This window comes from Erinaceus europaeus, chromosome 17, assembly GCF_950295315.1.
Source record: "Erinaceus europaeus chromosome 17, mEriEur2.1, whole genome shotgun sequence".
In the NCBI taxonomy this organism is placed as follows: domain Eukaryota; kingdom Metazoa; phylum Chordata; class Mammalia; order Eulipotyphla; family Erinaceidae; genus Erinaceus; species Erinaceus europaeus.
In genome coordinates, this window is record NC_080178.1 from 39,481,156 (window position 1) to 39,624,769 (window position 143,614).

The window sequence follows — 143,614 nt, forward strand, 5'->3', positions numbered from 1 at the left end:
ACCTGCAGGAGGAAAGCTCCACAAGTGGTGAAGCAGTGCTCCAGGTATCTATCTCCCCACCCCTCTTTTTTTAAATTCTAATTTTATTTATTTGTTATTGGATAGAGATAGAGAGAAATTGAGAAGGGAGGGGGAGATAATGAGGGAAAGAAACAGAAAGACACCTGCAGCTCAATTTCAACGCTTATGAAGCTTTCCCCGCTGTAGATGAGGACCAGGGGCTTCGACCCCGGTCCTTGAGCACTGTAATGTGTGCACTTAATGAGGTGCACCACTGCCTGGCTCCCTCCCCACCCCTCTAGATTTATCTCTGTCTCTACTGAAATAAATGAAATGCTAAAATAAGAACATACTAGTTTAAAAAGTCTTTTCTGAAAAGGGGTTAGGCAGTGGTGAATCTGCTAGAGTGCACATTATTATACCATGCACAAGGACCTTGGTTCAAGCCCCCTGTCCCCACCTACAGGAAAAATCTTCACTTGTGGTGGATCAGTGCTTTCTCCCAATTACCTCTCAATTTCTCTCTGTCTCTACCCAAACTAAATAAAGAATATTTAAAAATCAAGTGCATTTATTTAAAAAATGATTTTTATTTCACATATAGAGAGACAGACAGAGTGAAGAACACTGCTCCCAGTATACATATGAGCTATATATCTTCTGGTCCCGGTCCTCTGGACTCTGCAAAGTGCCTGAATATTTCACAACCAAGTGAGGGGATTCTGCCAATGTGCTCAGTGCAAGCATTCTTATTGTTCAGAATTCAGAGACTGAAGAGGCCCAGAGAGAAATAGGGCTGAGGGTGAGGGGGAGAGGGCACAGCAGACTGCCTGGCTTAACTTGCCCTGCCACACAGGAAGGAATCAAACTGTCAGAGTTCTGAAGCAGCAGTCTAGGAAAAGAGGACTCACTGGTATTTGGATCACTTGTTTTCTAACACCTCCTCTTCCTCCCTCTCCCTGCCCCACCCTTCCCCAGGACAGCCCTGCCTAGTGGGGCGATACTTCAGGAGCTGAGGGGTGGGATTCTTAGCACTTCTCAGGACTGCAGAGAGACAACAGAGACAAAAGAGAACGGGATGGTTTCACATGAAAACATAGTGACAATGAGGCTGAGGTGAAGCAGCTGAGAGAAGTGGGAACTGAGGCTCTGAGCCAAATCCAGGTGAACCCCCTTCTTTCCCCACCATTCCTGCTCTCACTTTGGGCCACTGTCACCTGGGTCACAGGCATCTTTGAAGGCTGTTTACTCCTATGTGGGGATGTGGGGTGGGGGTGGGGCTTTCCTTCAGTGGTGTCAGGACACAGGAGGTCCACATCTGCCCCTCTTCCCTGATGCCCCGCTGAGGGGATGAGCCCACAGCCTTCCTCCACAGAGACAGGGCTTCCTGAGAAACAAACTCCTGCAGCCAGAAAGGCCACCCCTAAGCACAGGGGGTGCAAAGGGAGGCATCTCAGGCACTGAGGCAGGGGGAGGGGAGTGCCCTGTTTTCTGAGGGAGGGGCTTAACTCTGATCTCCAGGCCATGCCCCCCACTCCCAACAGCATAGGCACCTGAACTCCCTTTGGGGGCACAAGGAGGCTGGAGGAGGAGGAGGCACAGTACCCTTCTCTGTGGTTACACTCCAGAGCAAGGGGACTATCCCCATGCATGAGAGCCAAGGGAACTGTCCCCAGGTGTGAGAGCTGTGTCTGGGCAGTGGCCTGCAAGGAGCAGGAGAGCAGGCCAGGGGGTGTCCTTCTCAGAGTTTCCAGGATACCAGGACACTTGGGTATATGATCTGGAGAGAACATTCCAGCACCTCTGAGGCCAGAGCTGCAGGAGGCCCCACCTGCCAGGCTTCTTGCCTGGGTCCCAGACCACTACCAACTCCCAGAAGGAAGGGGTGCAGGCTGGGGGTACCCTGCCCCTAGAAGACCAGTCTGTGGAAGTCACCGCCATTGCCACCACCTGGAGTGCAGCCTCCTGAAGAGCCTTCATCCTCATCCTTGTCTTCGTCAAAGCCCCTCCCCCAGTTGAGAGAGGAGGGCAGGGCAGAGATGTAGGTTGACTGGCTACGGGCCTCCTTCTCCTGCTCCTGAGGACACACAAGGGGTGGGGGGCAAAGAGGGACTTCAAACTCAAGCCAGAGCCTTCCTGGCTCTCTCCATCCCAGACTCCTGGGATACCTAGGCCAGGCAGGGGAGCACAGCTTCCACCCTGGTGGCCATCCAGCTCAGAGGAGGCACAGCTGCTGGGGCGTCCCCACACTCTAAACACAGACTTCAGAATGGGGGTATCCTGAGGATCACTCCTGGCAGAAGGAGCCCCCATTCTCTGGTAAGTACAGGTACTCACACTGTACCCCATGGAGCCCAGGCCCAGAAAGAGAGAGAGAGAGAGAGTATTTTAAGGGAGAGAGGATTAAAAGATAGCTTTGTGTTTACCCTTCTTATCAGGCATGCACCCCTCCTCCTTGTTTGAAGGAAACTGGGTTTTATCTCCAAAGCTCAGAAGGGGTGCCCTTTCCCCAGGGACTTAGGACAGTAAGGAGACACCCAGGCCTGGCAAACAGCTCACTTCAACCTGCACCTGCTTCACTAGGCAGGTGTCAACCAGGCTCCAGCCCACAGCAGTGTCAGGATTATTATTGGTCTCTGTCTCTGTCTCTCTCTCATTTTATTTATTTTTTCCTTTTTTATATTTATTTATTTGTTCCATTTTTGTTGTCCTTGTTGTTTTTAAAAGTTGTAGTTATTATTGTTGTCATTGTTGTTGGATAGGACAGAGAGAAATGGAGAGAGGAATGGAAGACAGAGAGGGGGATAGAAAGCACCTGCAGACCTGCTTCACAGCTTGTGAAGTGATGCCCCTGCAGGTGGGGAGCTGGGGGCTTGAACCAGGATCCTTACACCAGTCCTTGCACTTTGCACTACCTGCGCTTAACCTGATGCACTACCACCCAACTCCCCCTCTCTCTCTCTTCATCTGTCTCTCTCTGAAAAAAATTAGTTCAGAGCTGCAAAGCCCCATTGGAATAATTAGAAGAGCAAGCCCAGCTCTGGACTAAACAGCACACAGGCCCTCATCACCCTGTGTATGTGTGTAAGTAGGGGGGCTATGCCTACACCACATCCTCCACAAATCCACTTTTACCTCCTTCACCACACCCTGAAGAGGAGTTGCTGTTCCCCACAGAGCTTATAGCATCCTGGGGGAGGGACTCCTTCACACCAGATTCACCAACAGGACAGACAGATGTCAGGACCTTCCCAGAGACGCCCATCTGCCCTGTCCATATGGTGCTGGCTCAGAAAGGCCTCTGTTGAAAGCAGAACTTGAGAGGCCAGTCTCAGGGCTGCCTGCTCTCATGGCTTAGACTCCAGCATGGTGCCCAAGGCTCCTGGGTGCCTGCTTGGCTGTGTGTTGCCAGTGCCCCTAAGCTGCCCAGAGGCCTGGCACTCCCAGTGGCCATTTCCTTCTTTCTCTCCCCACATCTCTTTTTGACCTCCAGGGTTATCGCTGGCATTCAGTGCCAGTACTACAAATCCACTGCTCCCAGTGGATATCTTTTCTTTCCTTTTTTTCCAATTTTTTTATCAGATGGGACAGAGAGAAACTGAGAGAGAATGGGGAGATAGAGAAACAGATGGAGAGACGGATACCTGTAGACCTGCTTCACCACTTGTGAAACAGACCCCCCTGCAAGTGGGGAGCAGGCATTCAAACCTGGGTCCTTGCATGATAATATGTGCAGCCTGGGCCCCACAGCAGGCATTTCTTTCTGCAGTTTCAAAGAGTGAGCCCAGAGGTTAAACCATTCAATTCCTCCATTTCCCTGGCCTGATTTTTCATTCCTCCTTTCTTTTCTCTTTTCTCCCCCCCACCTCCATTCTCATTCTCTCTCATTCTCTCTCTCTCATTTCACCAGAGCACTGTGCTCAGCTCTGGCTTACCGTAGTGCTGGGGATTTAGCCTGCGACCTCAGAGCCTCAGGCATGAAAGTCTTTTTGCATCACCATTATGCCATCTCCCTCATCTCTTCCTTATTTCTCTAGAGGGAGAGAAAGGAGAGACACCACAGCACCACCCCATCGCCAGTGGCACGCCCCTAGTGCCATCTGTAGTGTTCCCACATGGTGCTGGACCTGGAACCCAGGACCTGATGCATGAAAAGCCTGTCTCCTACTGGGTAAGCTACCTGCAGACTCCGTTGCAGTTTTATAGACTAAGGGTCAGAGAAGGAGTGAAAGAGACCACAGCACCGAAGCTTCCTCCAGAGCAGTAGGGGCTGGGCTCTAACCTCAGCTGCACACATGGCAAAGCAGCGCACTATCCAAGTAAGATATTTCGCTCACATTTGGACACTGTTCTTCATGCTTAAGTGTGGAGTGGGAGAGTGCATCCCCACAAAATATCCTCTACCCCTGCCAAGACCCCACACTGCTCCCGGGTACTTGTCAGAGCCCCTCCTAACCGCTGGTCGTGCCGGCCTGTCCACTGGTGCATTGTCCGCACTCACCTGCAGGTAGAGCGTGTTGTCCTTGCAGATGGCCTCCATCAGCTCCCTGTGTAGGGCGGGCTTGGTCCGGGGGGGCCGGAGGGCGCCTCGCTCGGGCTGGGGCTCGGGGCGCAGGCGGTAGAGCAGCAGGTAGGCGGTGTCTGCGGGGAAGCGCGCGGTGACGCTGCTGAGCGACTCGAAGGAGGAGAGGGACACGCGCGCGTCGTTGAAGAGCAGCCAGCGGGCGGCGCCCTCGCGCGCGTAGCAGTAGTAGTGGCCGCCGTCTGGGGACGGCCCCGAGTGCACCACCGCGGCGCTCAGCTCGTACGTGAGCGCACCCCCAGCCAGCGGCAGGCGCAGCAGGCGCGGCACTGCCACGGCCTCCAGGATCTTGCGGCGCCGCCCCGCGCGCAGCTCGAAGGCAAAACGCAGCAGCGTCAGCACCAGGTAGCGCGGCCCGTGGCTCAGCTCCACCGCGCGCTCCGCCTCCTGCAGCGACGCGCACGCTGCGCAGAAGTAGCGGTTCTCCGCGGTCAGCCGCTCCGGGGACAGGAAGTAGTTGACCAGGTCCAGCACTGAGCGCGAGCCTGAGCCCTGGGAACCGGAGGTCTCCCGCGGGGTCCCTGCACCCCGGCCACCAGCTCCCTCCTTCTCCGGCCCAGCCTCTTTCTCCTCCTCCTTCTCCTCCATCTCTTTCTCTTCCTCTACCTCCTTCTCTTTCTCCACCTCCTTTTTCTCCTCTTCCTCCACCTCCTCTTTCTCCTCTTCCTCCATCTCCTTTTTCTCCTTCCCTTCCTCCACCTTCTTCTCTTCTTCCACCTTTTTTCCCACCTCCTTTTTCTCCTTCTCTTCCTCCACCTTCTCTTTCTCCTCTTCCTCCACCTTTTTCTCCTCTACCTCTACCTCCTCTTTCTTCTTCCCTTCCTTCCTCTGTTCCTCTTCCTCCTCGTCGTTGTGGCTCCTCTCTGCTTCCTCCTCCTCCTCCCGCTCCAGCTCCCTCTCCACCCCCTGTGCCCCAGGGCCCTGGGGATCCAAGCCTTTCATATCCAGCAGGCAAGGTGGGGCATCCCCTCTGATATGGTGTTTCCTCTGCCTTTGGGGACCCGGCCTGTTTGCACTCTGTACTGGGGATAGTGATGTTGGGGCATACCCCCAGGCCCCAGAGACCTCAGTGGGGCGTTCCCCAGAGCCCAGGCTTTGGCGCTCCGGGGGCGGGAAGGCCAGGGAGAGGTCAGTGAAGTCTTCCTCCCGCGAGGAGACGTTGAGGCAGCGCAGGCAGCAGATGCGGGTCACGATCTTGCCCCCAAACATGCTCTCCACGATGGTGGGTGCCGGTTGCGGGGGCTCCACGGGCGGGCCAGGAGTGCTGGACTGCCTCAGCTTCTGGTGGATGCGGATCCCGGTCTTCTCCTCCTCGTGCAGCCTAGGTCGGGCAGGCAGGCACTGCAGACACTGCCTCACCCCCCGTCATACGCAGGCAGGCAGGTGCAGGCACAAAGCAGGCCTGCAGATGCCTCCCAAGCTCCTCATGCAGACCTGTGCCCTAAAGGCGTGCCACATCCCTGATCCTGTGTCCCCAGGGCCACTGCATGGGTACATTCCTGTGTACACCGACCCCTTCCAGCCCTGCCAGCCCCCCCCCCCCAAACTCCTTCCCACCTGCACTGCACCACACAGCACCCACTTTGGCAGGGGTGAATCTGCCACCCTCTCCAGCCCTGCAATCTCCCATCACCCCCATGCCAGGCCTGGCCTCCCTCACCGATCCAGCAAGTACTTGAGGTACTCGGAGCAGTCCTGCTGGATGCCAGGGCTGAACCAGGGTGTCCAGGAGGCAGAGAGGAAGTTCTCCGGAGAGATGGCAGGCCTCTGAGGAGGGTCAGGTAGACCGCAGAGTCAGAGCTGGCTTCAGGGACTCAGGGGCTGCCTACTAATTAACCCTGGCCTTCTTCCTGGCAAGCTGCCTCCTTATTTTCCCCACCCCCACCCTCCTCCACTGCAGCAGCCCTCCCTGCCCAACAGCATGCACAGCAGGCTCTCAGAAATGAACTCTCCATAACACCCCCACACTCACTCCAGGCCCAGCTCACCTGGGGTCCCCATGATCTCCCTCCTGGTCAACCCCTCTGCTCTACACTGCCCCTGTTTCCTCTCTCCAGAGGCACATGTCCCCATTGCTCTGTGAGCCACCCCCAAGGACAGGAACAAGCCCTGGGTCCTTTTCCTGCTCCTACACAGGCCCTAATACAGGGATTCAGCCTCCATGGGGTAAAGAGTTCCAGCCCCCAGGGAACAGGCAATGTAGGAGTTCAAAAGTGACTGAAGACAAGTGCCAGGAGGTGGCTCACCCACTAGAATACATGTCTGGGGCCTAGGTTCCATCCTAGGCACCACATGGGGGCACTTTGGAAGGCATTGGGGAGCCCCATGGATGGCGGAGCAGTGCTATAGTGTTACTCCTTTCTCTCCCTCTCTCTGTCTCTCAATAAAAAATGAAGAAATTGGGTCAAGGAGCTCAATTAGTATCATGCATATGAGGCCCTGCTTTCATTTCCCAGCACTGTATATATTTTAAAAGGTGACCTGTGAGAATGTCATACATCAGAAAAGGTAACAGCAGCAAATGCTGGAGAGGGTGTGGGGTCAAAGGAACCCTCCTACACTGCTGGTGGGAATGTCAATTGGTCCAACCTCTGTGGAGAACAGTCTGGAGAACTCTCAGAAGGCTAGAAATGGACCTACCCTATGATTCTGCAATTCCTCTCCTGGGGATATATCCTAAGGAACCCAACATACCCATCCAAAAAGATCTGTGTACACATATGTTCTTGGCAGCACAATTTGTAATAGCCAAAACCTGGAAGCAACCCAGGTGTCCAACAACAGATGAGTGGCTGAGCAAGTTGTGGTATATATACATAATGGAATACTACTCAGCTGTTAAAAATGGTGACTTCACTGTTTTCAGCCGATCTTGGATGGACCCTGAAAAAATCATGTTGAGTGAAATAAGTCAGAAACAGAAGGATGAATATGGGATGATCTCACTCTCAGGCAGAAGTTGAGAAACAAGATCAGAAAAGAAAACAGAAGTAGAACCTGAAATGGAATTGGCATATCTCACCAAAGTAAAAGACTCTGGGGTGGGTGTGGGTGGGTGGGGAGAATACAGGTCAAGAAGGATTCAGAGGACCTAGTGGGGGTTGTATTGTTATATGGGAATATGGGGAATGTTATGCATGTACAAACTATTGTACTTACTGTTGAATGTAAAACATTAATTCCCCAATAAAAAAAATAGTACTAAAAAAAAAAAGTGATAGGGAAGTGCACGCACTACAGTGTGCAAGGACTAGGTTCAAGCCCCTGGTCCCCACCCGCAGGGTGGAAGCTTCATGAGTGGTGAAACAGGGCTGCAGGTGTCTCTCTGTCTCTTTATCTACTCCTCCCCTCTCAACTTCTCTGTCTCTATTCAATAATAAATAAATAAATAAAAATTTTAAATGATAGGGCCCATGGACAGTGTGCTGATTTGCTATGTGCTAGAAACAGGTTTGAGCCCAGTTCCCACTGCACTGAAGGAAACTTTGATGCTGGTGTGTGCGTGTGTGTGTAAAATATTAATTTATGTTAAAATTAGAAAAGAGTATAGTTAAAGAAAAAAGCAATAGTGAGGCCAGGCAGTGGTGCACCTGGTTAAGCACACATATTACAATGCACAAGGACCCAGGTTCAAGCCTCTGGCCCCCCCCTGCAGAGGGAAAGTTTTGTGAGTGGTGAAGCAGGGCTGCAGGTGTCTCTCTGTATCTTTCCCTCTCTACCACCCTCTTCCCTCTCAATTTCTGGCTGTCTCTATCCAGTTAATAAATAAAGATAATTTAATTAAAAAATAATAGTAATAGTCAATCCCTATCAGTGATCTTGGGAGAACTACTGCAGTTTCAAAAGGAAGAAATATGGACACAGAGCTCTGGTGGTGGGAAAGGTGAGAAATTATACCCCTATTGTCTTATAATTTTGTAAGTCAATATTAAATCACTAATAAAAAATAAAATTTATCAATGCAATGATTGCCACCTCAACATGCTTCAGCTCAGACTGTGTCCAGAGACTACAGGTGTAGAATGACAACCTTTCAGCTTCATTACTCGGGTGAGACCTTTCCTTTCATAGTATTCTCTAATTCCATCCCAGGTGGCTCACTTTCTAACAAAGTCCCAAAACCTAGATATAGACCAGGTTCTGTGAGAGAGAGCATATGTTCACCCGTATCCACAAACTAGTGCAAAATATATACCTGAAAGCAGAAGTACACTAGAGTTTGCAGTGAGTACCCCCCCCCAACACTTCCTCTCCACTATTCCAAGCTTTGGGTCCATGATTGCTCAACAATTTGTTTGGCTTTGTATGTTAACTCTCTTTTCAGCCACTAGGTTCCAGATGCCATCAGGATGCCGGCCAGGCTTCCCTGGACTGAAGACCCCACCAATGTATCCTGGAGCTCCGCTTCCCCAGAGACACACCCTACTAGGGAAAGAGAGAGGCAGACTGGGAGTATGGGCCAACCAGTCAAAGTCCATGTTCAGCAGGGAAGCAATTACAGAAGCCAGACCTTCCTCCTTCTGCAACCCATAATGACCCTGGGTCCATGCTCCCAGAGGGATAGAGAATGGGAAAGCTATCAGGGGAGGGGATGGGATATAGAGATTGGGTGGTAGGAATTGTGTGGAGTTGTACCCCTCCTACCCTATGGTTTTGTTAATTTTTCCTTTCTTAAATAAAAAATAAATTTAAAAAAAAGAAAGAGAAAAAAATAAAATAAATAAAAATAAAATTTAAAGAAAAAAAGGACCATAGACAAAGCCACGCCTAAGCAATGAGTCAGAGAAGCACAGGAGAGTGAAGGAGACACTCCCACTTACTTATGCCCACTAGGGGTGCTGCTGTCTGCTGGGCTTCTCAAGAAACCCAGGCCACCGTGGACCCAACCTCCACTAGTGCCCTTAGGGAGGCAGTTCTGGGGAAAGGAGGGGCAGTAGACAGGAGACCCCTCTCCCCAGGCCCCAGGCTTGCACTCACCTGGCTATGCTCCAGGAAGGCAAAGAGCCACTGTAGCTTGGTCATCAGGGGCTGACAGTTGTTCTCAGTCAAGCGGAGCACACAATGACGAAATCTGGGGACAGAGGAGGAACTGCAGGTAAGTCCAGGGCCCCTGGGGGCCTCCACAACCCTGACACAGGCAGCCTGTGGATGCACAGGAGGAGAATGGACACTGGAGGCATAAGGAGCTGGCAGTCCTGAATTCCTTCCAGCAGCTGATTCTAGGCTGGGGGACTGGAATGTCCAGCCATCCCAGGGAGCTAAGACTGAAAGGCTCAGTCCCCTCAAGGGTCCCTTCCAATCACCCACTTATCCTTCTCCTACTTTAGCAGGTGGCTTTGCCCTCCTAATCCCCTCTCAGAGCCCCTGGGGGAAGTGGGGAGGTGATGTGTCTAGCTGCCACTTCCCTGTGGGTTACTCTGAGTTATCCCTTCCTTGGAATCTGGGAATCAGGGGACAGTGTAAAGCTCTGGGCCAAAGGGACCCTTGTACTCCTCAGCCAGAACAAGCTGATTCCCAGGCCTCAACTTAGCTCCTACTATTTTCTATCTGGGCAGAGAGCTCAGGGCTCTGAGCAGTTTCTATCTAGGCCCAAGCCAACACTGAGCCACCCTGTAGAGCAACCACTGAGCCAGTCTAAATAGGTTATCTCAGAAGTCCAAGGAGGGAGCATTTGGATGCTTACAGAGCAGACCATTTTTCCCAGTGAGTCGTTTTATATGTGCAAATGTAAGAGAAAACCAGAAATTTTTTTTAAAAAAATCACAAGCTGTAGCACCCTGAGAAGCCCTAAAGACCAGCTCCAACCTCTTCCTGGATCCCAAAGTTCATATGCCAGAGTCAAAGGTTACTCTCATTATGACTTCTAAAAAAATGTGTAGATGGGAGTCGGGCTGTAGCGTAGCAGGTTAAGCGCAGGTGGTGCAAAGCACAAGGACCGGCATAAGGATCCCGGTTTGAACCCCGGCTCCCCACCTGCAGGGGAGTCGCTTCACAGGCGGTGAAGCAGGTCTGCAGGTGTCTATCTTTCTCTCCTCCTCTCTGTCTTCCCCTCCTCTCTCCATTTCTCTCTGTCCTATCCAACAACGACTACAACAATAAAACAACAAGGGCAACAAAAGGGAATAAATAAATACAATAAATATATTTTAAAATGTGTAGATGTAGTGCTGCTATAAGAATAAGCAGCTCAGGAGTTGGGCGGTAGCGCAGCAGGTTAAGCACATGTGGCTCAAAGTGCAAGGACTGGGTGTAAGGATCCCAGTTCAGGGCCCCGGCTCACCACCTGCAGGGGAGTCGCTTCACAAGTGTTGAAGCAGGGCTGCAGGTGTCTATCTTTCTCTCTCCCCTCTGTCTTCCCTTCCTCTCTCCATTTCTCTCTGTCCTATCCAACAACGACGACATCAATTACAACAATAAAAAAGGGCCACAAAAGGGAATAAATAAATATTAAAAATAAAAATAAGCAGCTCAATGGAAGACAAAAGAGAAAAGAGAGCCAAAAGTAGACCCCATCAGGGCCAAGAGTGTATCCCAGTGGACAGAGCACAAGACTGGCATGTGGAGGACCTCAGCTTCCATGCTCTGCACCACATATAACAGAATAGACAGGATAGATAGGTGCTCAGATATCTATCTCAGCTGCTTTCATAAAAATGGGTGAGCATTAAAAAAAGAAAAAGGTGTCCATAAATATATCAACTGATTTCTTTCTTTGTGCAACAAAGGCAATACAATGAAGCCAAGATAGGCTTGTCACCAAATCATGCTGAACAGAAGGAAATAATGCAAATAATGAAACCAGCTGTCTAGATCTTACACCACTTGTAAATAAATAAATAAATAACTCAGTATGAGTCACAGATCTAAATGCAAAACACAAAGCTATTAAAGATCCTTTAAGATAATATAAAGTGATGATGACAGAGGGAAGATGGCCTCAGGTGTGATGGTAACTTTATAAATGCAATACCATGACACAACAATATCATGACAAATGAAATAACAGGTATCAGACTCCATTGTGGTCAAAAAATTCTGCTGCTCTGAGAAAGGTAGTGGTGAAATAATTAGGAGTAAAACTGTGTAGAATTATACCTCTGTTATCTTACAGTCTTGTTAATCATTATTAAATAATGAAACAAAACAAAACAACAACAACAAAAGAAATTAGCAATAGAAAATAATTAGAAGCAGTCTACAAGGTCCTAAGTTCCATTCCTGGCAACACAAATATCAGAGTGATGCTCTGGCTTGTTCACATGTGTGTGAGTTCTCTTTCGCACTGATTAATAAATCTTTTTTTTTTAAAGAGTTAGGATACAGGCCATAATCTAGAAGAAGGAAAAAAAAAAAACTTAATCAAATAGTTTCTACTTAGACCTAGATATCCTCCTAACCTACTTCCTATTTCACTCCCCTCAATCACTCTAAGTAATTCTGTCAGATAAAGTAAGGACTAAAAAAGCTGGATATGGGCAAGAGACCAGCACAATTTAATGATGGCCCTTTCGGTCACTACCAGGCCACCCCATCATGTGGGGCCCTAGTAAGGGAATCCGTGGGTTCCCACATAGATATGATGGATCTACACCTCTAACAGATCCCTCTCTCCACCATCACTGGTCATCTCCATCAGGAACAATATCACAAACCCTTTTGTGGGCCTTTACAAGACCTTGCCCTAAATGTAGACCAACAGTGGTAGAAATTGCCCCACTTTCTGAAGAGAGGCTGGGTCAACACACTCTGCCACTCGAGGAAGAGTGGTCCTGAAATGAGTGCAGCCTAGAATGTGACCATGGAATGTAAGCTCAGACTAACAAGGATGTAGAGGTTACAAAGGCTCCTGTGCTAAATATGAATAGTCATGGGCCCTAGGTCAGGTGGATGGGGTCTACAGTTAATGGTATTTATATACTTTTCCCGTATTTTGGAGCTTCTCTCTGTCCTGATACATCTTTCTTGTCCTGTCCTCAACTCTGACACTATCTTCTCAGACAGTACTTTTAGCCCACATGCATGTTAGCTGTCAGACTCAGGCAAAAATTAATAAAGTCATGGGCCCCTTAGAATATACCTAAAATAGACTTCTTAGCTCCTTCCAACATGAAGACCCCAAATCTCATCTACTCTTACTTTTTGATTCCTTATTATTAAATAATTTGTTCTGCTTTATATCTTAATGCTTTTCAGCACCAAGTTGCAGATGCTACCATGAGGCCTTCCCTAGGCAGAGGACCTCACCAACATGTCCAGGAACCACACCTCCCCAGAGCCCTATCCCACTATGGAGAAAGAGAAATAGACTAGAAGTATGGCTTGACCTGTCAATGCTCATGTTGAGTGGGGAAGCAATTACAGAAGCCAGACCTTCCGCCTTCTACTCCCCATAAAGACCTTTGTTTCATACAGCCAGAGGGATAAAAATAGGGGAACTTCCTATGGAGGGGATAGGATATGGAACTCTGGTGGTAGGAATTGTATGGAATTGTACTCCTCTTATACCACAATCTTGTCAGTCATTATTAAATCACTAATTTAAAAAAAATCTTTTAAAAAATCAATACAATACGAGAAGAGAAGGGAAAACTTGTCCACTAATGTGAGGGTGTGAATTAAGCAAAGCCATTGTAGAGAACAGTCCAGAGACTCTTCACAACAAATGTGTGACCCCACAATCTCCAATGCCAAGACCAAGGGCCTCAGCAGTGGCATGCAGCCATCTGGGGTCTCTCCCAAGCCCTCACATATCCACATGGCCCCAGGGAATATGCCAGCTACTCAAAGCAGAACCCATCCTCCAACCCCCACCCCACCCCTGCAAGGCCCCCACAGAAGCTGATGGGGGCTCAGGAGCAGCACCTACTCAGAAGCCATGAACAAGGCCTGGAGGATGCTGTTCGCATAGCATGTGTTGCCCAGGTTGATCAAGCCAGTCTTGCCCGTGTCGGACTTGGCCATAAGCCGGGGGTAGAAACCAGCCAGATCGCTCTTTTGTGAGGTCCAGGCATCCTGTCCCAGCATGTCCTTGATGTGGTCCTCATCTGGGACATGGAGGTCCTGAAGAAGTAGCCAACAGATCATATGGTGAACACTGGGGCCTATGTTAGAAAAATGCAGTCTCTTCTGCGGAGACTTCTTGGACTATACCACCCTCAAAGCTTCTTGAGCACAGTGCCTTCACAAAGGTCTCAGCACTGTGTGTGAATGGACCCTGCCTTAAATTAAACAAAGGTTAAAAAAAAAAACATTTTACAGATGGAAAAACTGAGATGAAGAGAAAGGAATTTTCTGGGGGACATAGAGGCAGTCAGCAAAGAATCTATGTTTTGCATAATGGCTATGCAAAGAATCTCTTCTGCTTGAATTTCCAAGGTCCCAGATCCAACCCCCAGAATCACCATAAGCCAGAGTTGTGCAGTGCTCTAGTAAAATAAATAAACACAAATAAAATATATCAGGGCCAGGAAGTGGCACACTCAGTTGAACACACACATTACTATGTGCAAAAACCCAGGTTGAAGTCCCTGGTCCCCAACTGTGAGGGGGAAATCTATTGATTTATTTATCTTTTATTTTGGATAGAGGCAAAGAGAAGCTGAGAGGGAAGAGAGAGCAGAGAGAGAGAAGGAAATGGAGAGGGAAAGGGGAAAGAGAGGGAGAGGGAGAGAGAGACCTATAGCCCTGCTTCACCACTCATGAAGTTTTCCCTCTGGAATTGGAGATTGGGGGTTTGAACTCATATCCTTGCACTACCATCTGGTCACTGTTAGTAACTTCTTTTTCTTATTATGTTGGATAGTATGCCAGCTCCCCCCCCCCCCCAGGCTTCTGCTTAACCAAGCACCGGTATGCATATATAGGGATTGGTTTGATCCCATTCAAAGCGGTCTATTTAAATCACTTTTACATTTACATAAAGCACCACACTCCCTCCAGGGCATTGGTGGTTTACTGATAGAATTCTCACCTGCTCCGCCCCCTCTCCTTGTCATACCCTAATTTTCACCAGTCACTTTTCTCTCCACCCTCTCTGCATCGCATCCTGTTCCCACCCTACTGGGCTAGTATATTTATAAGGACAAGATTGTTTGTAGTAGTAGTTTAGCTTAGCTTGGTATAGATTGCGCTGCATCCTGCATGAATAAAGAGATACTGCCTACAGCTCAACCATGAGTCCCTGGTCGTCTGTTACCCGCCTGTGAAGCCAGCCCGTCGAAAACAACATTATTATCCCTTATCCAGACTCTAACACACACACACACACACACACACACACACACACACACACACACACACGTACATGAGATAAAACAACAGAATTCAATGCATGTACATGTTGCATAGATATAAGATATAAAAATATCCGCACTAAAAAAAAGTCACTTCCCCCAAAGGAAGTAACTTTATACTCTAAGGAAAATAAATCACAAACTTCTAAATCCCTCTCAAGTCCCTACTGTTACTGGAAAGTTACATACATGGCTTCCTTAGCAAGGACCATAGCTTCCTCCCCTGACCCCAATGCCAGAACCTGATATAACCTGAAAAAGACTTTCCAGAATTTATTTATAAAGGCATATCTGATCATAGCAGGATACACTCATAGAACACACAGGAAAGGAATTTCAAGAAAGGAAGAGTCCTTTCTCATAAGTCAAATGCTTGCAATGGCAAAGTGAACACTCACTCCTGAGAGTCCTGATTGGAGAAAAACTACAGGCTTGGGTTAAGTCCCCTGCTCCCATGCCAAGTGCTGTGGGGAAAGCATTCAAAAAGACCAGGTCTGCTGAATTATGTGGAGTGGCTAAGCAAATGGGACAGGGCCCTCTGTTTCTCCTATCTTTCTTATCATCCCTTCACCCCACAAAACAAGACTTGCCCCTGCCCCCACCCCCTTTTCCTGATTCCTGAAAGGGGCCTCCTCCGGCCAGCCCCTAGAACCTATATGTGCCCTAAAGAAGACCTCCCAGGGCTGGGGGGAGGGTGGAAATCTACAGATGCACCTCCTCCCAAGGATGAGGCAGAGCCCCCAGTGTGCAGAGCCTAGGGTGCCCAACCTCCATGAGAGTGGTTTGCACACTGCACATAAAACCATTCAGGGGAGGTGGTGCAGTGGATATGGAGCAGCAGCAGCTGTGTTTCTCTCCTCTCCTCTCCCAGGTCAACTAGGAATACCAAAGGAGATCATCTGAGATCACAACAAGGCAGGACTTGAACGACTTCAGAAACCCACCAAATCACCGGTGAGTGCAAATACGCGTGGCTCATGGACAGAGAGGAGCCAAGGGAGAGATTAAGTAGCTGGTAACAGTCCAGCAGTTTACTGGTTGAGGCACCTCCTCCAGTCTGTTTTACCAACAAAAAGACTGCTGAAGGGAGGAGAGGACTCCCCTAAGACTCACCAAATGCAACTGTGAGTCTCCATTGCTACTGCCCTCAGAGGCTAGAGAAGCAGGGGGAAGGCCCTGTGCTGACGCCAGGGGACAGAGAACTGATCAGAAAACTCAGGAGATCTATACCTTGGTGGCCTAGCAGTGGAGCTGTTTGGTGGGAGCTTTTCCATTTTGTTTTCCTGATGAGAACATAGTGAATAGTTGCCTCAGATCCTACATACTATAAACAGGACTTGTTTATGAACTCACAGGGCCCAGCAGTCCTGCCCAGCTTGGCAGAGAAGCTGAATTGAGCCTGGAGTTTTGGATCCTTGGGGAGTGAGAGTCTCTTTGCATAACCACTGTATTATCTCTCCCCCACCCTGCTTTCTCTCTTGGTCAGGAGTGAGGGATTAAGCTAAGAAGTATACTTATAGTTTAAAAACCCTCAGGCTCCCATAGCCTATAGGGAAGAAAAGGAACAAAAGAGGCTTTTAAAGTCAGTGTGCTTTAAAACTCCAACTCAGGGATTAAAACAATATTGAAACAACTGTCAATTTCCACAACTGTGAACCCTTTAATTACCTTACTTAGACATAAGTCAATCCAGGCAAGAGTGATCAGTAATTTGAAAAGTACTGAGAGAGGGACCTCATAACATACTATATAGAATGGTTAAACCAACAAGAAGAAATACTGGAGAAACAAACCAGGAGAAGAGTCCAGCTAAAAGCCCCCCAAAAATTGAAGCACAAAATAATAAGGTCAATGTCCAAGCACTAGTTAAAGAAATAATCACAGGAGTGAGTAAAGAGTTTGAAAGAATTGTCATCAGTAATGCAAAAACAACAAATGAGACTCTGGAAGAAAACACTAATTATCTCAAGGTTATTAGAGAGTTGAAAGCTGAAATAGCTGAGCTAATAACACAACTAGCTGAACAAGCTAAAACAGTATCAGAACAGGGTAACAAAAGAGATGAACTCCAGAAAGCAGTAGAGGGCAGAGAGAACAGAATAAATGAGGCTAAAGACAGAATTTGCAAGATTGAGGATGAATTAGAAACAACTAAAAAAAGAAGTAAGAGATCTCAAAAAGAGATTAAGAGATGCTGAAAACAACAACAGAGACCTATGGGATGACTTCAAAAGAAACAATATACGCATTATTGGCTTACCAGAGGAAGAAAGAGAGGGAGGGGAAGAAAGCATTCTTCAGTACATAATAGCTGAGAACTTCTCTAGTCTAGACAACATCAAAGACATAAAGGTTCAAGAAGCCCAGAGGGTTCTAAACAGAATTAACCCAGACTTAAAGACACCAAGACAAATCATATTTAGAATGGAAAGGAATAAGGATAAAGAAAGGATCCTGAAGAAGGCTGCAAGAGAAAAACAAAGAGTCACCTACAGAGGAAAACCTGTAAGATTAGCAGCAGACTTCTCCACACAAACACTACAGGCCAGAAGAGAATAGCAAGATATCTATCTAGTGCTCAATGAGAAAGGCTTTCAACCAAGAATACTGTATCCTGATAGACTATCATTCAGACTAGATGGAGGCATAAAAACCTTCTCAGACAAACAACAGTTAAAAGAATCAACTATCACCAAGCCTGCCCTGAAAGAAGTTCTGAAAGTTCTCCTATATACAGTCAGACCACCATAAATATGCCATATATCAAAACACTCTAAAAATCTATAAGGATGGCATTAAAATATCTTCAATCTTTGATATCAATAAATATCAATGGCCTGAATTCACCTATTAAAAGGCACAGAGTAGGAGGATGGATCAGAAAACACAACCCAACAATATGCTGTCTACAGGAAACCCACCTACCTCAACAAGGATACACTAGTTGAGAAACAAGAGAATTCACTGTCCCAAAAGTGAGACAGAGAGATGAAATCAATGGCCTGAATATTCAGTTTGTTTCTTACAATATTTACATTAAATATAAAAAAATGCAAAATTGTCATGTGATAATATGCAGATGCAATTGTTTTAGAGCAAGTTCCCTGACTATAAGAAGTTTTCCTTCATCAACCCATTTCTTACTAGAGGAATTTGAATAGAAAAAATACAGATACATGAGAAATAATGCTCTATACTCAATTAATTTTCTTTTATAAATAGTTACTTATTTTTTGTCAGATTCTAAACAAAGACCCCTAACTCCTGTTACCCAACAAAGGAACTAAAGAGACCCAAGAAGAGGTATTACACATTATATTTCCTTTGAAGGAAACCAAAATATTTCTTCACTTAACTTTCCCTGTACATTACCCCCCACACTGATGCCATTTTATCAAAACAAGCTTCCCCAAAATGAAAAAGAATGTAAAACTTATATTCACAAACAATTGACCTTTTTCTTTTTAATCAGTGGTTGTTCCTGCTGAGACTAAGCCTTATATAATACTGTTGAGTATATAAAAAATGACACATCCAAAACCTAACTCTGGTTGGGCGCAACAAATGATACTCAATGCCTAAACAACTGAGAGAAAAATCTAAGATAATCAGATAAAGGACTACAAAAGTTGGATAAGTACAAGACACTGGCCCACTTAATAATGGCCTGTTTGGTCAATATCACAACACCTGATCATCTGGGCCCCTAGTTATGGAATCCTTGAATTCCCATACACATATGATGGTCCTTGACCTCTAAAGGGTCCCTCTTTCCACTACTACTGGTCGATTCCATAAGGAACAGCCTCTTGTGGGCCCTCTCAGGACCTTGGCTCTACCATAAAGCAATGACTGTAGGGATATTCCCAGTCTTGGAAGGGAGGCTGAGGGTATCCTGCCCTGACACTCAAAAAAGACTGGTCCTGAAATGAGTGCAGCCTGCAATGTTCCTCAGATGTGACTATGAGCTATAAATTCAGACTAATAGGGACTTTCAGGTTACACAGGCTCTGGTGCTAAATATAAATATGTATTTACATATGGGTCCTGGCTAAATATAAATATGTATTTACATATGGGTCCTGGAGTGTTGGATGGAGTTAGTTAATTTTAGCCACAGGATTTTTTGTATAAGAATGTAAGCTACTCCCTACCCTAATCCAACTTTCTAGCCCTTTTCTCTACTCTTACAATATTCCCTCAAACAATATTTTCATCCAATCTCAAGCTAGCTACTACCAAACTCAAGCAAAACGACTATAGTTGTATGCCCCCAGGAACATACCTAAAATGGTTCTTCTAGCATTATTCTACCCTAAAATCCCTAATCTCATCTGCTCTGATCCTACTTTTTGGTTAATGTTCATTAACCACCTGTCTCAACTTAGATCATGCCACCTTTCAGACACCAAGTTACAAATGCTACCATGACTCCACCCTGACTTCTTTGGGCAGATGACCTCACCAATGTGTCCTGGACCCTTGCATCTCCAGAGCTCTGGTCCACTAGGGAAAGATAGAAACAGACTGGGGGTATGGATTGACCTGTCAACACACATGCTCAGCAGAGAAGCAGCTACAGAAGCCAGAACTCCTACCTTCTGCTTCCCATAAACAACCTTGATCCATACTCCCAGCAGGGGAGAAGTTATAGGATGAAGATAAGAGGACTTTGCACTCCAGTTCCATCAGCACCCAAAGAGAGAGAAGGAAAAGGAGAGGGACATATGAAGGTAGCTATGTTGTCATGAGTGGCTTAAAGGGAAAGAGAGGATTGGATCAGAAAAAAAAGGGAGGGGCAACTATGTATAAATGTGGGCAGATAGTTGTAGAGATGATAGTTGCTGATGGAATTGGAGTGCAGAGTCCTCTTATCTTCATCCTATAACTTCTCTGCGGGGAGTATGGGTTAAGGTTGTTTATGGGGAGCAGAAGGTAGGAGTTCTGGCTTCTGTAGCTGCATCTCTGTTGAGCATGGGCATTGACAGGTCAATCCATACCCCCAGCCTGTTTCTATCTTTGCAAAGAGAGAGAAGAAAAAAGAGAGAGAAATATGGAGGTAGCTACGATGTTATGAGTGGCTTAGAGGGGAAGAGAGGACAGAAAAAAAGAGGCAACTATATATAAATGTGGACAGATAGTTGTATAGAAGATGCTTGGCCCATGTCTACAACTTTAGAGGAACTGTAGTGGACTGCAGTGGGGAGAGTGAAGATTCAGAACTCTGGTGGTGGGAATGATGTGGATTCAAACCCCTTTCGACATGTAATTCTGTAATATTAAAAAAAAAAAAGGAATACATGGGTGTCACCCACCTTCTGCACCCCATAATGATCCTGGGTCCATACTACTCCCAAAGGGATGAAGAATACGAAGGCTTTCAAGGGAGGGGATGGGATATGGAATTCTGGTGGTGGTAATTTTATGGAACTGTACCCCTCTTATCCTACAATTTTGTCAATCATTATTAAATCAATAATTAAAAAAATTTAAAAAACATTCAATGCTCTCCAATAAGTGGAAGCCCTGGCCCTTCGACCCACCCACCTGTGGTTTGGAGACTCTGGAGTAAGCAAGACAGTCCCAGTACTGAGTATTGAAAAGACTCTTGGTCCTGCTGATGTGGAGAGAACAAGCAGACATGAGTAAATGCCAGTGTTGTGTCAGCTCTCACTCATGACCAGCCATGCAGTGGCTCATATTTTGCCACATTTGGATTATATGCTCATATTGAGTAAAAATTTATCATTAGGGATTGAACAGTTTCATGTCTCTTCAAGCCCCAACAGAGAGAGGTTACCACAGTTCTGGGAGAAGCTCTAGTTCCATGGTATCTCTATCTCTTTATCTGAAATAACCAGGGTTTAAAAGGCAACTCAGGAAACCACAATGGTGGGAGACACCAGGTTACTTAATGTTAGAGTCTAAGCTGAGGGATTTCACCACACCAATGCTAAACCCACAAGATATGGTACTGATTACAACCTTCCACACACAATCCAGAGCCCAGACAAAGCCAAAAAAGATCATTATTTTACTATTAGACAAAAGTCTTTTTTTTTCTTAATTTATGTGTTATCAGGAATATGGAGGTGGAGAGAGAAACCTTCTACACTGCTCATAGAAATGCAAATTGCTCCAACCTCTTGTGGAAAACAGTCTGGGGACTCAACAAAATGCTAGAAATGGACCTACCCTATGACCTTGCAATTCTTCTCCTAGGAATATATCCAAAGGAAACAAAACACACACATCCAGAGAGATCTATATACAACAATGTACATAGTAGCACAATTTGTAACAGCCCAAATTTGGTTGCTGTTACAATGACAGATGAATAACTTAGATATATGCTATATATGATGAAATACTACTAAGCTGTTAAAAATGATGAGGCTGGAGGCCGGGTGATAGTGCAGCGGGTTAAGAGCATGTAGTACAAAGTGCAAGGACCGGTGTAAGGATCCCGGTTCCAGCCTCTGCAGGGGAATCGCTTCGCTAGCACTGAAACAGGTCTGCAGGTGTCTATCTTTCTCTCTCCCCTCTGTCTTCCCCTCCCTTCTCAATTTCTTTCTGTGCTATCCGACAACAACAGCTAAAACAACAATACCAAAAACAACAAGGGCAAAAAAAAAAAAAAGGAAAATGGCAACCAGGAGCAGTGGATTTGTAATGCAGGCACCAGGCCCCAGCAATAACCCTGGAGGCAAACAAACAAACAAACTGATGAGGTTATCTCCTTGAACTCATTTACCCAAGCAAAGAACTTGTAACAGACATGAAACTGTTCGATCCCCAATGATAAATTTTACCCAGGATGAGCATATAATCCAAATGTGACAAAACTTGGGATAAACTACTCTGGGGAAGGAGGGCAGGGAAGGAGATAGTAGGGGTGGACTTTGGAGTCCTGGTACACAATGGTAGAAAAGGACTTGCATTGCGTACAAGAGTGTATTGCAGACACCTATCATGCACCTATGTATTAACACCCATGTGTTAACCTCCAAATAAACTCATTTTTTAAAAGACTTATTTATGAAAGTGTGCCAGAGCACAGTTCTGGCATATGTGATGCCAGGAATGGAACTAAGGGCTTCAAACTTGCAAGTCCAGTGCTTTATCTACTGCACAAACTCCCATGTTGCAGCAAAATCTTTTTTTGGCCATTCATCATGTGGACTTAGTTCTAACTCTCAACAGGGAGCAGGCCTTAGGCCTCACCACTTGCCCCCACTACCCCTAGAGTCTCAGTGACTGATGCTGGCCCTCTCACTCTTGCTCCCCCTTACCCAAGGCAAAGGAGCTTACTCACTATTTGTAATTCCATTCTGGCCCCTGGAGAGCCCTCTCCCTTTTTCACAAACTCAGCTATGTGCTCTGTGGAGCACATGTGTTTCATCATCATTTCTTGATATTTTGTAGTGGGATACATTTCTTTTCTTTTATGATTTTTATAGGACAGAGAGAAATTGAGAGGGCAGGGAGAGAGAAAGAGAGATACGTGTAGCACTGCTTCACTAACTTTGAGGCTTCCTCTCTGCAGATGGGGGCTAGGGACTTGAATCCAGGTCCTTGTGCATGGTAACATGTGCTCCTTACTAGATGAACCACTGCTTGGTTCCTGGTGAGACCTTTTTCACATGTCTCTCCACCATGTTTCAGAAATGGAGGTCAGATAAAGGAGGGAAAGAACCAACCCTCTCTGGTCAGGCAGCGGGGGACATTTCTCTAGTCCCAAACCTCTCTAAGTCTCCTCTCCAGTTGACACTGAAGTGACAACACTATCTGTTTCAGGTTTTGTGTGAGCATCAGATGATAAAACATTTAGGAAATGGCCAGCATGACCCCAGCACCCTGGCAGGCCCACTCAGAGGCTTTTCTTCCTTTTAGCCTTCTCCTTAAGCAGGGCCTCACCTTCCGCTGGATCCTTACTGCTCTCTAGGACTTTTATGGAGAAAAGCAGTGTCCCATAAGCTCTTAATCAGTGTGACTTGAATACAAGGCTGTCACTCCAGCAGGCTTCCAGTTTCTTGCTACAGGACTCGAGGTCCCCCTGCTGCCCGTGTCCCTAGTTCCTTACCTGGGCCCAGCCCAGAGCAGGGCATCCATGCAGACAAGGGAACAGCAGTAAATAAACCCTGATCCCTGGGTGCTCACTGCTAGAGGGTGGGGGCTGAGGGCTAGGGGACACATATACAGACATAGATGACCTATGGCAGAAGGGTGCACTGAGGCTGTGAGACCAGGGGTGAGGGTGGGGAAGGTATCAACAGTTCTCAGGGAAAGCTTCCTGAGGGAGGTGACAGTAGGAGCCCCCCAGGCAGAGCAAGAGCAGGGCACAGGCAAAGGTGGCATCATGTCCCTGAAGCACAGGACGAGACAGCTAGGGGCCACACCAAGGAGGTCTCCACTCACCTTGATAGCTTCCATGATGGGCTCATACAGGTCAGGGAAACCAGGGAAACGGAACACCATGCAGTGCACCAGCTCCGCCAGCTGCTCCAGGCAGCTGTTCCCTGCATTGGAGTCCTCCTTCAGCAGAGCGGCCACCATGGGGGGGATGTGAGGCAGGAGCTGTGGAGCAGAGCAGGGAGTGGTACAGGATGGCAGTGTGGCCAAGGACAGACCCAGTGCTCTGGGTCAGGAGCTGCCAGACCTCACAGTGGTTCTGCACTCAGCAGATGTGTAACCAGGCTGGCCTCTGCCTCCCTACCTATGCAATGGGCTCAATGGCTCCCCCTCCATGGGAGTCTGGCCCCAGCTGACCCCAGGGCTGCTCTCCTACCCACAGGGCTGTACTCCAGACACCAACTCTCACTCTCTCATCTTTGAAAAGACGTTCTCTGAGGCAACAGATTCAACAGTGAAACTGAGATTTGAGAGGCTCTATAATTTGCCAAGGATTTCACCAAAGGCTAAAACTGGTTTCCAGACTAAGTATGACTGAATCCAGAATCTAGTTCCTTGCTGGTTCTGTGTTTTTCCTACTACCATAAGTGGGAGGCCTGGTATTTCAGCCCTGATTTGGGAGGAACGTTGGGGGATAGGGACACATCACAATGGAGGTTTAATCTGAAGATCCAGAGGTTAGCAGAGAGGGAGCATGAGGGTTGAGGCCAGCAGCCTCAGGCAGCGGTGGGGACCCCTTACCAAGTGGAAGGCCTCGTGGGAGTGCTGAAAGGTCAGGAGCATGTACTTGAGGACAGACAGGGCAGCACCCCGGACAATGGGGTACAGAAGCTTGGAGAAGACCTGGGAGAGAGTCAGGACACAGAACAGCTCAGGAGCCTGGGTGTACAGATGGATGATGAAGTAGTCAGGGAGACAGCTGACTAATTGATGGAGGGGACACACAAACCCAGAGTGGCAGACCTACCTACCTGAATGATGAATGGGCCGTGAATGAGGTGTGTGTATGTGGAGCAGGGGGACCCTAAGACCTAGAGAGGGACAGTGAGTCATCCCAGTTTCCCAGGTGACCATTAGCCCAGGTAGGGGTGGGTGCCCCCAGAAAAGACAGGCCAGAAAGGGCAGGGCCGCTCACCTTCTCAATTTTGTTAAGTGACACCTCGATCAAGATGCTAAACTTTCTCACAGCAGCCAGGCCTTTGAGCAGCGCGATGATCCACTTGTCAATGTTCTTCCCCAGTGGCCAGGACACCCAATCCATCATCCTGGTGAGGGGGATCATGGTGACTCAGCGATGAGGAGGCTTATTCCCCCACTGGTGGCCCCAGGATCCATGCTGGCTCATGGTGCAGGCCAACCCTGGGTTCCATGCTGTAGACAGACACCTCTTGGAATGCGAGTAAGTATGGCATCTGGCAGAGATAGTATGCCAGCCCAGGAAGAGAGCCAGGACCCCACCTTGCAGTGGGGGAGCAGCAATACCCCCAGACCAGGAGCTCTGGGCCCAGCAAACTCTAGCCTGCAATCTGGAGCAAATCACTTGCTTCCTCTGAGACTCAGTTTCTTCCTCTATAAGATGGGGGCAGGTACAATAGGAGGGATGTTGTACAGTTTGAAAGTAGTAACAAGGAACTGAGAGATTTCTCACTCAGCAGAGCACATGCTTTCCAAGGGTGAGGCCCTGAGATTGAGCGCTGACACTACTTGGAAGGACCATGGATGGGAGAGTGGTGCTTTGGCTTTCTTTTTCTTATCTTTCTCTCTCCACCAAAAGGAAAAGAAGGGTAGGGGAGACAGCATAGGATTATGCCAAAAGGGCTTTAATGTATGAGGCTCCAAGGTCCCAGGTTCAATCCCAGCACCACCATAAGCCAGAGGTGAGCAGTGCTCTGGGAAGGGGGGGGGGGGGAAAAGCACAACTTGGGCCAGGGGTGGAGGTTGCTCAGCAGCAGTATCATGCATGCACAAGGCTCTGGATTTCTCCCAGGGGTACATAAAATGAAATTAACAGAATGAAATAACAGCAGCTAAAATACAGAATTCAGTCTGTACCAGGTCTGGTCTGATTGCTTCCCAAGGGTTAACCATTTATTCTTAAAACATAATTCCTGTGCACACAATACTGCCACCACATAGCAGGTGCTCAGAAAACTGTCACTATTAATTGGGACACTGGGGCAGGTGAAAAAGCTCACTTGGATAGAGAGTTGCTCTGCCATGTGTGCCATTGAGGTTCAAGCCTGGACCCTACTGCCCTAGAGGAAGCTTCCACGTAATGGTGTCTCTCTCCCTCTCCCTCTCCCTCGCTCTCTCTCTCTCTCTCTCTCTCTCCCTCCTTCCCTCCACCTCTCCCTCCCTCCCTTCTCTGTCTCTAAAAATATAATAGCAAATAAATTAATAAGAATAAGAAATGAGAGCATTGCTCAGCTCTGGCTTATGGTCATGGTGTCAGGGATTGAGCCTGAGATCTCAGAGCCTTAGACATGAAAGGCTTTTGCCTAACCAGCCACAATTAACTTTATACTCAGTAGACCATACTGCAAAGAAATAGAAGAATGAGGAGACAAAAAGGATAGTGATTCTAACAAGTCCAGGCTCTTTGCAAACACTGCCATGCACTAACTGAACCCTTGAATAGGTTCTATGAGATGATGCTGTTCACAGAATGGGGGAGCTGAGGGTCACCCCAATTCTGCTCATCACACTTGCCTCACCCAGAAAGCACTTGGCAGCTCTGACTTCCTTATATTACTGCACCGAAGTTTGAGAAATTATGACAGCACACTGCCCTCTGCCACTGCAGGACAACTGAAAGGTCACAGGTAGGGTTGCACAGCTGCTAGCACTGGTCACAGTGTCTTCTTCACCCAGCCCAAAGCTCCAGATAGGATGAATGAACAAGGGTTGGGAGGTAGTATACCCAGTAGCTCACACACATTACTATGTGTGAAGACTAAGGTTCAAGCCCCTGATCTCCACCTACAAGGGGGGAGCTTCACAAATGGTAAAACAGGTGCATAGGCATCTTTCTCTCCTTCTCTATTCCCCCCTCCCCTCTCAGTTTCTCTCTGTACAAATATAAGGAAATTTAAAAAATAAATAAAGCAAATAATAATAAAAAGGCCACTGGCCCAGAAACCCCACACCCACTGGAGGGGGATTCATGAAGAAGGACCTGCTGGCCTGAGCCTCCACCCACCTGCTGATGGCTGTCAGCATCTGAGCATCTGTCACGCTGTCATCGTTGCTGAGGTTCCGCACGACGCCGTCCAGAAGCTCCAGCGGCAGGTACTGGACCACACTGGCCAGGGCGCAGGATGGTGGCTCCTCATCTGGAATACGGGGCCAAGCTGAGCTGAGCAGGGCTGGTGGGCCCCTTCTCCCCACCAACGCCCTAGGCCTCAGCGGCGAGGTTTCCGCACACATCTGCCACCAGCTGGCGGCCATGCAGCATGGCAGCCTCTGACCCTGTGTGAACTCATTGTGCAGACCTCCAGGGACACTGACCAAGGCTGTCCTGCCCCAAAGGACAGCCGTGTGTGTGCAGAACCCCCGACAGCAAACAGGGCTCGCCAAAATAGGTATAAGGGCTACTGTGGACTGGAGGGGCTGGAAGGGGCGGGTGAGTTTATGGACAAACCTAATGGAACAAGACAGAGGTCTAAAGGTGAGAAAGAACGGTTCCTGATTTAAAAAAAAAAAAAAAAAAGGCTCTTCTTGAATGAAAGGATCCAAGCAACTGAAGAGCTCATCAGTGGATGACTGGATAGAGAAGCTATGGGAGGGGGTTGAGCGGTGGCACACCGGATTAAGCAAACATAGTAGGAATCACAAGGACCCACACAAGTGTCCAGGTTCAAGTCCCCCGCTCCCCACCTGTATGGAATGGGGGGGTCACTTCACAAGCCGTGAAGCGGGTGTGTAGGTGTCTTTCTCTCCCTCTCTCTATTTTCCCCATCCCCTCAATTTCTCTCTATCCTATCTCTTTAAAAATGGGGGGAAATGGCCACCAGAAAGAAGCAGTGTATTCATAGTGCTGAACCCCAGCAACAACCCCGGAGGCGGGGGTGGGGGTGGGGGGGACGAACTATGGGATAGGCGGGGGAGGCAGCATAATGGCTATGCAAAAAGGCTTGTATGCCTGAAGATTCCATAGCCCCAAGTTCAGTAACCAGCACTACTATAAGCCAAAGTTGGGCAGTGCTCTGGTTAAGTAAATAAATACTATGGGATATATACTCAATGGAATACTACTCTACCATTAAAAAGGAGGGAGAGAGAAAATGGATGGAACTGGAGGTGATGATGCTTAGGGAAGTAAGTAAGTGAAAGAACTTCCGGATGATTTCGTTTATGTGTGGAATCAAGATAAATAAAGCAAGGGAATTTGCCACCGAAAGGAGGAGTAAGAGGAGGAGGAGAAGAAAGAAAGAACCAAACTGTGAGAACTACAGTGGTTATCAGGAGAGTGGGGGCACAGAACTTTGGTGATGGTGCATTGTGAAACTATACTATATAGTCAGCCACGATTAATCACTTTTTGAAAAATTACTTTAAAAATGCTACCTCTGGCTTAGGACCTGCGGGCTCCAAGACTAATAGTCGGGCTATCTGCTGCCCAGCTCTCAAGACCACAAAATGTGCGCACCCCCACGATGTCCTTTCTCCAGTCCCCACTCGTAGAGATCCCGCACCGCGCCGCCAGGAGATCCCCGCACGTACCTGCGGCCGAGATGACTGCGAAGAGCTCCCGGAGGCAGGGCAGGACGGCGGTGGGCTGCAAGCGCCACATCTGCGCCAGGAGCGCGCTCACCTGCTGGGCCTGCTCCAGGAACTCAACGGCGCCCTCGTCGCCAGCGGCCGGGCAGCGGAAGCGGCCGAGGCAGCGCACCAGCTGCTGGCAGAAGAGCAGGCGGTGCGCACCGTCCGGGACGCAGAGCGGGTGGCGCGCCAGCAGCCGGGCCAGCTGGGCGCAGGCGGCCGGGCTGGGGCGCTCGCAGGCCGCGCGCAGCACCTCGCGCCGCAGCAGCGCGCACAGCTCATCGGCTGCAGGCCCGGGAGGCAGCAGTTGCAGCCCCAGCTGCACGCAGGCCAGCGCGCGCGCCTCCGGGGGGCCCCCGGCCGTGCCCTGCAGCAGGCGCAGCACGCGACGCGAGCTGAAGAATTCGGCAAAAGCGGCTGGGTGGTGGCGACCTGCCACGTGCAGCAGCTGGTAGCCCACGCGCCGCCGCAGCTCGTCGGCGCCGCCTACATAAAGGCGCGCGCCCAGGGCCAGCAGCGCCAGGCACTGCTCGCGCTCCAGCGGCCTCCGTGCCGCCTCCAGCACGCGCCGCACCAGACCCTGCTTCACACTGACCGGGTGCGCAGACGCCACCACCGCCTCCAGGATCTTGTCCATTGCCGGCCTGCGGGGACAGGGGGCCAGTCACGCTCGCGTCCCCGGGGGTCCTCTGTCCCGCTCGGAGGCTCCAGGGGGTGGGGTGGATTCATCTCACAAAGAGGGTCACCCCTGTACCTCTGGCCACCTCTGGGCCGGGCAGGAACTGGGTCTGCAAGGGCTTGACCGAGATGAGATGCAGCAATATAGCTCATTTGGGTGGTGCGTTGCTCTCCCATGTGGAAGACCCAGGCTTGAGACCGGATTCCATCACACTGAAGGAAACTTCAGGACTGTGGTTCTTAACTTCTTTCTACCAACCAGAACACTGCTCAGCTCTGGCATATGGTGGTGCTGGGAATAGGACCTCAGAGCCTCAGGCATGAAAGTCTTTTTGCATAACCACTATGCTATCTCCCCGCATCTATTTCTTTCTTTCTTTTTGCCTACAAGTTTACCGCTGAGGCTTGGTGACAGAACTATGAATCCACTGCTCTGGACGGCTTCCCCCTACCCTCATCTTATTGGCTAGGACAGAGAGAAATTGAGAGGTGAAGGAGCGGTAGAGAGGTAGAGGGAAATACAGACAGACACTTCCAGACTTGCTTCACCACTCGTGAAGCATCTCCGCTGCAGGTGGGTAGCGGAGGTTTGCAGCCGGGTCCTTAAGCTGGTCCTTGCACTTAACTGGGTGGCCACTGCTCAGCCCCATCTATCTCTTTATTTAAAATAAAAAATAAATGGGACCCCCACCCCACACCTCAGAAGCCTAAGTCCCTTCACTTTTGGGTCATCAAGCTTTCCCTGTCGCTAAGTTATTCAGCTGCATTTCCCTCCCCTCATAGCTTGGCTCACACCCACAGGCCTCAGCTCAAACCAATCTCCCCAAAGCAGCTTTGCCTGATCCCACATTCTGATCCAAAAGCCAGCAATGGTGGCCCAGGAGGTGGTCCAGTGGCTAGAGCATTGGACTTACTAGAGTACGAGGTACTAAGAGTGACGCTGGGCATCGCATATGCCAGAGTGATCTCTGCTTCTCTCACTCTCCTCTCTACCAGGAATAATAATAAATATATTTTTTAAAGTCAGTGATGTAAGGGGGCCGCGCATCGGGTTAAGCACACAAAGTACTATGTGCAAGGACTGGTGCAAGGATCCCAGCTTGAGCCCTTGGCTCCCCACTTGCATGGGGATCACTTCACAAGCAGTGAAGCAGGTCTGCAGGTGTCTATCTTTCTCTCCCACTCTCTATCTTTTCCTCCTCTCTCAATTTCACTCTGTCCTATCCAATTAAGAAATATGGGGGAAAATGGTCGCCAAGAGCAATGGGTTCATAGTGCAGACACTGAGCCCCAGCAGTAACCCTAGAGGCAATAAATAATGAAAAGTAAATAAATAAAAGAAAATGTATTGTTATGTGGAAATGTTATGCATGTACAAACTATTGTATTTTATTGTCGACTGTAAACCATTAGTCCCCCAATAAAGAAATAAAAAAAAAAGAAAAAGGAAAAAAAGTCAGTGATGTCACAGGGCTAAGGAGTGGTGCACCCCATTAAGCACAGACATTACCATGCTTAAGGACTCAGATTCAAGCCCCCACTCCCTACCTGCAGGGAGGACACTTCATGATTAGTGAAGCAATTCTGTACTTGTCTCTCTGTCTCTTCCTTTCTGTCTCCCCCTCTCCTCTCAATCTCAGATAAAACAGAATTATAAAATGAAAGAAAAAAAGGGAAGATAGCCACCAGGCTGTCCAGGAGATGACATAGTGGGTACAGTGTTGGACTTGAATTCAGTTCCCAGCAGCACATGTACCAGAGTGATGTTCTGGTTCTCTTTCTCTCTCTCCTCCTATTCCTCTCATAAATAAATGAAATATATTTTAAAAAATGGCCACCAGGGGCTAGGCAGTGGTGCACCTGGTTAAGTGCACATAGTACTAAGCTCAAGGACCTGTGCAAGAATCCGGGTGTGAGCCCCTGCTCCCCACCAGCAGCAGGGACATTTCATAAGCAGTGAAGCAGTTCTGTAGGTGTCTATCTTTCTCTCTCCCTCTTTCTCCTGCTCCTCTCTCACTTTCTCTCTGTCCTGTTGAATAAAATAGAAAAGAAAAAAAAAAAGAAAGAAAGAGCCACTGGGAGCAGTGGATTCACAGTGCAGGCACTGAGCCCCAGCAATAACTCTAAAGGCAAAAAGAAGAAGAAGAAGAAGAAGAAGAAGAAGAAGAAGAAGAAGAAGAAGAAGAAGAAGAAGAAGAAGAAGAAGAAGAAGAAGAAGAAGGAGAAGAAGAAGGAGAAGAAGAAGAAGAAGAAGAAGAAGAAGAAGAAGAAGAAGAAGAAGAAGAAGAAGAAGAAGAAGAAGGAGAAGAAGGAGAAGAAGAAGAAGAAGAAAGAAAGAAAGAAAGAAAGAAAGAAAGAAAGAAAGAAAGAAAGAGAGGGTAGTTTCAGTGCATTTTGGTCTACTTTGTAGCACTCAACCCCATTTCTAGAGTGGCATGAGCCATCTCCACTTTCCTATAAAGCAAGAGGGTTTCTCCTACTAAGGACCATGTGGATATTTCTCACACCATTCTCAAGCCTTACAAATTGATCAACTCAAAAGCGAGCATTTAATGTTGCTATGAAGAAAGCTTCCAACTGACAGAATTTCTAGTCCAGCTTGCAGTTGCCTTGATAGTGTTAGACCCAGTGACTCTGTGGATGGGACAGTACCTAACCCTGTCAGGCTTTGCTCACTATAGTGCCCCACTAAGAGTCTGCCCTCTCCCCTCACTAAAGCTTTTGGCTTAGCTGGACCACTGAAATCCTGGACTCCACCCTTGGCTTCTTTGTTTAGGGTTACCTGAATTTAGGGCCCACCCTACCCCTCAAAGTTCAGCATGAAGCAGTATTGAGCAACACTTTATGACTCAACAGAAACACCTCCAGTCTTGAGACCTAGAGCAGAAGATAAATTAGAAACTCTCCAGAAAAGGGCCCAGAGTCTTTTATTTAGAGCCACACACACTGGGGAACCCCAGCTCTATGACAGTTGCTAGGACATGCCCCACCTCTTTCTCTTTATTTTTTATTATTAATGAGAAAATAGGAGGAAAGACAGAGAGAAAGAACCAGACACCACTCTGGAACATGTGCTGCTAGAGATTGAACTCAGCACCTCATGCCTGAGAGTCTAATGCTTTATCCACTGTGCCACCTCCTGGGCCATGGGGATGCCCCATCTCCATGGCAGTTCTCAGCTAAGACCAGACTTGCATTATTGTACATGTTGCAAAGCCTCTGTCCTCACACCAGGCTGGAAGCAGTTCTGGAGAGGGTACAGGATGTGGGGCCCAGGCCAAAAGCTTCAGACCCATGGCCACTGAAGAACCAGGTAGACCAGCCTGCCCCTGCTGGGAAGGAAGAGGCAGCCAGCCAGGGCCTTCAGTACAGTCTGGGTGACTCCTCCAGACTCTGGAGAGTGACAAGCTGTAGATGCTGGCCCTGACCCAAGAGAAAGCTGCCCCACGCCAAGCACAGCAGCAAACAGAAACAGAGTCTAGAGTCAAGAGGGATAGTGAAATAGCTCACTTGGATAGTCCAATGCTTTGCCATGTACTTAGCCAATACTGGAAGGAGCTTTGGTGCTGAGGTCTTTCACTCTCTCTGCCTCTTTGTCTTTCTCAATCTGAAAAAGTCATTCTGAAGTGGTAAAGCTTCAGTGATGATAAAAATATAATAATAATAATAATGCCTGCACTAAAATTGGGATACTTGTGCAAACAAATGGCCTTGACCCTTCCAGGCTCCTCAGCCTTGTCACCTGGGGTCCAGTCCAGCAAGCCTTGCACTGATGGGCTTGGGAACAGGCAGTAAAATGGTGACAGTGAGAATGACACTAAAATTTTGGTGCTGGAAGATTTGTACTACATCAAAGCATACATATATGCTTCTGCAACATACTTACAAACCCACCTAAACTGATGATATTTTACATAAGTAAAGAGAACCAGGAGGATATCGCAGAGTTAGAGCACAGAACTTGCATGTCTGAAGTCCCAGGGGTTCCTGGTTCAATCCCTGGTACTACCATATGCCATAGCTGATCAGCAGTACTCTTGTGGTCCTCTTCCCTTTCTCTCTCTCTCTCTCTTTTTCCTCTCTCTCCTTCCCTCTCTCTTTCTCTTTATCTCTTCTCTCATAAAAAAATAAGAAAATACATAATTTCAGGCAGTGCCAGGAACTCTTCCAGGTCAATTTTTAAAAATTTACTTATTAAAAAATTATTTATTTATGAGACAGAGAGAGAAACTTGGGACCTCATGCTTGAGAGTCCAATGTCTTATTCACTGCACCAACTCCTAGGTCACCTAAAAATAAACTAATAAATAAATAAATAATGCAGGCTGGAGCAGTCATGAGTCTATCATGTGACTCTCCAGCACTGAGGGGCAAACCTACTCTCAACATGGGGGTAAGCTGGGGTAGGAATAGAGGAGATGAGCTCCTGATCTGGCTCCTCCCTTTAGATTTCCCCAGCTCCTGCTGCTGCTCCTCCCCAGATTCTGACCCCAGGCCTCTCACTACAGGCCAGACAGCAACCCCCAGCTAGCTCCAGGCCTCACGAACATCTGTGGAAAACCAGGACCCTCCTCTGAAGGGCACATGTCCACTCCTCTCAGATTACCACTCAGTTCCCACTGTGTATTGACAGGTCTCTTCTGATCCTGCTTGGGCAGCCTAACTCAACCATCACCCAGAGTGTGTGTGCGTGTGTGTTCCTCCTGCCTACTGTCTCTCTGACCTACCCTACAAACATCTTCAGATTATCCTCACCAGCCAAGCTCCACTATGACGGGGTGTTTTGTTTTGTTCTTTATTATTTGTTTGTGGTGTGTGTGTGTGTGTCACCAGGGTTATTGCTGGGACTCAGTGCAGGCACTACAAATTCACTGTTCTTGGCAGCTGTTTTCTCCACTTTCTTTTTTTCTTCCTTTTTTATTTTATAGGACAGAGAGAAATTGAGAGGGAAGAGGGAGCTAGAGGGAGAAAGAAACATAGACACCTGCAGACCTGCTTCACTAACTGTGAAGCATTCCCCTTTGCAAATGGGGGCCAGGGGCTCAAACTATGGTATGTGTGCTCAATGGCTGTGCTGCTGCCTGGCCATCTTCATTATGATTTTTTTAAACATGTATTTACTTATAGGGGAGGGGAGAAGAAGGAGTGAAAGAGACAGAACCAGGGCATCACTCTAGCACATATGATGCCAGGGATCCAATTCAGGACCTCATGCTTGAGAGTCCAAAGCTTTATCCACTGTGCTTCCTCCTGGGCCATGTTAAGTTCCATTCTATCCTGCCCTAAAACTCTCAAACACTGCTTATGGTGAATCCACATCCACAGGAACTAGGCTGGTGGGCTTGAGCTCCAGCAGGAAAAGGTTTTTCCCTCTTCTTTCCAGGCAGAGAAGACTCACTCCCCAATGACCTAGTCACATGCCCCCTGGCCAGAAAGCCCTGCCAAGTCTCCCTGCATCCCAAATCTCAGTCTCTTCTTGTTTGTTGACTCAAACAAAGCTGGGGAGGGGGGTAAAAAAAATAATCAAAACAGCAACAAGCACTATATTCCTTGCTAAGCCTAAGGCTCACACAGCCTCAGGACACAGGGGAAGACAGAGAAGGGAGGTTCAGGAAGGATCACCCAACTTCTCACAACCCAGAGCAGCCCTTGGAGGTTCACTTCAGCACCAGGGAGAAGAGGAGCCCTTTGCTCCCTCCTCCCACCTTGTCCCCTACATCCAGTCCCCTCTCAGCTGCCCTGGGTGCCAGAACAGAGGGTGCTATAGGAATCCTCCATGTCTGCTCCTCACCCCTAGGCCCCTGGGGGGGCAGCATTCAGTGTACCTGCTAATGGGACTGCTGGACCCCAGGCAGCCCTGGAAAGGAGACCCTCACCTGCCACAGCCAGGCCACTGCCAGGCCCTGATCCGGGCAACCAGACTAGCTCCTACATTGACATGGGAAGTGCCCGGGTTTTACTGCAGGGAATGGGGGCCGTGGACCTGGGGGGTTGGGAGCTAGGGAAGAGAGGGCACACAGAGCAACTCCTCAGGACACCACTACCCCACCCCCCACCGCTCGCTCATCCCCTCACCCACCTTTCATGGCTGCGGCTCCGTTCCACCCAGGCTTTCTGGAAGGATGTACACCAGCACTCCCGGGGGAGGTGGGGTCGGGAACAGCCAAGGATACAGAGAACAGCAGCAGACCCCAACAAGCTGAGGCAGCCTTTGGGCCCCACCCTCTGTTATTCCAGGATTACCCCAGGATGGGCTAGGAACCCCGTGAAGGGCTACGGATCTCAAGGCACGCGCTGTGGGACACTGGGTCTAGAGTGGGGTGGAGACGTGGTCACCTCCACCCACAGCCGATGCAGCGGGCAGAGGCCCAGAGAGGGTCAGCTACTGGCCCAGGGTCACACAGCGAGGTGCAGCCTGGCGCCCCACCTCCCGGACTCCACAGCCCCAGGCGCGCAGACACCTGCATCCCCGGCCGGGATGGTACCCACACCCGCTAACCTGAGGAGACCCGACGAGCCTGCTCCGGGGAGGGACACTGGGTACGGCCGAACAAGGCCGGGTCGGGAGAGATCAGGCGGGTCCCCGACTGCCCCCCGGTGTGGAGACGCCCTCCGTCAGCTCCCAGCCGGCAGGGATGCTGCTCCCCAGGAACGTCCAACCAGCCGATCCCGCTCTACCCAGCCGGGTGACCTGCAGCGCAGCTCAGCCCTCAGGCGGCCCCGGACCCGGCGCCTGAGCTGCAAGATACTGGACCGGGCTCAGGGCTCGGGGCTCCTGGCTCCAGGCCCCGGGCGCCGGGCGGAGCGGGGCGAGGCGGGGCGGGGTTCGGGGGCGGGGCCAGTCCGCATACCCTCCACTCCGCGTCCTCTTTAAGAGCGGCGGCCGGCCAGCTGGCGGAGGCGGGGCGCGGGGCGGGACGCCAGGCGGGGTACCGAAGGGCCTCCTGGGAGATGGAGTTTATTCTGGCCATACCCGGCTGCAGATGGACCCGGGAGGACTACAAGTCCCGAGAGCCACGCGCGAGTCCGCGGCTGCCACTCCCCCAGGCTGGGCTTTACCCCCGCCCCCCCTCTTTACTCCCCGTGCGCAGAGAGCTGTTCTGGCTGCCAGCGGAGGGAGTTTGCAGTGCCAGGGCTGGAGGTGGGTGCGGCGTTACTGGGGGCGCGGGGTGCAAAACCCTCAGGTGAACGACGCGGGCGCTCTGGGGCACCTGTCCTGCCGCCATCCCTTCGCCTCCCCGGCCTTGCGGTTCTCGTCTGTGCTATATGGGGACGACATTGGCGGGGGCGGAGACACGCCTGGGGCGATGGCTGGGGCCTCCCCGGGTCCAGGGGTCGGGAGGAGGAGCCGAGAGGGCTGGCGGGTCTGGAAGGGTCCAGATCTTTAGGGTCGAGGTTGGGGGCGGGGTCTTGGTGAGTGGGAAGAGGAGGGGTGGGACATCCCCGTGAGCCTACAGGGCTGGATGATGGGTGCCCCGGGCTACAGGGGTGCAGTGAGCTGAGATGCACGAGCGGTGGAGCGCTGGGGTCGCACCACCCCAGTCTGCAAAGAGGGTGTTTGCAACGCTGGGCAGGGGTGCGCAGCGCGGACCTGTGGATGAACAGAGCGACTGCCTTGCTGGCACGGAATAAAGAGCCTTGGATTTGGTGCGCCACACTCACCATCTCATTCCATCCTCGCCCTATGGAGTTGTCGCCCTCTAGTAAGTTCTCACTTTAAAAGTTGTAATAGTTAGGCTTTGGGGAACTGGCTTTCAGTAAAGACACGTGACAAAAAACAGGGGCTCAGATAATGTGGATTTGCTCAACGGCACATCAATGGTATAAGGAAAAGGCACTATGACAGGAGTTTGTTGTATCTCTTTACAGGTAAGGGACATGAGGCTCAGAGAAGGGGAAATATTGACCCAGAACCATTCAGGACTCCTCTCTCCAAAGGCCTATTATTCTTTCTTGTGTTTCCCTGCCCTGGAGGAAGGAAAAAGTTTAGTCTGCAGTGCCTGGCTTGAAAGAAACAAAAGTTTCAAATACCATTCCTCCACAGGTCCAGTGACAGCACCCTTAGATGTGAGCCTGGTACTATGAAGGTGAGAGGGAGTTGAAAGCCCTTTGTTTGTTGCTTAGAATGCTTGGGAGGAACTGCAAGACCATAAGGAAGAGTGAAGTTCAGATAAGCTGCTAGTCTCTAAGGAAAACCACAAGCTGAAGACTGGGAATAACTGAGATGAGGAAGGGACATTCTGGAATAGGGTGGAGGATGGTGGTGGCTGATGGGATTCTCCACCAGGTGAGTCTGCTTGACTGTGTGGATAGAGGGGTAGTGCCAGGTTAAGTGGCTCCCTCCTGCAGCCTACTTTCCCTGTCCATACCCAGCTGGGCAGCTCACTCCTGGGTCAGTGAAGTAAGTACTCATAAGACAATCAAGTATCTTTTTCTGCAGACTGTGGGTAAAGGACCAGCCTATGGACTCCTTAGAGATAGGAGATGGTAACCTGAGGGCTAGGGAGACAACTGTGGGGAGGCCAGGAGCAGGACATTGCACTGCACAAAGACCCAGGTTCAAACTTCACAAGACCTTCAGGTGTCTCTATTTCTCCCTGTTTATATCCTTCCTCCTTATCTCTATTAAAAAATAAAAATAAAGACTGTTTTCCTCGATCTACCCTCTCTACATTCTCTGGGCTAACCTTTAAGGCCTAGCCCATGAGTCACTATCAACTAGATGTGCCACCATCCAGTTCTAGGAAGATCAGTCTCATTTATTTATTATATATGTAGAGAGAGACCTGCATCACTACTTCACCACTTGTGAAGCTTCCCACCTACAGATGGGGATAAGACCTAGGTCCTTGTGCTTAGAAAAGTGTGTGCTCTACTGGGTGTGCCACCACAGAACCTTCTTTATGTCCATCTTCCCTTAAGATTGATCTTCCTAGAGGTTGAGTACATACATTACCATGCACAAAGACCCAAGTTCAAGTCCCCAACTGCAGGCAAGAAGCTTCACAAGTGGTGAAAGTGTGCTATAAGTGTCTCTCCTCTCTCCCTATCTCCTCTTCCCCTCTCAGCTTCTCTCTGTTCTATCAAATAAAATAAAGGGATGAAGGGAGTCAGGCAGTAGCGCAGCGGGTAAAGCGCAGGTGGCACAAAGCGCAAGGACCTGCATAAGGATCCCAGTTCAAGCCCTGGCTCCCCACCTGCAGGGGGGATCGCTTCACGAGTGGTTAAGCAGGTCTGCTGGTGTCTCTCTTTCTCTCCCCCTCTGTCTTCCTCTCCTCTCTCCTACCCAACAATGATGACATCATCAACAACAACAATAATAACTACAACAAGGACAACAAAAGGGAAAATAAATAATAAAAATTTTTAAATAAAAATAAAAAAGTAAAGGGATGAAGAAATGGCTATCAGGAGCAGTGAATTTGTTGTGCAGGCACTCACAGTGATAACTCTAGTGACAAAAGAAAAAAAATGTAAGCAGGGCAGGGAGCCAAATGTGCACAAGAGGGGGAAATGAGACCTGAACTCCAGGAATAAGTGTAGTAGTATAAGTTCAAGGTGATAGACAGGAAAAATTGTAAGGGTCGGGGAGGTGGCTCAGCATTAGAGCACAAGCCTTTCATGCTTGAACTCCCAGAAGCCCCACATGCACAGCTGCTGTAAGTGCAAGCATGGGGTTGTAAAAACCAGCAGTGTGGCACTCAGCCCAAGGACATCTGTTTTCCTTAGTCCAGTGGTTCTCTATGTTAACTGAACATTTTAATCACCAAGGGAGCATTGTAAATACACTCATGCCGGGGCCACATTTCACACTGATGAAAGTAGTACCTGGAGAGCAGAGTCCAGGCTTGGTTTCTTGTTTAACTCCCTAAAACGTCTAAAAATGCTTTAGAGTGACTGGGAATATGGCACAGTAGGAGCACACAAGACTTGCATGGGTGAGGTCTTGAGTTCAGTCTCATATGCCAGAGTGACCATCTGGTTCTCCCTCTCTCTCATTAAATAAATCTTTAGATAAATGTAAATGTTTCAGACAGTGTGGTAATTATTGCCTATCCATTTGTTCATTGAGTGTTAATTTATTTCAGTGTCAAAGAATACAGCCTTGGCCTGCAATCAGGAGATGAAAGCTCTGCATGCCTGTATGGCATGAGCTGAAGGTATCCCTCAGAATCCATATGTTGAAATCCAAGTCTTCAAAGCAATAGCATTAGGGGGTGGTTAGGTCGTGAGGGTAAAGCCTTCATGAATGAGATTCGTGTCCTATGAATGAAGCTATGCAGCAGACCCCAGTGAGCTGTTGCCCCTTTCCTCATCAAATCTGCCCACACCTTGACCACAGTCTCCCCAGATTCCAAAACCATGAGCAATAAGTCCTTGTTGTTGCAGTCACTTGTCTGTGATTTCTATTACTCCAGCCCCTGTAGACTAAGATACCAGGTATGGCTGGGTGATGGCCACTTGTTACTCTCTCCCTCTCTAGGACTCCTTCCCAACACCCCCAACTCCTGCCATGTCTGACCCCATCACCCTGAATGTTGGTGGGAAGCTCTACACCACCTCCCTGGCCACTCTTACCAGCTTCCCCGACTCCATGCTGGGGGCCATGTTCAGTGGGAAAATGCCTACCAAGCAGGACAGCCAGGGCAACTGCTTCATCGACCGAGATGGCAAGGTCTTCCGCTATATCCTCAATTTCCTGCGCACCTCACACCTAGATTTGCCTGAGGACTTCCAAGAGATGGGCCTGCTGCGCCGGGAAGCTGACTTCTATCAGGTGCAGCCCCTGATCGAAGCACTGAAGGAGAAGGAGGTGGAGCTCTCCAAGGCAGAGAAGAATGCCATGCTCAACATCACACTCAACCAGCGTGTGCAGACTGTTCACTTCACAGTCCGAGAGGCTCCCCAGATCTATAGCCTCTCCTCCTCCAGCATGGAGGTCTTCAGCGCCAACATCTTTAGCACCTCCTGCCTCTTCCTTAAACTCCTTGGCTCCAAGCTCTTCTACTGCTCCAATGGCAACCTCTCCTCCATCACCAGCCACCTGCAGGACCCCAACCACCTGACTCTGGACTGGGTTGCCAATGTGGAGGGCCTGCCAGAGGAGGAGTACACCAAGCAGAACCTTAAGCGGCTCTGGGTGGCGCCAGCCAACAAGCAGATCAACAGCTTCCAGGTCTTTGTGGAGGAGGTGCTGAAGATCGCCCTGAGTGACGGCTTCTGCGTTGACTCCTCTCACCCGCATGCCCTGGACTTTATGAACAATAAGATCATCCGCTTGATCCGTTACAGGTAGGTAGGCCCAGAAAGGCTTACCAGGAGCTCTGAGTCAACAAGAGCTCAGAAGGCATCTTGGCCAGGATGGAAGGCGGCCACAGTACTAATCAGCATTTATCACACAGCAGGAATTGATCCCCCACAAGGTAGCCCTTCTGTGTGTATCCACCTGTCTTCTCAACAGAGCTTCCTTCTTGTCCTTTGGAGCTGGAGCTGGACAGTCTGCCATGCCAAGGGGCAGTCTTACAGTGTGTCCTGAAGGGGGCTTCTGGGGTGGACTGGGGACCAGCGATATCTTCACTTGCCCTGTCCTCTTGCCTCCTGGCTTCACTGTATAACCAGGAGCTTCACTGTATAACCAGGAGACAAGAATTGTGACTGCCTGGATGGCATGATCTAAAGGTATCCCCTAGAATCCACATATTTAATTCTTAACCTTCAGTGTTTTGGTGTTAAGAGGTGATTAGGTCACAAGAGTGAAGCCCTCACAAATGAGGTTTGTGTCCTATGAATGAAACTAGGGAAAACACACCAGGGAGCTCTCTTGTCCCTTTCCTCATCCAATCTGCTTACACCTAGGCCATGGTCATGTCCAAAGAGCCCCTGATAGAAGAGCTGGAGTGAGACCCAGAGGCCCAGTGTGGAGTATCCAGAGAATCCCACCACACCTCCTCCTTGCACTTTGGTTTTGTCTGGCCATGGGAGATCCAGCTTGGCTGGCTTGGGAACACAGTCCATCCTCAGAGCTGGGCTCATGTCCTCTGTGAGGAATCTGAGCTGTGATGTAGCCTTGAAAAGTAAGTGACTTGTGCAGCATCCAGAAAACGAGACTGCCCCCCTGGGTGGAGCCAAATCTAAGGCTTCAGAAATGTCACTGAGAAGATTTGGTTATGATCGAATGCAGTGAAAGGCCCAAGCTTCCTGACTTCTGCAATCCTTTTCCCCCAAGAATCTGAGCTCTGTTGAACCAGATGATTTTAAACAAAGGTATGATGCCCTCTTAGGGCTGCAGGTGCATGGTCTTTCACCTGCAACACACCCCAGCACATTAAGGATAAGCACCTCTCTCAACTAGCTGTCCCAGTTTTATCACCTCCAGTGATAGGAGGCATACCACCACAAGACAGCCCTAGCCAAGGTGGGCCAGCAATGGCTTCTAGATAATTCTTTCTTCTATGGAGCCAGATCTGTCATTCCACTCCCATTTCATATCCTCACTTCTAGATCTTCCTTTTCACCCACATGTTAAGATCAGTGCTGCAGAGTAGACAGTTGCATTCTGAAAAGATTGTTCAAATTGAGGGTCTCCCTTGGGGATTGGTCTTCTGAAGGAATGCTTTCCCTTTCCTGTCCCCTGTAAACTAACTGCCTTTTCTGACCACAAGCCTCACCCACCTTTCTCATATGCCATGCGTCCACATCCACATGCTTTCTGCCCACCTTCTGCTGGAGATGAAGATTTTCTGCCCATTGCAGAAGTATTGCCAGAAGGAGACCATGGTCTCAGCAGGCAGTGAGGACCCCAAGTGTGTGTAGTGGTGATGGTGGTGGTGGTGGCGGTGGTGGTGGTGGCGGTGGCAGTGGTGGTAGTGGTAGGAGGTGTCTGAGCCATACATTTTCTTCAAAGAAAGTGCCCTCAAGACACTTCTCTGATACTGGAGACCTCCCCCCTGTTGTATTTTTTTTTTTTATTGCCATCAGGGTTATCACTGGGACTTGGTGTTTGCATGATGAAGTAGAAAGAGAAAAATTGAGAGAGAAGAGGGAGATAGGGAAAGAGGAGAGACCTGAAACACTGCTTCACCACTCATGAATCTTGTCTCCTGCAGAGAAGGACTAGGGGCTTGAACCAGATCTTTACACACAGTAATGCATGTGCTCAGCCAGGTGCACCACCACCTGGCTCCCCCATGGTATTTTTTTCCTTCCAGTCCTAATAGTCTTATGGACCTTCATGGGCTCAGATCCAGAATGGGGGACCACAAACTACCAGGGGGTGTTGAGTGGTTGGCAGGCTTCAAGACTGAACATTATGCTTCACCCTTAAGAGTGCACACAGTCTATTAGGCAGGGCCCTCCAGGGCAGGAGTCAGAAGGGGCTCTCCGTGGTCCGGGGGTGGCATAGAGGATAAAGCACTTGACTCTCAAGCGTGAGGTCCTGAGTTCAAACCCTGGCAGCACATGTACCAGAGTGATGTCTGTTCTTTCTCTCTCTCCTATCTTTCTCATCAATAAATAAATAAAATCTTTAAAAAAAAAAAAAAAAAAAAAAGAAGGGGCTCTCCACAGCTCTATATTGGCTGGTGGGCTGGACCATGTCATGATAGCTGCCCCAGTCTCCCATGCCAATGGTCCTCAAGAAAGCCACTGAGGAGAACCCAGCTGAAATCAGACAGCAGGAGACACCACCACAGGAGTACACCTGAGGGAAGGACAGGTGTCTGCTGCCCATCTTATCCCTCCATTAAGAACCCTCTCCATCTTTCCGGTGCTTCTTAATTCAAGCAGCTTGACTCTAGAGAACACAGGATCTGTGAAGCCGTTAATGTTCTGTGTGACTGATGTCACATGCCTCACTGAGCCACCTGTTTCTTCATCTGTGACACAGGCATAAGGATAGTACATAACCCTACCTACCTCACAGGGCTGTTGTGAGGAGCACAGAAGAATACAGTGTAGACTACAAATACTGGCTGTTGTTTTTGTCATTGCGGGGAAGGGAACCTGGCTGTGGAACTGGACTGACCCGTGTTTGAATTCTGGGTCTGTTGTTGGCTATTCAACCTCAAGAAAATCATTCATAATGACCCCCCTCCCAGTATGAGGTGGCTTAAATCTTCTTCTAGCGTTTGCCCTTCTTCCGTAGCCAGTCAACAGCGTCAGGTTGAGCCTGATGTAAAGTTTCGAGACCTCCTTTGAATCTGGAGAGGTGGCAGTAAGTATGTGGGTCATAGTCTGTCTGGAGCCGCAGGGGCAGTTCGGGTCGTCTCTGGCTCCCCAGCGATGGAACATAGCAGCGCACTGGCCATGGCCTGTTCGATAGCGATTGAGGAGGGCCCAATCATAACGTGCTAGGTCAAAGCTGGGTTGACGCTTGCAGGGGTCTGTGATGAGGTGTTTGTGGCTTAAATGAATAGATGTGTCACCATCCCTAGCTCTGCTGCATACACAGGAGCCCAGGGAGTGTTTGTTCCCTCAGGAGGTGACAATGATGTCTGAGAAAAGCATGCTTTTTAAATATTTTAATAAGAGAAATGGAAAGAAACACAGCACACTACTTAACTCTGGCTTATGGTGATACTCAGGATTTAATCTGGGACCTCAGAGCCTCAGGCATGAAAGTTCTTTGCAAAACCATTATGTTATCTCCTCATTCCTGCCCTGGGCATTTTAATGAATAGCTTAACTTGGCATATGGGCCCAGCCACTAAGGAGGTTGGGGTAGGGGGAGCATAGTTTCTTCTATGACCCACCATAGGAACTGTGGGAGAGAAAGTTCCTTCTAAAGGTTTCTGGGTAGCTGGGCTGGGTCTTGGAGGTGAGGGAGTTTGGCAGCCCCACAGGAGCTGAAACCATGTGCCCATGAAGATCTTTCAGTGAACTGAAAGGTAGGCTGCATTTTTATAGAGTACACTAAGGAGCTTCATGTTCCTGGGAAAAGCTGAGAAGAGAGGTCTAGAAGCTGGACAGGAGCAGGGCTAGAGGAAGGGTGGATTTCTACAAGAAGATGACCACTAGCCTCTATCAGGCTCTGTGTCCCAACGTTAGGTGGGCAATTCTAGGCACACTTGAGCTACTTAGTAGCACTTCCCAGTCCTCAGTGTGATCCCAGGCCACTCTAGAGGACCCCCTGGTCCCATAGTTTGAATCCCTCATAAAGCCTCTGCATGCTGGAAGGCCTGCAACAGGGGTGGCTGGCTGGGACCCCTGTGCTCTTCTTAGGATATTATCTGCAGGACCCTGGGAAGTGGCTCTGTCCACTGCACCTGGACAGACAGTTCAGCTGGCTGGCAGGGCCAGCCCAGCTGAACTTTCTTCTAGGGCCAGGTCCCAAAGCCTCACTTCCTTTTTCTGCAGCTGCTGGCAAGTAGCCCATTTGAGTCTGATTTGAACTCTAGAGCCGCTGCCAACTACGGAGAAAGGCCAGTGCACTGTGATGCAAGCCTTCCTCTCCAGGCCTTTCAGTTCACTGAAAGATCTTCATGGGCACATGGTTTCAGCTCCTGTGGGGCTGCCAAACTCCCTCACCTCCTTGCAGAACCATAGGGAGAAGATGCTATGACATACCACACCCCTGCCTTAGCTGCCCTTAGCCACTCTGTCTTCTTTCTAAAGGTATATTTTGGGCTGGGGAGATAGCTTCATGTTTATGTAAAGGACTTTCATGCCTGAGGCTCTGGACTTTCAGATTCAATCCTCAGTATCACCATGAGCCAGAGCTGAGTAGTAAGTACTGTCTTCCTTTCTCTGCAGATTTCTCTCTGTAGCTCTCTCATTAAGTAAGTTGATTAATTTATTTATAGGGCTAGGGAGATAGCACAGTGGTTCTGCAAAATCCTTTCATGCCTGAGGCTCCAAGATCACAGATTCAATCCCAGGCACCACCATAAGCCAGCTGAGCAGTGCTCTGGTAAAAATAAAAAAATTAATAAAATGATAAATATTTCATTTATGTTACAGTGTTGCAGAAAACAAAAAGGAACTAACTGCAACCCTTTTCAGCAAATAATCCAAATGCCACTGGGAACTTTTGGATGAGAAGTACAGGTTTATTCTCACTAGTGGGCCTAAATAGCTGTGCTCCAGAGTTTTAGGCCCAGAACAAAGTCAAGGAATAGCTTTTATAGGAGCTTTAGGCTGAGAGCAAAAAGCATGGCTATAGAAGCCAAACATAGCAAAGTTAAGGGGGTGGGGGCTTTGTCCTATCTTCTATTCATACCTTAGGGACAGAGAGATGGTTACTTGGTTACTGCTCTCTCTTCCTGCACAATTGTTTCTAATTGGGGCTTATGTTTAAAGGAACTGGACTTAAAGGAGACTGAGGTCCTAGAAGCATTCAGTAGCTTTCTTTTATTGATCGTTTTAACCATTTTTTAAAAAATGTATTTATGAAAAGGAGACTGACAAAAAACACAGGATAAGAGGGGTACAACTCCACACAATTCCCACCACCAGAACTCTGTATCACATCCCCTCTCCTGATAGCTTTCCTATTCTTTATCTCTCTGGGAGTACGGACCCAGGGTCATTATGGGGTACAGAAGGTGGAAGGTGGTTTCTGTAATTGCTTCCCCGCTGAACATGGCATTGACAGGTTGATCCATACTCCTAGCCTGGCTTGCTCTTTCCCTAGTGGGGTGGAGCTCTAGGGAAGGGGGGGCTCCAGGACACATTGGTGGGGTTGTCTGCCCAGGGAAATCCAGTTGGCATCATCTTAGCATCTGGGACGTGGTGTCTGAAAAAAAGAGTTAATATATAAAGCCAAACAAGTTGTTAACTAATCATGAACCTAAAGGCTGGAATAGTTTAGATGATGAGTTGGGGGTTCTCCATTTTGTAGATAGTTAGTAGTCCTATTTTAGTTATATTCCAAAGGGCCCATGACTATACCAGTTTTTGGTTGTTTTTTTTTTTCCTGAGCCTAACATCTGATATGCAGGTGGATCCAAGTTATTGTCTGGGGAGATGATGTCATGGCTGGAAAAAGGACCAGAAAGCTGGATTAGGGAAGAGAGTAGCTCCAAAGTATAAGAAAAGTGTATAGATATTGTTGATTGTAAACCCATCAATTTGATCTGATGTGGGGCCCATAATTAGCTTAGGAGCCTTGTGATCTCTGCATCCCTGTAGATCTGAGCTCTCATTCTGTGGTCATGAGTAGGAACATTCCAAGCTGCCCCAATATCAGGACCCATCTTCCTCAGGTGAAACATAGAGTATGTTGTCTAGCCTCCCTTCAGAGGATGGAACATTCTCTGCTGTTGTTGATCCACATTGAGGGCAAGGTCTAATGGAAACCCACAAAGGGGTCTATTGTGTTGTTCCTGATAGAGATGACCAGTAACAATGGAGAGAGAGGTTTATTCGAGGTCTAGGCCTCGAATAAATCATGTATGTTTGGGAATCTCAGGACTCCCCGAATAGGGCCCCAGCTGATGCGCTGGCCTGTTAATGACTAAAGAGTCATCGTTAAAGTGAGCCTGTCTCTTGCCTTATTCAGCTTTTGCAGTCCTTACTTTAATAAGGTTAGCTTTGGAGTGACTGAGGGAAGTATAATAGGAAGTAGGTGAAGAGGGTATTTAAGTCTAAGTAGACACTATTTCATTATGAACTTTATGGTGTCTTTTTAGGTCTTTCTACTTGCTGCATATACTGACACACTGCAAACTATTGTGCATTTTTGCTTTCATGCATATGTTTTGCCTTAATTTATGGGTATGTATGAGCATATGTCTTATTTCATAGGACCTGGTCTATAATCTAGGGTTTGGGACTGTGTTAGGAAGTGAACCACCTAACATGGAATTAGAGAATCCTATGAAAGGAAAGGTCTCTCCTGAATAATGAGGCTAAAGGGCTGACATTCCACACCTGATGTCTCTGGACACAGTCTGAAGTGAAGCATGTTGAAGTGACACTCGTTGCATTGATAAGGTTGGGATCAGCAGATGCAGTTGGTATGAATTGAGAAAGGCATGCAGGAAAGTGAGCTCCACCCTAGAGGTTCCAGGACTGGGGAAAAGATAGACTCTATAGAGGAAGCAGGAGTTTCCTGCTGTCTTAGGGTTTAAGAAGGCAACAGATAGTAATTGCTATAATCAAATTATTTGGCAATTGGGTTAACTTTGAAAATCCCATTGTTAGGATTTGCTATATCATACACAACATCACCATAATTTATGTCCTTTGACATTATTTGTATATAGCTGTGTCTTATAGAGTAATGCCACTGGTTGCTTCTGTTCTCCTTGGTGTGAGCTTTTACAAGAGTCAACACTTCAAAGACTCAGCCTATGTGCATTGGAAAGTTTGAGTGCGGCTGTGTTTCTTTCCTCTACCAGGTCAACTAGGAATACCAAAGGAGATCACCTGGGACCACAACAAGCCAGGACTAGGAACCCACCAAATCACAAGTAAGTGCAAATACGTGTGGCTTTTGGACAGACCCTAAGGAGAGATTGAGCGCTGGTAAAAGTCCAGCAGTTTACCAGTTGAGGCACCACCTCCAGTCTGTTTTACCAAAAAAAAGACTGCCAAAGGGAGGAGAGGACTCCCCTAAGACCAAATGCAACTGTGAGTCTCCATTGCTACAGCCCTCAGAGACTGGAGCAGCAGAGAGGAGGCCCTGTGCTGACATCTGGGAACAGAAAATTGACCAGGAAACTCAGGAGAAGATCTATACCTCGGTGGCCTAACAGTGGGGCAGTATAATGGGAGCCTTTCCACATTGTTCTCCTGATAAGACCATGGTGAATAATTGCCTCAGAACCTACAGATTATAAACGGGACTTGTTTAGGAACTCACAGGGCCCAGCAGTGCTGCCCAGCTTGGCAGAGAAGCTTAATTGAGCCTGGAGCTTTGGATCCTTGGGGAGTGAGAGTCACTTTGCATAACCACTGTATTATCTCTCCCTCACCCTGCTTTACCTCTTGGTCAGGAGTGAGGGATTAAGCTAAGAAGCCTACTTATAGGCTTATTATAGAATGGAATAAATGAGGCTGAAGACAGAATTAGCAAGATCGAGGACAAATTAGAGACAACTAAAAAAGAAGTAAGAGATACTGAAAACAACAACAAAAGTATTTTATTTATTTTATTTTTTAAAGAGATGCAGAGAGAGAGACACAGAGAGAAACACCAGAACACTGCTCAGCTCTGGCTTATGGTGGTGCGGGGGATTGAACCTGGGACTTTGGAGCCTCAGGCATGAGAGTCTCTTTGCATAACCATTATGCTATCTACCCCTGGAAGAAAGCATTCTTTAGGACATAATAGCTGAGAACTTCTCTAGTCTAGACAACGTCAAATACATAAAGGTTCAAGAAGCCCAGAGGGTTCTAAACAGAATTAACTCAGACTTAAAGACACCAAGACAAATCATATTTAGAATGGAAAGGAATAAGGATAAAGAAAGGATCCTGAAGAAGGCTGTAAGAGAAAAACAGAGTCACAGAGGAAAACCTATAAGATTAGCAGCAGACTTCTCCACACAAACACTACAGGCCGGAAGAGAATAGCAAGATATCTATCTAGTGCTCAATGAGAAAGGCTTTCAACCAAGAATACCGTATGCTGATAGACTGTCATTCAGACTAGATGGAGGCATCAAAACCTTCTCAGACAAACAACAGTTGAAAGAATCAACTATCACCAAGCCTGCCCTGAAAGAAGTTCTGAAAGTTCTCCTATACACAGTCAGACCACCATAAATATGCCATATATCAAAACACTAAAAATCTACAAGAATGGCATTAAAATATCTCCAGACTTTGATATCAAAAAATGTCAATGGCCTGAATTCACCTATTAAAAGGCACAGAGAAGGAAGATGGATCAGAAAACACAGCCCAACAATATACTGTCTACAGGACACCCACCTAACTCAACAAGACAAACACAGACTCAAAGTGAAAGGATGGGAAACTATCATACAAGTCAGTGGCCCACAAAAAAGGACAGGAATAGCTATTCTCATATCTGACATGATAGACTTTAAAATAAATAAAATTTAAAAAGATAGGGACGGACATTACTTAATGCTTAGAGGACCAGTCAATCAAGAGGACTTAGCAATTATTAACATCTATGCACCCAATGAAAAGCCATCTAAATACATCATACATCTACTGCAAGAACTACAGCAATATATTAACAGCAATACAGTCATAGTAGGGGACTTCAGCAACCCCACTCTCTTAACTTGACAGATCATCCAGGCAGAAAATCAATAAAGAAATGAGGGAAATAAATAAGGAGATAGACTAACTAGAACTATTGGACATTTTCAGAATCATTCTCCCCAAGAATCTGGAATACACATTCTACTCAAGTGCATATGGGTCATTCTCAAGGATGACCATATGTTAGGCCACAAAGACAGCATCAGCAAATTCAAGAGCATTGAAATCATCCCAAGCATCTTCTCAGACCACAGTGGAATTAAACTAACACTTAACAATAAACAAAATATTGGTAAGAGTCCCAAAAATGTGGAAGCTTAACAGTACACTACTTAACAACTACTGGGTCAAAGAGGAAATCAAGGAAGAAATCAAAATTTTTCCAGAGTTCAATGAAAATGAAGACATGCAGATGATATGATAGTATACATATAAAACCTAATGAATCCAGCAGAAAACTACTGAAAGTTATTAGGCAATATAGCAAGGTATCAGGTTACAAAAATCAGTGGTATTTCTTTATGCAAACACTAACTCTGAAGAAGAAGACATCCAGAAATCACTACCATTTACTGTCTCAGCAAAATCAATCAAATACCTAGGAATAAAGTTGACCAAAGAAGTGAAAGACTTGTTGCACCAATCACAGACAAAGAAATTGAAACCGTTGTTAAGAATCTCCCCAACAACAAAAGTCCTGGACCAGATGGCTTCACAAACGAATTCTACAAAACTTTCAGGAAACAGTTAATACCCATACTTCTTAAGTTATTCCATAAGATTGAAGAAACAGGAATACTACCTTCCACCTTTTATGAAGCCAACATCACCCTGATACCAAAAGCTGATAGGGACAGAACAAAAAAGGAAAACTACAGACCAATATCTCTGATGAACATAGATGCCAAAATATTAAACAATATCTTGGCCAACCGGATACAGCAACACATCAAAAAGCTTGTTCATCATGACCAAGTGGGATTCATCCCAGGAATGCAAGGCTGGTTCAATATCCGTAAGTCAATCAATGTCATTCACCACATCAATAAAAGCAAAGCCAAAAACCACATGATTATCTCAATAGATGCAGAGAAAGCCTTTGACAAAATCCAACAACCGTTCATGCTCAAAACTCTACAAAAAATGGGAATAGATGGGAAATTCCTCAAGATAGTGGAGTCTATATATAGCAAACCTACAGCCAACATCATACTCAATGGACAGAAGCTGAAAGCATTCCCCCTCAGATCGGGGACTAGACAGGGCTGTCCACTGTCACCGTTACTCTTCAACATAGTATTGGAAGTTCTTGCCATAGCAATCAGGCAAGAGAAAGAAATCAAAGGAATACAGATTGGAAGGGAAGAAGTCAAGCTCTCACTATTTGCAGATGATATGATAGTATACATAGAAAGACCTAAAGAATCCAGTAGAAAATTACTGGAAGTTATTACGCAATATAGCAAGGTATCAGGCTACAAAATCAATGTACAAAAATCAGTGGCATTACTTTATGCAAACACTAAATCTGAAGAAGAAGACATCCAGAAATCACTCCCATTTACTGTTTCAGCAAAATCAATCAAATATCTAGGAATAAAGTTGACCAAAGAAGTGAAAGACTTGTATGCTGAAAACTATGAGTCACTACTCAAGGAAATAGAAACTGATACCAAGAAATGGAAAGATATCCCATGCTCATGTATTAGAAGAATAAATATCATCAAAATGAATATTCTCCCCAGAGCCATATACAAATTTAATGCAATACCCATCAAAGTTCCACCAAGCTTCTTTAAGAGAATAGAACAAACACTACAATCATTTATCTGGAACCTGAAAACACCTAGAATTGCCAAAACCATCTTGAGGAAAAGAAACAGAAATGGAAGCATCACACTCCCAGACCTTAAACTATATTATAAAGCCATCATCATCAAAACAGCATGGTACTGGAACAAAAATAGGCACACAGACCAGTGGAACAGAATTGAAAGCCCAGACATAAATCCCCACACCTATGGACATCTAATCTTTGATAAGGGGGCCCAAAGGATTAAATGGAAAAAGGAGTCTCTCTTCAATAAATGGTGCTGGGAAAACTGGGTTGTAACATGCAGAAGAATGAAACTGAACCACTTTATCTCAGACAGAAACAAAAATCAACTCCAAATGGATCAAAGACCTAGATGTCAGACCAGAAACAATCAAATACTTAGAGGAAAACATTGGTAAAACACTTTCCCATCTACACCTCAAGGACATCTTTGATGAATCAAACCCAATTGCAAGGAAGACTAAAGCAGAAATAAACCAATGGGACTACATCAAATTGAAAAGCTTTGCACATCCAAAGAAACTGTTAAACAAACAGAGAGACCCCTCACAGAATGGGAGAAGATCTTCACATGCCAGACATCAGACAAGAAACTAATCACCAAAATATATAAAGAGCTCAGCAAACTTTGCACCAAAAAAGCAAATGACCCCATCCAAAAATGGGCAGAGGAAATGAACAAAACATTCACCTCAGAGGAGATCCAAAAGGCTAACAAACATATGAAAAACTGCTCTAGGTCACTGATTGTCAGAGAAATGCAAATTAAGACAACACTAAGATACCACCTCACTCCTATAAGAATGGCATACATCAAAATGGACAGCAGCAACAAATGCTGGAGAGGATGTGGGGACAGAGGAACCCTTTTACATTGCTGGTGGGAATGTAAATTGGTACAGCCTCTGTGGAGAGTAGTCTGGAAAACTCTCAGAAGGCTAGACATGGACCTTCCATATGATCCAGTAATTCCTCTCCTGGGGTTATACCCCAAGGACTCCATAACACCCAACCAAAAAGAGGTGTGTACTCCTATGTTCATAGCAGCACAATTCATAATAGCTAAAACCTGGAAGCAACCCAGGTGCCCAACAACAGATGAGTGGCTGAGAAAGCTGTGCAGCTGTCAAAAACAATGAACCCACCTTCTCTGACCCATCTTGGACAGAGCTAGAAGGAATTATGTTAAGTGAACTAAGTCAGAAAGATAAAGATGAGTATGGGATGATCCCACTCATCAACAGAAGTTGACTAAGAAGATCTGAAAGGGAAACTAAAAGCAGGACCTGATCAAATTGTAAGTAGGGCACCAAAGTAAAAACCCAGTGGTGAGGGGTAGACATGCAGCTTCCTGGGCCAGTGGGGGGTGGGAGTGGGTGGGAGGGATGGGTCACAGCCCTTTGGTGGTGGGAATGGTGTTTATGTACACTCCTAGCAAAATGTAGACATATAAATCACTAGTTAATTAATATGAGAGGGGGAAAATCAATTGTATGTCTCAAAGTTTCTCAAAACACAAACTGAATCTTTTTAATATATAGGATGTGTATTTGATATGCGGACTCTCTCAAAAGCCTAGACCAAGTAGATTAGAAGCATCCAATAGCACAGCTATATACAAGATACTGGATACTGTACAGCAAACCATGACAAAGGGACTTTTCAAAGTTAACCCAATTACCAAATAATGTGATGATAACATTAACTATCGATTGTCTTTTTGAACCCTAAGACAGCAGGAACCTCACATCTCCACTATAGAGCTCCTACTTCCTCCAGTCCTGGAACCCTTGGATAGGGCCCACTTTCCCGTATGCATCTCCCAATCCAAACCAAATAATATTGCATCCGCCGATCACAACCTAACCAACGCAACGATTGCCACCTCAACATGCTTCACCTCAGACTGTATCCAGAGACTTCACGTGTGGAATGACAACCCTTCAGCTTCATTACTCGGGTGAGACCTTTCCTTTTATAGTACACTCTAATTTCATCTCAGTTAGTTCACTTTCTAACAAAGTCCCATAACCTAGATATACACCAGTTTCTGTGAGAGAGAGAGCTTATGTGCACACGTATCCATAAACTACTGCAAAATATATACCTGAAAGCAGAAGTACACTAGAGTTTGCAGTGAGTACCTCCCTAACACTTCCTCTCCACTATTCCAAGCTTGGGATCCATGATTGCGCAACAAATTGTTTGGCTTCGTATGTAAACTCTCTTTTCAATCACCAGGTTCCAGATACCACCAGGATGGTGGCCAGGCTTCCCTGGATTGAAGACCCCACCAATGTGTCCTGGAGCGCAGCTTCCCCAGAGACACACCTTACTAGGGAAAGAGAGAGGCAGACTGGGAGTATGGACCGACCAGTCAACGCCCATGTTCAGCGGGGAAGCAATTACCGAAGCCAGACCTTCTACCTTCTGCAACCCTCAACGACCCTGGGTCCATGCTCCCAGAGGGCTAGAGAATGGGAAAGCTATCATGGGAGGAGGTGGGTTAGGAGATTGGGTGGTGGGAATTGTGTGGAGTTGTACCCCTCCTACCTTATGTTTTTGTTAATTAATCCTTTCTTAAATAAAAAATTAAAAAAAAAAAAGTGAAAGACTTGTATACTGAAAACTATGAGTCACTACTCAAGGAAATAGAAACTGATACCAAGAAATGGAAAGATATCCCATGCTCATGTATTAGAAGAATAATATCATCAAAATGAATATTCTCCCCAGAGCCATATACAATTTAATGCAATACCCATCAAAGTTCCACCAAGCTTCTTTAAGAGAATAGAACAAACACTACAATCATTTATCTGGAACCTGAAAACACCTAGAATTGCCAAAACCATCTTGAGGAAAAGAAACAGAAATGGAAGCATCATACTCCCAGACCTTAAACTATATTATAAAGCCATCATCATCAAAACAGCATGGTACTGGAACAAAAATAGGCACACAGACCAGTGGAACAGAATTGAAAGCCCAGACATAAATCCCCACACCTATGGACATCTAATCTTTGATAAGGGGGCCCAAAGGATTAAATGGAAAAAGGAGTCTCTCTTCAATAAATGGTGCTGGGAAAACTGGGTTGTAACATGCAGAAGAATGAAACTGAACCACTTTATCTCACCAGACACAAAAATCAACTCCAAATGGATCAAAGACCTAAATGTCAGACCAGAAACAATCAAATACTTAGAGGAAAACATTGGTAAAACACTTTCCCACCTACACTTCAAGGACATCTTTGATGAATCAAACCCAATTGCAAGGAAGACTAAAGCAGAAACAAACCAATGGGACTACATCAAATTGAAAAGCTTCTGCACATCCAAAGAAACTATTAAACAAACAGAGAGACCCCTCACAGAATGGGAGAAGATCTTCACATGCCATACATCAGACAAGAAACTAATCACCAAAATATATAAAGAGCTCAGCAAACTTAACACCAAAAAGGCAAATGACCCCATCCAAAATTAGGCAGAGGATATGAACAAAACATTCACTACAGACGAGATCCAAAAGGCTAACAACCATATGAAAAACTGCTCTAGGTCACTGATTGTCAGAGAAATGCAAATTAAGACAACACTAAGATACCACCTCACTCCTGTAAGAATGGCATACATCAAAATGGACAGCAGCAACAAATGCTGGAGAGGATGTGGGGACAGAGGAACCCTTTTACATTGCTGGTGGGAATGTAAATTGGTACACCTCTGTGGAGAGCAGTCTGGAAAAGTCTCAGAAGGCTAGACATGGACCTTCCATATGATCCAGTAATTCCTCTCCTGGGGTTATACCCCAAGGACTCCATAACACCCAACCAAAAAGAGGTGTGTACTCCTATGTTCATAGCAGCACAATTCATAATAGCTAAAACCTGGAAGCAACCCAGGTGCCCAACAACAGATGAGTGGCTGAGAAAGCTGTGGTATATATACACAATGGAATACTATGCAGCTATCAAGAACAATGAACCCACCTTCTCTGACCCATCTTGGACAGAGCTAGAAGGAATTATGTTAAGTGAGCTAAGTCAGAAAGATAAAGATGAGTATGGGATGATCCCACTCATCAACAGAAGTTGACTAAGAAGATCTGAAAGGGAAACTAAAAGCAGGACCTGACCAAATTGTAAGTAGGGCACCAAAGTAAAAACCCTGAGGTGAGAGGTAGACATGCAGCTTCCTGGGCCAGTGGGGGGTTGGAGTGGGTGGGAGGGATGGGTCACAGTCCTTTGGTGGTGGGAATGGTGTTTATGTACACTCCTAGTAAAATCTATTCATATAAATCACTAGTTAATTAATATGAGGGGGAAAATTAATTGTATGTCTCGAAGTTTTTTAAAACACAAACTGAATCTTTTTAATATATAGGATGTATAATTGATATGCAGACTGTCTCAAAAACCTAGACCAAGTAGATCAGAAGCAACCAATAGCACAGCTATATACAAGATATGGGTACTGTACAGCAAACCCTAACAAAAGGGCTTTTCAAAGTTAACCCAATTACCAAATAATGTGATGATAACATTAACTATTGATTGTCTTTTTGAACCCTAAGACAGCAGGAACCTCACATCTCCACTATAGAGCCTCTACTTCCCCCAGTCCTGGAACCCTTGGATAGGGCCCACTTTCCCTATGCCTCTCCCAATCCATATCAAATAATATTGCATCTGCCGATCACAACCTAATCAACGCAATGATTGCCACCTCAACATGCTTCACTTTAGACTGTGTCCAGAGACTTCACGTGTGGAATGACAACCCTTCAGCTTCATTACTCGGGTGAAACCTTTCCTTTCATAGTATACTTTAATTCCATCTCAGGTGGTTCACTTTCTAACAAAGTCGCAAAACCTAGATATACACCAGTTTCTGTGAGAGAGAGAGCTTATGTGCACACGTATCCATAAACTACTGCAAAATATATACCTGAAAGCAGAAGTACACTAGAGTTGCAGTGAGTATCCCCCTAACACTTCCTCTCCACTATTCCAAGCTTTGGGTCCATGATTGCTCAACAATTTGTGTGTCTTTGTTAACTCTCTTTTCAGTCACCAGGTTCCAGATGTCATCAGGATGCCGGCCAGGCTTCCCTGGACTGAAGATCCCACGAATGTGTCCTAGAGCTCCGCTTCCCCAGAGACCCACCCTACTAGGGAAAGAGAGAGGCAGACTGGGAGTATGGGCCAACCAGTCAAAGTCCATGTTCAGCGGGGAAGCAATTACAGAAGCCAGACCTTCCTCCTTCTGCAACCCACAATGACCCTGGGTCCATGCTCCCAGAGGGATAGAGAGTGGGAAAGCTATCAGGGGAGGGGGTGGGATATGGATATTGGGTGGTGGGAATTGTGTGGAGTTGTACCCCTCCTACCCTATGGTTTTGTTAATTAATCCTTTCTTAAATAAAAAGAGGAAAAAAATGAAGACATAAGCTATCAAAATATTTGGGACACAGCTAAGGCAGTTCTGAGAGGGAAGTTAATAGCCATACAAGCACACATTAGGAAACAAGAAAAAGCACAAATAAACCTGATTGCACATCTTAAAGACCTAGAAGAAGAAGAACAAAGGAATCCTAAAGCAACCAGAAGGACAGAAATCACTAAAGTTAGGGCAGAAATAAATAGCACTGAAAATAAGAAAACCATACAAAAGATCAACGAAAGTAGTAAATGTTGGTTCTTTGAAAAAGTGAACAAAATTGACAAACCTTTAGCCAGACTCACAAAAAAAAAAAAGGGAGAAGACCCAAATAAATCAGATTATAAATGAAAGAGGAGATATCTCAACAGACACTGCAGAAATTGCTTCTAGCTCCATTCAAGATAGATCAGAGGTGGGTTCATCATTCTTAATAGCTACAGTGGGAGTTGGCAGTAGTGCAGTGTGTTAAGGGCATGTGGTGCAAAGTGCAAGGACCAGCATAAGGATCCCAGTTCAAGCCCCTAGATCCCCAAACCCCGCAGGGGAATCGCTTCATAAGCGGTGAAGCAGGTTTTGTCTCCTCTGTCTTCCCCTCCTCTCCATTTCTCTCTGTCCTATCCAATAACAGTGACATCAGTAACAACAATGATAACTATAACAATAAAATAACAGGGGCAACAAAAGGGAATAAATAAATATTTTTTTAAATAGCTGCATAGTATTACATTGTGTATATATACCATAGCTTTCTTAGCCATTCGTCTGTTGTTGGGCACCTGGGTTGCTTCCAGGTTTTAGCTATTATCAATTGTGCTGCTATGAACATAGGTGTACTTTTTTTTTAACCATTTTTTTTTAACAACTGAGTAGTATTCAAGTACATCTTTCTTTTTTTTTTTAATATTTATTTTATTTATTTATTCCCTTTTGTTGCCGTTGTTGTTTTATTGTTGTAGCTATTATTGTTGTTGTCGTTGTTGGATAGGACAGAGAGAAATGGAGAGAGGAGGGGAAGACAGAGAGGAGGAAAGAAAGATAGACACCTGCAGACCTGCTTCACCGCCTGTGAAGCGACTCCCCTGCAGGTGGGGAGCCGGGGTTCAAACCGGGATCCTTATGCCGGTCCTTGTGCTTTGCGCCACCTGCGCTTAACCCGCTGCGCTACAGCCCGACTCCCCTTTTTTAACCATTTTTAATGATTTACCATTTTATTGATTTTTTTTAACCAACTCCCCCCCTTTCTCATGTTCATATAGTATCTACTTTGGACTCTATGTATCATTTTTTGGGAGGGCGCACTTTGGGGTCATAAGCAACTGGAACTTCATAGCCTCAATGCAGGAGGTGACTGATAGGCGATGGCATTAATAATGCATAAGCCAAACATTAAAATTATTTCTGTCATAACTTAGGTCTCAGTCTACACTGACCCTATGATAATCTCAACCAGCTATCTTTTTTTATATTGGCTCTTCATCCATTGTTTGTTCTTTCAGGCATGCCCCCTAGTCTGTTTCGCTGGCTTGTTTAATCATTTGTGATACCACTGGCTCCCAGGGATGTTGGAATCTTCTGTCTCACTGGGTTAAAGGCATTAAGCAGAATAAAGTTATCACATACTTTTTAGGATACATAGCAGAAACATTGTAACAACAAATGTTATAACAAATCCTCTCTTTGTTTTAAGTTCTAGTAGTATGGGGTCGGAGTACCTAGTCTGACGCTGAGCATTAAAATTAAAGGCACTAATTATGGGGCTTCAGGATAGCATTTTGACCAAATCATAGAGAAACAGGATGAGTTAAATACAACAAATAGAAAGATCTCTATGCACATGAAATAGTAAAGGACTAACTGGAGCCTCCCCCCCACCCCCTTTAATCAGAGCATTGCTCAGCTCTGGTTAATGGTGGTGTGGGGATTGAACCTGGTACTTTGGAGCCTTAGGCATGAGAGTCTTTTTGCATAACCATATGATGGCTCTAATCAGTGAAGGCCACAGTCTACAAAGTGATAGGAAAGACCAAAACAACTGGGATAGCACAGGTCATGGGGAGGATAGGGTAATGGATTTATTCCTAGCCGTTCCTCCAGCTTCTGGTTTTGTGGTTACAGCAGGGATAAAGATCATTAACTTCTTTCCATGCTGCTGGATAGTCAGCTTCAAGGGTCTCTGGGATCTTCCTTATACTACCATGCTTCTTATTTATTTTGAGGAGGAGTCAGCTCTGTCTATGAGTGTTCAGTAGCTTTCTTCACCCAAGAGTGATGGATCCACAAAGTAGTGCCTGCAACTTTAATATCAGTTGGAGTAACAAGTAAAACTCGGTGGGGACTCCAGCAGTAGCGCAGCAGGTTAAGCACAGGTGGTGCAAAGCTCAAGGACCTGCATAAGGATCCCAGTTGGAGCTCCTGGTTCCCCACCTGCAGGGGAGTTGCTTCACAAGCAATGAAGCAGGTCTGCAGGTGTCTATCATTCTCTTCCCCTCTCTGTCTTCCCCTCCTCTCTCCATTTCTCTCTGTCCTATCCAACAACAAAGACATCAATAAAAACAATAATAGTTGCAGCAATAAAAAACAAGCGCAACAAAAGGGAATAAATATTAAAAAAAAAAAAAAGTAAAACTCGGTGCTCTTTTTCCAGTCTTTTATCCAGACCATGTCCCCAGACTCATAGGAGTGGACCCAGTTTCTTAGAGGACACGAGGTTCTTTCTACAACTTTATAATTTATCTTGTGTTAAGACAATATTGATGGGGGGGGGGGTTGAGTGGCAGCACAGTGGGTTAAGCGCACATGGCGCAAAGCCCAAGGACTGGAATAAGGATCCCTGTCAAGCCCCTGGCTCCCCACCTGAAGCGGGCTCACTACACAGGTGGTGAAGCAGGTCTACAGGTGTCTGTCTTTCTTTCTGTCTTCCTCTCCTCCATTTATCTCTGTCCTATCCAACAACAACAATGATAAAACAACAAGGGCAACAAAAAGAGGAAAAGGTCTCCAGGAGCATTGGATTCGTGGTGCAGGCACTGAGCCCCAGCAATAACCCTGGAGGCAAAAAAAAAAAAAAAAAAGAAAGATAATATTGATCAATTTGTTGTATCTTTTAAGCCTCTAAAAAGAATCTGGGGGAGTCAGGCATGTGGCACAAAGCGCAAGGACCCGCGTAGGGTCCCAGTTTGAGCTCCCGGCTCCCCACCTGCAGGGGAGTCACTTCACAGTCAGTGAAGCAGATCTGCAGGTGTCTGTCTTTCTCTCCCCCCTCTGTTTTCCCCTCCTCTATTTCTCTCTGACCTATCCAACAATGATGACTTCAGTAACAACAACAATAATAACTACAACAATAAAACAACCAGGGCAACAAAAGAGGAAATAAATAATTTTAAAAAATCTGGTTGTACATTCCCTGAAAGTTGTAATTAGCTCTATAATTTGGGGAAGGCTTTGGATCTAATGGTATATACGTGGTAGGCTCTCTCCTTTGGATTCTCAAGTTTGTTCACCAAGACTCAGTTGCACTAACATCTTTGAATGAGCAGGCCCTCTTTTTTTCAGAAGTCTACACTAAAATTGTACTGTATTGAAACTCATTTACCAGAGATATTGGAGTTTTTCCTCTTTGGGATTTTTCATTTTATCTTGAAGGGAAGCTGACTGATTTGTTTTCCCTAACTCTACCATTTCTCTTATCTGGTGAGGGTCACCCCTTCCTTAGTTTATTAATGATTGGGGTGGGGGGGTCCTGCTATACAGAATCTCACATGGTGAAATAACCTGAGACTTTGGGGGCACACCTGACTTGGAGTAGGACTAAGAGTAGTGAGTCTACTCAGGACATTTTAGACTCCTGGCATTATTTGGCTAAAGTAATTTTTAGGGTTCTGTTTTTACATTTAACTTTCCCTGAACTCTACAGCCTATGGCAATATATAGTTTCCAGATTACCTTCAGAATCCAGGATAGTTCTTATACAATCTTGGTCACGAATGCAGGACTATTGTCTTTGCCTGTTGATGTAGGGAGGCCAGATTAAGGAACGATTTCTCAGAATACCTTTACTACTTCTCTGGACTATTTAGTGTGGGTAAGAAAGGCTTCTACCCACCCAGAATATGTGCTGACAAGTACAGAGAGATACTTGTACCCCCTGGACACTTTAACTTCTGTAAAGTGTACCTCAGTGTCTTCAAATGGCATTGTCGCAGTATATTGAATTCCTGGGGGGATTAAGAGGGCCTTGTTCTACTTATTCTGGGCACATGTTACACACTTTCTAGTCACCCAGACACAGATTAATGGCAGCAAGGGAATAAAGTAATATCTGCTTAGGAGCTCCTCTAATGTTGCCTTTCCTAGATATGTCAGTTTATGGTATTGGGTTACAAGATGATATCCTGCTGTAGTAGGGATGAGTATTCTGCCATCAGGTAGTACCCACAACCCACTAGGAAGCTTTTGTCCTTTTTCTTCCTTTATCCACTCTTTTTTTCTGTTATAGTATAGACTGGTGCTGCATTCATTTCTGGTGTCACAAGGCATTCCCATACCCTCATCTTTTTGTCTTGATCCTTCACATACTTTTCTCTCTCTTCATGAACTCTGTCTTTATCTTGACACCACCAAGCTTCTCTTAATTTAGCCCACATTTTGTGTAGTCCTGTCTACCAGCATATTCCCTCTGCTACTTTACCTAGTCCTTTCTGATAACCCAACAGTGTATTATCACTAGTTTTGTTGGCTCCCATATTGTGTCTAACAATTGTAAAATCTCATTAATTTTGTGCCCTCCCCCCCCACTGTTAGGAGGCCCCCCTCTCTCTTTATACATACCCCATAGACATGCAAGGTTGCAAATGCGTATTTTTTAATCAGTGTAAATAGTTAGCCTTTTTTCCTTTCCCTAATCAATGCCCAGAGTTCTGCCTCCTGTGCTGACCAACCCTGGGAGAAAGTTATCTATCTCCACCATAGAGTATTTGGTGTTGATGGCATATCCTGCATGTTGCATGCTATGGCTCAAGAAGATACTTCCATCAGTAAAGGATTCCACTTCTGGATAGTCTAATGGATGGTCTTCTAGGTTTGTTCATATAGAAAAGACTTCTTCTCATACTTCTTCACAGTCATGATCTGGGGCCCTTCTTCAGATAGGTATGTGGCAGGGTTTACAGTATTTATGATTTTCATTGTGATCTGTGGGTTTCCACAGATTATTGCCTAGTATTGGGTTAGTCTAGCATTTGTGAGCTTCCTATTTCCTGGTCTGTTTAATAACACCATCACCTGGTATGGCACTTTGACTCTGAGGGTCTGTCCAATGGTGAGTTTTTCTGCTTCTTTAATTAATAGCATGACTGCTGCCAAGGCCTATAAACAAGGGGGCCATCCAGATGCAACTAGGTCTAGGTTCCTGGACAAGTAATCTGCCAGTCTCTCCCAGTGTGTCCTTTCTCATGGGTGAGTAAGTGGAAGTCTCATGCAATGTCTGAGAGTCCTGGAGCCAGGTCATTAACCAGAAGTCTCTATCTCCTCTCTCTTCAGGATTTCCCCCATCTAATAGGGTCTGGTCCTGAGTCAACTATAGCCTCGTACAAAGGTTTGGTGATCTTTGTGAGCCCAGGAATCTATATCTGGAAGAGCCCACTGGCACCTAGAAATTCTCTAAGCTCCTGAATTCTCTCTGTGCTCAAGGCTCAATACCCTCTAGCTATCACAAAACCCAAATACTATACTTCGAGTTCACATATTTGAGGCTTCTTCCAGGATACCTGTTAGTCAGCCTCTATTAACCCCCTTCTAAGTGGGGGTTAGCTTAGCCTCAGGACTTAAAGGAACAGGACTTAAAGGAATCTGAGGTCCTAGAAGCATTCAGTGGCTTTCTTTTTTTTTCCCAAGATTTTATTTACTTATTAATTAGAAAGATAGGAGGAAAGAGAAAGAACCAGACATCACTCTGGTACATGTGCTGCTGGGGATTGAACTCAGAACCTCATGCTTGAGAGTCCACGATGCTTTATCCACTGTGCCACCTCCCGGACCACCTTTTTCTGTTTTTTTGTTTGTTTGTTTGTTTGTTTTGTTTTGTTTTTTACACCTGCAGACCTGCTTCACACCTGCAGATGGAGAGCCAGGGGCTCGAACCAGGATCTTTACCCCAGTCCTTGCACTTTGCGCCATGTGTGCTTAACCCACTGCGCTACTGCTCAGCCCCCTCAGTGGCTTTCTTTTACTGATTATTTTTCCTTATCAATAGAGTCCCAGGATGGAGGGCAGAGCACCACTCCAGTATGTGTGACACCTGGGATGGAACTGGGAGCCTCAGGCATGCAGGTGTTGGGCACCCCCAGCTGACAACTCCCCTGGCTTCCCACCCTGTTTCTAAGGCAAACAACCCTGCTTATTCTCCACCACACTGCACAAGCCCCGCTTCCATGGCTCATCACAGAGTCAGTCCCCCTCCAAAGGCCAGTCTGTGCCTGGTGGGGATTTTCACCACCAGCCTGCAGGTTTGGAACTTTCCAGGGAGCAGTGCCCAATGTCCACAATGGAAATATTCTCACGGCAGGAGCTTTCCACCACCAACCTGATATCTCCATTCAGAGGAGAAACAGAGAGAGAAAGACACCACAGTACTAGAGCCTCCCCTGATGCTTTGACATATTCTGTGGTGCCAGGGCACAAGCTGAATCACACATGGCAAGTCAGGCACCCTAACCAGCGAATTCCAACCCTTGATTGAAAGGTTTGCTCAGATTTTTTTTTCCTGTGACACAAGGAAAGATCCCAAGTCCCTAACTCCTTACAGCCTGGTTCCCACCTCCTCTGAAAGCACAGAATCTGGAACCTGATCCTGGCACTCACACAGAGTGACTGTGTGATCTCAGGTAAGCCCTTGGGTGTTGAGTAAGATAATAGGACTCACCTCACAGGGATGCTGTAAGGCAGGGCTGGAGAGCCTCTTGCCCTCAGGCTGTGTGCAGCCCTAGAAATCATTGATTCTGAGCCTGCCAAGGTACCACATGCAGGACTCAAAATTCCAGACAACTAGGGACTTTCTTTATAGTGACACTAAGTACTCATTAAAAAAATACATTCTCTGTGTTGCATGAAAGGAGAGAAGGTTAGCACTCCCCTTGACAAGGATGGGAAAAAATACATTCTCTGTTATACTGCTTATTGAATAGAGACAGCCATAAATCAAGAGGTATGGGGTGATAGAGAGGGAAAGAGAGACAGACACCTGGAACACTGCTTTACCATTTGCAAAGCTTTCCTCTTGCAGGCAGAGGCTGGGGGCTTGGACCCCTATCCTTGAGTATTGTAACATGTGCACTAAACCAAGTGCACCACTACCCAGACCTACTAAGTGCTTATTTTTAAGCTGATCATTTTGTAGGACCCACGAATGACATTGTAAGTATCCAAATGGCCCTCAGCAGAAAAAAAGTTTTCCTGGCCCTGCTTAAGTGTTGGTTGCAACAAGGCATATTTAGCTTTTTGAATAGGGTCCACAATGGAGTAAGTTCCACACGGAGTACATTTATTACTAGAACTGTTGTGGGACTGCAGCCCAGGAGGTGGCACAGTGGCTAGAGATGAAACATGATGTCTGGAGTTTGATCTCTGGCATCACATGTGACAGAGGTCTGCTCTCTGGTGCACTCTCTCTCTCTTTAGCTCTTCCTTTCCCTCCCCTCCCTTCCACTCTCCTCTCCTCTCCTCCTCTCCCTTCTGCTGTTTCTCCCTCTCTAGTAAATATTTAACAATTACAACTCAAGCACAGTGGTTTGAGTTGGAGGGGGTGTCAAAAACATGAGGTCCTTAATGTAATCCCTGGCATCATGTGTGTCAAAGTACTCCTCTTTGGACCTCCTCTCCTCTCCTCTCCTCTCCTCTCTTCTCTCCTCTCCTCCTTTCTTTTTCTAAATACTTAATAGTCACAACCTGGGGGTGTAGTGGCAGTGGTAGAACAGTGGCTAGAGAGTGGAGCTTAAAAATATGAGGTCCCAAGTTTTATCCCTAGCATCACATGTGCCAAAGTGATGCTCTGCTTTCTCTCTCTCTCATTAATAAATTAAAACTTTTTTAAAAGAAGATATGTAACTGTCATGGCCTGAGAGGTCCAGAATTTGATCCCCAGAATTCCATGTGCCAGAGTGATGCTCTGGTTCTCAAATAAATAAATAAATAAATAAATATCAAGAAGTGATGCACCTGATAGAGTGTACCATTACTATGCACAAGGACTTGGGTTCAAGCCCACTTGCAACAGAAAACTTCACAAGCAGTAGAGCAGTGCTCTTTCTCTCCCCTACCTTCTCCACTCTATTTCTCCTGTCTGCATCAGAAAAAGAAAAACGGGGTGAGGGAGGAGCTGCCAAGAGCAGTGGATTTGTCATGCAGGCACCGAACCCCAGTGATAACCCTGGTGATAGAAATTAATTAAGGGAACAGGTGGCGGCACACACAGAAGGGCACATGTAATACAGTGCTCAGGGACCCAGGTTCAAGCCCCTAGTCCCCACCTGCAGGAAGGAAGCTTCACATGTGCTGAAGCAGAGCTGCAGGAGTCTCTCTCTTTATCTTTCCTCTCAATTTCTCTGTCTCTATCCAAAAATAAATAAATAAAAATTATTTTAAAATGAATATATATAGTGTCACAACCCCATGAACTTAAATTAATAAATTATTTTTTCCTTTTCTTCTTATCAGTCTGCTTTGTGTTTCTTTAATTGCTTATCCAGCCTACAAAACCCAAGAGGAGAGAGAATAATACACACACACACACACACACACCTTCTCTCCTTCAGTTGCTAAGTACTTCCTTAGAATCAGAACCTCCAAATTCAGGGACCTCAGAAGCTTAAATGAGGCCTGAGCATTTCTCTGGGGCTGTTTTGCAGCCCTGGGTTGACTAGTTCTTTAAGTGTGTGGGGGGAAGCATCTGGGGTAATGCCTTGCGCCCCACAGTCTCTGCACTGACACAGTATTGAACAGCAGCCATAATCTGAGGCCACTGGCCCCTTACTACCTTCCTGCCCCATCAGCAGGTGTTGACTCGCCAGGGAAAATAAGCAGGTTAGGCTAGTTGTTCCACAATTTGAAGACACATTCTTATTTATTTGTTTGTTTCCAGTATTTCTGAACTCAGAATGAGTTAGCACTTAATGATGTCTTAAACTTATCAGTGAGGCCAGGCAATGGAGCACCTGATAGAATACACATTACGGGAGTTGGGCGGTAGCACATCGTGTTAAGCGCATGTGGTGCAAAGCTCAAGAATTGGCTTAAAGATCCAGGTTTGAGCCCCTGGCTCCCCACCTGCAAGAGAGTCGCTTCACAGGTAGTGAAGCAGGTCTGCAGGTGTCTATCTTTCTCTCCCCATCTCTGTCTTCCCCTCCTCTCTCCATTTCTCTCTGCCCTATCCAACAATGACGAATGACATCTATAGCAACTATAAACAACAATAATAGCTACAACAACAAAACAACAAGGGCAAAAAAAGGGGATAAATAAATATTTTTTAAAAAGAATACACATATTACAATGTGCAAGGACCCAGGTTCAAGTCCCTGGTCCCCTCCTGCATAGGAGTACCTTCATGAGTGTTGAAACAATGCTGTGGGTGTCTCTCTCTGTCTCTAAGGTAATTTTTTTTAATATTTATTTATTCATTTTCCCTTTGTTTTTGCCTTGTTGTTTTATTGTTGTAGTTATTATTGTTTTTGTTGATTTCTTCATTGTTGGATAGGACAGAGAGAAATGGAGAGAGGAGGGGGAGACAGAGAGGGGGAGAGAAAGATAGACACCAGCAGACCTGCTTCACCGCTTGTGAAGCGACTCCCCTGCAGGTGGGGAGCCGGGGGCTTGAACCGGGATCCTCTCGCCGGTCCCTGTGCTTTGTGCCACCTAAGGTAATTTTTTAATCTTAAAAAACTTATCATTGACAAGCATGTGTTCCTATGTGATAAATTGTTATAGACGTTTTCTGATCTCAGACTTCCTCATATTTATTAGAAATCCTTCAAAGGAACCCTCCTACACTGCCGGTGGGAATGTCAATTGGTCCAACCTCTGTGGAGAACAGTCTGGAGAACTCTCAGAAGGCTAGAAATGGACCTACCCTATGACCCTGTAATTCCTCTCCTGGGGATATATCCTAAGGAACCCAACATATCCATCCAAAAAGATCTGTGTACACATATGTTCTTGGCAGCACAATTTGTAATAGCCAAAACCTGGAAGCAACCCAGGTGTCCAACAACAGATGAGTGGCGGAGCAAGTTGTGGTATATATACACAATGGAATACTACTCAGCTATAAGAAATGGTAACTTCACCGTTTTCAGCCGATCTTGGATGGACCTTGAAAAATTCATGTTATGTGAAATAAGTCAGAAACAGAAGGATGAATATGGGATGATCTCACTCTCAGGCAGAAGTTGAAAAACAAGATCAGAAACGAAAACACATGTAGAACCTGAAATGTAATTGGCATATTGCACCAAAGTAAAAGACTCTGGGGTGGGTGTGTGGGGAGAATACAGGTCCATGAAGGATGATAAATGACATAGTGGGGGTTGTATTGTTAAATGGGAAACTGGGGAATGTTATGCATGTACAAACTATTGTATTTACTGTTGAATGTAAAACATTAATTCCCCAATAAAGAAATAAATTTAAAAAAAAAGTCTGCAGGAAAATGAGAACTCATGTAGAAGTGAAGCCCCTATGGCAATTAAAAACGTAGTACAAGAGTAAGGAATATAGCTCATGCCTCACATGTATGATGCCATGGGTCTGATCCCCAACACCACAAAATAATAGAAGATGAGGAAGTAGTGCATTGATAAAGAATGCAGATGCTGGTATGTATTTGACGCATTAGCTCAACTCCCAGCTCCATCACTTCCCAGCTGGAGTATCTATCATGTTCCTTGCCTCCCCCACCCCTCTACCTAGCACTGTGTGCTTATGTTTGCATAAATGGTGTGCCTAGTCTCTGATAGTGGGAATTGTATGAATTGTACCCCTCTATTCCAACAATATTTTTGACCATTATTAAATCACTAGTAATAAAAATAAGTTGAAAAATAAGAAAGCACAAAGCAGAACTTGGACTGGGTTTGGTGTATTGCACCAAAGTAAAAGAGTCTAGAGTGGGGGGTGGGGGTTCAGGTCCTGGAACATGATGGAAGAGGAGGACCTACAGGGGGTTGCATTGTTATGTGGAAAACTGAGAAATATTACACATGTAACATTTTACTGTTGACTAAACTATTAACCCCCCATTAAGGAAAAAAAAATAAGGTTCCTAGGATATTAGCTTTAGTTCAGAAGTATATGTGAATAATATACTTCTGTCCCAAGTAGCTGAGCACCAGTGCAGCTTCCCAAGATTCCTGGTCTTACCTTCTTTTGAGTCATTCTAGAATGCTGAAGCACCAATCTTATTGAAACAGGAGTTCTGGCACCAGGACCAAAATATGTTAGAGGACAAGAGCAGTTGGCCATACCCTTTGGTATTCAGATTAAATCACCCACCATCACAGTAGTACAGTGACATCAGTGCACTATGGATGAATGTACAGTAGTGAGTCCCAGTTTGTGAACTCTCCCCTCCTAGGGAAGCAGCTGAAGTTGTCAGACCGAAACTATGATGCAGCAGCTGACACCAAAGTCTTGCCAAGAATACCACATGGGAGTCCATCTTCAGAATTGTCTGGCAAGCTCCAGACACATAGAATCGAGTGTGTGTACATACACACACACACACACACACACACACACACACAGATGGGGAGGAATAAAAGGGCCTCTTGACACTAGGTGACTTGACTAAGGCATTCAGGAATGGGCATTTGTGAGTGTCAGGCAGAGCCTCTGCCCTGAAAGCAGCAGGCAGTCAGGTTTTAATAATATGCTGCCCCTATAAACCATCCAGGGCCCTAACTGATGCTTTAGAAGCCAAGGAGAGATAATGATAATGGTTATGCAAAAAGACTCATGCTTGAGGCTCCAAAAGTCCCAGGTTTAATCCCCCAGCACTACCATAAGTGAGAGCTAAACAATGCTGCAGTTAAAAAAAAAAAAGGAATAACTGGGACCATTAAAATAGCTGACTTGAATAGTGTATTCCTTTACCACGTACATGATTCAGGTTCGAGTTTGGACCCCCACTGCATTGAAGAAAACTTCAGTGCGATACTCTCTTTTCTTCTCCCTCCCTCCCTCTCTCTCTCTCTCTCTGCCCCTATTGGGGGGAGGGGGAAGGCAACCAACACTCTCCTGCAATTTCACCGCAGTCCCCAAAACTGACACATTCTATGTGATATGCTGGCCACGAGGCTGGATCTGGGTCTCCAAGGTAGGAATAACTTGGGTTCAGATTCTAGAAAAGTAAACACAGACAAAGTCCCTGACCTCTAATTGGGGAACTAATCACACAAATAAAGGCGAAATTACACAGCTGACAAGTGCACAGGGAGGATAAGAAGAGCTAGGGAAAGGCTTCTTGAGGGGAAATACATACATACATATATATATATATATATATATATATATATATATATATATATATACACATATATATATACATATACATATACATTGCCTCCAGGGTTATCATTTGGGCTTGGTGCCAGCACTACAAATCCACTGCTCCTAGAAGCTATTTTTCCCATTTTGTTGCCCTTGTTCTGATTATTATTGTTATTATAGCTGTTGTTGTTGTTGTTGTTGGATAGGACAAAGACAAATCCAGAGAGGAAGGGAAGATAAGAAGAAAAGGGAGTCGGGCTGTAGCACAGTGGGTTAAGCGCAGGTGGCGCTAAACACAAGGACCTGCATAAGGATCCTGGTTCAAGCCCTGGCTCCCCACCTGCAGGGGTGTCACTTTACAAGCGGTGAAACAGGTCTTGCAGGTGTCTATCTTTCTCTCCCTCTCTCTGTCTTCCCCCCCCTCTCCATTTCTCTCTGTCCTATCCAACAACAATGACAACAATAATAACTACAACAATAAAACAACAAGGGCAACAAAAGGGAATAAATAAAAATAAATATAAAAAAATATTTTAAACAAAAAGAAGAGGAGAGAAAGATAGACACCTGAAGATCTTCTTCACCACATGTGAAGTGACCTACAGGTGGGGAGCTGGGGGCTCCAACCAGGATCCTTACACCGGTCCTTGCACTCTGCACTATGTGCGCTTATTTTTATTTTTAAAAAACACTGCTGGGGGTAGAGGGTAGACAGCATAAAGGTTATGCAAAGAGACTCTCATGCCTAAGGTTCCAAAGTCCCAGGTTCAACCCCCCACACCACCATAAGCCAAAGCTGTGTAATGCACTGGTAAAAAAAAAAAAAAGAAAAGAAAAGAAAGAAAGAAAAAGAAAAAACAAAAACAAAAAAACCACTGTACTTCTGGGAGGTGTGACTATGTAGTAACAGGGATCAGATCGTCTCCCCCCAAAAAAACAAATAAATAAATAAATATAACAGGAGATCCAATTGGATTTATAATCTACAGTTGAATGATCTGCAACCTTGGGTGGCTGCTCACATTTTGTTGTGGCAAAAAGGGGCGTGGGTTGAAGGAACAACACAGTCAAACCAGAGCTCCCAGTGTCAAGGTGCTGAGCTGCACCATTTTAAGCACAGCAAGCAGTGAGGGTAGTTCCTAGTGCCAGAGGAAAAGAGAAGGGAGCTGAAAACCCCTCAATCTTTGACTCAGGAGGTTTTTAGCTTTCTGAATTTAAGGCAAGGACATAACAAAAAACAGAGAACATTTGTGACCATAAGACAGACCCAAGTAACCTCCCCCCTTCTATCCCTACTGTAGATTATACATACAAGAGAAGCCTATAAATCACAAGAGCACCACCTTCTGGGCAGCAATAACCAGTACAATAAATGTGCAACCAGAGAGACAGAACTAAGCAGATAACCATGTCATATCAGTCAGTCGCTTCACAGGCAGCGAAGCAGATATGCAAGTGTCTATCTTTCTCTCCCCCTCTCTGTCTTCCCCTCCTCTTTCCATTTCTCTCTGTCCTATCTAACAACAATGACATCAATAACAACAACAATAATAACTACAACAATAAAACAATAAGGGAAACAAAAGGTAAAATAAATAAAATTTTTAAAAAAAGAATTCCCAATCAAGCTAGAAGATATAGTTAGTCCACTCATTCAATTTAAAGATGAAGGAGAGGAAAGGTTAAAAAAAAAAACTGAAGCGACTCTCTGTGAAATTGCAGACTCCATCAAAAGGTAGAATATAAGAGTGATAGGTATATCTTAGGAGGAGGACAAGGCCAAAGGCCCAGAGTCCATTTTCAGAGCAATTTTAGCTGAGAAACTCCCTCACATAGGAAACACTCAGAACATTTTCAATCAAGAGGCAGAACACTCACCCAGATTTATAAATAGAAAAAGACCAAAGCACATTATTTTAAAACTATCAAAATTCAATGACAAGGAAAACATTTTCAGGCTGCTAGGGAAAGGAAAGAAGTTACATACAAAGGCAGAACTATCAGGCTTTCATGAGACTTCTCTTCACAAACCCTAGAGGCAAGGATAGAGTGGAATGACATCTTTAAAATTCTAAAGGAGAGGGAATTCCATCTACGAATCTTGCATCTTGCAAAATCATCCTCTAAATATGAGGGAGAAATAAAGGTTTTCTCAAATATCCAAAAACAAAAGGAATTTGCCACCTTACAAGAACTACTGAATGGAGTCCCACAAGAAAGGAGGACGAAAAGGAATGAATGTCCTAAGTAGGGTGAATAGCAGTAGACTAGAAAGAAGAACACAATAAAAATAGGAAATAGCAAGCAAATAGGGGAGGAAATCGAAGGACAAAGCACTTATATCAAATGTTTGTTAATCAAGATCAACTTTAAAAAGACTTTTCTATATACACAATACTAGCTATTATACTTATGGTAACCACAAAACAAAGGAGGGAACAGAGATTTATAGAAAATACAAGAAAAATTAGTGAGGAGCTCACCACAGAAACTCATCTACACAAAAAGACAGAAACAAATGGGCAGGAAACCTGGAAAGCCTTTGGCAGTTTATAATGAGAATAACAAAGAAGATCACCTGAGAACACAACAAGATAGGACCAGAATAACCCCATAAATACGTCAAGCCATGGGTGAGTGCAAACACATGTGGCTCATGAACAGATATGGGGCTTACAGAGAGATTCTTAGGGTTAAAAGTCTGTACCTACATGGTAGCAACTGGTACTAGTCCAGCAGTCTGCAAGTTGAAACACCAATTCCAGTCTGAGTTTTATCAACTAAAAGACTGCTGAAGGGAGGAGAACTTAAGCCTCACCAATTTACAACTGTGGGTTGTAGGACTATGTGAAAGCTTGGTAGAGCTTAGGGGAGCTCTCCCATCCTTGGATGGAGGTCTGGAAAGACACCCCTCTTGTTGGCCTCTCCCATATAGGGATGAGCTAAGAGGGAAAAGTCTCCCATGACTCAGTTTCCCCTTGTTAGTCTCACAAGCCCACAGAAAGCCTACAAGCCTCTAACATTTAGTTCCCCCTGCTAGCAGGCCAAGTGGCTGCTTGCTTGAGGGTTCATTCAAAGTTCACTATAATCATTCAAAGTTCACACATTGACTATAAGTTCACCTTTTGATCATATAGGAGAATACACCCTTGCCAGTGACTTGGCAGTGAGACCCCCACATCTATTTCCTTGCTTTCCTTTGATATCTATGACTTACATCAAGCTTTGTCTCTCTCTGTTTCATCCCACTCTACTGGTTTAGCCACTATGTTTTTCTTAATACCTATGGATAATTGACATGGCCGCATCATGGAGACGAATTGTTCTGACCTTTTGGTATCATATCAATTCTTGTCATTCCTACCCTCCCCCACTATAGGGGCAAAGATGACCTTTAAGAAACCTGTAACTTCTGACATATATGAAAAATATCCCTTGTTCTGTTTGCTATAAAACATTGTGTTCTACCCTAAATAAACAGAGGTTCCTACGAGGATTTCTCCTGGTGCTTCCTTCTTTATAACATGGTCACTAGAACCAGTAGTGGAAGGCCAGTGGCTTACCTCCTGGTTGGAGCCACTCAACGTGAGCACCAGCAGTGGGTCTCCATTACTGTTGCTCCTCAGGGGCTGGGACAACAGCAAGAAAGCCCTATACTGACATCAGGGGGCAGAGAGCTGGCCAAGAGAGTCAGGAGGTGTAACTATGTAGTAGGAGCCTTTTCACATTGTTCTCCTAATAAATTAAGAAAAAGGGTGGACAATTCCCTCAGAAATAAGGGTTTATTCAGAAACACAGGGCCACAAAGCACTGCTAGGCGTGGCTCTAACTGGAGGTAGAGTGAAGATTGGGCCCAGGACTTTGGACCTTTGGGGCATGGGAGTCTCTTTGCATAACCACTGTGCTATCTATCCTCCACCCTGTTTTATCTTTTGGTCTCCAGTGAGAGATTAAGCTAAAAGTTAAAAAGCCCTCAAAGTTAAAAAGCCCTCAGGCTACCATTGCCTTCAGGGAATATTAAGATATAAGAGGCAGGAGTCAGGTGGTAGCACAGCGGGTTAAGCACATGTGGTGCAAAGTGCAAGGACTGGCCTAAGGATCCTGGTTCAACCCCCAGCTCCCCACCTGCAGGGGAGTCACTTCACAGGCGGTGAAGCAGGTCTGCAGGTGTCTGTCTTTCTCTCCCCCTGTCTTCCCCTCCTCTCTCCATTTCTCTCTGTCCTATCTAACAATGATGACATCAACAACAACAATAACTACAAAAACAAGGGCAACAAATGGGAAAATAAATAAATAAAATTTTTTTTAAAATTAAAAAGAGGCTTTAACAGCCACTGTGCTTCACCTCAGGGATTGAGATAACATTTAATGGGTTAGTTTCCACAATTGTGAACTCTTAAGTACTTTAATTAGAAACAAGTCAATTCAGGCAAGTGGAATTAGTGGACTGAAAAGGACTGAAAGAGGGACCTCATAACACACCAAATACGATGGTTAAACCAAGAAGAAACATTGGAGAAATAAACATGGACAAAAGTCCAGATAAAAGCCACCCTAAGGTAGAAAGAAGCACAGAAGCTAATTCTGCTTTCTGCCTCATTTATTATATTCTCTCTCCCCTCTGTTGTTTTCTGTAGCTCAGTCATTTTGTTACCCTGTTCTGATACTGTTTTAGCTTGTTCAGCTAGTTGTCCTCAGCTATATCAGTTTTCAGCTCTCTAATTACCTCAAGATAGTGCTGTTTTTCAGTCTTGCTTGTTGTTTCTGCACTTCTTATGACAATTCTTTCAAATGCTTTCCTCACTCCTGTGGCTAATTCCTCAATTAGCACTCAGATGTTGATTTCATTCTTCTGTGCTTCTATTGTTGGGGGCTTTTATCTGGACTTTTGTCCTAGTTCATTTCTCCAATGTTTTTCCTTGGTTTAACCATTATTATAGCGTGTTATGAGGTTCTTCTCTCAGTACTTTTCAGTCCACTGATCACTCTTGCCTGGATTGACTTGTGTCTATGTAAGGTACTTAAAGAGTTCACAGTTGTGGAAATTAACTGTTGTTTCAATTTTATCTTAATCCCTGAGTTGAAGCACAGTGACTGTTCAAGCCTCTTTTGTTATTTTTCTTTCCTGTAGGCTATGGTAACCTAAGGGCTTTTTACCTATAAGAACATTTTTTAAAATATTTTATTAATTTATTCATGAGAAAGATGGGAGGAGAGAGAGAAAGAACCAGACATCACTCTGGTACATGTGCTGCCAGGGATTGAACTCAGGACCTCATGTTTGAGTGTACAATGCTTTAACCACTGTGCCACCTCCCAGACCACCCTATAAGTAGGTTTTTTAGCTTAATCACTCACTCCTGACCATGAGATAAAGTAGGGTGGGGGAGAGATATCACAGTAGTTATGCAAAGAGACTCCCACACCAAAAGGATCCAAAGCTCTGGCCAGGATCAATTCAGCTTCTCTGCCAGTAGCCACAACTAAGTCAGGCAGCACTAATAGGCCTTGTGAGTTTCTAAACAGTACCATTTATAGTCTGTAGGTTCTGAGACTATTATTCACCATGTTCTCATCAGGGAACAATGTATAAAGGCTCCCACTATACACCCCTCACTGCTAGATCACCAGGTGGTCTTCTCCTAAGTTTCCTGGTCAGTTCTCTGCATCCCCATGTCAACACAGGGCCTCCCCCCTACTGCTCCAGCCTCTGAGGGCAGTAGCAGTGGAGACTCACAGTTGAATTTTTTTAATCTTAGGTGAGTCCTCTCCTCCCTTCAGCAGTCTTTTTGTTGGTAAAAAAGAGGTAGCTCCTGGAGGTGGCTCCTCAACTGGCAAACTGACAGACTGTTAACAGCTGCTCGGGAGTAGATATGGGCTTTAGCACCAGGAATCTCTCCTTAGGCTCCTTTATGTCCATGAACCACAAGTGTTTTCACTCACCAGTGACTTGGTGGGTTCCAGAAGTAGTCCCAGTCTCATCTTGTTGCAGTCTCAGGTGATCATTGATATTCCTTGTTCTTTAGAGAAATTTCTCAACTGTGTAGAGCTGGAGGTCTGGGCAGAGTTGTGGTCTCTGGATGCTCTAGTGATTTGGTGGGTTCCCAAAGTAGTTCTAGTCCTGTCTTGTTATAGTCCTAGGTGCTTCCCTTTGATATTCCTAGTTGACCGAGGAGAGGATAGGAGAGGGGAGTAGAGAAACCTGCCTCCCCTCTATTAAAAATAATTCATTTTTAATAAGAGTTTTGGTAGCCTATAGTTAAAAGCTTGAAGAAATTAGTGTGTTATATAAAATATATAAAGTAAGACTACTTAGAGTGTGCTAATTTAGAGTGTGTTTGAAATAAAAAATACTCATTTATAAGATGATTAAGTTGAAGTTGTATGCTAAAGATATTAAAAATATATTTCAGGGGGTCGGGTGGTAGTGCAGTGGGTTAAGTGCACATGGTGCAAAGCACAAGGACTGGTATAAGGATCCTGGTTCGAGCCCCCAGCTCCTCACCTGTAGGGGGTTCGCTTCACAGGTGGTGAAGCAGGTCTACAGGTGTCTGTCTTTCCTCTGTCTTCCCCTCCTCTGGATTTCTCTCTGTCCTATCCAACAACAACTATATCAATAACAACAATAATAATAACCACAACAATGATCAAAATGGAAATATATATGTATATATACATATATATTTCTAAAAGTGTATTAAAGTGCCTACTAAATATGTGACAAAATATTAGAGTGTTATACCCGGGGCATGTCTAGACTTAAGTTGCTATAAAGTGTGGACCCCATAGATAAGAAGCTCTCTTGGTTACCTATGTTACCAGGAAAGATGCCAGGTCTGCTATCTGGACTAACATGCCCAAGTGGTGGTCCACTCACCACCATCCCTCTGGAAATCCCAGACCACTCCCCCAACTAAAATTATCTAATTGCTCCTGACATTCACTTTTGTAATTGATACCACAACCCTGCCCAGACTTAGGGTATAAATAATCAATGGTATTCACAATCTGGGCCTTGGGTTCCCAGTGCTAACTGGAGTCTTGGCCTAGCAAAAATAAACTCCTTTCTTTTTTTTTTTTTTTTTTTTGCCTCCAATAGTTGGGGCTTGGTGACTGCACTACAAATCCACTGGTCCTGGAAGCCATTTATTCCATTTTTGTTACCCTTCTTGTTGTTGTTGTTATTGCTGTTGTTGTTGTTGTTGTTGGGTAGGACAGAGAGAAATTGAGAAAGGAGGGGAAAACAGAGAGGGTGAGAGAAAGATAGACACCTGCTGCAGACTTGCCTCACCACTTATGAGGCAACCCCCCTGCAGGTGGGGAGCCAGGGGCTCAAACCAGGATTCTTAACCCAACTCCAGTCTCTTCTATATTTTGCAGAGTACTATCAGATCAGAGAAGACTCCTTATCATTGCCATCCCACATTATGCCACTACTGAATTCTTATTTCATTTCCTCCAGGGTTATTGCTGGGGCTCAATGCCTGCACCAGGAATCCACTACTCGTGGAGGCTATTTTCCCCCCTTTGTTGCCCTTGTTGTTTTTTTATTGTTATTTTGGTTATTATTATTATTTTTATTGCTGTTGTTGTTGGATAGGACAGAGAGAAATAGAGAGAGGAGGGGAAGACAGAGAGAGGCGAGAGAAAGACAGACACCTGCAGACCTGCTTCACTGCTTGTGAAGCGACTCCCCTACAGGTAGGGAGCCGGGGCCTCAAACCGGGATCCTTAAGCCGGTCCTTGCACTTTGTACCACCTGCGTTTAAACCACTGCGCTACCACCCAACCCCCATCACTACTGAATTCTTATGGTGGACTACCTACATCCACTTTAGAGGGCACATCATCTAACAAAGTTACAGATAATAGATAAGTATAGAGTAGCGTTTAGGATAATGAGTAATGGGTACAGTTGTACATGTAGCCATAAGCTAGGGGCAATTATATAACTCAAGGTAATAGTATTCAGTAGTCCTGATTAGACTTTGATAATTAGACTTAGACCTAATAAACCTGGAATTCTAGTTTTAGCACCTAACGAAGGCATCATAAATTATCTAATTAAAAATAATAAATTCTCTAATTGATTAGACTTAGACAAAATTAGCCTAGCAATCTAACAGAAAGGCCCAAAGAAGACAGATCCCAAAAAACTCATTCTGGTTGGGCTAAACAACACCCAGTGCTTAAACTGGGAGAAAGTCTAAGGTCATCAGACTAAGAGAGGACTACAAAAGTAGAATAAGGGAAAGAGACATGCTCACTTAATAATTCCCCTTTTTGGTCAATATCACACCACCTCAAAATCTGGGGCCCTAGTCAGGAAATCTTTGTATTCCCACACAAATATGATAAACCTAGACCTCTCTGCATGACTGGTGAGAATGTAAATTGGTTCAACCCCTATGGAGCGCAATCTAGAGAACTCTCAGAAGGCTAGAAGTGGACCTACCCTAAGAGCCTGCAATTCTTTTCTGGGGATATATCCTAAGGAACCAAATACACCCATCCAAAAATATTTGTGTATACCTATGTTCATAGCAACACAATTTGTAAAAGCCAAAACGTGGAAGCAACCCAGGTGTCCAACAACAGATGAGTGGCTGAGTAAATTGTGGTCTATATATACACAATGGAATACTATTCCGCTACTAAAAATGGTGGATTCACCTTCTTTACCCCATCTTGGATGAAACTTGAAGGAATCATGTTAAGTGAGATAAATCAGAAATGGAAGGATGAATAATTCTAGCCACAGAATATTTTCAAGAATGAGAGCTACTCTCTACCCTAATCCAATTTTCTAGCCCTTTACTCTGACACCAATTTCTCAATGTTTTTCACAACTTCATGCTAGCTATCAAACTCTAGCAAAAACTACCAATAGCCGTGAGCCCCTAGAAACATGCCTAAAATGGACTTCTGAGCTTTCTTCCACCCTAAAATCCCTAATCTCATCTGCTCTATTCCTACTTTTTGGTTCCTGTTCATTAATCATTTTGTCACACTTTATGTCCTGCCACCTTCCAGACACCAAGTTGCAGATGCTACAATGATTCCACCCTGACTTCTCTGGGCAGAGGACATCACCAATGTGTCCTAAAACCTTACCTCTTGGGGGGTTGTATTGTTATATGGGAATCTGGGGAATGTTATGCATGTACAAACTATTGTACTTACTGTTGAATGTAAAACATTAATTCCCCAATTAAAAAAAAAATCAGAGTCAAAAAAAAAAAAAAAACCATACCTCTGCAGAGCCCCACCTCACTAGGCAAACAGAAACAGGCTGGGGGTATGGATCAACCTGCCAATGCCCGAGTCCAGTGGGGAAGCAATTATAGAAGCCAGAACTCCTACCTTTTGCACCCCCAAAACAACTTTAATCCATACTCCCAGCAGGGGAGAAGTGATAGGAGGAAGAGGATAAGAGGGCTCTGAATTCCAGCTCCACCAGGTCCAGAGGACAAAAAGGGAAGAGCTCATCAGGAACAACATAATGGACCCCTTTGTGGGCCCCATAGGACCTTCCCCTCAGCATGGATCAACAATGGTAGAGAATGTTCCATCCTCTGGATGGAGGCTGGATAACATACCCACCTGAGGAAGATGGGTCCTGAAATTGGTGCAACTTGGAACATTCCTACTCATGACCACAGAATATGAGCTCAGACCTACAAGGATGCAGAAGTTACATAGGCTCCTATGCTGAATATGGGCCCTAGAACAAATCAATGGGGTTTATAGTCAACAATATTTATATATTTTTCCCATATTTTGGGAGCTACTCTCTTCCCTGATCCAGCTTTCTAGCCCTTTTTCCAGCCATGACATCATCTCCCCAGACAATAATTTGGGTTCACCTGCATATCAGATGTCAGGTTCAGGCAAAATCTAGTAAAGTCATGGGCCCTTTGGAATACACCTAAAATAGACCTACTAGCTATTTCCAAAATGGAGACCCCAAACATTCATCTGCAATATTCCAGTGTTTAGGTTCATTATTAGTCAACAATTTGTTCTGTTTTATATCTTAACTCTTTTTTCAGCCACCAGGTTCCAGATACTACCATGACATCAACAGGACTTCCTTGGGAAGATGACCCCACCAATGTATCCTAGAGCCCTGCTTCCCCAGAGCTCTGCCCCACTAGGAAAAGTGATAAGCTGAGAGTATGAATCAACCTGTCAATGCCCATGTTCAGGAGGGAAGCAACTACAGAAGCCAGACCTTCCAGCACCCCATAATGGCCCTGGATCCATACTCCCAGAGGAATACAGAATAGGAAAGCTATCAGGGGAGAGGATGGGATACAGAGTTCTGGTGGTGGGAAATGTGTGGAATTGTACCCTTCTTATCCTATGGTCTTGTCAATGTTTCCATTTTTTTATATTTATTTACTTAGTTTCCCTTTTGTTGCCCTTGTTTTTCATTGTTGTTATAGTTATTATTGTTGTTGTTATTGATGTCATTGTTGTTAGATAGGACAGAAAGAATGGAGAGAGGAGGGGAAGACAGAGAGGGGGAGAGAAAGATAGACACCTGCAGACCTGCTTCACCACCCGTGAAGCGACACCCCTGCAGGTGGGGAGCTGGAGGCTTGAACTGGGATTTTTCTGCTGGTCTTTGCACTTTGCACCACGTGCACTTAACCCACTGTTTAACCCATTTAACTCCCCAGTGTTTCCATTTTGCAAATAAAAAATTTATTTTAATATTTAATTTATTCCCTTTGTTGCCTTGTTATTTTATTGTTGTAGTTATTCTTGTTGTCTTCGTTGTTGGATAGGACAGAGAAAAATAGAGAGGAGGGGAAGACAGAGAGGGGGAGAGAAAGATAGACACCTGCAGACCTGCTTCACTGCCTATGAAGCAACTCCCCTGCAGGTGGGCAACAAAATTTTTTTTAAATGATTGTTTCATTGAAAAAAAAAAGGGGGTATCTGAATGTAGTAATAGGGTTATGTGTGACTTGTAGGGGAAGAGAGGACTGGACTCAGAAAAAAGGGGGGCAATTATGTGCAAATGTAGATAGATAGTTGTAGAGATCACAGTTAACCCATGTCTGCAACCTTGGGAAAATCATGTTGTTTACAATGGAGGGATTGGGATTCAAAACTGGTGGTGGGAATAGTATGGAATTATAGCCCTGTTGACAGTAATTTTGTAAGTCAATATTGAATCGTTAAGTCTTAATGATTATTAACATCTATGCACCCAATGAAAGGCCAACTAAATACATCAAACATCTACTGAAAGGGCTACAGCAATAAATTAATAGCAACACAGTAAAAGTAGGGGATTTAAACACCTATTGAATGTTAAACCAAAAACTATCAAATACTTAAAGGGACATTTTTGGCAGAACTCTTTTCCATAAATATTTTAAAGGCACCTTCAATGAAACAAATCCAGTTACAAAAAAAATTTGAACAATAAAAACAAATCAGAACTTAGACTGGGTCTGATGTATTGCACCAAAGTAAAGAACACTGGGGTAGGATTCAGGTCCTGGAACAAGATGGCAGAGGAGGACCTAGAGGGGCATTGAATTGTTATGTGGAAAAACTGAGAAATGTGAACATGGGTAGATGGCATAGTGGTTATGCAAAGAGACTCTTATTCCTGAGGCTCCAAAGTCTCAGGTTCATGGTGAATTCACCTTCTTTACTGTTAGCGAGCAAAAATCAAACCACCATCCACTGCGAGGAAGCAAAAGATGTTTATTCTCGAATTCGAATCTGGGCCGAGTGGTAACTGACAGCAGTCTACCAGCTTGACCCTGAACAAGGCTCAAACCACACAATTTATAGGAATTCAGACTACACTCAGGGAGGGGGAACACATCACCTTATCAGCCTATGTTGCTGAGGACTTATTCTGATGCAGTCTCCACCCCCAGGTTTTTCTATGCCCCGCTAAATCCTAGAGTGCCCCCTTTCAACCAATCCTGGCTCCGCCCCCAGGTTTTTCTATGCCCCGCTAAATCCTAGAGTGCCCCCTTTCAACCAATCCTGGCCCTACACGTCAACCCTGGTTGTCGCCCAATAAAAAGCCCCCTCACCCCTCCCCTCGCTCTCTCTGGGCTCTTGGCTCTCCCTCTCTGAGGTCTCACTCCCTGCTCTCCCCCCGTGGTCGGCCATTGCCGGCTGGCTCCACGTGGTCTGAACCAAACCTCCCCCCCATCCTATTATAAAGATTTGTGTACCCCTTTGCTCTGGACGTCCGCTCTCTTCTCCGTGGTGCAGCCCGACACCAGACCGCTGCAACAACATCTGGCGCCCATCGTGTTCCGTACCCACACCACGCCTGGTCTGAGGTCTCCGAAACCGCCCAGACACAGGTAAGTGGCATCCGCCCACTTCTGTGGCCCCGCGTTTCCCTCCACCATGGGATTTTTTTCCGTTTTATGAGGAGGTGTCCCAGACATTCTATCCTTCTCTCCTGGGACAGGCTTTCGATCTCAGAGACGCTTTAATTTTTGCTACACCATGGGTTCTCATGGCTATATTTACTATTTTCAGGATATGTACAAGGCCTCCTGCCAAAAGGTTAAGTGACCTTGAGGCTGAGATACAGGAGTTAAAGGATATTTGCTTAGGACTTAAACACCCTAAGCAATCTGCAGTCAGCCCCAAAACTGCTGCCTCCAGAGACACGTGTTTGGTTTCTCCTGCGGCAGCTTCCGCTTTCACGACCCCTCCCCCCACTGCCCCTGAAGACACGTGTTTGGCCGCTCCTTTGACCCCTCCCCCCACTGCACCTGAAGACACGTGTTTGGCCGCTCCTTTGACCCCTCCCCCAGCTGTCCCCACAGACACGTGTTCAGTTCCTTCTGCTTCTCTGGCCCCGCCCCCTGCTTCCCCTGAGGCTTCCGGTTCTCTAGCCCCTCCCCCTGCCGTTCCGGTTTCAGCTCTGCTTGAGGCTTCCTCGTCCCTGACCCCACCCCCTGCTGATACGTCACCATTAAGGGACTTAGTGGCTGAGATATGAGAGCTAAAGGATATTTTTTCAGCATTTAAGGATTTTAAACCATGTGCAGTCTACCCCGGGAGCTCCGTCCCCGTAGATATGCGTTTAGTCTCCCCTGCAGCCACTACAGCAGTTTCTACTGAACTTTCCACTTCTGTAGCTCCCTCTCCAGCGCCATCGGACCAAATCCACACATTCCCGGTAAACTTGGCCCCTTCTAAACAAAACCCTCAGCCGTGGCAGCCATATTCCTCTAAAGACCTTGAAACGCTCAGACAAGCAGTCAGGGAGGACGGGATGCACTCTCCATGGACCAAGTCCGTCTTGAGAAGCTTTTACCAGCATTTAAATACACCACAAGACTGGAAAGAACTGGCTCGTGCTGCACTCCCAGACCCACTCTATCTTCAGTGGCAGGCATGTTTCCGCGATGAGTGCTCTAGGCAATCGCAGGAAAATAGTAACAAACAGGTAGAATGGAATTTTGATGCTTTGTTTGGAGCAGGAGCTTATGAATCTGGAGCTCAGCAGGCAGAAGCCAGGTTTCCAACCAGTTATTTTGAACAGGTACGCATCTGTGCAACACAAGCATGGGAAAGGGTGACCACACCTGATGTAGATCCATCAGCTCCCATTAACTCTTTTCACCAAGGCTCTGATGAGTCATTGGCGAGCTTCATCTCAAGGGTGAAGAGAAGCTTAGAGAGAAAGGTTTATAATCCTGATGTCCGCAAACTACTCCTGCGCTCTATTGTCTGGGAAGGCATGACACCACAATTCCGTCAGGTATGCCTTCATCTTAAACACCTACACCCAGATAATTGGATTCTAGTGACACAGGAACTTACATCAGGTAATTATGGGACACCCGCTACGACGCAGGTCTATGCAGTTGCCCCACGTAAGCAAAACGGGGCCTGCTTTCAGTGTGGTCGCCAAGGACATTGGCGTAACCAATGTCCTGATAAGTTGCGACCACACCTCCAGTCAGGGAAACCACGCCTCTAGCCAGAGCAACCCCGCTTTCAGTCAGGGAGCCAGAGACCACGTACTGTTTGTCCAAAATGTCGTAAGGGGTTTCATTGGAAGAGAGATTGTCGGTCCCAATTTCATAAAGATGGTTCGCCCCTGAATGGTACAAATTCGGGGCCTGAGATTTTGTGGACCACTCCTGTTTTAGAACAAGGCCACCCTTCTATGACAGTAAAGATTGTCAATATTCCTTTTAAATTTCTGATTGACACAGGGGCAGCAAAGACGATTTTAAGGCAAGAAGAGGTTCCCCAAGATTGGGAACTCATCCCTGGACCCAGTTTACATGGAATAGGAGGGATGACGAGAGCATTTTGCACACGAGACTCGCTTATGTGGGAAGACCCAGAAGGTTCTACCGGACACTTCTGCCCTTTGGTAGCTAATATTAGCACCAACTTACTGGGCAGGGATCTTCTGGAATGTCTTGATGTTAGGATATCCACAGACACCTCTGCAGAACGTAAAACTCATTCCTGCGATACCAGGTCTATTCAGCACCCCCAATACTAAATGCCACTGTTCGTAGCCAAACACCCCGCTTAAGCTGGCTTTCTAATGAGCCTGTCTGGGTGGAACAGTGGCCTTTACCTGGGGATAAGCTAAAAATTTTAAAAGAGCTCGTCCCTGTGGATTGTAGGGAATGCCTGTGGTATGAGTAATATTCCAGAGGGAACAAAAATCTTACCCCCTATTATTCTTCACTGGCAAACACCATCTACCCTCCCATCTATTAAGGTCAAATGGAGAGACCCACTCGATAAAGTTTGGAAAGGGCCTGACCCATTATTGACCATGGGAAGGGGTTTCGCATGCATTTTCCCTCAAAATTTCTCTAAACCTGTCTGGGTTCCTGCCCACCATGTCCGACAATACCCGCAGGATGGCGCTGTTATTCCTGAAGAACAAGAAATACTACAAGAGGACCAGATGCAGGATACATCCCAGGATCCATAATATGGCATGGCAGAACCTACAAAAGTTGGCTCACAGAGCCCTCTCTCCTACCCCTTCCCTGAATGTCTTATGTTATGAATGGCCAGTTGTGTTTTGTGAGTGAGTGTGCTGATTGACCAAAAATTTTTGTATGACCCATCTGCTCAGAAGTACTCTAAATGTTAAAACCATTGTTACTAACATGCATTAACTCTCTAAGGAACCTGAGTCTGCTTATAGTCCAAAGTCAATTATAGTAAACCTCTAACTTGTTACAAGTTTTATTGTTTTTCACAAGTAAGTGATTACAGCTATCAAGCCTTCATATGAGGAATCATCTGTTCATATGGTAAGGTATTAAACTGTAAGAAGTTCCTCCATATCCAACCTATGTGAATTAGCAACATTCACATATTCTTGTAAACTTAACTGGTGTATCTTGTCTTGCCACCATAGGCCTGCCTTTGTCAGCCAACTAAAGATGTTTCTCTTTATAACATCACCCATGCCACGGACATCCTTTACTACCCCCAAAGACAAATGGCTGTTCCCCTGGACATCACATTCACTGACTGCTTCCCTTAGACTTGAGATATGATCCTACCTCTTCATATCAATGGATACATTCCCCTTTCCTTACCTGTATACCCTTAGTTGTGGGACCCTAGCTTGTTTTACTTCTTCTGCTCACAATAGGTCCTATAATTCTTTTTTTCAACATTTTAAATTTATTTATTAATGAGAAAGAGAGAAAGAACCAGACTCACTCTGGTACATGTGCTGCCAGGGATCGAACTCAGGACCTCATGCTTAAGAGTCCAAGGCTTTAGTCACTGCATCACCTCCCGGACCACAGTCCTATAATTCTTAACAAGCTCATGGCCTTTTGCGGCAACAGATTGATGCCATAAAGATGCAACCTATACAAAGTCACTATCATAGGCTGGACATGGCAGAATATTGAGTTGCTGTGGAGGATTTGCCCCCCTCCATCAGAACGTCCACCATGTAGAGGGCTGGCTAGCCAATGACGGGTAAGAGGAAACTAGCGCTATCCAGTCAACCTAAGACAGGGCATCTGGTACTACTGGGCAAAAATGACCAGGTGTTCCAATGACGGGTAAGACGGAAGGCTGATCCCCAACCTAAGACAGGCACAGTCCACCCTGTCACAAAACAAAGTCCGCCAAACATCAAAACATGATATAAGACAGGGGGACATGTGGGGAGCCACATGTGCCCTCAAGGTTGCTATTGGCATGGCCATAGAGTTTATGTTAAAAGATAGTTCCTGGGAATCGGGTGGTGGCACAGCGGGTTTAGCAAGAACTGGCTTGAGGATCCCAGTTTGAGCCCCTGGCTCCTCACCTGCAGGGGAATCACTTCACAGGAGGTGAAGCAGGTCTACAGGTATCTTTCTCTCCCTCTGTCTTTCCCTCCTCTCTCCATTTCTCTCTGTTCTATCCAACAACCACAATATCAGCAATAATAACAATATAATTACAACAAGAACAACTAGGGCAACAAAAGGCAAGATACAAAAAAAAAAAAAAAGGGATAAGATAGTTCCCGCTTCCCTACACCTTAGAGTCTTTGTTAAAAGATAAGGTCTTTTTCCCCATGAATCACCCAGGACCTTCCAGATAAACGGCTGACTACCATGACAAATAATATAAAATATAATCATAAATGAATAGGAAAGATACATCCCCCAATACTCAGTTGGTCAAGGCACCAAACCTCTTTTTCTATAAAGCATTCAAATCAGATGCCCTGCTAACCACGAGAAGCAGATTGTTTATGTTTCTTTCACAGGAATCCTGGAAAAACCATCTGAACCCCTGCACACCCTGACGTCACTCACTAGATGGCATGACTACCGTGGAACACCCCCGAAACCCTAGATGTCACTCAACGCGATCTGAAGAACCTGATACACAAACTCCAAGGACAGAACTTTCTTCATGCCTGGTTACCGTTCCTGCTTCTGACCTGCTTGTTACGTGTTGGCAGTTCCAGCTAGCTATCTACAAAACAACAACATTACAGCGGCTGACCTCCCTCATGCAGCGTTGCATCCCCTGCCAATTCTCCCCCTAGCCATCTACTTCAGACTGAGACTTGTATCGGACTTTCTGACATACCCTATATACATTTTACACAATTTTGAAGCAGCTTATTTCCCTTCACGCTGCTGGTTTTTCATAGACTGATCCTGAGTAATTCATAGACTTTACAGACTGTTGCCTTGAGGATTATACAATGCCAAATGGCCCCTCTGTTTGGTGGGTCATGCCTCCCGCCTCCCCCTCATTATGTACCCTTGCCCCTTTCCCCACCCAAACAGGGAATGCTCCTTTACACACCAATCCTTCCCTTCACACCACACTGGCTTTTACTTCTCCCCTACTTGTACCTTCCTATTTTGTTATATCATTTAGGCTTATGCCCAAAAGGTTTCTGCCCCATGATAGTCTTTTATAGACTTTGTACATCTTATGCTATTACTAGGTAGAAAGATAGAAAAGATGTAGAGATATTGTGAAGAGATGGTTGAGCAGGCTGCGCTTAAACCTATGAGATGAGTCTCTCCAGGTAAGTCTCTCTCTCTAAAGAGGGGTTGAGCACAGGAGGACGCATAAATCTCACAAGGATGGCAGCCATTTAAGCCTTCCCTCCTCCACAGAAAGTCCTACATCTTCCCACCTGAGCATGGCATTCCTCTAAAACATTTAAGCCTGCTCCATTCCATTTTTCTTTACTGTGTCCATTTAGATATAAAGGGATAGGAGGAGATGTTGCTGAGGACTTATTCTGATGCAGTCTCCGCCCCCAGGTTTTTCTATGCCCCGCTAAATCCTAGAGTGCCCCCTTTCAACCAATCCTGGCCCTACACGTCAACCCTGGTTGTCGCCCAATAAAAAGCCCCCTCACCCCTCCCCTTGCTCTCTCTGGGCTCTGGGCTCTCCCTCTCTGAGGTCTCGCTCCCTGCTCTCCCCCCGTGGTCAGCCATTGCCGGCTGGCTCCACGTGGTCTGAACCAAACCTCCCCCCCCATCCTATTATAAAGATTTGTGTACCCCTTTGCTCTGGACGTCCGCTCTCTTCTCCGTGGTGCAGCCCGACACCAGACCGCTGCAACAACAAGCCTATATCCAATAACATGCTATAGAAAACGCAAAATCCAATCATTTCAAACTTAGCAAAAGCATGATCCATTCAAAGCAAAGCGCGGGCCAGTTTCAAACATTGCAAAATCACACAACCAATAGAATCTAGCCAGGTAGGGTCACCACATGCCCCCCCCATCAGCTGCCCCTTCCTAGAAAATAATTTCCTAGTGCAAAGGCCCTGATAAGCTCTGCCTGTTTGCAGGGTCTTGGTAAACAACCGGTGGCTTACTGATTAGGTCCTGTTCTTCAAGGGGGAAAGGGCAAGGAATTTTCCATCTCACACTACAAGCAACTTATACTAAAAGGAACTTAAAAACTTCTGCATAAAAAGGGAACTTCAAGGCTACTGCCTTTTACATTTACCCCATCATGGATAGAGCTCAAAGATACCATGTTAAGTGAGATAAATCAGAAACAAAAGGATGAGTATGGGATGATCTCACTCATACGCAGAAGCTGATAAACAAGATCAGCAGGGAAAACTCTAAGCAGAACTTGGACTGTAGTTGGTGTATTGCATGGTGGAGAGGGTTCAGGTCCTGAAGCATGATGACAGGAGGATCTAGTGGGAATTGTATTATCACATGGAAATGTTATATATATATATATTTAAAAAACTACTGTATTTTACTGTTGACTGTAAACCATTAATCCCCCAATAAAGAAACATAGTGGTCTGGGAGGTGGTGCACTGGACTCTCAAGCTTGAGGTTCTGAGTTCAATCCCCTGCAGCACATGTACCAGAGTGATGTCTGGTTCTTTCTCTCTCTCCTCCTATCTTTCTCACGAGTAAATAAATAAAATTTAAAAAATTAAAAAAGAACACTTCTTAGCTCTGATGGGAGGATAGTGATCTGAACCTGGGACATTGGAGCCACAGGCAGAAAAGCCTTTTTGCATAACCATTATGCTACCTCCCTCATTCAAGGGGAATTAATCTGCGAGTTACACCCCATAATGATCCTAGGTCCATACTCCCAAGGGAGGGGGTATGATATGGAGTTCTGGTGGTGGGAATTGTGTGGAATTGTACCCCTTTTATCCTATGGTCTTGTCAATAAATAAAAATTTAAAAAAAACAAAAAACGAGGTAGCTAAAGGAGATGTTAACAAGAAAACAAGTAGCCTGAGATTTATGCTGAGAGCCAGAGAAATCACCAAATAGAAACTTACCTTGTGATTTTTCCCAGAAATGGGATGGCCTGACCAACCCTACTTAGGTAGTCTTCTAGCCCCCAAATAAAAATAACTTTGAAACCACCATCTCACTTTTTTGCCTAGTAGCAATCTCTTGCTCCTGTTCTCCTCTACCTATAAAAATCTGAAGGTTATTTGTACTAAGTGGGGAAAGGGTAGTCTGCCTCCACTGTGGGCTCCTCAGGGACAGATGAACCCCAAATCTGGCTCAGAGCCCCCCAGAAATTCTTGTCCTCCTATTAGTGGGTACTCCAAGCAGGTGTCCAGCACTGACCCCAACTTCTAGCCAGAGCCACTCGGGTTCCAAGTCTGTCTTCTCCCCCAGCGCATAAACCTCTCCGGTTAAGAAAGTTCTTTCACATGTACCAGATTAATATCTGGTTCTTTCTCACTTTTCTCCTATCTTTCCCATTATTAAATAAATAAATAAATAAAATCATAAAATAATTTTTTTTAAAAAGTGGTCCGGGAGGTGGTGCAGTGGATAAAGTATTGGATTCTCAAGCATGAGGTCCCGAGTTCAATCCCCCACGCACACGTACAAGAATGGTATCTGATTCTTTCTCTCTCTTCTCCTATATTTCTCATTAATAAATAAACAAAATCATGAAATACATTTTTAAAAAGAGAGAGTTCTTTCACCAAAATCCCCAGCCAAGTCAAAGCAACACCCAGGGGGAAGGCCCCGCAATTCTCCTGGACTGTAGCTAAAAGTAACCAAGAAATCGCGATTAGGGAGCCATGAAGACGCGCAGGCGCACAAGCCCGTGGAGCGAAAGCTGGAAGAGCACGACCGTATATATGCGCGGTTTAAAAGCGAGAGAGCCGCCTTTCCCTAGCCAGGGCCCTAGCGAAGAGCCCAGGGCTCCGCCTCCCTGGCACTTCCTCGCAGGCGCCGCAACCCGGAAGCGGATCTAGTTGGTTGTCTGCTCGAGGTGCAGCTATTATGGCGGTGCTCCGAATTGCGATGAATGGTGGCAATTGGTTCTCGGCTTTGGCGCTTGGGGTGACACTCTTCAAATGCCTTCTCATCCCTACCTAGTAAGGGAGCAGCTCGGCAAGAAGCTAGGCAGGGAGGCCCCGCGGGTGATATGGGCGGGAGAGAGAGATGCCCTGGGTGTTAGAAGCAAAAGGAACTTAAGATCATTTTACCTTTCTGCCTTTGCTCAACAATTGTGCCTTACTTGATCCGAGAGCTAGTTCTTAGCTTTAGGCGACTGGGCTCAGGCCTGGCTCTGTAAGACTTGAATGTTTTTGATCCTCTGACTCGTCTTTAATAAGCAGGTTCAGAACACCTACTTCATTCATTCAGCTACTGTTTGTCATATCAGCTGTCTCTTAAGTGCCCCGCTCTAAATCCTGAATATGCAGTGATGCGACACGTGTGGCCCTTGTTTTAGAGTTGGGGTCAGAGGGACAAAATTTAAGATTGTGAGATCTGTGAAAGAAAGAAAGAAAGAAAGAAAGAAAGAAAGAAAGAAAGAAAGAAAGAAAGAAAGAAAGAAAAGAAAGAAATCCTTATTTGCCAAGCTTTTCCTCTTTTCATCTCCTTTCTACCTCTCTAAAGCCCCTCTCATCTCAGTTGAGTAGTTGAGTATGTGGTCCTCATCTATCTGGCGGCTGTTTGTCTCATAACAACTCTGATATCACATTGTGGATCTCTACATAATTTTCTCTTCTCTTAATTTTATGTTAATCTAATGCTTAAAGCAGCCACAGAATTTAGGAGGTGAGAATTTTCCCTCCCCATCTGGGGAGATACTTAGATATATACAATAAGTGAAAATAATTTGTAGATCTAGGAAAGAAAGACTGCACTGGGGCAGTTTCTGTCTGATGAATTACTGATCCTCCTAGGTTTGGGCTGGGGAGATAGCATAGTGGTGCAGCAAAAAGACTTTCATGCCTGAAGCACCAAAGGTCCCAGATCCAATACCCAGCACCACCATAAGTCAGAGCTGAATAGTGCTCTGGTAAAAAAAAAAAAAAAATACCCCCCCCATACACAAACCAAAGTATTAAAAAAAGAAAATACAGAGACCTTTTACAGATGATGAATCTTGGAATGAGGAGCAAGAGTAAGTCACCTTTGGCTTAAAAACCTCCCTGAAGAAAAAATAAGAGATTTTGGTGAGTCCTTTGGGCAATTAATTACCAGACCTTTTACATATTTATATATACCCAATTTTTCTTTTCTCTTTAAAAAGAGTCTATTTATTAATGAGAAAAATAGGAGAGAGAGAGAAGGAACCAGACAGTACATGAGCTGCTGGGGACTGAACTCGGGATTTCATGCTTGAGAGTCCAGTATCTTATTCACTATACCATCTCCTGGACCACAGTCACCAATTTTTCCATAATAGAGTTTGACCTCAGATGTGTATTTTAGGATTATGTAATGCCTGTTTGTGTATAGGATAGTGACCTAAGACTGTAGGAGATGTCTTCCCATTTAAAGTAATAATTATAGGAACAGGGAGTTAGCTCACTTGGTAGAGCTTGCACCTTATGTGCAAAGCTCTGGGTTTGGCACCAAATGGAAGCACCAGAACAGGACCAGCAAGATCTCTGTGGGTTGTGGAGTAGAAATCTTTATCTCTCCTCTTCCTTACTCCTCTCTCTCTCTCTCTCTCTCTCTTAAATAACGAATGAAAATAAGCTCAGGGAGGCCAACAGCAGTGATCTCATGTATGTGATAGGTCATGGTATTACATTTTTAAAATATACATAAAAATGTGAAACTGATAAAATTGATTTGTAAATAGAGAAATAGGAAGTTGATCAGTATTGCAAGTCTTATTTTATTCATCTAATTGTGTTGAACAGCCATTCCACAGATTTTGAAGTACACCGAAACTGGCTTGCTATAACTCATAGTTTGCCAATATCACAGTGGTATTATGAGGTAAGTTTTAATTTTTACCTACTTTTTTAAAGATTATGTGAGAAATTGCCTTAGCATTATTATTGATATGAAAATAAGTTTTGTAACCCACTATTAATCACAAATTTTAAAAAATTGCAAAAGAAAATAAATAAAATTTTTAAATATTTTATGAAGTTAAAAGTTTTCATGTGATTATAGATTTAATTAATCTTCATAAAAATTGTATGTGCCCTTTACTCTGATTAAATCCCTTTACTTCAAGATGAGTTTTCCATTTGATAAGTTGGGAATTACAAATATTAGTCACAACTTTTTTGAAAGAATATTGAATTAGAAAAGAGCAAAAATTGGTTTCTGGACCTAGTTTTGCCACAGACATCAAAATATATTTGATCTCTCTAAACCGTATTTTCTTATCTGGTATGTGAAGGTTTAGAATGAGTCCTTTAAGATTTTTCCTAGACGTAATGTTTTGTGATTTATAAAGAAAGAAATAATAAAATGTTATGTGTAGACATCTGGTAATAAACTGTTCTCTGCTATTATTATTTATAAAAACTATTTCTGTATCATGTATGAATTACTAAATTGCATGTGAGACTATGAAAGCACTAGTTCAGAAATACACTCTGCAGTGGGGTTTTAAAAACTGACATAACATTGTTTTACAAATATTATAAAACTTGTTATTGTTGGTAGGATTCCATTGTGCTGGGATGATTTTTTTTTGGGTAGAAATGAGGGAGGAGATAGCATAATGGTGATGCAAAATGATTTTCATGCTTCAGGCTCCAGGTTCAATTCCCCATGCTACCATAAGTCAGAGCTGAGCAGTGCTCTGGTAAAAGTTGTTTGTGAAAAGAAAAGATGGGCCAGGTGGTGGTGCACCTGGTTGAATGCACATGTTACAGTGTCCACCCAGTCCCCACCTGCAGGGGAAAGCTTTGCAAGTGGTGCAGTGCTGCAGGTGTCTCTCTGTCTCTCTCCCTCTCTATCTGATTCACCCTTCCTTCTTGATTTCTGGCTGTCTCTAGCCAATAAATAAATAAAAGATAATACAAAAAGAGAGAGAGAAAGAAGGAAAGGGAAAGGGGAAAGGAAAAGGAAGGGAAAGGAAAGGGAAAGAAAAGACAGAAAGGGAAAGACAACATAGCACCAAAACTAGGCTTTCTGTAACACAGTCAGGGCTGGCTCAAACCTGAGTCATGTACTTTGAGAAGCAAGTGCACTATCCAGTTAAGCAATCTTGCTGTTCCTGATGTTACAGTATTTTAAGATTAGTTTCCCTAAAATCTAAATATCTATTATTTTTATTTATTTAATGAGAGGTTGAGAATGAGAGCCTTACTCAGGCATCTGCAGTGCTGGAGATCAAACCTGGGACCCCATGCATGTAAGCCCTGTGCTTCTATTGCTATACCACCTTTCAGGCTTCTAGGGAATACTTTATTTTCATTTTGTATGCTTTTTTAAAAATAAATTTATTTATTAACATGAGAGGTCTGGGGAGGTAGCCAAGTGGTTGAAATGGTTATGCAAAAAGATTCTCATCCATGCCTGAGGGTCCCAGCACCACCATAATCAGTGTTCTAACACCAAAAATAGAGAGAGAGAAAAGAAAAAAAAGTCAATAATATTTATTAACATAATAAAAAAAAAACCAGAGCATCACTCTGGCATGTGCAGTACTAGGGATTGAACTTGGGATCTCATGCATGCAAGTCTGACACTCTGCCTGCTGTGCTAACTAGGGCCTCATATATGCTTTTTTGTTTTCTTCAAATACAGATGTGAAGGGTTTTTTTTTTTTTAATTTATTCATTTCTTGTATAGAGAGAGAGAAACTGAAATTTAAGGGGGAGATAGAGAGGAAGGAAGGAAGGCAGATACCTGCAACATTGCTTCACCACTTGTGAAGCTTCCCTTCTACAGGTGAAGGACTGGGGGCTTGAACCTGGATCCTTGTGCACCATAGCATGTGTACTCAGCTGAATATGCCACCACCCAGCCCACTATGATTTTTGTTTTAACAAGAAAATGAGGAGTTAGAAGATAATTCATCCTGTAGAGCATGCACCTTACCATGCATGATGCCCTGAGTCCTAGCCCTGGCACTGTATAAGAGAGCCATCAGCAGCACCAGGGAGCCCACCATGAATGATGGAGTGGTGCTATGGTGTCTCTCCTCTCTCTGCTCTCTTCCTCTCTAAAAAAAAAAAAAAGTTAAAAAAGAATGTAAAATGGGGGGAAGGCAGTGACACACCGGTTTAGTGTACATGTTACTGTGCATGAAGACCTGGGTTCAAGCCTCTGCTCCCCACTTGTAAGGGGGACACTTCATAAGTGGTGAAGCAAGTTCTACAGGTGTCTGTCTCTCTCACTCTCTCACTCTTCCTTCTTAATTTCTTTCTGTCTTATCCAATAAAAAATAGAAAGGAAAAAATGGCCATCAGGAGCAGTGGATTTGTAGTGCCAGCACTGAGTTGATAACCCTGGTGGCAAAAAAAGAGAGTGGAACATTGGGCTGCTCACTAATATACGTATGCAAGGCCCTGAGTTATGTCCTTGTGCAGCATTTAAAAAAAGCCAGAGAGTGAAAATTTTACAGACTTCTTATTCTTTTTGTTTATTCAGTTACTTAGGATATCTTTGACTTTTACCACAGGCAACTTCAGAGTGGACTTTGGACTATCCCCCCTTTTTTGCGTGGTTTGAGTATGCCCTGTCACATGTTGCCAAATATTTTGATCAAGAGATGCTGAATGTCCAAAATCTAAATTACTTCAGTTCAAGCACCCTGCTTTTCCAGAGACTTTCTGTCATCTTTACAGATGGACTCTTTGTGTATGCTGTCCATGAGTAAGTCTGAGAATGCTATTTACGTGGAAGGTTGTAAAGAAACACTATAATATTAAATAGTGCTCATTTGTTCCTGGTTTGAGGAAAAACAAAGTTCATACAATGGCAAATGTGGAAGCAGTCCAAAACTGTTTTAAATTGCTCGTGAGTAATCACAAAGTCCTCTGAGTCTTACAGAAAAAAACAGGGAATATGGTGGGGTTGCAAGGCAGCGGTACAGCAAGAGATTGTGAATGTTGTGAAAAATATCTTTGGGTGGAGTTTCCAGACCATTTCCCTTGCTTAGAGTAGTGACAAATGTTTTTCTTCTTTACTGGCCTCCAAAGGCCCCCATGATCTATCCTATTCCTTGGGATACACATATATTCCACCAATGAAGTTGTCATTCTAGTAAATGCAAGAATTCTTCCAAGGACCTGGGTTCAAGCCTTTGGTCCCCACCTGCAAGGGGAAGCTTCATGAGCAGTGAAGCAGGTCTGCTGCAGGTGTCTCTTCTTTCTGTATTTCCCCTTCCCTCTCAATTTCTGTCTTATCAAAGTTTTAAAAAATAATATTAAAAAAAACTTTTCCTGAGTGCTTTTAGTTGTTGTGTCTGAATTCTTACCTTCCTATCTAATCATTTGAAGTTATTTTCATAGTTTATATTTTATAGCTTACATCTCTTGATTATAAATTAATTTAAAATAGTTTATTAATGTCTTGCACAATAATTTCCAAGAAAGGAAGTGCACAATTAATGTTGGCTTCTATTATGACCCTTGTTATAAATGGCACATTTCTGTATGTAGCCCTCTAACCTGAACCCTTGCCCCACTCCAGAAAGAGTCCCGTAGGAATATCTTGACCCCTGCTTAATGTTACTGAATAAGTCTTGTTTGACCCTCTCTCTTTCAATCAGTTTATGAGCTACCAAGAGGTGGAAGAGGGGGTTAATTTGTAATACACTCCTTTTAAGTCAAAAGTTTGAATTCAGGCTCCCAGGGAAAGTGAATATAGGCAGAAAGAGGAAATATAATGCATTTCCATCTGTGATATAGTGGGAACAGTTCAGTAAGATGTATGCTAATAAGATCTATATACCACTTAGAATCAAGCACTAAGTATAGATCATTAACTTACTTCATTTTCCCAACTATTGTAAGGTTATTCTATTTATCAGGAGACTGAGGCTCCCTGGGGGAAAATAGATCTTTGGCTAGTCTCTATTTAATTACATCTTTATTTATTATTTGGTTCAGTTGTTTTGTCCTCACCTGAGCCTCACCACTCTAGGGTGACTCTTCTCAGATAGGAAGAGGGAGAGAGGGAAAGACATAACCACCACCAGAGCGTCCCCCAGTGTTTTGGGAGTCAGGCTGGAACCTGGGCAAAAAGGTGCTTTGTCCAGATGTGCTACCTTGCTGACCCTTAATTTTGGTTTTGTTATTAGAATCTGTCAGTATTCAAGTGAAACACATTTAAAAAAATCTTCTTACAGAATAATAAAATTTAAGAATGAATAAAAAATTGAAAATGAAATTATACTGTTTAATGACCTGCTGTTCCCATTTAATAATATGCCCTGGTCTTTAAATTATATATATATTGGTTTTTATTTTGGCCATCACTGGGGCTTCACCACTCCAGATTGACTTTTTCAGATAGAAAGAAAGAGATAAAAAGACAGAAACCACAAGCCAGTGTTCTGGGAGGTGACATGGTCTTGAATTTTATCCCTGGCAGCACATGTGCCAGAGTGATGCCTGGTTCTTTCTCTCTCTCCTCCTACTTTTCTAATAAATAAATCTTAAAAGAAAGAACCTGTGTTCTGGGGGCTGGGCTCAAACCCAGGTCATGCCCATGACAAAATAAGTGCACTATCCAGATGAGTAATCTTACTGGTCCAAACTACTTACATTTTTACATATAGTACATATTTTTTTAAAAAAATTTTTTTACCCCACCTGCAGGGGAGTCGCTTCACAAGCAGTAAAGCAGGTCTGCAGGTGTCTATCTTTCTCTCCCCCTCTGCCTTCCCCTCCTCTCTCCATTTCTCTCTGTCCTATCCAACAACGATGACATCAATAACAACAACAATAACTACAACAATAAAACAACAAGGGCAACAAAAGGGAATAAATAAATAAATATTAAAAAAAGAAAAATTAAAAAAAATTTAAATATTTTCCCTTTTTTTGTTACCCTTGTTGTTTTTCATTGTTGTTGTAGTTATTATTGTTGTTGTTGATAGCATCATTGTTAGGACAGAGAGAAATGGAGAGAGGAGGGGAAGACAGAGAGGGGAAGAGAAAGATAGACACCTGCAGACCTGCTTCACCATCTCTTAAGCCACTCCCCTGCAGGTGGGCAGCCGAGGGCTCGAACCAGGATCATTCCGCCGGTCCTTGTGCTTTGTGCCATGTGTGCTTAACGCGCTATGCTACTGCCTGACTCCCATGTATTTTTTACAAATTGTTTTTGTTGCTAGAGCTTTATACTAGCATGACTCTACTGCTTCCTGTGGACACTTAACTGCTTTTCTTCTTTACATTCTCATAGAGAAACAGAGAAAAGGAGGTACCACAGCACCACTCTACCATTCCTAGAGCTTCCCTAGGTGCCACATATGGTGCTACCATGGGACTGGTAAAGTGTGTGCTCTGCTGAAGAGCTATCTCCTGGCACCATGCTTTTTACCTTTAGTGACTAAAATAGTGAACACCCTCTCGGTTTTCAAAATCCTTATTTTGGGGGTTTGAGTGACTTAAATTTTATAAATTAAACTTTTGTCAAATCAGCATCAGCTGAAAATGAGACGTGGAACTGGGCCAGGTCTGGGTCACCTTTTTGAATATCAAGAATGTCGTGTGGTCTGGAAGGTGGCACACTGGATGAATTATTGGACTCTTGAGCATGAGGTCCCAAGTTCAATCCCCAGCAGCATATGTACCAGACTGGCTTCTGGGTCTCTTTCTCTTTCTCCTCATATCTCAGTAATAAATGAATAATTTTTTTTTCAAAAATATTATAGACAGTTTACCAGGAATGGCATTCTGAAGAGGATCACAGTCATTTCTAATTCTTTCTTACTCTTCACTGCAGGTGCTGTAAATGCATTGATGGGAAAAAAGCAGGCAAAGAACTCACAGAGAAGCCCAAGTTTATTCTGTCAGTCTTACTGCTGTGGAATTTTGGGTTGTTGATTGTGGACCGTATCCTTAACATTTTTGTGTACTACTCCCTTACACTGCTGTGTGCTGAGTAGCAGATTAATTCCTTCTATGATGATGCTATACCATGAGTGCTTTTCAAAAGAGGTGGGATGGGTTAGTAGATTTTCAAAGCTCTGGTTTTTATTTTTGTTTATACAGTAACTAGTACTGCTAAATAATAATAATCATCCAAACTACTACTACTATATAGTAGTAGTAATATAAAATATAAAACAAACAGATATCTTCTTTTAAAAAAGTCCAGTTAGGTAGAAATGTTCTGTTTTTTTTTTTCTTTCTTTCTTTCTTTTTTTGTTTTTTTGTTTTACCAGTTAAGAAAACATTCATGGGGGCCAGATAGTAGTGTACCCCATAGAGCACACATTACAATGCACAAGGACCCTGGTTCAAGCTCCTGGTCCCCCACCTGCAAATGGGAAATTTCACGAGTAGTGAAGAAGCATCTCTTTCTCCCTCTCTCCCCCTTCCCAATAGATTCTCTGTCTATCTCTTAAAATAAGCAAATATTTTAAAAGTAATGAGGAACATTTACATAGGAATGTGGCTCAGTGGGTACAGTGCAGGATTAGTATGTCTGAGGCTGTGGCTTTGATACTAGGCACCTCTGGCTATATATGTGTATGTTTATCTCAGTTTTAAAATGTATTTTATTTATTTAAATGAGAGAGAGATCAGAGGATGGCTCAGCCCTGGCTTTTGGTGGTGCTGAGAACTGGACGTGAGACCTCGGAACCTCAGGCATGAAAGACTTTTTGGATAGCCATAATGTTGTCTGTGAGTGAGTGTGTGTGTGTGTGTGTGTGTGTGTGTGTGTGTGTGTGTGTGTGTACAGTTTTTATACTCAACCTGTTGGCCAAGTTCATTGTGAATTCCACATTCTCTATTGTCTTTCCTTGACCTAAATCCAGATATTCATTTCCAGTACAATGGTTTTTTATTTGGTTTAATGCTCCTCTCCATTGCACGATTATTTCAGGTAAACACAAATAGGCTAATTTGATTTTTCCCCTTCAGTGTGCAGTTTAGCTTGTAAATGCAATAATATTATACTGTAGGTGATTGGTAGACTTATTTGAACAACCATTTTGAATTGCTAAAAGCTAATGATATTTTAATATTTCTCACAAGTTGCATCTTCTCTTTTGACAATTTTTTCCCCATTGTGCACCAAGAGAACATTATATTCTAAAGATGTGTTCAAGAATGATAGGCCTAAAATAAACAGAGCTTCTATATCTGATCTGGATAATTTATCTAGGAACTTATTTAGTATTGTTTGCAATCTAATCTGTGGTGGTGAGATTTTTATCATCAGAAGCATGTAGTACAGAGTAACAGTGTATGATTTGAATCAGTAGGCCTGGGTTTAAATCCTGACTAATCCTAACAAACTGGGATTCAAAACAGTGCATTGGATACTTCAGATTAGGTTCACTACATATAACATATTGTTGAGTAAATCTTGGAACTATTCATTAAGGCTGTTAAGATTTTTCCCTCTTTATTTTATTTTATTTATTTATTTAAATTTTTTTAACCGTTTATTCCCTTTTGTTGCCCATGTTGTTTTATTGTTGTAGTTATTATTATTGTTATTGTTGTTGGCTAGAACAGAGAGAAATGGAGAGAGGAGGGGAAAAAGACAGACACCTGCAGACCTGCTTCATTGCTTGTGAAGCGACTCCCCTGCAAGTGGGGAACAGGGGGCTCCAACCCGGATCCTTAAGCCAGTCCTTGCGCTTTGCGCCACCTGAGCTTAGCCCACTGCACTACCGCCTGACTCCCTATTTTTTAAATTTTTATCAGAGCCTTGTTCAGTTCTAACTTCTGGTAGTGCCAGGGATTGAACCTGGGATTTTAGGGCCTCAGGCATGAGAATCTCTTTGCATAACCATCATGCTATCTATCCCTGCCCTACTCTCCTTTAATAGGAGAGGAAATCAGAGAAAGATTTCTGGGTCACATTCTGTTTACTGAATCAGAATCTGTAGGATTGTGGTTTAGGTATCTCCAGGCAATTTTGACACATTATTGGGTTTAGAAATAATGAAGCTAAGGCTTGCCATTTAATTTTTTTAATTTAATTTAATTTTTTCAGCAACAAAATGAAATTTACCTTCATTACATGTTTATTTATTTTTTCTCCTGCGTTATCACTAGGGCTTGGTACCAGCACTATGAATCCACTGCTCCTGGGGGCCATTTTTTTACATTTTATTGGATAGGACAAAGAAATTGAGAGGGGGGAGGGGAAGATAGAGAGGGGGAGAGAAAGATAGAAACCTACAGACTTGGGAGTAGGGAGGTAGAGCAGCGGTTTAAGCACAGGTGTCGCGAAGCGCAAGGACTGGCTTAAAAATCCCGGTTTGAGCCCCCGGCTGCAGTGGAGTTGCTTCACAAGTGGTGAAGCAGGTTTCAGGTATCTGTCTTTCTCTCCCCCTCTCTGTCTTCCCTTCCTCTTTCCATTTCTCTCAACAACATCAATAACAACAACAATAATAACTACAACAACAATAAAAAAGGGCAACAAAATGGAAAATAAATATTAAAAAAAAAATTTTAAAGAAAGAAACCTGGAGACCTGCTTCAATGCTGGTGAAATGACCATCTGTTGTTAAAGTTTTGGGGGGCTCCAGCGGCCGGGCTAGCTTCGCAGTGGTGAACAGAGACTCGGGGACACACGGCTGGGCTGGGAAGCTGTATATCTTTATTCACGAACGGGCAAATCACCACACCATGTGCTTCCCTATCATTCTTTCTCTGCCGCTGCTGGGACTCTGCACATCCTTAGCATACGGGGCAGGGAGAAAGAGGGGCACGAAACTAGCAAGGACCAAACCATTTCTCTCAGAGGTAGGGGGAAGGGGGCCAAACTGACACGAAGACTACCAACAATTCCCCCTTTTCTTTTTAACTAAATGACCACAGTATCGGGTGTGGGGTGAACAGAAACCTATATCATACAGGCATTTTCAAAAAAGAAACTGGCACAAACATGGAGAAACATGTAAGCGAATAACAAGAACCAGTGTGCTGCCAAGGGAAGGCCTGAGGGGGCCATTTTTTGCCTCTGTGGGCAAAACTTTATCAGCTTAAAAAAAACATTTCCTGCCTCTGGGGAGCGTACTTACCTCGACGGGCATTTTTTAGCATGGGGGCGGGGAACGGCCTAGAGTCCCAAAGGCAGCTGGCTGCAGTCAGTGTTTGAGAAATCTAGCAGCACTTTTGCACTTTTGTGCAAAGTGTCCAAGGGTGTACCAGTGAGTCCAATAGGAGTGCCAGTCGAAAGCAGATGTCCACGGAAGAATGCCAGGGGGTGGAACGTTGTATAAGGAAGGTCCGCTGTCAGAATTCTGCTTTTCTGTAGAGAACTTGACAGATGTAATTTACTTACTATGAAACAAACTTGTAGCAGGTTAGAAGTTTATCACAATTGATAACTCTATTACAATTAGAAGTCTTTTTTAGAATGATTTTAAGGTTGTTTAAAGTTTAAACAATAGAATGTGAAAAGGTAGACATAAGAATCAAGGAAAGAAAACCTCAGGCATGAGAACTTGACAGCTGCAATTTACTTACTATGAAACAAAATTTGTAGCAGGTTAGAAGTTTACCACAATTTATAACTCTATTACAATTGTTAGCATAACCATAGTGCAATCTAACGTTTTTAACTGAGAAGGAATTTGAGAGTTTTACATATCAACAGCATCTTTTTAACCTTTTGTTACACCCATTCAAGATGGAGACACACCCTAGGTGTGTGCAGTTTTGTTTTTTTTTTAGACCAACTTGGTTAAAATATATTGATTTTTAACTAATTTTTTACCTCAGACTTTAAATGTAAGTTAATTTTATCTTTATGAGAATGATGTTGAAAACCTTTTTCATTTAACTTTGTCTAAGAATCTAGCCTTAAAGTTACATTCTTAACCTTAAAGTTAATGTTACCAAACTTTAAACACACACATACACATGGTCTTCAATACACAAAGAGAGAAACTTTTGTTACGAAGAAATGTCATTTCAAACACAAATTTAGATCTGTACTGTCTTATTTGTTGGGGGGGGTCACCATCAGGAGATGGCTTCCCGCTCAGCTCCACTTCTAGGAATTGTAGGTTGCAATCTCTGGATGAATCTCTGCGTGTTCTAGCTTGTCTGCCTTCAGACCCAAGCTGGAGATCTCGGCCAGGGGGCCCAGTTTCGGCAGGGAGCCCGCGGTCTCCGGGTGGTCTGGGATCTGTCCAGACTTCATAGCACGAGGGCGGGCGGGCCAGCCGTGCAGAAGGCGCGGGCCGAGGTGCCACAGGGTGGTGGCCAGGATAGGCCACCGTGGCCCTGCCCCATGGCCCTGCCATGTCTGCTGCCCTGCTCCCAGTGGCCGAGCAGCATGGAGGGAGCCAGTGCCCAATGCCCCGTGCCACACGGCAGAAAGCCGGCTCATGCGGGCTGGCGTTGGGCTCCTGCGGGCTGGCGTTGGGCGGAAACCATAGAGTGGTCCAGAGATAAATGTTCCAGAAACAGCGAAACAGTCTCATGAAGAAAGGGCAGAGGCCTTTGGAGATCTCTTCACAAGCAGAAGAGAAGGCCATAGTGTATAGGTAGCCAAATTGTCTTCACTTATCTGAGAGATGCGCAGGTCAGGTCCACGTGGGCGCCATTTGTTGTTAATGTTTCGGGGGGTTTCAGCAGGCCGGGCTAGCTTCGCGGTGGTGAACAGACTCGGGGACACACAGCTGGGCTGGGAAGCTGTATATCTTTATTCACGAATGGGCAAATCACCACACCATGTGCTTCCCTATCATTCTTTCTCCGCCGCTGCTGGGACTCTGCGCATCCTTAGCATATGGGGCGGGGAGAAAGAGGGTAGCGAAACTAGCAAGGACCAAACCATTTCTCTCAGAGGTAGGGGGAAGGGGGCCAAACCAACACGAAGAATACCAACAACCATCTGTAGGTGAGCTTTTTTGTTTGTTTTGTTTTGTTTTGTTTTTGTTTTGCCTCCATGGATTATCGCTGGGGCTTGGTGCCAGCACTACGAATCCACTGCTTCTGGTGGCCACTTTTTTTTTTCTATTTTATTGGATAGTACAGAGAGAAATTGAGGAGACAGAAAGACACCTGCAGACCTGCTTCATTTTGAATTGCCAAAGGCTATTGACATTCTAGTATTTCTCACAAATTGTATCTTCTCTTTTGACAATTTCACTACATACAAAGCGAAACCCACCCCCCCACACACAGGTGGGGGCTGGAACCAGGATCCTTGCACAGGTTCTTGCACTTAGTACTATGTGTGCTTAACTCGGTGCACCACTACCTGGCCTCCATTTCTTATTTATTTGTAGAAAGGACTAGTAGTAACCTCACAGAAACTTTCAAAAGATCAGATTAAAGAATTCATTTGTATTTTGTCTTGTTTTTTTGTTTTTGTTTTTTAACCAGAGCACTGCTCAGTTCTGGGGATTGAACCTTGGACCTTAGAGCTCAGGCATGGAAGTATTGTTGCATAACCATTATACTCTCCTTCCCACCCTAAATTTATTTGTTTCTTTTTAAAATTTTATTTATTTTAATTTTATTAGATAGTGACATTAATTGGGGGTGGGGAACTGCAGCTCTGCTTCATTACTAGGAAGTTTCCTGCTGCAGGTGAGGACTGGAGGCTTGAACCCAGTCCTTGTGTACTCTAATATGTGCACTCAACCAAGTGTGCCACTATCTAGTCCTCTTTAAGTTTTCTTCTCTCTTTCTTTCTTCCTCTCTCTCTCTCTCTCTATGTGTGTGTGTGTGTATGTGTGTGTCTGTGTACATATATATATATTACTTATTTATTAGAAATAGAGAGAGGAGGTAGAGAAAAAGACAAACCTGCAGCACTGCTTCACTACTCATGGATCTTTACCCCTGAGGATGGGGATTAGGATGGGGCCATTCTGAACTCAGGTCTTTGAGCATGTGTGTTCTATCAGGTTCACCACTGCCTGGTCCTATCTTGGCCAATTTTTAAGGATTTGTTAATGGGTAGGGTGAGGCAGAGGGAACAAGAGAGGAAACTAGAACATCACTCTGGGGATTAAATTTTGGCCTTCCACCCCCCCCCATTGTTTTTTGTTTGTTTGTTTTTATCCAGAGTGCTATTCAGCTCTAGTTTATGGTAGTGTGTGGGATTAAACCTGAGACATTGTAACCTCAGCTGTGAACGTTGTTGAAAACAAAAATATTTTTGTATAATAATTATGCTATCTTCCCTACCCTGGGCCCCATTCTTCTTTTTCTTTTTTTTAAAAGATTTTATTTATTTATTAATGAAAAATATAGGAGGAGAGAGAGAGAGAGAAAGAACCAATATCACTCTGGTACAATGTGCTGCTGGGGATTGAACTCCGGACCTCATGCTTGAGAATCCAATGCTTTATCCATTGTGCCACCTCCTGGACCACTTCTTTTTCTTTTAATAAGATAATTATGTAGTATTTGTCTATTTATTTTTAATTTTACTTGTTTAACTAGGGAGAGAAAGAGAGAGGACAGAGCACTTGCTTTCAGCTCTGACTTATGGTGGTGCTAGGGATTGAATCTGGGATCTCAGAGCTTCAGGCATGAAAGTCTTTTGGATAACCACTATGTTCTTTCCCCAGACCCTGGGACCCCATTCTTGAGTGTCTAACACTTTATCCATTTGCCACTTCCCAGGCCCCCATATTAACCATTTTAAGTGTACAGTTCAGTAGTGTTAATTATACAGCCTATCCATAGTATGTTTTTTTTTTTTTATCAGAGCACAACTCAGCCCTGGCTATTAATGGTGCTGGAGATGGAACTTCAGATTCAGATCTCTTACCTGTGAGTTCTGTGTGTTTCCACTGCACCTAATCTACTTTTTTTTATTATTATTGTTTACAGAGAGGCAGAAAGAGTAATTACAGATGGAGGTTGGGGGGAGATAGTGTAGTGGTTATATAAAATGTTTTTCATGCTTGAAGCACTAAAAGTCCCACATTTAATCCAGAACACTACCCTAAACTTGACTTTAGAGTTAGGCAAAATAAAACAAAGCAAGTAAGCTGTCTTCAGTATGGTGGGGGCAGGGTTTAAACCTGGGCTGTGTATATGGCAAACCAGTATACTATCCGAGTGAGCTATTTCACTAGCCCCACTTTATTTTTTTTAATACATTTTGTTTAAATAATGGTAGATTAATGAGGAAGTAGTAAAATAAATAAATAAATAAATAGAGTTGTTGTAGCCCTCACCCATTCCTGAGATTATAAATTATATAACATCAAAGCTAAGGAACCAGCATTGCTCTGTTCAGCTTTCACCAGTTTTTCTACTCATGTTCATTTTCTGTTCCAGGATCCAATCGACGTCATTGCAGCACTACTCTTAGTTTGTCTTGAATTTTGTTGTTGTTGGTATTAGTGATTTAATAATGATTTAATAAAGATTATGGGATAAAAGGGGTACAGTTCCACATAATTCCCACCACCAAAGTTCCATATACCCCCCCCATTAGAATGGTCCCTAGTCTTTATCCCTCTGGGAGTATGGACCAGAGGTTTTTATGGGGTACAGAAGGTGGGAGGTCTAGCTTCTGTAATTGCTTCTCCACTGGACATGGGCATTGGCAGGTCCATCCATACCCCCAGCCTATTTCTTTTCTTTTTTTTTTAATATTTATTTATTTTCCATTTTGTTGCCCTTTTTTATTGTTGTTTTAGTTGTTATTGTTATTGATATCATTGTTAGATAGGACAGAGAGAAATGGAGAGAGGAGGGCAAGACAGAGAGGGGGAGAGAAAGATAGACACCTACAGACCTGCTTCACCGCCTGTGAAGCAACTCCCCTGCAGGTGGGGAGCCGGGGGCTTGAACGAGGATCGTTACACCGGTCCTTGAGCTTCGCGCCATGTGCACTTAACCCACTACACTACCGCCTGACTCCCACCCCCAACCTATTTCTATTTTTCCTACCTGGGATAGGGCTCTGGGGAGGTGGGGTTCCAGGACACATTAGTGAGGTTGTCTGCACAGGGAAGTCAGGTTGGCATCATGGGAACACCTGCAATTTGGTGGCTGAAAAGATATAAAGCAGAACAAATTGTTTAATAATGAGGAACCTAAAGGCAAGAATACAACAGATGAGATTTGGGATATTCATTTTAGAAGAAGCTAGGAAGTCTATTTTAGTTATATTCTCAGGGGCCCATGATTTTACTAATTTTGGCCTGAGCCTGACAGCTAACATGCAGGTGGGCTAAAAGTACTGTCTGGGAAGGTAGTGTCAGAGTTGGGAATAGGACTAGAAAGCTGAATCAGGGTAGAGAGTAGCTCCCAAATATGAGAAAAGTCTCTAAATACCATTAACTATAAACCCCATCTATCTGGCATATTCATATTTAGCACAGGAGTCATTGTGACTCTGAAAGAAAGGTCATTAGTCTATTTTACAGATGAAGAGCTTGAGTACAGGCAGACTCATTTGTTGGGCCAGAATGCCGGGCTAGCTTCTCGGGTGTTTCTTCCCAGGCACGTGCTCTCTGGGTTGGAGAGAACTCCATGGGAGCCAACCTGGGCTGCTGCTTACTCAGCGACACAGGAGAGAGACCAGGAACTCGTGGTGGAGTGGAAAGCCTTTATTGATCAGACACAACGCTTTTTATATCTTAGAAACCGGAAGTGGCAGGTCAGAAAAGGAAATGTCTAGGAGAGAGGGTGGAGAAAAGAGCGTGAAGGTAGAAAGCTTTCACAGCAGCTATTGCAAAGGTTCTAACCAATGGGATTAACCAATACTCTACAGGCAGGGCGGGTTTCAGGCAAAACAATGATTATGTAAATAGACCATGGGTATCAGTGATGGAGCAGGGGAGCTGTCATTAACGTGCCCAAACCTCAGAGTCAGTGTGTATCTTAGCGGAGGCATTAATACAGGGAGGTTAGGCTGTGCTCTAAAGCCCAAAAAAGAGGGCAAGAGTGAGATGAAGAATGGAAAACATCTGAAAGGTGTGAAAAAGAAGGAAAGAAAGAGGGAAAGAAAGAAAGAGAAAGAAAGAAAGAAAGAAAGAAAGAAAGAAAGAAAGAAAGAAAGAAAGAAAGAGGGGGCCTGGTGGTAGCACAGGGGGTCTGAGGTCACAGTCCATAGCTAGGAACATTCTAGGCTGCACTCATTTCAGGTTCAGTCTTCTGAATATGCTGATTCAGCCTTCCTTCGGAGAGTAGGGCAGTTTCTACCATTATTGTTCTACATTGAGGGCAAGGTCCTGTAGAGAGTTTGTCCTGATTTTTAAAGTGATATTTCCCTTCTAAATCTTCTAGAAAAGGCATAAAGAAGGAGCTTTGCTCTTTGCTGTTCTCCTACATTTCAAGCATATCTACCTCTACGTAGCACCAACATATGGTATATATCTGCTGAGATCTTACTGTTTCACTGCAAATAAACCAGGCAAGTTTTAGCAATTTATTTTTCCTTGAGTTTCTCTGCTCTTGCTAAGATTGTTCTGTGATCAAGGGACATTACAGTTTTAGCATATAAGTGACTTGTGCCAGCTTTTACATAACTTTCCATGGTCCTGATTAATGATAATGTTCATTTTCTGTAGATGGATCCATTCGATGGAACAGTTTCAACTTCTTCCGTCTTATTTCCCTGGGTCTAATTGTTTTCCTGGTTTCTGTTCTTTCTTTGGGGCCATTTCTAGCCATGGTAAGTTTATATTAAGTAATGCATGGTTTTGTTGTTTAGAAAAACATAGTACAGCCAAGGATGTATAAGCTAAATTATTCCTTTTTCATTACTCCTTCCCAGTATGATTCCCCCAAAATGGGATACTTTGAGTTTACCTGTTCAGATACTTGTGTATTTAGCTGTATATCATATGCTGATTGCCATTGTTTGCAAACTCTGTATTTGCTAATGTACTCACTTATTTGCAAAAAAAGAAAAATTATTTTGTAACCTCAAGATCAATATTTGTAGTCAGTCACTGCCAGCAAAAATTCTGGAGAGCCTAGGACCTTATAGATATTCAGTAAAAATTTTTCTTTCTTTTTTTTCCCCCCACTCATCCTCAGCTCTGGTGATGCTGAGCTTATGGCTTATGGTGATGCTGGGGATTAAACCTCAGAATCTCAGGCATGAAAGTCATTTGTTTAACCATTATGCTGACTCCTGTCTAAATATATAAAGTCTTTCCCTATAGTCCCTCCTTCTTTAGTAGTCTTAGACAAGCTTTAGTCTGTGTTCTCCTTTCCACCATATAATTTTTTTCACTGTTTACTTATCTCAGAAGAACCTTAGACTGGTATTTCAAAATGCATTCATTTATCTTGCCCCAACAGATTAGAAGATTAACCAGAGAGAGATTCTATGAACTACGAGTAATCAACTTCTTACTTAAAAAAGACTACAACCCATACCATATAACTTTCTATACACTATGCCATCAGCAGTTCCCTAATTATCATTTTGAGTTCGGAAAAGATTGATCACTGTTTAAATTTTTTTCCAACAGGACCAGTTGCCTCAAGTCATTTCCCGACTCTTCCCTTTCAAGAGGGGTCTCTGCCATGCCTACTGGGCTCCAAACTTCTGGGCTTTGTACAACGTCTTGGACAAAACACTGTGTGTCATTGGTATGGTAACAAGCCTTCCCACTTAGACTGTGAACATTGAAAGGGCAAGTCTCATTGACAAATGGAAAAGCCTGCTTTGCATTTGAAAAAGGGTGAGCTCTTTGTGCTCTAGCCCTGCATTTCTGCTTTCCTGATGTACACAGAGCCACAAAAGGAACCAGTGTCTCAGGATGCTAAACAGACTACAGCTCCTTATAAAACCTCATTGTGGGAAAGGAATGGCTTTTCCTTTGTCCTGATCTTTTCCTTGAGGGGAAAAAAAATGTAGGCAATTTTTGAAAGATTAACTTGTTCTTAAGGAAAGTAAAATGCAGTAGTTAAGCCTGCATTAAAAATTAAAGGTATGAAGAAGCAGAAAAGAAAAACATGTACATTGTGACTCTGGGTATAGAGCCAATAAGGAAAATGATTAGTCATGAGATGAGAAGAAATGAAAAGCCTAGTTTGGGTTTGGGTCCTGATAAATAATTTATACTTTGAGATGATTCTACTGAAAATAACTCACTTTGGGACAACTCATAGTCTCTCACTTAGGAATATAGCCAAGCAATTTCTGAATTGGCAGGAGCCAGAGGAAGGTCAGCAAAATTTGGTTTACTTGATTTATTTCATTTTTTTTAAGCCGCTAAGAGACGGCTCATCATCAAAAGGAAATATTGTCTCACTTTAAAAAGTACATGACCGGTTAGGCAACTATATTTCAGGGAAATACTTACGAGCTTTTTTTTCCCCCCTTTGCAACCATATGTGCAAGATAACACAGAGTGGCCTCCCTTGTCAAATTTTCTACTCTTTACTTTTTTTTTTAATTTAAAAAAAATATTTATTTTCCCTTTTTTGTTGCCCTTTTTTTTCTTATTGTTGTGGTAGTCATTGTTGTTATTGATGTTGTTGTTAGAACAGAGCGAAATGGAGAGAGGAGAGGAGGGGAAGACAGAGAGGGGGAGAGAAAGACCTATAGACCTGCTTCATTGCCTGTGAAGCAACTCGCCTGCAGGTGGGGAGCTGGGGGCTCAAATTGTACTCTTTACTTTTTAAAGAGTGACGGAGCATGGGGGAGATAGCATAATGATTATGCAAAGAGATTCTCATGCCTGAGGCTCCAAAGTCCTAGGTTCAGTCACACACATTACCATAAGCCTGAGCTAAATAGTGCCCTGGTTTTTTAAAAAAAAATCTCTAGTTAGAAACTGAGAAAATTCATTGCAAGTGAATTCTCTGTAATTCTCTGTAAATCTCTAGTGATTCTCTGTAATATACAATACACTTTGCAACTGTGGATGGTAATTTATGTTTAACCTACAAAAAAAAAAATGTGTTCCCATTAAAAAGATGTTTGTGTGGTCTGGGAGGTGGCGCAGTGGATAAAGCATTGGACTCTTAAGCAGGAGGTCCTGAGTTCAATCCCCCGCAGCACATGTACCAGAGTGATGTCTGGTTCTTTCTCTCTCTTTCTCATAAATAAATAAAATCTTAAAAAAACAAAATAAAAAACAGAGAGTTGTTTGTAAAATAAAACAAACCAAGTAGTCTTTTATAAATATACTAAGAAATTTCTTTTTTTTTTTTTTCCTCCAGGGTTATTGCTGGGCTCGGTGCCTGCACCATGAATCCACCACTCCTGGGGGCCATTTTTACCCCCTTTTTTGTTGCCCTTGTTGTTGTAGCCTCGTGGTTATTATTATTACCATTGGTGATGTTCGTTGTTGGATAGGACAGAGAGAAATGGAGAGAGGAGGGGAAGACAGAGAGGGGGAGAGAAAGATAGACACCTGCAGACCCGCTTCACAGCCTGTGAAGCTACTCCTGTGCAGGTGGGGGGCTGGGGGCTCGAACAGGGATCCTTACGCCGGTCCTTGCTCAGCTCCTTGCGCTTTGCGCCACGTGCACTTAACCCACTGTGCCACCACCCAACCCCCTTCAATAAGATTCTTATGAGTGATTTTTATTTTAAAAGCTTCCCCTTTTGGGGGCCAGTTGGTGGCATACCTGGTTAAGCGGACATATTACAGTGTGCAAGGACACAGGTTCAAGTCCCTAGTCCCACCTGCAGGGGGAAAGCTTCATGAGTGGTGAAGCAGGGCTGCAGGTGTCTCTGTCTCTTTCCTTCTCTATCTCCCCTTTCAATTTCTCTCTGTCTACCCAATAATAAAGAATTTAATTTTTTTAAACAATCCCCCCCTTTGTTTTGTGAAAAAGAGAATCAGACTGAAGGGGAAAGGGAAAGGGACTAGGTCAGTGAATAGAAAAGATCTTAGTAGCCTACATCTTTCCCACATTTCTTTGTTCATTGCCATTAGGCCACTGTCTTATTAGTGGGCTAGAGCTTGCTTCATCATTCACAGACTTGGCTTGGTTTCCTTAAACCCCTCCATGTTGGGATAGAACCAAATCCCTCACCATTTATGTCCTGCAGGAAGCCAGTAGAGTAAAGGAAGTAGATACGTAAGTAGAGCAGTGTGCTAAGAACTAGCTGGAGACATACACATGATAAAATTGATCCACAGGAAGATCTGCTTTTGACTTAATGAGCTTTCCTAGATGAGTGGGTGTTTGAGGAGTTAACTTCATGAAGTGAATAGGCCATTCTAGGAGGCAGTAGCATGTTCTAAGGGTGAGTATGAGGATGGTATGTCAGTTTATTGTTACCGGGCCACATTTAACAAAGTGAAAGAGATGCAGTTGGAGAAATGAGCAGGGGCCAGATCATGGAAAACACTCCTGCCATGGTTAGTAATGTGGGCCATGGGAAATGGTTAAACCTGGATTTGAGAATATGCAATTCATGTTAGAGATGAAAGACAATTGCTAGCAAAAGTGCTTAGCTACACAAATTCTCTTCTCAGTGCAGACAGCTGCTCTCCACAGTATAATCCCCAAACCAGACACATTTCAGATAGAAATGTGCTGAAAGGAATTTATAAAATAAGTCTAGGCAGGGGCTGGGTGGTGGCATACCTGGTTGAGCACACATGTTACAGTGTGCAAGGACCTAGCTTCAAGCACCTGGTCTCTACCTACAGGGGGAAAATTACTTGAGTGATGAAGGACTGGTTGTCTGCAGATGTCTCTTTGTCTCTCTCCCTGTCACTTCCTACCCTCTCAAATTCTGACTGTCTCCATCCAATAAATAAAGATAAGGGAGGGGAGACAGCATAATGGTTATGCAAACAGATTTTCACACCTAATGCTCCAAAATGTCAGGTTCAATCCCCTGTAGTACCATAAGCCAGAGCTGAGAAGTGCTCTGGTGTTTCTCTATGTGTGTCTCTCCGCATATCTCTCAAAAATAAAAAATAGTAAATAAATATAATATAGAAGTAAAATTCTTAAATCATGGCCTTGAAGCAGCAATAACATTTGAAGGTTTTTAAAATATTACTTATTATTGGATAGAGACAGAGAAACATAGAGAGGGAGAGAGACAGACACCTGCAGCACTGCTTTACCATTTGAGAAGCTTTCCCCCTGCATGTGGGGACCAGGGGCTTGAACCTGTGTCCTGTGCACTGTAATGTGTGTGCTTAACCAGATGTGCCACCAGCTAGCCCCCTAGTTTTTCTTGTTGTCATCTTTCAAGGGACTCAACTGGTAAAATGTGAAGTGCCATTAGAATAAAATAAATCTTCACATATTCTGTAGGTTTACAGTTGAGAATTCTTGATCCCAGCAAGATCCCCAAGGCATCAATGACAAGTGGTTTGGTCCAGCAGTTTCAACACACTGTCCTTCCTTCAGTGACACCCCTGGCCACCCTTGTCTGCACTCTGATTGCCATATTGGTAAGTACTCACTACTTGAATCTTCTCTGCTCTTCTTCTGTGTGACTAGATGGATTTCAACATTCTTCAGCCACAGGATAAACTACCTGACTATAATCTTTCTGTGTATGAGGCATTTCTCTCTTTTTTTTTCCTAATTTTTAATATTTATTCCCTTTTGTTTCCCTTGTTTTATTATTGTAGCTATTACTGTTGTTATTATTGATGTCATTGTTGGATAGAACAGAGAGAAATGGAGAGCAGAGGGGAAGACGGGGGAAAGAAAGACCTGCTTCACCACTTCTGAAGCGATTCCCCTGCAGGTGGGGAGTCAGAAGCTTGAACCCAGATCCTTATACCAGCGTGTTAACCACCTGACTCCCATATGAGGCATTTCTTAGTAATTCTTAGAGTAACTTGGAATACAATATGAAAGGTCACTAGTTAGTAGAGATGTTGTGACAGAGTCCTGCCAGTGGCTATTAAACATTCGTTTGAGGTGGGGGAGATAGCATAATGGTTATGCAAACAGACTCTCATGGCTCCTAAGTCCCAAGTTCAATCCCCCGCACCACCATAAGCCAGAGCTGAGCAGTGCTCTGGTGTTTCTCTGTGTGTGTGTGTCTGTCTCTGAATCTCTCTCAAAAATAAAATAAAATAAAACATTCTGTTTGGCCTTAGGGAAGGAAAACAGAAGCTCAGGTTGGAGAGGGCCACACTGTAGAGAAGAGGGAAATGTCCATAGTTGGATCATCAGGATTTGTTGTTGTCATCTTTGGCTAACTGATTTTAAAAAAGGGGGTGAGGGGATAGCTTTACCCAGTAGAGCACACACTTTTACCATGTACAAGCTACCACATGGGCACACCATGCAAAGAGGAAGTTTAATCAGCAGCAGAGCAATACTGTGGTATCTTGTGTATCTGGGGGAAAAAAAGGAAACGTGGAATTCTAGCAAAAAGAAAAGTATATTTGTACTGCAGAGATAGTTTGTTTTGACAATGGTTTTGAGTAGAGTCAGAAATGGTTATTTAAGCATATGATAAGCATCTATTGTGATTTAAGTACTGTTTGAGTCATTATTTATAATTTCATCTTTTCGTGATTATGTTGCCTTCACTTTCGAAACATAGTTTAGTAGAATTCAGTATAGGAACAGAAACCTATGTGCTAGTGATCAAACTCTGTACCTCATGCTTATAAGTATATAATACTACCACTGTGCCACCCCCCTGGCTGCAGAGTACACTCAGCTTTAATTTTGGTTTCTCAGTGATCAACCCTACTAGTACTAGCATGACACCTGACCTACTTAATTACCTGGTTGTAATGACCCACTTTCTGACAATTTCTTTTTTTAAAAAATTATTTATTGGGGAATTAATGTTTACATTCAGCATTGTAAATACAATAGTTTGTACATGTATAATATTTACCAGTTTTCCATATAACAGTACAACCCCCACTAGGTACTCTGTCATGTCTCCCACCCACCTACCCCTGAGTCCTTTACTTTGGTGCAATATGCCAATTTCAGTTCAGGTTCTACTTGTGTTTTCTCTTCTGATCTTGTTTTTCAACTTCTGCCTGAGAGTGAGATCATCCCATATTCATCCTTCTGTTTTTGATTTATTTCACTTAACATGATTTCTTTAAGCTCCATCCAAGATGAGCTGAAAACGGTGAAGTCACTGGTTTTTTTGTTTTTTTTGTTTTTTTAATTTATTTTCCCTTTTGTTGCCCTTGTTTTTTGTTGTTGTAATTATTATTGTTGTTGTTATTGATGTCATTGTTATTGGATAGGACAGAGAGAAATGAAAAGAGGAGGGGAAGACAGAGAGAGGGAGAGAAAGAGAGACACTTTCTTTTTTAGTTGTCTCTAATTAGTCCTTGATCTTGCTAATTCCGTCTTCAGCCTCATTTATTCTATTCTCTCTCCCCTCTACTGTTTTCTGGAGTTCATCTATTTTGTTACCCTGTTCTGATACTGTTTTAGCTTGTTCAGCTAATTGTGTTCTCAGCTCAGCTATTTCAGCTTTCAGCTCTCTAATAACCTTGAGATAATTAGTGTTTTCTTCCAGAGTCTCATTGGTTGTTTCTGCATTTCTGATTCTTTCAAACTCTTTACTCACTCCTGTGACTATTATTTCCTTAACTAGTGTTTGGATGTTGAACTCATTATTTTGTGCTTCAACCTTTGGGGAGCTTTTAGCTGGACTCTTGTCCTGGTTCATTTCCCCAATATTTTATCTTGTTGTTTAACCATTCTATATAGTATGTTATGAGGTCCTTCTCTCAGTACTTTTCAAATTACCGATCACTCTTGCTGGATTGACTTGTGTCTAAGTAAGGGACTTAAATGGTTCACAATTGTGGAAAATGACAGTTGTTTCAATATTATTTTAATCCCTGAGTTGGAGCACAGTGGCTTTAAAAACCTCTTTTGTCCTTTTTCTTCCCTGTAGGCAATGGGAGCTTGAGGGCTTTTAAATTATAAGTAGCTTTCTTAGCTTAATCCTTCACTCTTGACCAAGAGATAATGCAGGGTGGGGGAGAGATAATATAGTGGCTTAAACTTCTATTAACTTTATTTACTTATTTACTTACTATTTATTTAATAGAGACAGAAAGAAATCAAGAGGGAAGATAAGAGAGGGAGCGATAGACACCTGGCTTCTCTTTCTCCTCTATCTCATGTAAAACACACAAACACACACGCTGTCTCTCTCTTTTCTCTCTCTTATTTGTAATAAAATCTTTTAAGAAGAGCTTTGTTCTAAAACCTCCGCTATATTTGCTGTATCTGGACAATTACGGTTTTATTGGAAATTGTGCTCTAATCCATAAAGTTAAGTGTTTGTTTACTTATATTTAAAGTCAAATTTTCTATTAACCACAAACTATAAAGGTTTGTACTTGGATCGAATAAGTTCAGGGACTACTAACTAATTATGAAAATGTAATAAAGGGTTATACTGACTAGTCCAGAACTTAATTTTTTTTTTTTTAAAAGAGCACTGCTCAGCTCTGACTTATAGTGGTGTTAGGGATTAAACCCAGGACATCAGAGCCTCAGACATAGAAGCCTTTTTGAATAACCATTATGCTGTCTTACCAGCCCATTTATCATTAATTTTAATGAGTCAAATAATATATTTGTAAATGCCATTTTCCTTTTTCTTTCTTTCTTTCTTTTTTTTTTTTTTTTTTGCCTCCAGGGGCTCGGCGTCTGCACTATGAACCCCTATAAATGTCTTTATTCACTGAGCAGTTGTATTTATGTTAACTTATGGTGGATTGTTTAAGAAGTGATGAATCATCCCAGTGTGATGTAATACAGTCTAATGTCTACTGCTTTTTCAAAGAGAATGCAAAGTTATATTCACCTGAACAATGTTTCTCTCTAGCCTCTTTTCAGTGATACTGAAGTTTCATCTTTGCCTGTTCTTTCTAGCCCTCTGTTTTCTGCCTTTGGTTTAAACCCCAAGGACCCAGAGGCTTTCTCCGATGTCTGGTTCTTTGTGCCTTGAGCTCCTTCATGTTTGGCTGGCACGTCCATGAAAAAGCAATCCTCCTAGCGATCCTTCCAATGAGGTAAGTACACAGCTCAGCCAGTCGCATTTCTGGCATGATTGATTGACAATGACCCTCATTGTTTTCCATTTGACTTGTGCCTTGACACACTGAGTGGGACAGACAGAGAGAAACAAAGATATCCAGGTACAGAATCCAACCAAGACAGGACAGGGATGCACTCCCAAAGGTGCTACAGTATGTCTTGTTTCTGCTATTTTTGGTAATGGGTACTGAAAGAACCATGATACTGAGTTGTTAGGTCTGAATAGTGAGTGGCACCATAGAATGGAAAAAGATATGGGCTTTGGTGGTGCCTCCACATCTATGAAAGGTAGGTCCCATGGTTTCCTGTTAAGTGTTGTTTAGAGTAAGGATTGAGTCCATTGTTGAATAATACCTAACATATAAATAACATTTCAGAATTTCCATGACTGTCATTTTGGGATTTGTTTTGTGTTTTTGGTGCCTGCACTATGAATCCACTGTTCTGGAGGCTATTTGTTCCCCTTTTATTGCCTTTGTTGTTTATTGTTATTGTTGTTGTTATTATTGCTGTCATTGTTGGATAGAACAGAGAGAAATCAAGAGGAGGGGAAAACAGAAAGGGGGAGAGAAAGATAGACACCTACAGACCATCTTCACCACTTGTGAAGTGAAGCCCCTGCAGGTGGGGAGCCAGGGCTCGAACTAGGATCCTTAAAACGGTCCTTGCGCTTTGCGCCATATGCACTTAACCCGCTGCGCTACCACCCAGCCCCCTGCTCCCAGCAGTTTCTTATCCTTTCAATTTCAGAAATAGGAAAAGAAGGATGAGGAGGAGGAGGGACACTACACTTAAACACTCTTGAAGTTTTCCCTATGTATGGTACCCCCAAGTGGTGCTGGGGTCCTCTCACATGTTAAAGTGCATGCACTGTTGGTTGAGCTATCTTTGAAGCTCACCACAACATGTAAGAAAATTAAGGTAGGTGGATATCATCCCCAGTATAAACATCTGCAGAAACTAGGACTTAGGGTTTAAATAAGGGCTGAAGATTACTCATCTAGTAGAGCACTCACCCATGCTCCAAGTACCACATGAGAGCACCATGCATGGCACCTTCACAAGCCATGGAGCTATGTTGTGTTGTTTATTCTTTCTGTCTATATCAGAAGTGAAAAAGGAAAAAAAAAAAAAAAAAGCTCAATGGAAGCAGTGGAATTGCACAGATAAAAAGCCCTTGTTCAAACAACAACAAAAAGTTTATTTTTATGACTTACCCAAAGTTACATGCCAAATAACCAGCAAGTAGCAGAACTAAGATTTCAGTCTAAATGTTAAGTGTTAAATCTTGTGCTTTTTTCACTATTGCATTAACAATGTATTAAAATTATAAAAAATAGACAGGTAATAATGAAATTAGTCTTTTTTTTTCTAAAACCTGAGAGAGATCATTTAAGCTCTGAAAAAAATATAACTACATTTCCAGATCCATATATGATTTGTCTGGGTTCCTTTAGCAACTTGACATTTCCAAATTAAAAAACAAGAAAACGTTTAGTGTTACTGGTTAAAGTTCACACCAGACTCTAGCATGCAGAGGACTTTGTCTAAAAGAAGAGATTTGGGGGAGTCAGGCGGTAGCGCAGAGGGTTAAGCACAGGTGTTGCAAAGTACAAGGATCCTGGTTCAAGCCCTGGGCTCCCCACCTGCAGGGGAGTCATTTCACAAGCGTTGAAGCAGGTCTGCAGGTGTCTTTCTCTTGCCCTCTCTGTCTTCCCCTCCCCTTTCGATTTCTATCTTATCTAACAATAACATCAATAACACAATAACTACAACAATAAAACAAGGGCAACAAAAGGGAATAAATAATTTTTGTAAAAAAAATTAATGTTCTCAATTGGACCTTGCTTGTAACAAAGATAAATCTGTTCTTTCAAGCCAATCCCAGAAATAATGATAGATGCAGTTTGTCCAGGCTATTTACAAGTATAAGTTATTTTAAGGAATGATTATTATAAGAATTCTTATTTTCAGCCTTTTGTCTGTGGGCAAAGCAGGAGATGCTTCGATTTTTCTGATTCTGACCACAACAGGACATTACTCTCTCTTCCCTCTGCTTTTCACAGCACCAGGTAAACAGCTTCTTCTTAGGGGGATGTATTTGACTGCTATGCCCTTTTACTAAGGTCTGGAGATCAATGTCATCTAATTTAAACAGCCTTAAAATCACTTGTAAGAAGGGAGGGGATGGGATACGTAGTTCTGGTGGTGGGAATTGTGTGGAATTGCACCCCTCTTATCCTATGGTTTTTGTCAGTGTTTCCTTTTTATAAATAAAAAATTTTTTTTTAAAATCACTTGTAAGGAGAGAACTCATCCATTCCCCTCAAAGAAAACCTCCAATTTGTTCCTAATCTTTAGAAGCTTTATAGTTTAAAAATGCATAGTCACATTAAAAAAAAAATTACTTGCATAAGCTGGCTGTGACAGTTAAATGCTTTGAGTATCATAAGTCTAACTCAACAGCTAAATTATCTGTTTTTTCTTCTTTTAACAGAACTTCCCATTAAAATCTTACTCATGTTATTATTTACCATCTATAGTATTTTCTCACTGAAGACTTTATTCAGGTAATCAAAAAAAGTTTATTTAAAATTATATATGCTCTTGAAATGTTTATTCCTTAATCATTAGATAAGCCTTTTTTTTTTTTTTTTTTACCAGAGCACTGCTCAGCTCTGGTTTATGGTGGTGCAGGGGATTGAACCTGGGACTTTGGAGCCTCAGGCATGAGAGTCTCTTTGCATAACCATCATGCTATCTACCCCCACAGATAAACCTTTTAAAATTTATTTATTAAAAAATTAGGGGGGCCAGGTGGTAGCACACCTGGTTGAGTGCACATGTTACAGTGCACAAGGACCCAAGTTTGAGCCCCTGGTCCCCACCTGCAGGGGGAAATCTTCACAAGTGGTGAAGCAGGGCTACAGGTGTCTCTCTGTCTCCTCGCTTTCTCCCCCTTCCTCTCAATTTCTGGCTGTCTCTATCCAATAAATAAAGATTAAAAAAAATATTTGGAAAAAAAATTAGGGGGCTGGGTGGTGGCTCACTGGGTTAAGTGCACACAATATGAAGTGCAAAGATCCCAGTTCAAGCCCCAGGCTCCCCAAACAGGGGTTGCTTCACAAGTTGTGAAGCAGATCTACAGGTGTCTTTCTCTCTCCCTATCTTCCCCTCCTTTCTCAATTTCTCTGACAGGAGCAGTAGATTTGTAGTGCAGTCACTGAGCCTAAGCAATAACCCTGCAAGCAAATATATATATGTTGTAGAATTACCAAAACATAGTAAATAGAGGGAGAAATTATCCATTGCTATGACACAACAACATAGATTATTGTATTAATTTGGGAGAATAAATCAAGGAGAAGTACCTATCTTACAATTAAAATATGTGGAAACATGCATTATGAGGGAAAAAAGAAAGCACATACTATAATAGATGCTTAAAACTAAAAGGTAAAAATGCTTGTTATAAAATTATCAATGAAAATTTTTTCTCTATACTATGTAATGTTATCTATAGTCTTTTTTTTAAAGATTTATTAATGAGAGAGAGGGAGAGAGGGAGAGAGAACACCAATCTTACATTTGTGGTGCTGGAAATCCAACTCAGGAACTCCTGGAAGCTCAAGTAACACTTCATGCCCTTGTTACTGACCTCAGTGTACTGTGCTGTGGGCATCACGTATGCATGGTTCAAAACTGTCTATATTTTGAAAGTGGCTAGTAGTGATGGCTGGGCAACAGTTAGTTTTTTGTTGTTGTTGTTGTTGTTTTTTACTAGACCACTGATGAGCTCTGGTTTATGGTGGTGCAGGGGATTGAACCTGAGATTTCAGAGCCTCAGGCATGAAAGTCTGTTTGCATAACCATTATGCTATCTACCCCTGCTAGCCAACATTGTTAGTATCCTTGTTTGTTTTCTTTTTAATTTATTTTATCTTTCAGAGAGAGATCAGACTATTGCTTGACACTGGTGTATGGTAGTACTGGGGATTGAACCTGGGATCTCAGAGCCACAAGCATGAGAGTCTTTTGCAATACCATTGTGCTGTCTCCCCAGCCCTATTGTCAGTATCCTTAATAATACTCAACTATAAACTTGAAAATGATTAGAATATAAAAATGTACTACTATTTTACCAAAACAATAACAAAAAAACTTTTTTGAACCCTGAATTACATATTGTTTACCATGTTCTTATTCCAATATTCACAATCCTCAATTCCCTTTGAAATGCAGAGCTAGACTAAGGAGATAGGGTAATGGTTATGCAAAAAGACTTCCATGCCTGAGGTACCAGAAGTCTCAAATTCAGTCCTCACCAATACCATAAGCCAGAACTCAGCAGCTTCTGCTAAGTGATAGTTTAGGTAGATACTGGGTAAATTTGGGTTACTGAGATCATGTAATAATATATCACTATCATTTACTCTAATTGTGAACTTTACTCAGGCAGTTGGATGCATTTTTTGCATAGAAAAATATGTCTGTCATGGTTTTTTAGCAACCCATTACTTGGTATGCCAGAATAAAAAAACATCTAAAAAACATCTGAAAATGGGGCTTTTCTTCCTTTTTTTTTCTTCTTCAGAAAAGAAAAACCTCTTTTGAATTGGTTGGAGACTTTCTACCTCCTTGGCCTGGCACCTCTGGAAGCCTTTTGTGAATTCATATTCCCTTTCACCTCCTGGAAGTTCCAGTACCCCTTCATGCCCTTGTTACTGACCTCAGTGTACTGTGCTATGGGAGTCACGTATGCATGGTTCAAACTGTCTGTGTCAGCATGGACAGACCCTCCTGTGGGCAAGACAAAGAAGTGGTGAATCAAGGATGTTTTCCAAGCAGCTCTTTCATTGGAAAGTAATCAGAACTTGAAGGAAGTAGATGCCAGCCCAAATACTTCACTTCCATTGGTCTATATGGAAGACCATTCTTCCATACTTAGCCTTGAATAGCCTAGCAATCTAGTTATCACCTGGGTGAGAAGTCACTTGTCCTTCATAAGCAGGGAGACACCTCTGAAACAGATGTTACCCTCTCTAGCTCAAACGGTCTGCAATGATTAAGACCACTCTGCACTACTCAGGACTCTGGTCAGCAGTGTGTTATAGGTGGCCAGTGGTAACCATTGATTGCCAAGTAGTTAAGCATGATTAGTGTGTTAGGGGACCTAACAATAAAATATCATTTTGTATTTCTGCAGAAAAATATTTTGGAACATTCCTAGCCCCTACATTTTCCTGTTGGCATACACACAGCAGAAGGTGTACTGTCCTCTCTCAGTACACCTTGTTCTAGGTTTGTTTGTTTGTTTGTCTGTTTTCTTTCATTGAAATTATACGACAGCTATGCTCACAAAGCCAGGGGGAATATTGAGTGAATTGGTTTGGCATTTCCTCAGAGACCATAAACCACATCTGTTCTGACATTAAGCTAAGAACATCGTGTACAGTTCATTTATTCTAACAGCAAAGGCATGCAGTTTTGACGAGGTTGCCATGTCTCAGACTTCTGTCATGTGACTGAATACAAATGGGTTTTGTAACCTGGTCTTTTCCTCTCCCTCTAGAGGGCTTCACACACATAATTCTTCTACACATTTTATTTACCAATTGTTTCCTAAAAGAATCAGGGAGAGGGGCCAGGTGGTAGCACACCTGGTTGAATGTACATGTTACAATGCACAAGGACCCAGGTTCAAGCCCCTGGTCCCCACCTGCAGCTTTACAAGTGGTGAAGCAGGGCTGCAAGTATCTCTTCTTTCTCTCTCCCTACCCTCTCATTTTCTGACTGTCTCTATCCAATAAATAAAGATAATAAAAAATAAATACAGCTTTTTAAAAAAGAATCAGAGAGTTGGAGGTGAGTGGTCTCCCAGGATATTATCCTATCTCTCTCTCTTTCTTCCTTCCTTTCTTTCTTTCTTTCTCTCTTTCTTTCTTTCTTTCTTTCTTTCTTTTTTTCTTTCTCTTTCTGCCTCCAGGGTTATCACTGGGGGACCAACTGGTGTAAGGATCCCGGTTTGAGCCCCTGGCTCCCCACCTGCAGGGGAGTCACTTCACAGGTGGTAAAGCAGGTCTGCAGGTGTCTTTCTCTCCACCTCTCTGTCTTCCCCTTCTCTCTCTTCACTTCTCTCTGTCCTACCCAACAACGACTACAACAATAAAACAACAAGGGCAACAAAAGGGAAAATAAATAAATATTTTAAAAAATATATAATAATCGTGTGGTCCAGGAGATGGTGCAGTGGATAAAGCATCCGACTCTCAAGCATGAGGTCCTGAGTTCAATCCCCGGCAGCACATGTACCAGAGTGATGTCTGGTTCTTTCTCTCTCTCCTCCTATCTTTCTCATTAATAAATAAATAAAATCTTTAAAAAAAAAAAAAATATATATATATATATATATAATAATCAAGATGACTGAAGCCAAGGTGGATGGAAGAAGAAAGAAGCCTTTTATTTATGCACAGTCCAGGAGTTCACATCAGTCTGATTTTTCTGGCACTTAACAAAGGGACAGTACGAGCTTATGTGGGGGTACAGGGTTGAGAGCAAAAAGCATCATTTTAGAAGCAGAGGTTGCAGGGTTAAGGGATGGGACTTGTACCCATTACTCAGGGTCTGGTTGCCTTAGTTACTGTCATCTTTCCTGCATAGCTATATCTGGGAAAGTTCAGCCTCAGCATAAGATACACCACTGGTGGTGGTGGGGTGGGGGGTACCTTTTAGGATTGCAGAAGCTAGCCAGGATTATAGAAGCTGACATGATAAGCAGTTAAAGACAAAATATGGCTACAGGTTAGCACATTTGCTTTTTTCTATATTACTTTCATGGCCTTCTGCTCTGAGTTGGGGCCTTCTCAGTAAGAGTTCAGTCTGACCTTCATCATCTCTACTTATCACTTGCTCACCCAGTGAAGGCCAGCCTACACTAACCACCTGCAGTATCTTGGACACTACATATTCTTTTTTTTTAAAATTTATTTCTTTATTGGGGAATTAATGTTTTACATTCAACAGTAAATACAATAGTTTGTACATGCATAACATTCCCCAGTTTCCCATTTAACAATACAACTCCCACTATGTCATTTATCATCCTTCATGGACCTGTATTCTCCCCACCCAACCACCCCAGAGTCTTTTACTTTGGTGCAATACACCAATTCCATTTCAGGTTCTACGTGTGTTTTCTTTTCTGATCTTGTTTTTCAACTTCTGCCTGAGAGTGAGATCATCCCATATTCATCCTTCTGTTTCTGACTTATTTCACTCAACATGATTTTTTCAAGGTCCATCCAAGATTGGCTGAAAATGGTGAAGTCACCATTTCTTATAGCTGAGTAGTATTCCATTGTGTATATATACCACAACTTGCTCAGCCACTCATCTGTTGTTGGACACCTGGGTTGCTTCCAGGTTTTGGCTATTACAAATTATGCTGTCATTGTTGTCTTTATTTGCATTTTTCTGACAATTAGATACTTGGAGCAGTTTTTCATGTGTTTCTCGGCCTTTTGGATCTCTTCTGTGGTGAATATTCTGTCCAAGTCTTCCCCCCATTTTTGGATGGGGTTATTTGTTGTCTTGTTGTTGAGTTTGGCAAGCTCTTTATATATGTTGGTTATTAAACTCTTATCTGATGTATGGCATGTAAAGATCTTCTCCCATTCTGTGAGGGGTCTCTTGGTTTGGGTACTGGTTTCTTTTGCTGTGAAGAAGCTTTTTAATTTGATGTAGTCCCATAGGTTTATACTTGCCTTAGTCTTCTTTGTAATTGGATTAGTTTCATTGAAAATGTCTTTAAAATTTATGCGGAAAAGAGTTCTGCCAATATTTTCCTCTAAGTATTTGATAGTTTGTGGTATAACATCCAAGTCCTTGATCCACTTGGAATTTACTTTTGTATTTGGTGAAATACAGTGATTCAGTTTCATTCTTCTGCATGTTTCAACCCATTGTTTCCAACACCATTTGTTGAAGAGACTCTGCTTTCCCCATTGAATAGTCTGGGCACCTTTATCAAAGATTAGATGTCGAAAGGTGTGGGGCCTCATTTCTGGGCTCTCAATTCTATTCCACTGGTCAGTGTGTCTATTCATGTTCCAGTACCAAGCAGTTTTGATGACAATGGCCCTAGAATACAATTTGAGATCTGGGAGTGTGATGCCTCCAGTTCTGTTCTTTTTTCTCAAGATTGTTTTGGCAATTCTAGGTCTTTTCTGGTTCCAGATAAACATTTGTAGCATTTGTTCTATTCTCCTACAAAATGTGGTTGGGATCTTGATGGGGATAGCATTAAATTTGTAGATGGCTCTGGGTAATATATTCATTTTCATGATGTTAATTCTTCCAACCCATGAACATGGAATATCTTCCCATTTCTTTGTGTCTAGTGACTCATAATTTTCAGTATACAAGTCTTTCACTTCCTTGGTTAGATTTACTCTTAGGACACTACATATTCTTAACCCTTTATTATATAATAATTTTCCGTCTTTCTGTCCTGTATTGAGGCCTACTTACCAATGCATCACAGTCAGATTATAAGCACATATTAAAAGCATATCCACTGGCTAAAATCTGGAAATTTCCTATCACTACTATACTGTTTCCCAGCCCCTATATTTGATTTTTTTTTCTTTTTTTTTTTATTTATTCCCTTTTTGTTGCCCTTGTTGTTTCATTGTTGTTGTTATTGATGTCGTTGTTGGACAGAGAGAAATGGAGAGAGGAGGGGAAGACAGACACCTGCAGACCTGCTTCACCACCTGTGAAGTGACTCCCCTGCAAGTGCGGAGCCGGGGGTTCGAACCAGGATCCGTAACGCCGGTCCTTGTGCTTTGCGCCACCTGTGCTTAACCCCCCGCGCTACCTCCCAACTCCCCCCTATATTTGATTTTTTATGAATCCTTTTACCCCACCATGTACTCCCACTGTTAATAGCCGTGATACTTGATTATCTATCTATTCTCCTGAGGATGCAAACATTTGAATGTAGAGATCTCACTTGTCTTAAGAACCCCAGCTTGAGGCTGAGTTGAATGAGTGAAGATATACCACATAGCCTTTAATTAAACACAAGGGCTGGAATGTAATTCTTCACATCTTTCCCAAATGGCATACAAGCAAAAGAAAGAACCAATGAGAAGATGAATCTGGACACACCTCAACAAGATCACTTTTTTTAAAAAATCTTTATTTATTAGATAGAGGCAGCCAGAAATTGAGAGAGATGGGGGAGAGAGAGACACCTGCAGCCCTGCTTCACCACTCGCAAAGTTTTCCCTTTATAGGTGGGGACCAGGGGCTCAAACCCAGGTCCTTGAGCACCTGTCACATGTATGCTTAACAAGGTGTGCCACCACCTGGCTCCAACAGGGTCAAATTTAATTATGATTTGAAGGTTGTTACCATGAAAGTTAATGTCAGAACTGTTCATATGATACAGAGATTTCCAAAATGTTTTTGTAGAAACTTGAGGTCATTGAGATTTGCCTCAGGCTCCAGGCACTATCTCATCTTCCAAATTCATTCCACCTTATATCTGAGTTTTTGCTCAATTTATGAGTTCAAAGTCCAATTCCAGTCTTTTAAAATAAACATTGTTTTCTATTACCAGGAGGGAAATGGCTTTTGAGATTGAGGAGTATTTTTTTGCCAACTCAAGCCAGTACTCATACTTCCTGCCTACATCTCAAGGACTCTTCCCCTGGCACTATATTTGGGATTTATACTTTTTGAACTCTACATAGTTCTGGGTGGTGTTCAACAAATTCTGTTTTGACATGGGTTGGGAAGTTGACTCATCCTTGTAGGGTGCAGGTTTTGCCATTCCTTCAGCCCAGGTTCAAAGCCCCTACACAGGTATACCAGGGATGCCTGTGCTGTAGTGTCCCTCCCTGTCTCTGTCAATCTCTGTGTATGAGTATGTATACAAACAGAAAACTTTGGCCCAGTAATGATGACATACCATATGCATGGGCCAATGAGTTAGCTCACTTGGATAGTGAGCTACTTTGCCATGTTTTCAACCAACACATGTGCACCACAAAAATGGATTACTGTGCTGACAGCTGAAAACAAAAAATGTCAATCAGTATACCTATAGAGCTTTAGAGTCAGAAGATAGCATAGTGGTTCTACAAAAGATTTTCATGCATGAGGCTCCAAGGTCCCAGGTTCAATACCTAGCACCACCATAAACCATAGCTGAGCAGTACACTAGGGAAAAAAAAATAACATTTGTAGTTTCTCACAGTGAACTGCCATACTTAGCATCCCCATTTTATAGGAAGATGGATTCAAGCCACTGTTACAGGAATATCCACGGAACAGCTCGAAGTACTATAGCTCCACAGTGCAGCAAATCCAAAGGACGAGACTGAGACTGAGACCGCATGGAGGGCAGGGAGATACTTTATTACCCAGGCTGATTCCTACCAGACCTGCTGCCGCAGCCCCCCCACAACCCCATCCCACAGAACACAGCTGATTGGTTAGAAACTGTCCATCAAGGTGCTGACAATAAAGGTGAGAACAGGTTAGCTACCATCAGAGCCTGCCACTGGGATGCTGGAATGTAGAAGTGGGCATCTACCAGGAGCCTATAGATTTCTCATTTCACCATAACACCCCCACCTATGGGGGAAAGCTTCATGAGGGGAAGCAGTGCTATGTGTTTCTCTTCCTCTCTGTCTCTTACTATGGATTTGTCTTTCTGTATCTTTACAGTAAATAATTAAATAATTTTTCAAAAGAGGCAGGGGAGATAGCGTTAGGGTTATGCAAAAAGACTCATGCCTGAGACCCAGGTTCAATCAGCCAGAGCTGAGCAGTGTCCTAGTTTAAAAAAAAAAAAAAAAGTAAATAGTTCAGAAATTAAAACAATAAACTGGGGGCTGGGTGGTAGCACAGCAAGTTAAATGCACATGGCATGAAGCACAAGGCATAAAAGATCCTGGTTCGAGCCCCTGGCTCCCCATCTGCAAGGCGGTCGCTTCACAGGTGGTGAAGCAGGTCTGCAGGTGTCTTTCTCTCCCACTCTGACTTCCCCTCCTCTCTCCATTTCTCTCTGTCCTATCCAACAACAGCAATAACAACAACAATGATAAACAAGGGCAACAAAGGGAAAAAATAGCCTCTGGGAGCAGTGGATTCATAGTGCAGGCATGGAGCCCCAGCGATAACCCTGGAGGCACAAAAACAAAAAACAAAAACAAACAAAAAAAAATATATATATATATATACACTAATATATATATAACAATATGGAAAAATGTGCTACATAGTATATACATAATATACCTAGAAAGGCTGTCAAAAAAAAAGCAAGGCATATTTCTTCCTTTTTCCCTGTTGCTGGGACTTCACTGCTCTGGGCCATATTTTTTTAGATAAAGAAAGAGACAAAGATAAAAGGAATAGATGGAAAGATACCATAGCACCAAAGCATTTCCTGCTGCAGTGGGCCAGGCCTAAACCTGAACTATATGCAGGACAGATCAGGGGCACCATACAGATTATTCTCTGACTCATTCATTCATTTTGCCAACGTGATTCTCACTACTACCTATACAACTTCACCATTTCTGGTAATTTTTTTTTCTGATAGAGGGAGAGAAAAAGAAAAGCACCTGCAATACTGATCAACCACTTGTGAAGTTTTCTCCCTGCAGGCAGAGACAGGGGGCTTCACACATGATACTGTGTGTGACACCACCCATCCTAGGACAGGATTACTTTTTTTTCCTCTGTTTTCCAGTTAGTAGTTAGAACAGTACACAGTCAGGTTCTACTCTCATTTACTTATTTATTTTCCAGAGCACTGATCATCTCTGATTTATGGTGGTGTGGGGATTGAACGTGGGACTTTGGAGCCTCTGGCATGAGAGTCTCTTTGCCGAAACCCCACCCTCTACTCTCATTTACATGACAGTCCTTCAAGTGATAATCAAAGAGGAAAACCCCATATTATGTGTTGAGTGTCTCTTAAGTGGCAATTACTGTGCCAGGCATTACCTCTTTTATTACATGAGATGCCAGGATATGAACCCAGGGGCTCATGAATACATAATACCACCACTGAGTAGCCTCCCCAGACCAATTTTTTTTTCCATTTTATTTGTTGAGAGGAGAGACACCATAGCACCATTCCACCATCCATGGAGTTCCCCAGCATTGTCCAGTGCTCCCACGTGGTGCCAGAGCTGGAGTCCAGGGCCCAACCCACCACATGGTATGTGCTCAACTGCATGAGCAATCTCCTGGCCTCTTTTAATCCTTCCTAAAGTTTTGACAATCAAACTGATTCAGGGCCAGAAAAACAACTCATTTGGACAGTATGACTACTTTACCTCATAAAAGATCCAGATTCTAGCTTAGCTCCTACTGCATAAGAAGCTTCATTGCTGTGCTATCTCTCCCCACCCTCATCTCCTCTTTGTGTCTGGCTGGCTGCTTCTCTAAGTCTAAAAAAGATGAGCAGTGAAGCTTCAGCAATGACAAAAAAATAGTAATAAATGATTGTTTAGAAAATATATGCAAAACTCCTATTGAGTTAGTTATGCACTACCCTGGGCACTTGAGCTTAAAAGATGAATATGGGGGCTGGGTGGTGGCGCACCTGGTTGAGCGCATGTATTACAATGCGCAAGGACACAGGTTCAAGCCCCCGGTCCCCATCTGCAGGGGGAAAGCTTTGCGAGTGGTGAAGCAGTGCTGCAGGTGTCTCTCTGTCTCTCTCCCTATCAACCCTTTCCCTCTTGATTTCTGGCTGTCCTTATCCAATAAATAAAGATTAAAAAAAAAAAAGATGAATATGAAGAGGGCTGGCAAAATAGTTCACTTGGATGGTGTGTGTTTGGACCAGGTTCAAGCCTAGTCCCCACCATTTTGGAGGAAGCTTTGTTACTGTGATCGATCTCTCTGCATCTAAAGAAATGAACATGAAGGACATATCCCTGCCCCCAAGGTATTTTTTTAGTGTACTGATTAGTCACTAGATCTCTCCCAATTCTGGCTGAGATCAGAGACGTGATCAGGACTAGTTATGCAGGGTCTTTAAATTGTATTATTTTTTAGAAGTTTATTTCGTTGATGTAGATGGAGAGTTTTATGAGAATAAGGGAGAGTTAGAGCACCGTTCTGGCACATGTGATACTGGGGCTCAGACTAGAAACCTCAGGTAAACACGTTCGGTGATCAGCCAGTTTTGTTATCTCTCCAGCTGCTAATTTATTTATTTATTTTTGCCATCAGAGTTATAGCTGGGGGTTGCTCCCTGTACAACTCCACTGTTCTGTGTGAAGTTGTTTGATGTTTTTGTTTTAAGATTTTATTTATTCATGAGAAATGATAGGAATGAGAGAAAGAACTGCACTTCACTCTGGTACATGTGCTACCAAGGATTGAACTCAGGACCTCAAGTTTGAGAGTCCAATGCCTTATCCACTATGCCACCTCCCAGACCATATGTTTGTATTTTATTGAGTGTGATAGAAAAAGGGCATAGAAATAGAAAAAGAGGCATTTGGAGACCAGGTGGTAACGCACCTAGTTGAATGTACATATTACAATGTGCAAGGACCTGGGTCTGAGCCCCAGTCCCCACTTGCAGTGGGAAAGCTTTGCCAAGTGGTAAAGCACTGCTGCAGGTATCTTTCTCTCATCATCTTTATCTCCCCTTTCCTCTCTATTTATGACTATCTATGCCCAATAAATAAAGATAATAAAAAAAAATTAAAGAGACACCTGCAGCACTGCTCCACCACACATGAAGCTCCCCTTCCCCCCCCACCCCCACCCCCTCACAGGTGGGGACCAGAGGCTTGAAACCTGGTCCTCAAACATTGTAGCATGTTTGCTCTACCAGATGCACCACAGCCTGGCCACTTTTTCTTTAAAAAAAAAAATTTATTATTATTTATTTGGGATAGAGACAGAAAGAAATTGAGAAGGGGAGATAAAGAGGAAGACACCTGCAGTACAGCTTCACCACTCATTAAACATTTCCCCTTGCAGATGGGGACCTGAGGGCTTAAACCCAGGTCATTGCATACTATAATGTGTGCACTCAACCGAGTGTGCCACCACTCAGCCACCCCTTGTTTTTTCTAAAAAAACGAGGAGGCTGGGCAGTGGTGCACCAGGTTAAGTACCCATAGTAGGAAGTGCAAGGACCTGCACAAGGATCCTGGTTGGAGCTCCTGGCTCCCCACCTGCAGGAGGGTCACTTCACAAGCAATGAAGCAGGTCTGCAGGTGTCTATCTTTTTCTCACCCTGTCTTTCCCTTCTTTCTCAAGTTCTCTCTGTCCTAACCAATAAAAAAAAGAAAGGAATGGAAAGGAAAAATGGCTGCCAGCAGCAGTGGATTCATAGTACACACACTGAGCCCCAGTGATAATCCTGGAGAAAAAAATAAAAAATGACCAGGGGCTGGGAGACAGCTCACCCAGTAGAGTGCAGGTGTTACCATACACTGGGATGTGTTTTGAGCACTCATAGCCTTGGGCGTGGGGCTGTAGCCAGATATTTTAACTGGTAGACAGAACTAGACAGACTACAGCACTTAAGCTCCTTCTGATGTGGTGGAGGCTGGGCTGGAACCTGGGTCGCCCACAGGGCAGAGCAGAACACTGTCCAGGGAGCTCTTTGCCCTCCCCAAAATGACATGCCCTTCCTATGGGAGATAATATAGGGGTTGTCATTCATATTGCTTAAATTTTTTAAACAAACACATGGTTGCAAAAGTTCCACAAAGAAAGCCAGGAGAGCTCATTTGGCAGGGTGGAGCCTTGCAAGCAGTGCCAGGGCAGGAGCCTGGAGGACTTTTAGGGTGCTGTGTTGGCTCCCCATCTTCCTGTTTCTCTAAAGGTAGAGAAAAGAAAAAAAAAAAGAACACCCTGGAGCAGGGACACTGTACATGCCTGAGGCCCCAGCTCCTGTGCATGCACACCCCAGCCCCCTCTCCCAAAAAACACTTTTTGTGTATCATACTATTCTCATAGGGCTGATTCCCAGACATGCAATAAAAAACAAACAAAAGTGAACCTTTGTTCAATGGAGGAAACATTTTTTTATGTTTACTTATTCCCTTTTGTTGCTCTTCTCTTGTTTTATTGTTGTAGTTATTGTTGTTGTTATTGATGCCATTGCTAGATAGGACAGAGAGAAATGGAGAGAGGAGGGGAAGACAGAGAGGGAGACAGAAAGACACCTGCAGACCTGCTTCACCGCTTGTGAAGTGACTCCCCTGCAGGTGGGCAGCAGGGGGGCTAGAACTGGGATCCTTGCTCTTTGCACCACCTGTGCTTAACCCGCTGTACTACTGTGAGACTCCCTGGAGGAAATAATATATTTTTTCCTGGAAAAAAAAATCCTTAATTAAAATATTAGAGATCTGTGGTCCTAGAGGTGGCGCAGTAGATAAAGCATAGGACTCTCAAGCGTGAGGTCCTGAGTTCAATCCCCAGCAACCCATGTACCAGAATGATGTCTGGCCCCTTCTCTCCTCCTGCTTCTCATTAATAAATAAATAAAACCTTTTTTTAAAAAAAATATATATATATTAAGAGATCTGGGCTTGCTTTTTTTGTTTTTTAATACTAGAACACTGTTCAGTTTTGGCTTATAGTAGGATTGGGGACTGAACCTGGTACTTTTGGTGATTTAGGCAAGAAAGTCTTTGTACATAACCATTATGGTGTCTCCCTACCCCGTGGAAGTGATTGAAGTAGTCATCTTTTTGAAATTTCTCAGAACAGCTACTTTATGCTTCGGAAGATCGATATTTTAATTCAACCTCTAACTTAAACAGCATTTATCCAGATAAAATGCTGACTACACACAAAAAAGTAGAAGGAGACATTGTACCCAAGGACCAGGAAGGACTTTAAAGAAAGCACTGGGGGGTCGGGCGGTGGCGCAGTGGGTTAAGCGCACGTGGCGCAAAGCGCAGGGACCGGCGTAAGGATCCCGGTTCGAGCCCCCGGGTCCCCACCTGCAGGGGAGTCGCTTCACAGGCGGTGAAGCAGGTCTGCAGGTGTCTATCTTTTTCTCCCCCTCTCTGTCTTTCCCTCCTCTCTCCATTTCTCTCTGTCCTATCCAACAACGAATTGCATCAACAAGGGCAATAATAATAACCACAACGAAGCTACAACAAGGGCAACAAAAGGGGGAAAAAAAGTGGCCTCCAGGAGCGGTGGATTCATGGTGCAGGCACCGAGCCCAGCAATAACCCTGGAGGGGAAAAAAAAAAAAAAAAAAGCACTGTTCAGAGGTAGTAAATGGATCAAGGAGACTGTGTAGTGGTTATGTAAGAAGACTTTCATACCTGAGCCTCCCAAGTCCCACGTTCATTTTCTACCACAGAGCTGAGTTTTGTTATTTAAAATTTTTTTTCTTAATTAAGAGTTTCGTTTAATCGATGCTATTTTTTTCTAGCACATCAGCTTCATAGCAGGATTCATCCTCCATGCCACAGCAAGTATACAGATCATATTAGGTACCTTCAGAATCATTCTTGAATAATCAAATTTTGGAATCCCAAACCTGTAACTGGACAGAAGAAATAGATAATGGTTAGGCTAAGACTCTCATCCTTGAAGCTCTGAACACTCAGGTTCAATCCCCCGCACCGCCATGAAACTGAGCAATGCTCTGTTGTTTAAAAAAAAAAAACCCTGCAACTACCAGGGGATAAGAGAATTCCACACCCACACAAAGGCTAAGTTTCTATTAGACTTCACGGAAAGAAAGACACGGACTCGCTATTTCTATATATATGTTTTGAGAATAAGGAACCTGTGCCTTGTTTCATCTCTCTGACCTCTGGGGCCAGGGACCTGGCTGCGTCCTGGGCTCTTGTCAGTTCGGCTGCAGCAACTAGAAAACCCGAGAGATGAGCCTGCTACCCATCGCGGCTCTAGAGGTCACCCCGCACCCGCCGGATTGCAACCACGCAAAGTCAAAAAAACAAGAGGCGCTCCACCCCCACTCTCCAGTCTCCGGGTGTGACCCATTTCACGGCGCTCCGGGATCTGGCGCGCTTCCGGGTGCGGGGCGGTGTTAGCACCGGGAACCTCGATGAGGGACTCAGCGCCCGGATGAGGGGGCCTTTGTAGCCGGAACCTCGGTGCCGGGCTCGGGCGGCAGCGGCGCGCGAGGGAAACATTTGGGCGCTGCGCTGCCGGCGCGGTGTCCTTCAGCCAAGCTTCGTGAGACGTCCCGCAGCTCGGACCCCGGCGTTGGTCTTGCTGGTTCTCTTGGTTGCCGGCGGTTCGAGGCTTAGGCCTCCAGTGGGAACGGTGTCACCATGATGACCGGTCGGCCGGGCCGAGTGCCCTTAAAGTTCCTACCCGATGAGGCGCGGAGCCTGCCTCCGCCCAGGCTGAACGACCCGCGGCTCGCCTACATCGGTTTCATGGGCTACTGCTCCGGCTTGCTGGACAACGCGCTGCGACGGAGGCCGGTGCTCACGACGGGTGAGCTCGGCCTGGCGGGGTGTTGCTGAGCGGCCTCTGCCCCGCACGGCGGGCGCTGTGTGCACCGCAGCACTTGGTCCCCAAACATCTTCCGCCTGGAGCGGCTTTAGCGGCTGTGGCTGGTCGAGGTCGCGCGGCCGGTGCCCCTACTGCGGAGTCTCCGCCGGAAGCCGCAGCTCTCAGGTGTAACGAGCTCCGTGGGTTCTGTGGGCAGAGTGCCCAAGGCTGCCGGTCTAGGGTGCCCCCCCCCCCTTGAAGGCCCGAGCCCAATACGTCCGGCTTGTCTGACTGTCCTGCCCAGCTGTCAGGACAGCTGTGCGGAGGCCTCTGGTTCTTTGAACTTGGCTTCGCTGGGCCCGGCGGGTGTCATGGGGGCCCCGCGGAGGCTTATGGGGGGAAATGCAGGAAGGGGCCAGGTGGCTTGTGAACAAGTGACCACAGCTCCACAACCGATAGCAGAGCAGCTGCAAGTAGCTCAAGGCGACTTATTCTCTAGGTGGACAGGAACTACACTCTTCCGAAAGGGGGAGAGGGAGTGGGCGACATTGACCCGTGCAGACATCAAGCCCCAGCAATAACCGTGTGGGGGGGGGGAATCAAGTCTGCCTATGAAGTTCCTACCTTTAGATAGCGCCTTCGAAATTTAAATATTACCTTTCGCTATACATGTGACTTGACTTCCCCCAATCTCATTATATTAGAATATTTTAAGGAGTTTTCGAATTATTTTTATATTTATTTGTTACTTATTTTAGAAAATGCATGCTGGGCATCAAACCTGGGGCCTCGTTTACCAGTCCTGCAAACTACCCACTAAACTGCCTCCTCTGTTGGACTTTTTAAAATAGTTTTTATATATAGTTAAAGTTTCAGGAGTTGAGAGAGCTTCTGGATAAGATTTGTGGTTTGCCATGTTTGCATCCCAGACTTCCCTCTCTTTGTCTATGGCTGAAAAAGTTCAGAAGTGACATGTCCAAGAGACTGGCTTCACAAAAGAGAGGAAGGAAGAAAGTTTGAATAGCTAAAACATGCAAATGGTGCAACAAACAGGAAAACTGAAATGTTGTAGTGTAGCTTTGTAGCTTTCTGTTTTAGTAGTCACTAAGGCAAATATAAAGTGACATTTGAAGGCAGCCAATTGCTTTCATATCGTATGTGGAGGGCTTGGCCTGTGCTTTTCATATCACAAGCAGGTCTTGGAATGCAAGTTCTTGAGTCTAAAGTTAACTCACTGAAAAAGAAAATTTTATTTTCTTTATTTTTGTTCCTTCTCTAGGATTCAGGATTTTTGTACTTGCCTACCTTTTTCTGTAAAGAAATTTATAAAGTCCAAATTAAAAAAAAAAAAAAACTTTCTTTTAGGTTTATTTATTTACCAGAGCACAGCTCAGCTCTGGCATATGGTGGTGTGGGCGATTGAACCTGAGATCTTGGAGCCTTAGACATGAGACTTTTCGTAACCATTATGTTACCTCATCCCCCCACCCACCCAGCTCCAGCTTAATGGTGTTGGGGATTGAATTTAGAGCCTCTGGACCTTAGGCATGAAAGTTAACTTACTTGCATTATCTCTTTGGCACATTTAAAATGTGTTTAAATGTATCTTTGTTTTTTAAAGATTTATTTATGAAACAAAGAGGAGAAGGGGCAGTGGACAATGGAGCATTACTCTGGCAAATGCTATGCCTGGAGCTTTGGAACCTTACACCTGGAGAATCCATCTGCTTGGTTTATTTTTTAAAATTTTATTTTCCCTTTTGTTGCCCTTGTTTTATTGTTGTTGATGATGTCTTCGTTGTTGGACAGGACAGAGAGAAATGGAGAGAAGAGGGGAAGAGAGAGATATCTGCAGACCTGTTTCACTGCCTGTGAAGTGACCCCCCTGCAGGTGGGGAGCCAGGACTGGAAGTGACTCCCCTGCAGGTGGGCATCCTTATGCCAGTCCTTGAGCTTCGCGCCATGTGTGCTTAACCCGCTGCGCTACCGCCCGACCTCCTATTTATTTTTTTTAATTTAATTTTATTGGTGAATTAATATTTACAAAACCATAAGGGGTATAATTCCACACTGTTCTCACCACCAGAGTTCTGTGTCCCCGTTTCTTTCTTTGGAAATTGCGGTAGTTGTCCTAAGGTCACAGATGTATGTTGACTGATATATATGACTGATATATATATATATATAGAGTCGGGGGATAGCGCAGCAGGTTAAGTGCACGTGGCGCAAAGCGCAAGGACAGGTGGAAGGATCCCAGTTCGAGCCCCTGGCTCCCCACCTGCAGGGGTGTCACTTCACAAGTGGTGAAGCAGGTCTTCAGGTGTCTATCTTTCTCTCCCCATTTCTCTCATCCCCTCTTCTCTCCATTACTCTCTGTCGTATCCAACAACAACAACATCAATAACCAATAATAACTACAACAATAAAACAAAGGCAACAAAAGGGGATAAATATATATATATATATATATATATATATATCCACATCTATTTGTTCTATGCTCTTGCCTTCTATTCCTTTCTAAGTCACACATACACCTATAACTACTTCCGAGTGTCCTTCCTTTTTTTCCTCTTCTCTCTCAGGGTCCTGATGGAATTGGGGTTCAGAACCCTCTAGTCATCTTCCCTTAATATTTCTCCCCGCTCTGTGAGTATGGACCAAAATTCTTTATAGGGTGCAGAAGGTGGGAGTTCTGGCTTCTGTAATTGCTTCTCCACTGAACATGGATGTTGGCAGGTCAATCTATACCTGAAGCCTGTTTCTATCTTTCCCTGTTGGAGTAGGGCTCTGGAGAGGTGAGGTTCTAGGAGGCATTGGTGAGGTTGTCTGCCCAGGGAAGTCAGGATGGAATCATGGTAGCACCTGGAACTCCAGTACCTTTATTTCTTTAATGAGAGAGTAAGATCATATTTGGCACTGCTCCAAAATTTGAGGTTGCTTGACACTGTCCTCTAAGTCATCTCCCTGGTGGCTAGAAATTTTGGAATCTGGGAGTTAGGCAATAGCAATAAAACAAGGGCAACAAAAGGGAATAAATATTAAAGAATCCTATTTTGTAAGAAAATAAAAATAATAAAAAATTTTGGAATCTGTTGATAGTTACATTTGTAGACTTCATGTTTGTTTATAACTGCAAGATTTCTCTAAGCTATTATCTCAGTGTCCAGGCCATTAGTTTAGAATAGCCATTTTCAGAGATTGTTGGGGGCTGGAGGCATCACTCAGTGGTAGAGCTAATACTTTGCATGTATGGAGCCCTGAGTTTAATTCCCAGCATAACCCAGAAAAAACAATTAGAAGAAATAACAATACGTTTCTTTTTAAGTACCTGAAATATAAACATGTAAGTTTTAAAGCACATTGACTAATCTTTGCCATTTAATTTCAGGTTTGCATCGCCAGCTTCTATATGTTACTTCCTTTATTTTTATTGGATATCAACTTTTAAAACGTCAAGACTATCTGTATGCCCTGCGGGACCATGACATGTTTGCATATATAAAGGCTCATCCTGAAGATTTTCCTGAAAAAGGTATTTCTTTCTTTCTTTCTTTTCCTTTATTGGGGTATTAATGTTTTACAGTCACCAGTAAATACAATAGTTTGTACATACATAACATTTTTCAGGTTTTTTTTTTTTTTTTACCAGAGCACTGCTCAGCTCCAGCTTATGGTGGTGCAGGGGGATTGAACCTGAGACTTTGGAACCTCAGGCATGAGATTCTCTTTGCATGACCATTATGCTGTCTCCTCCCCCTCAGTTTTCCACATAACAATGCAACCATCACCTATGTCATCCTGAAAAAGGTATTTCAAGTTGGTTGTAGACAACCTCTTTTCCTCTGTCATTTCCTGGCTAATCTAACCCATGTCTGTAGCTCCTAATCTTCAACATTTCTGTTAATTACAACACCCTTGTCTATAAGCCAGAACTCCTTTTTTTTTAAAAAAAAAAATTATTTATTCCCTTGTTTTATTGTTGTTGTTATAGATGTCATTGTTGTTGGATAGGACAGAGAGAAATGGAGAGAGGAAGGGAAGACAGAGAGGGAGAGAAAAATAGACACCTGCAAACTTGCTTCACTGCTTGTGAAACGCCTCCCCTGCAGGTGGGGAGCTGGGGGCTCGAACTGGGATCCTTATGCTAGTCCTTGTGCTTTGTGCCACCTGTGCTTAACCCAATGCTCTACTACCCAACTCCCCGGAATTTCTTTTTTTTATTTGTCTCCAGGGTTATCACTGGGGCTCAGTGCCTGCACTATGAATCCACTGCTCCTGGAGACCATTTTTTTCCCTTTTGTTGCCTTTGTGGTTTATTGTTGTAGTGGTTATTATTGTTGTTGGTATTGCTGTCATTATTGGATAGGACAGAGAGAAATTGAGAAAGGAGGGGAAGACGGGGAGAGAAAGATAGACACCTGCAGACCTGCTTCACTGCTTTCAAAACGACCCCTGCAGTTGGGGAGCCAGATCCTTGCACCGGTCCTTGTGCACTTAACCTGCTGTGCTACTGCCCAGCCCCAAAGCCGGAATTCTTTTAAATTCATGTATCTAGTTTGTGACTGAGTCCCCCCCACCCTTGGACACAGCATTCATGTTTCCTCTGCCAGCCTAAATCTGCTCATCTGTTTCCTGCTCCAGTGACAAGCTGGAAGCCTAGAGTCCATCTTTCTCTGCCATTTCCCATTAATCATCAATACTTATTAGTTCTACTTTCTAGATATTTTTCACCTTGAGTTTTCTTCTCCCCTCCCCACCCCTCACTCCAATTCTGGCTCAGGCCAGATCATTTGATTACTTGCTTGGACTGTTGTACTTGCCTCCAGCTTGCCTCTGCCTTTGGTCTTATCGGAAATCACATAATTGCATAGACTTAATTACCTCTGGGTAATTAAGTCTATGCATAAAATGGGGCACTTGGGGCCAGGCGGTGGCACACCTGGTTAAGTGCACATGTTACAGTACACGAGCTGGGTTCAGGCCCCCAGTACCCACCTGCAGGGGGAAGGCTTCACAAGTGGTGAAGCAGGGCTGCAGGTGTCTCTCTGTCTCCCCTATCACTCTCAATTCCTCTCTGTCACTATCCAGTAAATAAAATAAAATAATAATAATAATAATAATAATAAAACGAGGCACTTGACATAGCTATCGTCACCTGCAGAATAAAGTTCAGATTCCTTAGGGTGGCTTGTTTCTCCAGGCTGAACTCATTGCTTAGTGGAAGCACTTTGTCCGTATTTTTTGTCTACTATCTTACATACACATGGCTGTGTCCCTTCATAGATTATAGTTTGATCTTTGTTTCCCAGCCTTCTGTCAGAGTCTTCACATAGTATTTACCTAATAAATAATCCCTGACCCATCCTCATTGCCCATTTCTTGAGCCATAAAATACAACCCTGTTTCTCACTGTACCTTTATCTTGATCCTCTTTTTTTTTTTTCTTCAATTTTTATTTACAAAAAGGAAATGCCGACAGAACCGTAGGACAAGAGAGGTACAACTCCACACAATTCCCATCACCAGAACTCCATATCCTATCGCCTCCCCTGATAGCTTTCCTATTATTTAACCCTCTGGGAGTATGGACCCACAGTCATTATGGGTCCATATTTATCTTGATCCTCCTCTTTTTAAGATTTTTTAAATTTATTTACTAATGAGAGAAATAGGAAGGTGGGAGAGAAAGAGAAACAGACATCCCTCTGGTGCGTGTGCTGCCAGGATTGAACCCCATGCTTGAGATTCCAATTTTTTAAAAATATATTTATTTCCTTTTGTTGCCTTTGTTGTTGTTATTACTGATGTCATCGTTGTTGGATAGGACAGAGAGAAATGGAGAGAGGAGGGGAAGACAGAGGGGAGCGGGGGAGAAAGACACCTGCAGACCTGCTTTACCGCCTGTGAAGGTACTCCCCTGCAGGTGGGGAGCCGGGGGCTTGAACTGGAATCCTTATGCCGTTCCTTGTGCTTTGTGCCACGTGGGCTTAACCCGCTACACTATTGCCCCACTCCCCTGAGTCCAATGTTTAATTTATTGTGTTACTTCCTAGACCACTTGGTTTACCTCTTACCTCATGTTTACCCTGTTCACTGAGCAAGTACCTCAGTCCCAGACATCTGAGCCTTTGCTTCATGCTTCCCCTGCTCCCTGTCTACAGGAGCATGTTTACTTCCTAGGCTTATCCTACTACTCAGCGGCACATGACTGTTAGGTTTGTTGAGCACAGCACTCACAGGATGGGGGCGTCAAGAGCTTGACCACTTCAGTGCCTGTCTCCTCCTAGCTGATTTCTGCCAGGACCCCCAGGCAGCACCCTGCTCCCCTCTAGGCTATCATGGATATCACCACAGATCCCTGCAAAGTTGTTATTCTCTTATTGTAGCGTATCTCTGATTCTTGGTCTAAGCTTGAGACCAAAATTCTTAGTGCTTACTGTCTATAAGAATATTAAATACAGGGGCTGGGAGATGACTCATCTGGTAGAGTACATGTATTGTCGAACCCACTCACCTAAGTTCAAGCCCCCTACAAGAACCTCATGAAGCACAGAAAAGTTCCCTGAATGGTTGAGTGGTGCTATAATGTCTCCTCCATCCCCACCCTCCATCACCCCATCTCTTTCTTGCTGGAAATGAAAGGAAAAAAGAAAATCCACCAATAGTGGAATCATGTAACAAAGCTCTGGCAGGAAAACAAACAAACCACACACACACAGAAAAAAAAAAGTGATGGGAGAGACAGCACAATTTAGTAATATATTTTGATGTTTGAGGCCCCAAAGACCTCAGGTTTAATCCCCAACACTGCCATAAGCCCAGACTGAGCAGTGGTATGGTTAAAAAAAAAAAAAAAAAAGCTAAATGTCAGTTTTTCTTTGTCATTAGGGAATGTGACTTATTAGATACAGTTTTGAAATTTTTCCTGGTCTTTTCTTTCATAGAGAAGAAAACTTACAGTGAAATTCATGAAGAATTCTATCCAGTGCGTTGAGGATGCCAGATTGCTCTGTTTTCACAGAATGTTATGGAACATCTTTCTATAATACACATGTTGCATTCACTTCTCTGTTGACACATTGTGATTAAAATGGTGATTATGAATACTCTGCTTCCTTTTTTGTCATAAGGGAAATAGGTCATAAAAAGTTACCAGTTCCCACTTACCCAGTGGTTAAAAAAAGGGGAGGGGGAGGGGCTGAGTAGATATTGTTATGTTTTGCATTGCCAGGGAATGAACCCACGACTTTGTGCATGTATTATACTGCTAAATAGTCTCCCTGACCCAATTTTTACTTGATTTTTTTAGGGAAATTAACACAACACTAAAATACTGCTTCACCAGCCATGGAGTTCTCTTGGTGTTGTCTATCATACCCCCATGTGGTACCAGGGATTAAACCCAGGGCCTCATGCATAAAAGCACGTCTGCTACCCATTCAGCCATTTCCCAGTACCACTTACAAATTCATTTATTTTATTTTAATTTTTAAAAATATTTATTCCCTTTTTGTTGCCCTTGTTGTTTTATTGTTGTAATTATTATTGTTGTTGTTGATGTCATTGTTGTTGGATAGGACAGAGAGAAAAATGAAGAGAGGAGGGGAAGACAGAGAAGTGGAGAGAAAAACAGATACCTGCAGACCTGCTTCACCGCTCATGAAGCAGGGAGCTGGTGGCTCGAACCAGGATCCTTATGTCCTTGTGCTTTGCACCACCTGTGCTTAACCCGCTGCGCTGCCGTCTAACTCCCCATTTATTTATTTTTTTTGACAGGATGTAGATTTATTGTGTGATTAAGGAAGGGGCATCTCTGAGTCTCTCAGTAGTGCAGGGCCTGCCACTAGTCTAGGGGACCACAGCTTTTTGGCCCCACAGACACCTGTAATGAGGTGATTTTTAGCTACCATGTCTTCAAATTCATCTGTGTTAAACTTGGTGAAGCTTCTCTTTGAGACGTGGATCTTCTGGTGGCCAGGGAACTTATATTTGCTCCTTGTTCTTCAGCTTGGTGCAGATGAACATGATGACCTGGCCAGTGTAGACCCTGGTCACTGTGACATGAGGCTTTCCAGAGGCATCCCACATAGCTGTCTGGAACCTAAGATTGGGGACAGTGGGTGGTCAGACTTGAAAGGAAAACCCAGTGGGAAGGAATATCTCTAAGGTCCCTTAGAGCAGCCTGTACAAGGCAACAGGCTGCAGACATGACACGACATGAGCCTGGAGGATGCTGTTCACAGCCATTGCATATGGCATCCTGACATTTTAAAATGCAGTTTTAAAATCAGCTCAGATTTGACAGACTAACCTGTTAGCTAGGCGTGGCCCACTGCCATGAGCACCTTTGTTGTTTTATAGGATGTTGTAGCAGATGGTACAGGACCCCAAAGACTGACTCAATTTATATGCTCTGAGAGGCCTGAAAGTGTTGGCAAATATGTTCCCCTAAAGGAGTACCCCCTTTAGAGCCAGAATCTTATAGCAAGTTTTACAATACATCTAGAATTGCAGGTTACAGAGGTGTTGATTCATCAAGAAATAAGACAAACAGTGGGGTATGTAGGTAAACAGCTTTAGGATACAGGAAGTGGTAACTGGGTTCAAACATTTTAAATCGGGAGTCGGGCTGTAGCGCAGCGGGTTAAGAGCAGGTGGCGCAAAGCACAAGGACTGGCATAAGGATCCCGGTTCGAACCCCGGCTCCCCACCTGCAGGGGAGTCGCTTCACAGGCGGTGAAGCAGGTCTGCAGGTGTCTTTCTCTCCTCCTCTCTGTCTTCCCCTCCTCTCTCCATTTCTCTCTGTCCTATCCAACAACGACGACAACAACAATAATAACTACAACAATAAAACAACAAGGGCAACAAGGGAATAAATAAATAAAATAAAATATTAAAAAAAAAAACATTTTAAATCTCAACCAAGTATATAAGTGACCACCTGATTCTCCTATAACATAATTGGGTCAGCTTATTCACAGGCTTTTGCATCCTGCATGATTTTGCCACTGACCTCCATCTATGTTTAAGAAGCTTACAGATGGGGCCAGGTGGTGGCGCACGTGGTTGAGCACACATTATACTGTGCAAGGACCCAGGTTTGAGCCCCCAGTCTCCATCTGCAGGGGGAAAGCTTCACAATTGGTGAAGCAGTGCTGCAGGTGTCTCTCTGTCTCCTCTATCTCCCCCTTCCTCTCAATTTTTGGCTGTCTATCAAATAAATAAAGATTAAGAAGAAAAAAAAGAAGCTTACAGATAACTACTGGGTAGAGTCCTCCAGGTGCTGGGTTAGATACTAAGTATACATTAAGTCTGCTCTCTGCTGAGGTGAGCCCATCAACATTGAGAGTAAATAGCTCTCTCACTCTTTCTCTTCCCACATATTCTCTTCCCACATGAGTGTTCTGAGTTTTCCTGAATAAAGTTTAAAATTCCTGGGAAAAAAAAGTATCATGGTCCGGGAGGTGGTGCGGTGGATAAAACACTGGACTCAAGCATGAGGCCCTGAGTTCAATCCCCGGCAGCCATGTACCAGAGTGATGTCTGGTTCTCTCTCCCCCTATCTTCATGAATAAATAAAATCTTTTTTTAAAAAAATGTGTTAAATCTGAAATAATCAGATATTAGTTACAATGTGGATAAACCACATGCCCTGCAATATTACTGAGCCACTTCCCCTTCCCAGTTTCTGCTTTTTTTTTTTTTTGAAAGAGAAGGAAAGAGGAGAGGAAAATGACCTCTGCTATACATGCTCCCCTGTGTTGACAGCAGTCATGTCCAAAGCCTAAGGATGTGCTTTTCATACTGAGCCAGTTTCATTGGGACATAACCACGCTTGTGTTGATGTTTTGTGTGTAGCTTCATGTATACTACAGAAACAGAATGTATTAGTTTGGGGGAGACCTAAAACCTGTGATTTGCAAAGCCTGACTTATGTGCTACTTGACTTCTCACCTGTATGTTTCAGTTCTAGTATTAGACACATATGAACCAGATTATGGAAGATTTTTGAGTCATAATAGTAATGTTGAAATCCTCTAGCTGGGGGAAGTCACTAAAAGGGTTCTAAATGAAATTGTAACAGTGAGATTTGTGTTTCTGAGCTCTCACTGCAATAGTAGAGGAGATGGCATGGAAGGAGGAGGCTCAAGACCAGGGAAAATATGAGAAGTCTGATAGTACAAATGGGTGTTTGTTGGGGCCGTGCACCTGATTGAACACACAGGTAACAAATAGGTCTTTGCACTTATATAAATCACCCTGTAGAAAGTGGGCTCAGTGGGGGTCGGGCGGTGGCGCAGTGGGTTAAGCGCATGTTGCGCAAAGCGCAAGCACCGGCGTAAGGATCCCGGTTCGAGCCCCCGGCTCCCCACTTGCGGGGGAGTCGCTTCACAGGCGGTGAAGCAGGTCTGCAAGTGTCTTTCTCTCCTGCTCTCTGTCGTCCCCTCCTCTCTCCATTTCTCTCTTCAACCATTGCCCTGGTTGTTGTTGGATAGGACTCCAACAACAACGAACAACGTCAACAATGGCAATAATAATGACCACAGCGAGGCTACAACAACCAGGGCAACAAAAGGGGGAAAAAATGGCCTCCAGGAGCGGCGGATTCGTGGTGCAGGCACCAAGCCCAGCAATAACCCTGGAGGAGAAAAAAAAAGAAAAGAAAGTGGGCTCAGCAGTACATACATTCTGCAGCAGAGCTGGGTGAAATAGAAGTAAAAGGTCCCACTGAAATGAGATTTGTCTTTTTATTTTATTTTATTTTTGCCACCAGGGTTATTGCTGGGGTTTGTTGCCTGCACAATTCAGCTGTTCCCATTGACTTTTTTCTTTTTTAAAAAATTTTTTTATTATCTTTATTTATTTATTGGATAGAGACAGTCAGAAATCAAGCAGAAGGGAGAGGCAGAAAGAGAAAGAGACGGAAAGGCACCTGCAATCCTGCTTTATCACTCACAAAGCTTTTCCCCTGCAGGTGGGGACCGGGGCCTTGAACCTGGGTCCTTAAGCATTGCAACACGAGTGTTCAACCAGGTGTGTCACCACCTGGCTCCCCCTTTTTTCTTTCTTTTTTGATAGAGGAGAAATACCTGCAGCACTGTTCCAC

General features: G+C 44.1%; 4 protein-coding genes and 2 pseudogenes across 13 annotated transcripts; 4 read left to right on the forward strand and 2 right to left on the reverse strand.

Annotated features, from left to right (window-relative positions):
- Window positions 1–570: 570 nt before the first annotated feature.
- Window positions 571–35,441, reverse strand: USP35 (ubiquitin specific peptidase 35). Its single transcript, XM_060176684.1, has 11 exons — window positions 34,805–35,441; window positions 28,009–28,691; window positions 26,486–26,618; window positions 24,422–24,551; window positions 24,028–24,129; window positions 23,293–23,451; window positions 13,449–13,642; window positions 9,560–9,653; window positions 6,243–6,349; window positions 4,502–5,903; window positions 571–2,077 (listed from the first exon to the last, which is right to left on the reverse strand). The coding sequence occupies exons 2-11, from the start codon at window positions 28,682–28,684 to the stop codon at window positions 1,910–1,912; spliced, it is 3,165 nt and encodes a 1,054-aa protein (XP_060032667.1). The 5' UTR covers window positions 28,685–28,691; window positions 34,805–35,441; the 3' UTR covers window positions 571–1,909.
- A 338-nt stretch (window positions 35,442–35,779) lies between these two features.
- Window positions 35,780–40,421, forward strand: KCTD21 (potassium channel tetramerization domain containing 21). 8 transcript variants are annotated; one of them, XM_060176685.1, is made up of 4 exons: window positions 35,786–35,870; window positions 36,183–36,428; window positions 36,595–36,812; window positions 39,209–40,421. In XM_060176685.1, the coding sequence occupies exons 3-4, from the start codon at window positions 36,807–36,809 to the stop codon at window positions 40,019–40,021; spliced, it is 819 nt and encodes a 272-aa protein (XP_060032668.1). In that variant the 5' UTR covers window positions 35,786–35,870; window positions 36,183–36,428; window positions 36,595–36,806; the 3' UTR covers window positions 40,022–40,421. The 8 variants fall into 8 exon arrangements, 7 of the variants coding, with proteins under 7 accessions (XP_060032671.1, XP_060032668.1, XP_060032670.1 ...); XM_060176687.1 differs by having other exon boundaries at window positions 36,770–36,812; XM_060176686.1 differs by having other exon boundaries at window positions 35,786–35,866; window positions 36,212–36,428.
- A 22,864-nt stretch (window positions 40,422–63,285) lies between these two features.
- Window positions 63,286–63,365, forward strand: LOC132534217 (U6atac minor spliceosomal RNA; annotated as a pseudogene).
- A 25,563-nt stretch (window positions 63,366–88,928) lies between these two features.
- On the forward strand, window positions 88,929–120,214 carry ALG8 (ALG8 alpha-1,3-glucosyltransferase). 2 transcript variants are annotated; one of them, XM_060176693.1, is made up of 13 exons: window positions 88,929–89,047; window positions 90,868–90,946; window positions 93,594–93,787; window positions 96,869–96,978; window positions 97,908–97,975; window positions 106,321–106,447; window positions 106,605–106,708; window positions 107,517–107,637; window positions 111,280–111,419; window positions 114,853–114,992; window positions 116,992–117,089; window positions 117,515–117,587; window positions 119,612–120,214. In XM_060176693.1, exons 1-13 carry the CDS (start codon window positions 89,013–89,015, stop codon window positions 119,841–119,843), a joined length of 1,521 nt encoding a protein of 506 aa, XP_060032676.1. In that variant the 5' UTR covers window positions 88,929–89,012; the 3' UTR covers window positions 119,844–120,214. The 2 variants fall into 2 exon arrangements, with proteins under 2 accessions (XP_060032676.1, XP_007529778.1); XM_007529716.3 differs by having other exon boundaries at window positions 88,930–89,082.
- An 11,982-nt stretch (window positions 120,215–132,196) lies between these two features.
- Window positions 132,197–139,611, forward strand: NDUFC2 (NADH:ubiquinone oxidoreductase subunit C2). 2 transcript variants are annotated; one of them, XM_007529704.3, is made up of 3 exons: window positions 132,197–132,507; window positions 135,896–136,039; window positions 139,452–139,611. In XM_007529704.3, the coding sequence occupies exons 1-3, from the start codon at window positions 132,339–132,341 to the stop codon at window positions 139,499–139,501; spliced, it is 363 nt and encodes a 120-aa protein (XP_007529766.1). In that variant the 5' UTR covers window positions 132,197–132,338; the 3' UTR covers window positions 139,502–139,611. The 2 variants fall into 2 exon arrangements, with proteins under 2 accessions (XP_007529766.1, XP_060032675.1); XM_060176692.1 differs by lacking the exon at window positions 139,452–139,611 and adding an exon at window positions 136,157–136,292.
- A 1,050-nt stretch (window positions 139,612–140,661) lies between these two features.
- LOC132534161 (small nucleolar RNA SNORA70) lies at window positions 140,662–140,786 on the reverse strand (annotated as a pseudogene).
- Window positions 140,787–143,614: the final 2,828 nt, after the last annotated feature.

Coding starts and splice junctions, on each gene's coding strand:
- USP35 (XM_060176684.1), bottom strand. CDS start 28,684: ATGGACAAGATCCTGGAGGCGGTGGTGGCGTCTGCGCACCCGGTCAGT. Junction 26,619..28,008: donor CGCAGTCATCTCGGCCGCAG/GTACGTGCGGGG, acceptor CCCGTATTCCAG/ATGAGGAGCCACCATCCTGC. Junction 2,078..4,501: donor ACAACACGCTCTACCTGCAG/GTGAGTGCGGAC, acceptor GTGTGTCCTCAG/GAGCAGGAGAAGGAGGCCCG.
- ALG8 (XM_007529716.3), top strand. CDS start 88,988: ATGGCGGTGCTCCGAATTGCGATGAATGGTGGCAATTGGTTCTCGGCT. Junction 93,788..96,868: donor TTTGTGTATGCTGTCCATGA/GTAAGTCTGAGA, acceptor TCTTCACTGCAG/GTGCTGTAAATGCATTGATG. Junction 97,976..106,320: donor CCATTGCACGATTATTTCAG/GTAAACACAAAT, acceptor TAAATCTTCTAG/AAAAGGCATAAAGAAGGAGC.
- NDUFC2 (XM_060176692.1), top strand. CDS start 132,339: ATGATGACCGGTCGGCCGGGCCGAGTGCCCTTAAAGTTCCTACCCGAT. Junction 132,508..135,895: donor GAGGCCGGTGCTCACGACGG/GTGAGCTCGGCC, acceptor ATTTAATTTCAG/GTTTGCATCGCCAGCTTCTA. Junction 136,040..136,156: donor TGAAGATTTTCCTGAAAAAG/GTATTTCTTTCT, acceptor TTTTTTTACCAG/AGCACTGCTCAGCTCCAGCT.